Source organism: Martes martes, assembly GCF_963455335.1.
Source record: "Martes martes genome assembly, chromosome: 9".
NCBI classification, from domain to species: Eukaryota; Metazoa; Chordata; class Mammalia; order Carnivora; family Mustelidae; genus Martes; species Martes martes.
In genome coordinates, this window is record NC_137896.1 from 85,069,190 (window position 1) to 85,177,421 (window position 108,232).

Consider the following 108,232-nt stretch of genomic DNA (forward strand, 5'->3'; position numbering starts at 1 on the left):
GAGAAAATTGAAGCAAAGCGATATTAAGTGACTTGCCTAAGGTCATACAGTTGTTATGTGGATGAGCCAGGATTTGATTTGAGGCATCTAGGCTGCAGAATCTGAACTCTCAAACAGAGTCATGATGCTACATTTCTGAAGACAATGGGTTATCTATATATAGATCAGGGTAATGATTGTGTATAACATTTTTTATTTGATGTCCACAAAAACTACTGTGGTCCAGCATAGGATTATAGCCTTATACTGTAGGGATGTTCCTATCTATTATACTTTTTGATGTACTTTACCGGCTTTTTTTCTTTGTCCTCTCTCTGTGAAAAAAAAATTGTCGTGTAACTACTCCTACCAATTGCCCTCTTTCCTCCAATTATTCTGCTTCTGATATCTGAAAAGTCAGAAACCAGATCACCCTGTATGTTAGAACTGTCTCTGAAGTAGGAGTCATGAGGTCTTGAGAGAAGACCCAAGCCTTTGGTGAATGGACTTTGTGACATCTGTGACAGGGATCTTAATTTTTTGGCATGTTTTCTGTTCTCCACTGTGATCCAGACAGTCTGGATGGCTGGGTAAGTGACCTCCTGACAAGTGAGGTGTCACAAAATATAAATTCAAGGCATTTCTACTCTTCCACCTGTTCAAAAGTGTTTTTAGTCATCATCACAATTAGAAGGATGGCCTAGTTCCTCAAGCTTCTGGGTAGCCATCTGATGCTTCGAAGTAGAGAGACATGGCTACAACTTGTATAAAAATAGCCCTTCCAGATGGCTGAGGGGCAAAGTTACAACTCAGCAGCTTGATATAGCTGAGCACTCACATTTTGGAGTAGGAGGAGAGCTATGTGAGAAGTAGCCAGAGACACTGGGCTGGAGTCCAGTCATAAGTAGAACAGCGTATGCCAGAGAGATCACCTAACGTGGCCGCTTAGCTGTTAAGGTTTCCTGTTTACTTCAGCTCCATCTCCTCCCCATCTCCCTTGACTCAACCTTACCGCTCAGTCCAACGAAAATACACCTTTTTTTCCTTTTTAAAAGTAGCGTAGAGTAGAGGTATAAATTTTACATCTTAAAGGGCTTTAGAGTTCTATTAGCCTAACTCCTTGTTTTAAACTCAAGCAAACCAAGACGTACAAAGGCGGTGACCACTTAGGCTCGACCAGCATGTTTATGGGACTCAGATGTTCCAGCTTCTCGACCGCGGCTCATCTGTCCACGATTCCGGCGTGGAAGGCGTGTGCAGCTACACCACGCCACGTTTCCCCAGCTCTGCTCTGAGTCAGTCCAAACACAAAAATTAAAGTCTCTAGCTCAAAAACAAAAACAAAACTGCAGAAGCCGAGAAATTGCTTCCATCCCTCCAAATACGAAAGCTCCGACAGACGAGTCACTAGCTGGAGACGTCGTTTCACAAATGAAAATATTTACTAACCAGAAAATATTTACGAATCGGATGCTTCTAGAGATTAAAACATAGAGCTTCCCTATTTTCCAACCATCTACTAAGCCTGCCTCTCTGTTGGATATTCCGGAAGAAAACTTCAGCCTCTGTCTGTTGTAAATCTATTGCTTCTGTCAATGTCTGTTGCAATAATTGAACGTTGGTTTTTAAAATACAGTCGTTAGGAATAGATTCGTGCTTATATTTAGCAGCAGTTGTAATAGACACTATTTTTGACAAACAAAGGAATTGAGAAAGGTACTGTTCTCTTTCAACATTGCTTACGATGAGCCCAAATCCAAGGCATTGCTGTGCCCTGCTGGTAATATGGCCTCATTACAGGTAAGCGACTCAGAGGGACGGAGGGTTTGCCGCCCTCCTTGAGAATGCAGTTCCTCCGTAAACTCTCTCCCGCACTCCCCCTATCCTAGCATATGCTTACATGAAGTCTTTGCAGGAAGCAGAAAAGCAAATCCACAGCTAACTTCTCCTGACGCAATAGATCTGTGCTTCCCAAACAAACACGACAACACTGTTGCAGGGTAGGATGCTACTTTTCCAGAGGAAATGTCTTTCCCTCTTAGGGAGTGGAGTGCATGGAGTGAGGGATTTGCGCCATGGAACTTGCAGGACCCTGGGAGCAGGCAAGATCTCCATCCCGGTGCCCATTCACTATGACAATAGCATGTCCTCAAGCTCCTCGATGATGGGCATGGTCGTCATAGGAGGAGGCGTGGAGAGAAGTAGGGACAAGCGGTCTTTGACTGTCCACCAAGGGCCTGAGTCTCTGCTAGCCTTGTTAGAGCTGGCTTGAGGGCTCCTGCTAAATTGTCCAAGCTGATCTATGATGAAGGGTGCTGATTCTCCTCCAGGTGTATCCTCCGTGCCCTGCAATGGAACTGGAGATCTGAATGGGGCTGGCCTGGAGACAAAGGTCACCGGCTAGACAGATATTGCCCATATGAAGAAGAAAAGTCAGGGCATGATTTTCAATACCTTTATTAAGAAATATCAAAAGTTCATTACAGTTCCATACACAGTTTTACAAAGTTCAAGGGAAGGGGAATGGAAGGATGCCATCATATGCATGTTTGAACGCTATGGCAGCTTGCCAAAAAGGTAACCCTACAACTTCTGTCACCTTGTTTAACAGTGGACCCCAGCCAGGCCTTTTCCCATTTCTACTAGGCCACAACATAATACCTTACGCTACTTGAGTTTTAAGGTGTTATAAATACTTCTTAAATATTTGCCCTTTTATTGTCATGATTGTTCCCTGAAGAAGCTGAGCCGTTTATACGAGCACAACACCTGAGTCCCACTTACCGCTGTGTGTCTTATATTAACACCAAGCCTGCCTTGGGGGCTGGACAACACCGCAAGTTACATGTTACCATATCACACTTGGGAGAGAACCCACACATGTTGTTACATTTTTTATTTAGCACTTAACGGAAAAAAAGGGGGGAGGGGAATCACTCAATGTGGAAACAAAACACCACAGTCATTCAGTGGAATTGTGAGGAATGGGATACGTCTGCCAATTCCACTGAGCTCCTCTCAAGCGGTCGACGGCATGACCAGGAACAACTGAATGCAGGAACACCAACACAGAACACGGCAAGGGATCTTCTCGGGGATGGTACACCACAATCTCTTATGTCAGGGACATGGCATCAGAAGGGAATTACACTTTCAAGGTAATCGGGGCCAGTAGGTCATCAGCACCCGATGGGAAACAGCAATGGTGTCGTGTGCCTTGGCGAAGGCTTGTGCTGGGTTATCTGAAAGTAGATTGGTGAAGAGATTGTCCAGCAACATCAGAAAGAGCCATCCTCAGAGGAAGGACTCCTTGTTCACCCACATGAGGCTGCGTGTCTCATTGGGCTTGCATTCATACTCAATGACAGAGAAGGGGCTTCCCCATTGGCAGTGATCTCGCTTGTGGTAATTGTAGAACTTGACTTGCCACACCGTCTCGAAGGTCCCAATGTCCGTGAACTGAGGGAAGAGAAACACACGCTATAAAAACCTTGTTCTGCCATGAACAATAGCTAAGAACTCATGTTAGGGAAGGAGATCTTGCATAGTCAAGGGTCCACAGTCGAGGCTCTTTCGGTCTGCAAAGTTTAGGCCTTTAACTTTAATGAACTATTTTCCTTTATTATGTGAACTATTTTCCTGTAAGCCATTTTTTTTCTCTATGAAAATCTTATTCCCATTGTATAAGTGGCATTTGCTGTCATACTGTCTTTAATAAACATAACTCCCCAAATTTATCTGTTTTCCAGATTTAATCATTGGAAATCACTCTTTGAATCTCAGACTTTCAAAGCTTGCCACGGAGGGGGGTTAGGAAGAGAAGAGAGGGAATAGTGTTTGAGGAGGATCTTTTGGTGTCTATTTCAAAGGACCGTTATACAAAATAACATAGGCACATTATCACTGAACACAAGACACAACTGCCCTTCCATCATTAATTTCACTTCCAGGGAAAAATATTTTCTTAGAAGCATTTGATTGTTAAAGACACTACTTTAACTTTTAAAAATACTGTTGAGCGTCTATAAGTCAGGACCCCATGTCCACGTCTAAGGCTTAGGTTGTACACGGTCCAGAGCCATATTTGAGTACCTACTATGTGCTTTGCATGCATAAAACTTCATATGAGGTATGATTCTTGCCCTCAAGAAGTTTGCATTCTACTGCCAGAAGGTAGGCCCTGCAGATCACTGCACGGAATTCTCCTGAGCCCTAAGCATGCAACTCCCATGTAGCTGAGAAGAGGACACAGAATACCCTAGGGGCCACTTGGGCGGGTGTTCAAGTGGCCTGACCCTGCTACTGCCTCCTGGAGCTATTTAGGGGATCTGGCATTAAACATCATGATGCCTGTCGTTATTTTCTCCTCTGACCCTCTCCTGTCATGGGAGGGGACAGGGACTGACTTGGCAGCGTTCTTAGACTCGCCAGGAGCCAGAAGACGTGGAGGGAGGCAGGGCAGTGAGCAACAGGAGCCTTACGCTTGAGGCCTCTGCAGGAGGACGGTGATCAGGTGCTTCCCAGATGGCTTTCCAAGACGCTCTCAAAATTATAACCTGCACCATTGCCTCATCCTGCTAATTTGGTCCCCAAACAGAGTTTGGCTTTCCTTTGGGATATGTGCCTGACTCCACACAGTGGGTGACATACCTTGAGTCCCCAACTCTTTCCCCAGGTAGGAAAAGAAAGTATGTTTTTCTAGAGAATCATGGCTTAACAGTCTAGAGACCTTGAGTGGCTTTATTCACTATAGCTTCTGGCTGGAATTAACTCAGTGTTTCATCACTCACTTGGTGATAGACAAGTGTTAGTGTGCCTGTTGTTATGGCGTTTTCCTCAGTAAAAAGAAACATGCTGATTCAGGCAGCAACGAGGACGGATCTCGAAGATTTGCTGAGCAAAACAATCCAGACCCTAAAGGATACATATACTGTATGATTCCATTTATAATATTCACATATCCATCTATCTATCTATCTATCCATCTATCTATGCTGACAGGAAGCAGGAAGCCTCCGTGGTTACTTACAGCCTGGGGTGGAGGAAGGGATTAATGGTTGATGAAAATGAGCAACCCATTTGGGGGGAAATGTTTTACATTTTGACTGGGATGGTGATTACATGAAAAAGAAAAAAAAAAGGCTAACATTTGAAAAAAATCTTCTAATGTAATATTAGTAGTAGTTACAGAAATGCAAACTTTGAGGTATTATTTACCTATTAACTTGGCGAACATGTCTAAATACCAGAAGCAATCATTCACCTTCGGGGTAACATAATGAAAATGGTGGCGTATCCATATGATGGATTTATGTAGCTATTACACAGGAATTTAGGGTTCTTCATGTTGACAGAAAATGCTTAGAACAATGTCAACAAGAAAAAGATGGATTAGGACAGTTTATATACAGGGTGAGCTCAAGTATATAAAATAAGACAGATAGAAAAAAGAAAATGAAAAAATATTGTCAATAAAGCTTTTAAGTAAAGGAATGGAGTGTTTTTCTATCTTTTCTACTTGGATTTTCTGCAATAAATATGTAACTTTTATAAAGAACGTTTTAAATGGTGAAATGGATTTATCATCCCTAAAACATTAACACACATACCCCTCTAACCCTAGGGATTTTATAAATTCTATCAAGGATACACATATGCTAATCAAAACTTTACAACTTTGTTGACAGTAGGGTAGTGGTAGAAAGAATAAATTGAAATTCGTTTTATAAATCACCAAAATTTTTAAAGAGGGATGATGATGGTGCTGAGTACCATTATCATGATTTGACCAGCACAGAGCACTGCTCATTTTAAGTGCAATTGAATTACATCGACTCCTAAAAATATTTTACAAACACCAGTTAATTTTTGAGGAAAGCAGCTTGAGACTATGCTAGGGAAGTGGGAGAAACAAGGCCTTTCTTGACATAGATACAAATAAAAGTTGGTTGTAAAAGCAAAATAAAGATTAAGACTATAGGCAAGAAAAACCCAAAGACACGACCCTGTCGGAATAACCTTAAAATTAAGAAAGTCTCAATGTCACAGTGATGTGGGAAACAAAGGCAGAAGAAAAATTATTAAATTTCCTACTTACTTACAGCCTACTGACAAGTCCATGAAACAGGCAGAATGACATTCCTCTAGGAAGTCAGTAGCCTCGATGTTAATACTTTGCTAAGGGCAAAAGGCAATCTTAAGCTGGACCCCCAGGATCCTATAAGTCTGCTTTAACATATAAAAATTCCTTAGGAAACTTCCTTCATCTCTACTCCCCAAATACATGTTGGTGGTTATCTTCCAAGCCACCCAGAGATAGACATCTTAAGAGTCTTGTGACTGACTTTTTACTCCACAGTTATAAGTGACCTTTCCCTAACAATAGCCAGCCCCCTAGGATCCTGTTTTGTTTCCAAAACACCTGGGAGGCTTCCCCTATCCCTCACCTCCTCCCAACTTGAAAGTATATAACGGGTCACTCCTCAGGACCACAGTGCAGCTCTTTCTGCTTACAGGTCCTGTTCCTGTGCTTTAATAAAAAACCACCTTTTTTGCATCAAAGATATCTCAAAAATCCTTTCTTGGCTGTCAGCTTGGAACCCTAATGTCTTTCCTACATCGACAGTTCTCAGTGACACAGGAGACCAGCGTAGAAATCTGCTGACAGCAACAGTCAGAGCTAAAGATATGGAAAGTTCCGGTGCTTCTATTTTGTTTTTGTTTTTTTCTCTTTTACTAGTGTTGGGCCCAAGGTCATTTTGTAGTTAACTACTGCTAAATATGCATCTATTTCCCCATGCTTTAGTTGTCCTAACCTCCCATTAGTTTTCTTCCTGTTCTGTCTTCTGGAATTCTATTTCCAGGATGCCTCACCACCTAGCTCAGACTTTCTTCTCCTCTGATGTAGGAGCAGATGGGATCTTGAAAGCTGACATTCTTCTTAAAGAACAGAAGCAACTACACAGGGTTCTCCACTCTCTCCCAACCCATCTGTGCCTTCCAAGGAAAACTTACACAGGCAGTCTCCTTGAGTGATGCAATTCACACACAGGTAGGATTCTGTGCATTTGCATAGCATTCTTTATTTTATACAATACCTTACATATGCCATTCTACTTTGGTCTTTTGACTAGTTTTAGCTTTTCCATTTCATAGAGAAAAGAACTAAGATTCAGAGAGATTAACTGACTGCCCTAGGTCTAGAGTATGGAGCCATGACAGGAGAAGGTCAAGGACTTAGGTTTCCTAATTCCTATCTAGAAACTATTATCATTATACTGAACTACTTCTAGAAGCAAATAAGAGTTAATGAACAGCTTTTCTTTACTCTCTGAATGAGAACATATATGGATTGCCATGTATAGAATGCGTTAGGGCACTACTATGCACTGAATGTGTGCATCTCCCCAAATTCACATGTTGAAGCCTACATCTCCAATGTGATGGTATTTGGGGGTGGGGCCTTTCAGAAGAAATTAGGCCACAAGGGTGGAGCCCTCATGAATGGGATTAATGCCCTTGGATGATAGGAGAGGGATAGGAGAGGGATAATCTCTATGCTTTTTCATGTGAGGATACAGTCAAGAAAGCAGCTGTTTGAACCTGCACAAGGGCGCTCATCAGACACAAAATCTGCTAGTACCTTGGTCTTGGACTTCCAGCCTTCAGCACTGTGAAGAACTAACGTTTATTGTTTAAGCCATCCAGTCTATGGTATTCTAAAAGTGACACTCCACTATAGACCTGGGCGTATTATTTGCCGTAGTGTCTGTACGAGTTGCAAACTTTGGGATGTTTTTATTTTACAACTGATATGGAAGAGAATCCTCAGATTTCAAGGAGAGGAGATTCATCTGTCATCTTTGGTAACAAGAAATCTGAGAAGTTTATTTTAAATAAATCCTATGGTTGGGGTACCTCGTGGCTCAGTCGGTTAAGCATCTGCCTTCAGCTCAGGTCATGATCTCAGAGTCCTGGGATGGAGCCCTGCATCAGGCTCCCTGCTCAGTGGGGAGTCTGCCTCTCCCTCTACCCTGCTCATGCTCTCTCTCTGGCTCAAATAAATAAATAAAATCTTAAAAAAATAATAACTTCTATGGTCTTACAACCAGTTGGCTTAAAATCACTAGAATAGGGGCGCCTGGGTGGCTCAGTGGGTTAAAGCTGCTGCCTTCGGCTCAGGTCATGATCCCAGGGTCCTGGGATTGAGCCCTGCATCAGGCTCTCTGTTCAGCAGGGAGCCTGCTTCCTCCCTTCTCTCTGCCTGCCTCTCTGCCTACTTGTGATCTGTCTGTCAAATAAATAAATAAAATCTTAAAAAAAAAATCACTAGAACACCTCTCACCACTCACCATGCCACTAGAGACATAGGAAATTCACAAGAATAAGGTCACTCAGGAATCCATTGACTTGAAAGCTCAGAACAACCTTATTATATCGATAGAAACACAATGTTACTTCACTGGTAAACACATTCATTATAATAAACATTTGTGACTTTTTTTGTGTGGCATGACCTATGAATTCCTACAGGATTCCAAGCCTCCCGTACTCCTGTACTGCTTGATGTTTTATCAGTAAATACATGTTTTCCATTTCTCTTAGGACTAGATCGATAGAATAGATAGGACTAAAAGTTCTGAGAGTTATAAAGTATGTTTAACTTTGTAAGAAACTGTCCAACTTCTCCTAAGTGATTGCATCATTTTACATCCCTCCCAGCAACAGGAGTTTTAGCCGCTCTCCATCCTCCCTGACAGCTGGCATTGCCAGCCCATTAGTCAGTCTGGTGTAAAGAAGAAGAAAGATATTAAAGAGTAGAAATAAATGAAATAGAAAAGAAAAACACAATAAAGAAAAAACTATAAGGGAAGACTCTAGAAAAGAAATAATGTAAAGAAAAAGAAAAAGCAATGAAACCAAAATCTGCCTTTTTGAAAAGGTCTGAAATATTGATAAACACCAGGGGCACCTGTTTGGTTCAGTCAGTAGAGCATGCATCTCTTAATGTCAGGGTCATGAGTTTAAGCCCCACACTTGGTGTGGAGCCTACTTAAAAAAAATGAAAAAAATTGATAAAACCCTAGAAAAACTGAGCCAGAAAAACAAGACAAATTACTAATGTCAGGAATGAGAGAGATGCTACAGCTATAGATCCCAAAGACCTTAAATTGGAACTTTATACCCATACAGTTAATGAAATAGACAAATTCCTTAAAACACACAAACTGTCAGTAGCCCTCTATCTACTAAGGAAATTATATCTGTGGTTAAAAATCCTTCCAGAAAGAAAATTACAGCCCCAAATGGCTTCACTGATAAATTCAGACATTTAAGGGAAAAATACCAATTCTACATAAATTCTTTCACACAATGGAGGAAGGAAAACTTCTCAATTTATTTTATGAAGCCAATGTTAACATCATAACTTGGCAAAGATATTACAAATAAATGAAAATCGCAGACAAAAATTCCTCATGGGCTTATGCATACAATTTGCTTTTAATTTTTATTTGTTTGAATTAGTAAATGAAATCCAGCAAGAGGCTTTTACAACAGTACCAAGAGAGTTTTATCCTTGGAAGTCAAGGATGGTTCAATATTTAAAAATCCTTTTAATTCACCATATTAACAAAAATAAAGGAGAAAAGCTATTATCATCATACCCATGGCTGCAGAAAAAGCACTTGGTAATCCAACATCCATTCATGATAAAAACTCTCAGAAAACTAGGAATTGAAAGTCCCTTAATCTGATTAAGGGGCATCAATTTAAAAACCTATAGTTAACATCACCCTTAATAGTAAGACTGAGTTCTTTCCCTATAAGATGGGAAGTAAGACAGGAACATCAGCTCTTACTATTCCTGTTCAGCATTGTGTTGAAAATCCTAACCAGTACTTTAAGGCCAGAGGGGGGAAAAAGGGAAAGTAAAACTGTTTCTATTTACAGATGAACAACTGTTTGCAGAAAATACTAAGCAATATAATAAAAAGCTACTAAAATAAGCGAATTTAGCAAGTTTGTAAGATACATTATCAATTTATAAAAATTGCTGTATTTCATAAAGAAATACACTAGCACTGAACAACTGGTATTTTTTTTTCCTACAGAAATGGATTTCTTTTTTTTTTAATTAACATATGATGTATTATTTGTTTCAGGATTATTTTTAAGTATTTTACCAATTTTGTAGGTGAAAATTGGCATTGCACTATTTGTATTTTTTTTAACCAATAGTGAATTTAAGCCATTTAAAAATACAGTTATTGGTTATTTGTATTTCTTCTGTGAATTGCCTATTTATACATTTTTGCTTATTTTCCCATTTCCCACATCCTACTGTTTTTTTTTTTTTCTCACTAGCTTCTAAGAATTCTTTGTATATTAAGTTATAGATCTTGACAAATGACTCCACAGAGCTGACACAACGGAACAACTTTTCTATTTGGCAGGACATGCACCAGCCCACCTACCTCTGCACACAGAGCCTCCTAACAAGCTCACATAGCTCATTACCTTATTCCTCCGAACTGCCACCAGTCTCCCACCGAAGAGGGCCAACAAAAGGGGAAGAATGAGATGATGTGTGCAGGCAGAATCTCCACCTGAACTCTCCCCTTGGAGGGACTGAATGGGGGATCAGTCATATTAAGGTACAAGTCAACACTGCTGTTTGAAATGGGGATTGAGAGCTTTAAGAGCTAAATAATTGACTCCTGCTACCAGGGCCTCAGGAAATATCTGAATAAAGAGATCACTGCCATCAACCTCAGTCAGATATCAATGGATACTTCCTGACTTCAGCTTCGGTGGGCAGTAAAGGGCTGTGGAAATTCACTGCAGGCCACAAGCCAAGTCCACATGGGCAGTGGCTGAAAATCAAGGCAATGTAGCCTAGGAGACTGTGCATATTACACATAAGGTTTTCACCAATTGTTACTTGCCTTTTAATTTAAATTCTCTTAATGGGAATTTAACTTAATGATGTCTGACAGAAATTTTGCAATGCATGTAATCAAAGCTTTCAATTTTTAGCTTTGAAGATCTATTTCTTTTAGGTTTAAATTAATTCTTTTCTTATCAATTTTTTTAAAAAGTTGAATTTTGAGTTAACCCCTTGATCCATCTGAAATATATTTTAGAGTATCATATCAGGAAAGAAAAACAGTGATGTTTCCCCCAAATAGCCAATAATTCCAGTACTATTTATCCAAATATTTAAAAACAAAAAAATACTTTTAAGTAATTTTACACTGCTAAGAAGTTGCTCTTGTATATCCTTAATTCAGTGTCCCTTACTGGATTCCCCTACCTGATAAGTTGGATTATTTGGACATTTCAAGACTTCCTTATTGTCCCTGGAAGTGTGGTTGTGTCTGTAATTTACAAAACTTAAGCTTGAAACATGGATGACAAAAGTCATAAAAATAGGTTCAAGGCTATGTGAGCCTTTTGATACTAGAATGAAATTTGAATTTAACATTAGACCTGTTGACTTAATCAGGAAACCTTCTCTAACTTCTATTGTTTTCCTTAGAATCAGTCTATTACAGATAAGATACAAATACATGGCCAATGCTCATGCCAAAAGCCACGTGATCATTGTTGGAAAAATCCACTGTCCATCACTTACTTCTTCTAGATGTGCACATTCTATCTAAGAAACCAGGCTTTCCTACTAGAACTCATAAAATACTAATACCATCTTAAATCCTTTGTAAGATGATGTACAGTATAAGCATAAATCAAGTTTCAATGAAAGTTAAGTAAAATCTAAAATTATGAAAAAATCAAAACAGACTGTCAACTCTGGAAAAATAATGCTCTCAAATTTAAATATAAAAAATCATAAAGGAAAACGAGAAATTTAAATGGATTACATTTCTAAACAATGGAAAATATAAGCAAAGCAATTCTGAGAGAAATAGGATGGATAGGACAGATTTTAAAAAAATCTTTACTAGGACTCTGATTTTTTAAGATTTTATTTATTTGAGAGAGATAGAGGGGAAAAGAGTGCATTGGTGTGTTCACACAAGTAGGGGGAGAGGTCATGGGAGAGGGGGAGAGAGAATCTCAAGCATGCTTGGATGCTGAGTACAGAGTCAGATTTAGGGCTCAATCCCATGACCCACAGATCATGACCTGAGCCAAAATCAAGAGTTGGAGGCTTAACCAACTGAGCCACTTAGGCGCTCCCAGAACTCTGATTTTTAAACAATAATCTCAAAAGAAATACTAACAAAACACGAAAGAACCAATTTACACACACAAAAGTAAAATTAAATGTTGAGATGTTCATTCTTGTAAGTGAGAGTAAAAAGTAAACTAGGAAATTTTTTAAAATAATTCCCAGTGATGTCATAATTATAGCAAACCCACTAGACTTCTATATTGTTGGTAACGTTGTAAAATGGTACACACAACATTTAAAAAAAATACCTGAAATGGCCATATGTGGGAACAGCCATAAAATTCATTTCTTTTGGGGACACCTGGGAGGCTCAGTCAGTTAAGTGTCTGTCTTCGGCTCAGGTCATGATCCCAGGTCCTGGGATAGAGCCCTGCATGGGGCTCCAGGCTCAGCCCAGAGTCTGCTGCTGCTTCTCCCTCTGCCTCTGCCCTCCCCCCATGCTCTCACTCTCTCTCTCTCTCTCCCAAATAAATAAATAAATAAATGCAATCTTTAAAAAAAAAAATTTTGTTCTTCTTGACCAAATAATTTTACTCCTATTGAAGTAGTGGCACAGAATAATTCATTATAACACTTCTTATGATGAGAACAGTAGACATATCTAATATCTGAGGAGCAGTCTAATCATTACAGTACAGCATGACAGAGTCTTACAGTGCCAATGAAACTGTAACAATGAACGTGCAGAATGTTGGACAATTACATAATAAAATGGTTGCAACTATAAAATGTATATATGTGGAATGGAATCTGAAAATGAACAGTACGGATTACTGTTGCTTTAAAACTTGTTCAAATTCCTGGGGGCGCCTGGGTGGCTCAGTAGGTTAAGTGTCTGCCTTCCGCTCAGGTCATGATCCCAGGGTGCTGGGATCAAGGCCCACATCAGGCTCCCTGCTCGGCGGGAAGCCTGCTTCTCCCTCTCCCAGTCTCCCTACTTGTGTTCCCTCTCTCGCTGTGTTTTTGTCAAATAAATAAAATCTAAAAAAAAAAATAAAAATAAAAAATTTTCAAATTTCTGAAATTTGTATTATTTAACATTTTTTTTTAATCATGCAAATCCCTTGAGATGCCAGGATATATTCCCAGCCCTCTTCTCTGTATCTTTGCCCAATCAAAAAGAATCCTACAGGGACTTGCTGGCCTTCAGTCCAATTGGTGTGTTCCTAAATGACAGTATTTCAGAATCTGACTTTCTTCATCACATAACTAGTATCATCCCCTTAAAGGTAGATCCGTAGTCCTTACACCCCCTTAGAGCTGAAAGGGGCCTCAGAGATCAGGGAGTGGATCCACATACACTGCTCTGGGTTTATCTTGAGCCAGTCTCTGCCTCACTCTCTGCTCCACCCACGCTGGGCTTCTCTCCATTACAACACATTATGCTCTCCCTCAGCTCGTGATCTCTGTAAGTCCTCTTTCCTCAAGTGTTCCCTCTTCCATCAGTGCTCATTTGCTTATTTCTTTCTCAAGAAAATCATCCTCAAAATCTTGAATTAGAATAAGACCGGTGATATATGCTCCAAGGGCACCGCTATTTTTTTTAGTCCACTTTGTATAATAATAACTATTTACTTTATTATTGGATAATCACATAGTCTGTTTTTCTGCTCTGGATTAGAAGCCCCATAAAGCCAGGAATATCTATTTTGTTCGTGAATCCTCTTTCCGTGCCTGATCGGTAAGAAATGCCCATGTATTTGTTGTTGAATTGAGCAAATAAAAAAATTAATAGAAGAGAAATCTAAAAATACTAAATAAAATATTAGCATATCGAATTTAGTGATATATTTTTTAAAATGCAAAACATTTAAGTAGGGTTTATTTTAGGAAATAAAGGGTAGTGTATTATAGAATTATTACATTAGTCTCTCAAAATAGATCAATTATCTCCATAGATCGGAAGAGAAATTAGATAAAACTCAGCACATCTTCCAATTAAAAAAATGTCTCAGGGTGCCTGGGTGACTCAGTTAAGCGCCTGCCTTTGGCTCAGGTCAGGATCTCAGGGTCCTGGGATTAGGCCCTGCATTGAGCTCCTGGTTCAGCAGGGAGTCTGCTTCTCCCTCTCCCTCTGCCCCTCCCCACCATTAGTGCTCACGTGCTCGCTCTCTCACAAATAAATAAACAAATAAAATCTTTTTTAAAAAATTCTCCTAGTGAGCTAGAAAAAGTATGCTTTAAATGATAAATATTTAAAACTAACATTGTATCTAACAGTGAAACCCTTTAGGGTAAAGACCAGAATACACCTTACCACCATTAGTGAGCAACATTATTCTAGAAACATTAGCCAATGCAGTAAGGCTGGAAAGAAGATTCAGAAAATGATAGTTGTATGTAGATTATGACTGCCAACCTGAAAAACTTAAGATTAAATGGAAAATTTTAGTAAGCAAGTTCAGTAAGGTGGCCAGTTACAAAATACATGAACACATTATAAAAGCAATACATTTAAAACAATTCAGTATTAGCATAAGAATAGACAGATGATGGAATAGATTAGAAAGCACAGAAAGATTTAATTTTTTTGCTATACAAGAAATTACTATGAAACTGACCATTGAAGCATGGATTTAATTAATTGTATTGGAATATTATGGACAAATAGATTCTACTATGAAACTATGAATTAAAATTTCATAATTTTATAATAGTTCCTATCATTTCTTAAGGGGACATACTGATTGTTTTCTTTTCTGTGGTTTCCATTTGCCCTAACACCCCCATGCAGACCTTACCGGCATTGTGATCTGGATGGGTTGTCGTTCTCCACTCTTGGTTGGGGCCACACCTTCTGTGTCATATGTGCCCGTATAAACAATTCTGTCCCCATCAGGCTCTTTAGACTTCAGCTCCAGTGGGACAACCACACCACCAATGGAAATGTTCCTGCAATGGACTGGAGTTCACTATATATGGTAGGAATTAACTTAGGCACCCTGTCCTGGTTTGGACCATAACCCCAGGCAGAAATCCTACAGAGTTTGGCTCAAGGAGACATCTGGTGGGGTACAAAGTTCTGAAAGATCAGGAGGCTTGAGTTTGCCAACTTACCAGTCAGGTGACCCTAGACCAACTACTTAATCTCTCTGGTCTGTCCTTAGTATTTCATCCAGAATATTTGTACAAGACTGAGTTGGACTCTATTTGGTCCGCCTCTATAGTTTCTTATCTGTGGGATTATGAAAAACTTACCTATACTCAACCTCATCCCAAACTCCAGAATTTAGAATTCACTGTGGTCAGGTATAGTTCGGGCACTGGTAAATTTATTTTAAGTTTCTCTAGGTGATTCTAATGTGTAGGTAGGGTTGAGAACCACTGAATTAGTTCTCTAATGATTTTCTTCCTGTTCCAATAATCAGAGATCCCATGATTTGGGGCACACAGCCAGCCACACAATCAGAAATTCTCAGTAGCATCATTCCTTTGTGCTAAGGTAGTGATTCTCAAGGGATAGCCCCTGGACCAGTCCTGTCAGTATCACCAGCTCATGTATTTGAAAACAATGTTTAAGCCCAACTCCAGACATAGTAAACTGGAAACTCAAGAGTGGGGCTCAGTCATCTGTGTTTTAACAAGCATTTTAGGGGATTCTGATACTCAAGTTTAGGAACTACTAGGTTAGGGCAATGAAAACCCTTGATAAAAAAGTGTAAATAGAAGAGTAGTTCTGTCATGAACACAGATTCATTTTAGATTAGTTAAAAAAAAAACAAAAACAAAAAAAAACAAAACAGAGAACCACCTTGAAGAAAATGGAATAGAGAACAGATAACTTGGGGGAAGAGGTTGCCAGGAAAGAAGGGAAAGGAAAAGTCTGGATCAAATGGGGCTGCACAGAACGGTGGGAAATGTGAAGGCTACGGGGGCATGGAGTTTGGTGGTGGGGGGGGGGGTGTCGGTGACAAGCAGGTGGACCAGGAGCACCAGAAAAAACCCAGTGTGGTTCTAACACCTAGACGGCCAACACGAGTTTATTGAATTAATGCCCACGGATGGAGACTGCAGCTATAAAAGGTATCTGGTGCACTCAAAGCCCCTCCACGGCCAGCTTCCTCATTAGACTTCACACCATGTTTAGGTGGAAGCTGAGAGGTAAAGGCCCCCATCCCTAGATACTTCTCTATAAGCTACGGCACCCTTCCATACTGACTTTCTAGCCAGAAATCTTTATGGGTGCACCAAACTGTGGTAGCAGGGAAGAGGTAGTCCCTGCCACGAATAAACCAAGAAACATCCTTTTGTTGCAAGGATGGGGAGAATCCCAGGCACCATCACCAGGATGAACAAACAACTCAGGAGAAAAGGAAAAACACCTGGCAAGGAAAACGGTGAAACCAGGCCTAAGCAGAGGCGGCTGTGCTCTAACTTGTGGCTGCTCCTCCAGCCCCAGGGTCTCCAGCCACTTAAGGGTGGACGGATGGTGGAATAGGGAGCATCCCTCAGGGAGCCCCAATAACTACCCCACCCCCGCCTTTCATTCCTCAGCCCTTCTCCCTCCTTCAGCCTCGCGGTTGGCAGAAACGCCAGGGCAGGAGAGAGGAGGGCTGGGATTGCGGCAGGTGAACCACCCGGGTGGCCTGGGGGTGCGCCGAGGGCTGAGCAGAAGGGATGAAAAATTTACAAGAAAACAACCCTCCCCGCGCCCCCCACCTCACCCCGCCCCAACCCTGGCTTGCTGGCGCTGTTTTAAACATCCCTCCCCGAGATGGGTGGAAGGAAGCGTGAATAGGGAAAGACAAGCGTAAAACAGAGGAGGGGACCAAAAGGAACAGGGAACTGACCTCTTCCCCCCAACCCCTGGGCCGCAGGACACGACGCGAGGCCAGAGGGCCCGGGGAGAGGCTCAGGGTGTCGCGGGGGCCTCGGTCCTCCACGCGGACCCCAAGGTGGGACCGGGCGGCCCCGGCGCGCGCTTACTCACTCGACTTGCAGCGTGGTGGGCTTGATCTTCACCTCCACCTTGTAGGAGGAGCCGGTGAGCAGCTTGATGGTGCGGTTCTGGCCGAAGCGCTGCCCGTCCACCTTGAAGAAGACCGGGCCGTCGTTGGGCTGGATGCGCAGCGAGATGGAGAGGCGCACGAGACCCGGCAGGTCCCCCATGGCTGGGCGTGGAGCGAGCACGGCGGCCCCGCGGGGCGGAGGACTGCGCGGGCTGCGACCGAGCGGCTGGAGCGCGATGGGCGGAGAGGAAGCGCGGGGCGGGAGAGGGACGTGGCGGAGGGGAGGCTGCGGCTAGGATCCCGCGCCGTCGCGGCCGTCCGCCCCGGCTTTTGAGGACCAGCTCCCGAGGCCGTGGCCTTCCGCCCCACTCCGCAAGGGAACGCGCCCGGGAGACAGCTCCGAGGCCCCGAGCTTCCCCATCCCCCGCCCCCGTGCTGCGCCCTCCGAGTCCTGCTGGGTTCGCTCCGGCCCGCAGGCCCCAGGCAGATCCGCGCAGCTGGGGGCGAGAGAGTTAATCCTGCTTACGCACCACAATCCCCTCCAGCTGGAGAAGAGGACATTCAGGCTCCTCCTAGAGCCGCGCGGGGCGGGCGGAGGAGAGGGTTGGGAGGGAGGAGATACTGGGGTACTGAGGTTAAGCGGCACTACACCAAGGACCGAGACCTCGGAATCTGGGTACAACTTTGATCGACTAAGGGATGTGGACACCATTGCTCGAGAATCGGGCCCCAACCAGGCAAGAGGAGGCTCAGAGGCGAAAGGGAGATGGGAAACGGGGCAGGAAACCGCTAGCCAGTGATTTAAATTTCAGGAAATATGAGTCTTTCCAAAGCTTAAGGGAAATGGCCGAGGGAAGGCGCAATTCCGTCTAACGTGACCTGAAAGCTGCCCTGGTTTAGAAATGTGTGCAAGAAAAAGAAAAAAAATAAATAACCAATATATATATTCAAGGAACTGCACCTTCTCATAGGTGTGTATTTCTATTATGCATCGGTGTAATGAGTCACATATATTTGCACAGATCTCAAAAGGTGAGCCGTTAACCCTGTAAAAGGTAACTGGCTTGTGTCCAAGTCGTAGCTGGTGACAACGGCCAAGAGGAGGGACTGGTCACAAGATTATTGGCAGGGCACCCCTTGCGACACGCAGAATTTGGATTTGCATAATAGCGTGATTAGAGCGTGTCGTTGGGAGAAGTCGGTTGACAGGTCGAGATTTTGGAAGCAAGAGGAGACCAAGGCTATCAGGGCTCTACTGGGAATGGTTTCACAAAGCAGAGAGTAAACACCTGCTTCAGCACCAGATAGGTGGATAGTACCAGAGCCTGTGAGCACACCTGGGGAATGGAGAAGCTGGTTAGTGAGGACAGAGAGGCAGGGAGGGGTCTGTATGGCAGTTTTAATTCAGTTAGGTTAATAATGTTGCTTTTCTTTAGAAATATGATCATTTCGAAAGTGGTTTATTTCCCACCTTATTCTACAAAAATACATCACATTTCTCTCATTTCTGAATTGTTTGCAATATTTCCTACACTACTCTTCGAATAGTATTAAATTCTGTAGGCTGCAGTTTTGTGTAATTGTTTGTCTGCATTGACAAATTTGCTCACCACACCATAGTCGTTAACATTAAATAAAATCCCTTTTAAAAACCTGATACAGGGACACCTGGGTGGCTCAGTGGGTTAAGCCTCTGCCTTTGGCTCCAGTCGTGATCTCAGGGTCCTGGGATTGAGCCCCATGTCAGGCTCTCTGCTCAGCAGGGAGCCTGCTCCCCGCCCCCCGCCTGCTGCTCTGCCTGCTTGTGATCTCTCTCTCTCTCTCTCTCTCTGTCAGGTAAATAAATAAAATCTTTTTTTAAAAAACCCTGATACATATATTCCTTACATAAAACGTATTTTGGCTCCAGAATAAAATTTGAGGGCAGGAGCTCTTTCTCAGATCACCCAGTAATGTCTACCATAGTGTCTTCTGCAAAGGGACCCATCAAATATTTGTGTTTATCCAAGTTGTTCAGACTTCACTAGAAGAGAGGGAATAAGACGGGAGGGAATGACTTGAAAATGTTCCTTGGCAGCAGAGGCAGTTTTTGTAGTAGGTAAAGCCCAGAAGCCTTACCGTCAGACTTGTTAAAATCCTCACCCTATCACCTTGCCAGTTGTGTGACCTTGGGCAAATTTCATAACCTCTTCGAAATGGTTTTCTCATCTGTAAAAGGGGTGGAGGAAAGCAGATGCTATCCCTCTGGTAAGGTTGTTGTGATAGTCAAATGAGATGAAGCACATTCTAGAGCCTGAATCTAATATTAGCTATTATTGTTAAGTGGGGGGGGGGGGACAAACGGTCAATAAACATATATCAGGATGCTCAACCATCGCCAGTAGAAAAGCCAAAGGAATGTAGATAGTAGTATCAAAATTTTTTGTCTATCAGCTTGGCAGAATTTTCAAAGTCTTAAAATTCAGTATTGGTAAAGATGTAGAGAAATCAGCACTGTCGTGAGCTGGTGGAATAATATAATTGCTACAACCTTTTATTAGAAGTAATTTAATAAATTAATAAATTAGTAAAAGTTAAGCCATAAATGGGGCACCTGGCTGGCTCAGGTAGAGCATGCAACTCTTGATCTCAGGGTTGTGAGTTTGAGCCTCAAGTTGGGTGTAGAGATTACTTTAAAAAATATAAAAATCTTCTAAATTAAAAAAAATTAAACCATATATGTATGTATGTGTGTGTGAATGTACGTATACACATATATATATACATATATATGTGTGTGTATATATGTATATGTACATACACAATGCTGAGACAACAATCCTACTTTTGAAATCAATCCTTTAGGGTGCCTGGGTGGCTCAGTCATTAAGCGTCTGCCTTCAGCTCAGGTCATGATCCCAGGGTCCTGGGATCGAGCCCCACATCAGGCTCCCTGTTAGGCAGGAAGCCTGCTTCTCCTTCTCCCACTACCCCTGCTCGTGTTCCTGCTCTCGCTGTCTCTGTCAAATAAGTAAAATCTTAGAAAAAAAAAATAAAACCAATCCTTCAGAAAAAATGAAGAGATTATTACATTGGATATATGTAATTTGGGTGTTAATTGCAGCACTGATTGTAAAAATCAAAACAAAGCATAAATTGAAAGTCAACCAATAAATACATGGCTGAGTAAATTCTTATATACCCATGCTATAGAATTTATGCCACTGTTAATATAATAAATTATATGTTGTATTGGCAAACACATATGCTGAAACTGTTAATGGTAAGAGCAGGGGTGGCTACAGAGTGGCAAACTGCGGCAGCCTGAGGACAAGCACTTTGTTTTATTCATTGCTGTATCCCAGCCAGCACAGAAGAGAGCTTGGCACATAGTAGGTGCTCCATAAATATTTATTGAATTGAATTTCTGTACTTGTTTTAAACATGTTCATATGTAAATTCTCCCATATCTTGAAAAATAATAAGATCCATCTAATTTATCTGGAGTAATGTAAACTGAAAACAAATCTAATTGTAAATAATATCTATAGTGTGATGGTATTTCAAAACACTGAAATTTTAAAACCATATAAATGTGTATATGTTTTTACCAGCTCTCTTTAAAAAAAGTGGAAGGTAAACAGCAAATGTAGTTTTGGTTACTTGGGTGAATTGGGACTAGAAAGAGAGTGATGCTCTTGAAAGTACTTTAAAGTCTTTTGGGAAATTTTACTTTTTTCCTCCAGTTTTTGTTCAGCAATCCCAGTCTCAAGTCAGCCTCCATCTGTGTTTTAAAAAGAGTGTTGGATGTGAAGTAAGATGACTTCAGTTTGAGTGCTGGCTCAGCCACTAATTGGTTTCTTTATGCAAAGCACTTAAAATCTTTGCATTTCAATTTTCATTATGTGTAAAATGGGAATTAAAATATATCCTTCCTAACACTATGAGAATTAAATGAGAAGATGGAAAGCATTTGAAAAATAAATTACTTTTCAAATATGAGGCGTTATGGATGCTGGGCAACATGCATTAGGGATAATAATTTGAGAATGATAAAATGCAACTTCCTTAAACAGAATTAATAAATATAAAAGTAACTGGAAATTTTCCTATACTGATACAAATGTGCAAAGAATATGGGTATGCAGTATAATGGATCTGTATTTGTATCCCAGTTCAGTTGATTATGCGCTGGTGACCTTGAACAAGCCAAGATACTTAACTTCTGAGAACCCTAGGTTTTTCATTTGTTCAAAGATAATGGTAACATATATGATGCTCATAGAACCCAGTGAGATGATATAAAACACACAAGAGTATCAGTAACATATAGATTCTTAATATATATTAGATATTTTTGTTTATTTGAAAATATATTACTTTATTTTTAAGGTCGCTAGTGTTATGACTTCAAAGTGATGTCCTAAAATATCGTCTACCAACAGGGCAACTGTTATTACTATTCTTATGAAAATTGATAAATTTAGCCCAAGTGATTGATGCACGTGGTTGAGGAATCAAGCCAACAACTTGTCCATTCTCTGGGCTGAATTCAAAAACCCATCAATGTTATGATACAAGACATAACTGTGTGTGTGTGTGTATAAACATGTACGTACATATAAAATCCAATTCCAGTACTCTTAGCTACTTTCTTTTTCACTTAAGCCATATTGAGGTACAGTTAAATATCTGCAGGAGCTCTTTCTTTCTTTTTTTTTTAAAAGTCAGTGTCAGTAATTAATGATGTACCAGATTCCTCATCTGCCTCAGATAGACTTCCCATCAGAGATGTCAACTCATTTACTGTCCATTTTATTAGGATTTCCTCTCCTGGTTTCATTTGCTAGACTTGAAGGCAAATCTATTCTCCTAGACCAATTCTGAAGAACCCCGGTCCTGCCTTAGGCCCAGAGGATTTTTTTGCCATGGCAACAAGCAACGGCATACCATTTGTCTGCTAGACTCTTGGAGGAATCCAGTTACCTTCTTACACAGTTGCTCAGCGATGAGCATCAGCGATGGTCGTCCTCACATCAGTTCTTGCTTGCATTTGTTCCAGACCAATTTAGCATAAGAATTTACGTCCAAATAAAACTTGTGTTGATTTCTGCCATGGATGTTATCTGTGAACAACCAGGACAACATTACTTTTTCTTCACAAATGTAAATAAATATTCAATTAAATCTAGATTTCATAGAGATGGCTTTCTATTTTTTCTATACAGGCTTTTAAAAAAATGATTGTGGTTAAAATATGCATAATATAAAATTGACCATTTTAACCAGTTTTAATAGTGTACAGTTCTGTGGCATAAGTACATTCATTATTGTGCCACCATCACTAACATCCATCTCCAGGATGTTTTTATCTTCCCCAATTCAAATGCTGCACTGGTGAAACTCTAAATTCTTATTCTCCCCCAAACCCCTGGAATGTTATATTTCTTTGCGTCTCTGCATGCCTTGTTCTTTATCTCCATTCAGGCCCCTAATCAATTGTTAGCTCATTAGAGAGTCCTAAATTTAGCCCCCATTCTGTCCCCCTGCTTTATTATTTTTTTCAGAACATTTGTCAGCATCTGGAATGATAAAATATACATTTACTTGTCTACTTGTACATTGCTTCCTCCACCAACATATAGGTACCTTTAGGGCAGGGATTCTATCCTATTTACAACCTTCTTCCCAATACCTAGAACTGAGCCCAGCAAACAATAGGTGCTTAATATTTGTTGAGTGAATCAGTGAATGAATTAATTTTTCAGAATTATTAGTAATTAACCCACCCAGCAAGGCTCAAGTCAAGTCTTCCTTCTCCTTAAAGCTGTTACTGACTAGCCCAGCCAGCCCTCACCAATACTCACTTCCTTTGAAGTCTTACAGCAATCATAATACAGTCAACTGACAACTAATTGGAAAACTGGGGGCAATGGCAGACTGCAAGAGGAGAAATTGGACATAATGAAATTGGACATAATTGAAATTGGACATAATTCATAATGAAAATGGAATCAGTCCAAATCTAATACAAAATGAATATGATATTTAGAGTCCTTCTAATATTTTATTAATTTTTTTCCTATTTTTTATTGTGTTATGTTAGTCACCATAGAGTACATCATTAGTTTTTGATGTAGTGTCCAGTGATTCATTGTTTGCGTATAACACCCAGTGTTCCAAGCAATCCGTGCCCTCCTTAATACCTATCACCAGGCTCACCCATCCCCCCATCCCCCTCCCTTCTAAAACCTTCAGTTTGTTTCCCAGAGTCCATAGTCGCTCATGTTCATCTCCCACTCTGATTTCTCCCCCTTCATTTTTCCCTTCTCTTAAAGTCCTCCATGCTATTCCTTATGTTCCACAAATAAGTGAAGCCATATGATAATTGGCTTTCTCTGTTTGATTTATTTCACTTAGCATAATCTCCTCTGGTCCCATCTGTGCTGATGCAAAAGTTGGGTATTCATCCTTTCTTATGGCTGAGTAATATTCCATTGTGTATATGGACCACATCTTCTTTATCCGTTTGTCTGTTGAAGGGCATCTTGGCTCTTTCCACATTTTGGCTATTGTGGACATTACTGCTATGAACATTGGGGTGCTTATGGCCCTTCTTTTCACTACATCTGTATCTTTGGGGTAAATACCCAGTAGTGCAATTGCTGGGTCATACGGTAGCTCATCTTTAATTTTTTGAGGAACTTCCACACTACTTATTTTTTAAGTAGAATCCATGCCCAGCACAGAGCCCAGTGCAGGACTTGAACTCACGACACTGAGATCAAGGCCTGACTGAGGATCAGGAGTTAGACATCTAACTGACTGAGCCGCTCAGGCACCCCAAGAATACATCTAATATTTTAGAGCAATATTTTTTGTTTTATAGATTCCTTCCAAAAGGTGAAAGTTATACAACTACTTTTAGGTTCACAGAATGTTATATACATTGTTTGACCAAGAAATGGCCCAACATTCTTCTTTGTTCTCAAATAGTACAATGAAGCCCATGAAATACAAGTTCATCATTGAGCAAACGCTCTTTTTAGAGATATGCACTTTCTACCCGAAGTCTGAAGTATTGGTCACAATTTTATTTTTGCTCTCTACTTCCCTCTCCCACCACTCTTCATCCTCACACTGAACAACCTCATACAGCCGTCATTTCTGTGTTCACAAACAAGGTCTCCATGTACTATATTCAAGCCATTGTTCATTTCCATTTTCTTCAATATGTTCTTTGAAAAGCTTATGGCATGGTATCAATACAATACCCAACAAAAAGATAGTGAAGTTATCTTCACAAAAATTTTTAGTTCAGTGCAGAACAAACCAGAGCAGGGCATTCACTGAGTCTCTCTCTTGTGATGGGCTCAAACTACCACCATATTTTCCCTTCCAATAGGAGCACTTCTAAAAAATGGCCCCTCCCTTGGTTCACTCTGTTTAATGCAAGTGACAAGGATAGAGACTGCTTAATCTTTTCCCCTCTTCCCATTTTTCCACTTGTTCAAATATTTTGAAATTTTCTTCAGTGTTAGGATGCTGACCTTTTTTTCCCTAAGGTTATTTGAATAATACTTAAACTTTTAAATGCTCAGCAAGAGAGTATAGCTCAGATTTTCATAGAACAATGGCAGAATGTCTGGCTATGGCACAATATGATGGATTATATCTGATTGGAGAGGGGTTTAATGCATAGCATATGATAATAACTAATAAATATCTTTTAACATGCAAGTATTATGGTAATTATTTTTTAAATTTTTTAATTTCTAAAGATTTTATTTACTTATTTGACAGACAGAGATCACAAGTAGGCAGAGAGGCAGGCAGAGAGAGAGAGAGAGAGAGAGAGGAGGAAGCAGGCTCCCCGCTAAGCAGAGAGCCCAATGTGGGGCTCGATCCCAGGACCCTGGGATCATGACCTGAGCCCAAGGCAGAGGCTTTAACTCACTGAGCCAGCCAGGTGCCCCATATTATGGTAATTTTAATATTTTTTTCATGAATGGAAGATTGCCGTATATTTTCTTATTTATTTATTTTTAATTTATTATTATTATTTTTAAGTAGGCTCCATGCCCAGTGTGGAACCCTATATGAGGCTTGAACTCAAAACCATAAGATCAAGATCTGAGCAGAGATCGAGAGTCAGATGCTTAATGGACTGAGCCAGCCAGCCCAGGTGCCCCAGAATATTGCTTTTTAAATGCTCTTTAGCTAAAGTCCACTTAATACACCACCGATAACTGATTACTGTAATAATTACACTTTTGTGCTCTCTTACTTAATCCTTTTTTTTTTTTTTTTACATTTCTTGTGTTTCAGTCAGACCATAATTTCCTATTCTTTTATTTACACTATGACATGTAGCACCATTGAATTAGTCAGGATTAATCTGCGAGTGATCACAAGTGTGAACTCAATTCTAACCAGCCTAGGCAAAGACCAAATGGGTATTTTATGAAATAAAAGGAAGAGGCTAAGGAGCAGCACATAGATGAGGGGACGTATCAGCTGGACCTCAGGAATACTAGAAATAGAACCTTTAGAACCAAATAGTTGGAGAGAGAGAGAGAGAGAATCATTATCCAAAAGAAGGGGTGCTGTTTCCTAAAGAAGGACCAGTGGAGGTACTGGTCAGGCAAAACAAATAAAAATGGAAATAAATGATGGAGGAGGAACCTGAGCTGAGATGGTCCAAGTTGGGTGCCTGAGCTCTAGGACAGTGCCTCGCAAGCCCATCACCACTGATAACCCTCATCAGCCCTTGTCACTAGATCCTGTCTAATTTTGTAGAAGACATAGCTGTGGAATTCAAAAACCAGATGGGAATTTTTAATGGTCTCTTGAAGTTTATTCTACATTTAGAGTTTTCTGATTAATTAAGAAACAACTTGAATAAGGGAAGTTAGAACAACTCGGAATGACTCACTTCCTGAACCCCACCTCTCTTCTCCTTATGTGCTCACATGACCACATGCTCAGGTGCCTGAAACCCCCTCACACCGAAACAGAAGGTAGAGAAGGGATTTGTGGATATTAAGAAGTTCCCATGCCCTGAAATCACAAAATACAATGAGATGATTTCTTGCTAATGATGACTGGCCTGGCTCCAAGCTTCTGTGAGGCTCACGTGATTGGCTTGGCAGAGGGAACATTATTATTTTTTTTGCTTTTCCTGCCTTATGTTTCACAAAATGTCATCTCGAATAATCACAGGACCTTTAACACCGAGGAGTGAGAGTGAGATAGACTGTGCATGATACGGAAAATCAGGTGACTGAAAAACAGCACAGTTCTCAAAGACAGAACTGTCACTGAAAGTGCGACACACTGACTGAAAAGAAACTGGAATGTGTGAAAAGGAGAGATGAGGAGTCATATAAGCAGGTTAGGAAGCAGCAAATTAACTTTTATTTATTTTTTTTTCTTGAGAGGGAAAAATGCTATTAAACTACTCAATTCAGAAAATCCAACCAGTATTTTATGGAAAAGAATGCGAAGGAAACTATTCCTCTATCCTTTTACTAGTTCCATATGTGACACACAGACATTCCAAAGGCTAGAGTTCAGTCTCAATTTCAGGGAGTGTCTAAATGCAGCAGGGTTCATGGACTAGGCACCCAGACAAAGAGTTGGGATTTGAATCAGAGCAGAAGGGGCTTGAGGGCAGCATTAATGGGAGGGGTTAGTGCCAGGAAACCAACAGATCTTGGTCACATGTAGGCACCACTTTACTTATCTGTGAACGCATAAAAAATGACCCCAAGTGATGCCTGGGTGCCTCAGTCAGTTGAGCGTCTGCCTTTGGCTCAGGGGTCCTAGGATTAGGCCCTACATCAGGCTCCTTGCTCAGTGGGGATCCTGCTTCTCCCTCTGCCTGCTCCTCCCCCTGCTTGTGTTCTTTCTCTCTCTCTCTCTCTCTCTCTCTCTCCGACAAATAAATAAATAAAATCTTAAAAAAAAAAAGACCTCAAAACACAGCAGCTGAAAACAATGCACATTTGTTATCTTACAGTCTCTGGGGGGTCAGGAGTTCAGAAGGGTTTCACTGAGTGATTTTGGTACAGAGTCTCTCATGAGGTTCCATTCAAACCGTTAGCCAAGGTTGCAGGGTGTGCTTCTAAATTCACTCCCTTGGCTGTGATCAGGAGGCCACAGTTCCTCTCTGACTGTTGGCTGGAGGCTTCAATTCCTTGCCATGTGGTCCTCACCACACAACATGGCAGATTTCAAGAGAGAGAGTGAGAGAGAAAGCATCTAAGACAGAAATCACAGTCTTTATAACGTCACCTTGGACGTGACATACCATCACTTATACTGTAAGCTATTGTCACATGGGAGGGGGAAACACAAGGGGTGACTACCGGGAGGTGAGTATCACTGGGGGCCAACTTGGAGCTGTGTCCCACAGACACAAAAGCGTTCACTAAGACTGGTCTCCCTAGGAAATGTCAGGTTGAATCTGAAATCTTCCTAATAAGGAAGCCCCAAAACATACACATGTTTTCATTTGAGCAAATAGCACTTTTGGGGGGGGGTGGTCACTGTGCTACAAATATTTAAAACATGGGTCAGCAAACAATAGCCCTTAGGCCAAATTTGACTCTGCCTATTTGTGTATGGTCTGTGAACTAAGAATGGCTTTACATTTTTAAGTGGGTGGGAAAAAAAGAAAAAGAATAACTGTATTTAATGATGTGAAAATTACATGATTCAAATTTCAGTGTCCTGAATTAAAGTTCTATTAGAAGACAGCTCTACTGGAATGCATATGTGTGTGTGTGTGTGTGTGTGTGTGTGTGTGTGTGTGTGTGTAATGGGGCGGGAGGCAACTTCCTAGAATTTAGTTTGATATAGTGCACTTTGCCTATCCAAAAATGTAATATAGTAAGCGGTGTTTCCCAAATATATTTTGACTGCCACAACCCTTTCCTCAAAACTAATATTAATATCATGGAGTACTCTAGTGTTGCATAAATGGGTGTTCCCATAAGTATTGAGAAATACTACATTGGATACACATTTGAGGGTAATGCATTTTAGGTCTCATGTGTTGAGAGCACAGAACAGATTCACACCATTTACCATTAATTTTTAAAATAAACAGAAACAGCCTTTGTTTTGCTCTAATTGTGTGTAATGTACTTAGAGAGATTATGGCCTCCTGCCCAATGTGGACTCCTTCTCTCTCCTCCAGTTGGCTCAGCCATCTTTGGTGGGGCAAGGGGCAGGAGGCAGCAGACAGCCACATTCCTTAACAGCTGATGCCTGCTCAGGAAATCCGCTAGGAGAAGGAGAATCAGTCCATGGTTTCTTTCTCACAGCAGTGGTGTTAGGTGTGGAGGCAACCTAAATTCATTAACACTTGGCTGTGACTACACAGGAGAGAGAGAGAGAGAAAAAAAAACCACAAAACAACAACGATGTGGTGCAGCGGTTTGAAATGCTTCCTTCTATTCACCCTGATTTCATGTTAACAGAACTACCCCATACCCATTTGTACCGGCTGTCTGGCTCTGCCCCAGTCCATGCAATCTTAGTGGGATTGCTGAATACAGGGCTTCGTGCTGGCCAACACCCAGGACAAAAAGTAGTTTGGAGATGAGTCAGCCAAGGGCCAAGTCCTGAGGAGACTGTCCATGATTCCTGTTGCTGGAGGCTGAGAGCCACCAAGGTTACTGTCGTTCTGAGGCCTGGGTTTTCTACTTGAATGATGGGAACTCTCCAGTATCCTTCTAACAAATAGTTTTTACTGCTTAAGTAAACAAATGGTACTGGAATTTGCCACTCCAAAATATGACACACTATTTTGGCATAATTAATTTGAGCCAAAGGTAACTGAGAAGAGGGGATACAAGGAAAGCTCTCTGCCCTCTCCCCATTTGCCTAAAAAAGCAGGACATACATTTGTAAAGATGTAACCCCTTCCTCTCTCTACCATGTAGGTCAGGAGTTAAATACTGAGACTACTCTAGAAACTTATCAACCAAGAGAGGCATCCGAGGAATCTACACAGCAAACTTCACTGAAAATTGTTCTTCTTTCCTAAGGTACTATAATAAACCCAACCTCTAACCTCATCTTTGAGTTTCTCACCACTTGGTACTCCATGGGTTAAGTGTGGTGCCTATGTTAATAAACCTCTCTTTTCCTCTTGTTAATGTGTCTTTTGTCAGATTATTTTGCAGGGCCCCGGCCAATGAACATAGGATGAATAAGAGAAAAAGAAAAATTTCCTCCCTCACATAAGTCAGAGTCGGTTTTCCTGTCTGGCAAGGAAATAACAATAGAGTTGGGGTGGGAGTGTGGACAGTACAGTCAGAGGATATACACTAAGGTTTTAATAGTAATAGGGTTTAAAAAAAATTTTCTTGCCTTTATTTCCTACAATGAATAATGAATATGTATTACTTTCATGATAGGAGTGAAAGAGGAATCAAGTTATTGTTCCGAACAGGATCAGAGACAGAAATGGGATCTAGGATGTACTGGTTACCACAACTGAACCCTTAGTGTAGATCTAATTTTTCTGGAAGTTAAGAGGAAAAGTTGAGACAGGAAACATATGGGTTATTTAGTCTGATAAAAAGAAGCAAACATATTTTTCTAAAGAGAAATGTTTTTCCCGGCACTGAATATAAGGAGAAATTTTTTAAATGTGTGGGTTCTTGTTTAAGGTACACTGAGTAATTTAGTAGGTATCTTCAAGTGTGGCTTTGCAAAAGACAGAATATTCTTCTAGTCCATTTTTTAATATTACTATGCTCTATAAACTAAGAGGCTAACATAAAAATTTTTTAAGTATTACTTATTTATTTGACAGAGAGATAGCAAGAGAAGGAATACAAGCAGAAGGAGTGGGAGAGGGAGAAGCAGGCTCACCACTGAGCAGGGGGCCTGATGCAGGGCTTGATCCCAGGAGCCTGGGATCATGACCTGAGCAGAAGGCAGATGCTTAATGACTGAGCCACTCAGGCTCACCTGCTAACATCAAATCTCAATACAGTAAAGACATTTCTGCAACAGGCCAAAATAATAAGATCAAGGTAACTTTAATTGTTCAGATACTACTTGATGTAAGTAATTGACCCTAGCTCTCACTCTCATCTACCTCAGAGTCAAATTTAGAATTTCATTACCTCATCCATAGTAGATCCAAATCACATTCTTCTTCTTCTTCTTTTTTTTTTTTAAGATTTTATTTATTTATTTGACAGACAGAGATCACAAGTAGGCAGAGAGGCAGGCAGCAGGTGTGGGGGTGTGGGGGAGAGGGAAAGCAGGCTCCCTGCTGAGCAGAGAGCCTGATGTGGGGCTCCATCCCAGGACCCTGAGATCATGACCTGAGTCAAAGGCAGAGGCTTAACCCACTGAGCCACCCAGTTGCCCCCAAATCACATTATTCTTAACAATGGATATATTTCTGGTCAGTTTATGATTCACATTTCTCACCAAACAGTGGAAACTTAATAAAACTCATTTAGTAGAGTTTGTTTCTCTTCCCCAGTTACAAGGGTAACTTCTCTTCTCCAAATCACTGCAATTCCTATGAGGTCCAGACAGCTTTTGTCCTCAGCTGAGGACAATCTAGCTCCTGTCTATCTTATTTGATAAAGCAAAAGCCTGGTTTGGTTCATAGAATAACTGCTACTTATTATTCTCAAACAAGACCCTTAATGCCTTACCAACCTATCAAAAAATAACATTTGAAAGAATTCTGCTTTTGGTATGAATTTGGACCAGAGAGTTTTGAGAGTCCTCCTCTTACAAAATAACTTATACTCGAATCAAACACAACTTTTATTACATTGCTTTTCATCACAGCAAATAGGGAATTTTTTGAAGGACAGAAACCAATGAAAACCCAATGAATCTCAATGGCTCTAAGAAGGTAGAGTTTAACAGGAACACATGAAATTGCATTACCAGCCCTGCAATCCAGAAACTAAGTTCCTAAGCCCATGGCAAGATGGAGGGGAGAGGACAGAGGAATGCGTCTGGGGCTCTTCGTGCTCCAAATACGGGTTGAAAGTAGTTGTGGACTTGTAGCAGTCCCCGGTTTCTTGAAGAAGTGTATAAAAATCATATCTAGAGGAAGCATGCTCAACTTAGACCACACATGTTTCAACAGATGAATATCAGCTAACTACCAACTCATAATCAAAGATCTACAAAACCATATAGATTAAAGAATGAGATTCCACACAAACAATAAACAGCCAACTTAGACCATGAAGAACTTCAAATATTAGAATATCAGATAGGAAATACAAAATGGCTGTGGATGAAACGCTTAAAAACTCAAAAGATGAAATCGCAAAGATGATCTAGGTTAAAATAGACTGTAAAAAATACTCAGGGAGCTATGAAAAAGAATTTCAAACTCGATGAGACTGGGTATCAGCAATCTATTTCCAAAAAATTCCATAGATTTTCAAAATAATTAAATATCTATCAGCAATAGAATGGATAAATTTTGGACAAGAGAATGCCATACTTCAGTGAAAAATGAACAAACAGAGCTATGTGCAATAATAGAAATGCATCTCTCAATGCTAAACCAAAAAAAAAAAAACAACCCCAAAAAACAAAACAAAAAAACCCCAACAAGATCCTCAAGAGTACAAATAGAATTCTACATAGTTCCAAAATAGTTTGGTGTTGGCATAAAGGCAGATATGTAAACCATGGCATAGAATAGAGACCCCAGAAAAAAACTCTTGCATAGATGGTCAAATGGTTTTCAACAGGGTGCCAAGACCTTTCAGTAGGGGAAAGAACAGTTCTTTTCAACAAATGATGCTGAGAAAAACTGACTAGCCATATGGAAAAGAATGAAACTGAAAATGGATCAGAGACCTAAATGTAAGACCTATAACTGTAACACTCTTAGAAGAAAACATAGGGGAAAAACTCAATTATATTGGATTTGTCAATGATTTTTGGTTATGATGTCAAAAGTACAGGAAACAAAAGTAAAAATAAGTAAATTGGACTACCTCAAAATTAAAAACTTCTCTGCATGAAAGGACACATCAACAGAGTGACAAGGCAACCTATGAAAAGGGAGAAAATGAGAATCATGTTTCTGATAAGGGGTTAATATTCAGAATATATAAAGAACTTCTACAACTCAGTAACAAAAAGCCCCAGATAACTTCATTTAAAAAACAGGCAAAGAATTTGGATAGACATTTCTCCAAAGAAGATACGCAAATGGCCAACAAGCATATGAAAAGATGCTGAACATCACTAATCATTAGGGAAATGTACATTCAAACCACAAAACCGTATCACCTCACCTCCCTTAGGATCACTGTTACCAAAAAAAACCCCCTAAAACCAAAAAAACAAACAGAAAATAGCAAGCGTTGAAAAGGATTGGAAACAAGATGGAATTGGGAGGGAGACAAACCATAGGAGACTCTTAATCTCAGGAAACAAACTGAGGGTTGCTGGGCGATGGGGAAGGGGAGGGATAGGGTGGTTGGGTTATGGACATTGGGGAGGGATGTGCTATGGTGAGTGCTGTGAAATGTGTAAGCCTGACGATTCACAAGCCTGTACCCCTGGGGCAAATAATACATTATATGTTAATAAAAATCATTTTTTAAGAAAGAAAACAATTGGAGAAATGAGAACTTTTGTGCACTGTTTGTGGGAAGGTACAATGGGGCAGCTGCTGTGGAAAACAGTATGGTGTTTCCACAAAAAATTAAAAATAGAATTACCATATGATTCAGCAACACCACTTCTGGATATATACCCAAAAGAACCAAAAGAAGGGTCTTGAAGGAATGATTGTCCAGTCATGTTCATAGCAGCAATATCCACAATAGCCCAAAGGTGGAAGCAAGCCAAATGTCCACAACAGGTGAATAGACACATGAAATGTACTATATACACACAATGGAATATTACTCAGACTTAAAAAGGAAGGAAATTCAGACACATGCTACAACATAGATGAAACTTGAAGACATGCTATGTGAGATAAGCTAGTCCCAAAAGGACAAAATATTGCATGATTTCACTTATATGAAGTATCTAAAGTCAGTCAAACTCATAGAAACAGAAAGTATGGTGATTGCCCAGGACTTTGGGGGAGGGGGAAATGGGAGTTATTTAATGAGTATGAAGTTTCAGGTTTGCAAGATGAAAAGTTCTGGAGATCTGTTGCATAACAATGTGAATGCACTTAACATTACAGAGTGGTACATTTAAAAATGATTATGGTGGGAAAATTTGTGTTATGCAAATTTTAGCACATTTAAAAAGAGGCAAAATTGGTATACTGTTTAGAAATGCACTTCTCTATGTGCATTTATGGTGCACATAAATTGTAAAGGACACCCAGAAAATGATTACCATGCGGTCTAGTAGTTGCGATCTCAGTGGGGAGGGAGAAATAGATGAAGGGGAAGGGTATATGGGGTGTGTAGGCCAGGTTGTTGGGATTGTTCTATTTCTTGACGTGGGTGATGGTCACACATATATTTACTTCATCATTTTTCTTTAAAACTGCTTATGTGGGGTGAGCCTGGGTGGCTCAGTTATTAAGCGTGTCCCTTCTGCTAGGACCCTGATTGGGATGGAGTCCACATCAGGCTCCCTGCCGAGCGGGAAGCCTGTTTCTCCCTCTCCCACTCCCCCTGCTTGTGTTTTCTCTCACTGTGTCTCTCTCTGACAAATAAATAAATAAACTGCTTATATATTTTATGTATACATGTGTAACTTCTCATCTTTTTAAGAAGTGTTTTCTTTAAACTGTATATATGTATGTGTGTGTGTATGGATATATACGTATTAGGATTTCGTTGAGGCTGTGACAAATTACAACAAAGTTAGGAGCCTAAAACAACATAAATTAATTATCATACAGTTTGGAGGTCAAGAATCCTAAAATAATGTGTTGGCAAGGCTGCAGTTTTTTCTGATAGCTCCAGGGGAAAATCTTTCCTTGCCTTTTTTAGCTTCTAGAGATGACTTGCATTCTTGGGTCATGGCTTCAACTTCTGTCTTCAAAGCCAGCAACATGACATCTTCTGATCTCTCCCTGCTTCTGTCATCACATTGTCTCTGACCCCTCATGTCTTCCTTTTATAAGAAAACTTGTAATTACATGGGGCCCAATTGGACAGTCCCCGATAATCTCCCCATCACAAGATCCTGAACTTAATCATATTTAAAGCCTCTTTTTCTGTGTAAGATAACATATGCACAAATCCCAAGGGTTAGGATGTGGGCATCTTTGGGGGGCCATTGTTGAGCCTACCACAAAATGTTTATTGTTTTGGTTTGTCTTTTTGTTTTCTTCATGGTATCTTTTAAGGAGAAAAGTTGGTTAATTTTAAAGAATTCCAATCCATCAATTTGTTTTTCTTATGGATCATGAATTTGCTGTTTTATCTAAGAAATCTTTGTCCAACTTAAGCCCACAACATGTTTTGCCTCTTTTTCTTCTACAAATTTTCTAGTTTTACATTTTGCATTTTGCATTTAGAGATATTACATATCATACAAGGTATGATGCAGATATCACACCTCATATAAGGTGTGAGGCATGTGTCTTTTTTAGGACTTTAAATTTTAAAAAAATTAACATATAATGTATCATTGGTTTCAGGGTTACAGGTCGGTGAGTCATCAGTCTTACATCAGCACTCACCATAGCACATACCCTCCCCAATGTCCATCAACCAGCCACCCTACCCTATCCCTCTCACCCTCCTCCACTCCAGCAACCCTCAGTTTGTTTCTTGAGATTTAGAGTCTCTTATGGTTTATCTCTCACTCTGGTTTCATCCCATTTTGTTTTTTCCTTTCTTCCCACATGATCCTCTGCCTTGTTCCTCGAATTCCACATATCAGTGAGATCATATGATAATTGCTTTTCTCTGATTGACTTATTTTGCTTGGCATGATACCCTCTAGCTCTATCCATGTTGTCGCAAATGGCAAGATTTCATTTTTGATGGCTGCATAATATTCCATTGTGTGATATCTATCTATCTATCATCTATCTATCAATCTCAGGTATATAGACCATATCTTCTTTATCCATTCATCTTTTGATGGACATCTAGGTTCTTTCCATAGTTTGGCTATTGTGGACATTGCTGCTATAAACACTAGAGTGCAGGTGCCCTTTTGAGTCACTACATTTATATCTTTGGGACAAATACCCAGTAGTGCAATTGCTGGGTCATAGGGTAGCTTTATTTTCAACTTTTTGAGGAATCTCCACACTATTTTCCAGAGTAGCTGCACCAGGTTGCATTCCTACCAACAGTGTAGGAGGGTTCCCCTTTATCCACATTCTTGCCAACAACTGTCGTTTCCTGACTTGTTAATTTTAGTCATTCTGACTGGTGTGAGGTGGTATCTCACTGTGGTTTTGATTTGTATTTCCCTGATGCCGAGTGTTGTGGAGCACTTTTTCATGTGCCTACTGGCCATTTGGATGTCTTCTTTGCAGAAATGTCTGTTCATGTCTTCTGCTCATTTCTTGATTGGATTATTTGTTCTTTGGATGTTGAGTTTGTTCTTTATAGATCTTTATAGTTCTTTATAGCTCTTTATCTGATTAAGATTGGCAAATATATTCTCCCATTCTGTTGCTTGTCTTATGGTTTTGTTGACTGTTTCCTTTACTGTGCAAAAGCTTTTGATCTTGATGAAGTCCCAATAGTTCATTTTTGTCTTGCTTCCCTTGCCTTTGGCGATGTATCTAAGAAGAAGTTGCTGTGGCTGAGGTCAGAGAGGTTGCTGCCTATATTCTTCTCAAGGATTTTGATAGATCCCTGTCTCACATTCAGGTCTTTCATCCATTTTGAGTCTATTTTTGTATGTGATGTAAGGAAATGGCCCAGTTTCATTCTTCTGCATGTGGCTGTCCAATTTTCCCAACACCATTTGTTGAAGAGACTGTCCTTTTTCCATTGGACATTCTTTCTTGCTTTGTCGAAGATTAGTTGACCATAGAGTTGAGGGTCCATTTCTGGGCTCTCTCTTCTCCTCCATTGATTTATGTGTCTGTTTTTGGGGCAGTACCATACTGTCTTGATGATGACAGCTTTGTAATAGAACTTGAAGTCTGGAATTGTGATGCTGCCAACTTTGGTTTTCTATGTCAACATTCCTCTGGCTATTCAGAATCTTTTCTAGCTCCATATAAATTTTAGGATTATTTGCCCTATTTCTTTGAAAAAAAAAATGATGGTATTTTGATAGGGATTGCATTAAATGTGTAGATCATTCTAGGTAGCATAGACATTTTCACAATATTTGTTCTTCCAATCTATGAGCATGGAATGTTTTTCCATTTCTTTGTGTCTTCCTCAATTTCTTTCATGAGTATGCTATAGTTTTCTGAGTAAAGATTCTTTGTCTCTTTGGTTAGATTTATTTTAGGTATCTTATGGTTTTGGGTGCAATTGTAAATGGGATCAACTCCTTAATTTCTCTTTCTTCTGTCTTGTTGTTGATATATAGAAATGCAGCTGATTTCTGTACATTGATTTTATATCCTGCCACTTTGTTGAATTCCTGTATGAGTTCTAGCAGTTTTGGAGAGGAGTCTCTGGGTTTTCCACATAGAGTATCATATCATCTGCAAAGAGTGAGAGTTTGACTTCTTCTTTGCTGATTCAGATGCCTTTTATTTCTTTTTGTGTCCGATTGCAGAGTTAGGACTTCCAGTCTATGTTGAATAGCAGTGGTGATAGTGGACATCCCTGCCATGTTCCTGACCTTAGGGGAAAAATCTCTCAGTTTTTCCCCATTGAGAATAATATTTGTTGTGGGTTTTTCACAGATGGCTTTGATGATATTGAGGTATATACCCTTATCCCTACACTTGAAGAATTTTAATCAAGAAAAGATGCCATACTTTGTCAAATGCTTTTTCTGCATCTATTGAGAGTATTGTATGGTTCTTGTCTTTTCTTTGATTAATGTAGTATATGACATTGATTGATTTGCAGATGTTGAATCAACCTTGTAGCCCAGGAATAAATCCCACTTGGTTGTGGTGAATAATCCTTTTCATGTACTGTTAAATCCTATTGGTTAGTATTTTGGTGAGAATTTTTGCATTTCTGGTCATCAGGGATATTGTTCTGTAATTCTCCCTTTTGATGGGGTCTTTGGTTTTGGGATCAAAGTAATGCTGGCCTAATAAAATGAGTTTGGAAGTTTTTCTTCTATTTCTATTTTTTGGAAAAGTTTCAGGAGAATAGACATTAATTCTTCTTTAAATGTTTGGTAGAATTCCTGTGGGAAGCCATCTGGCCTTGGACTCCTGTTTTTTGGGAGATTTTTGATTACTGCTTCAATGTCCTTGCTGGTTATGGGTCTTTCTATTTCTTGCTCATTCATTTTGGTAGTTTATACGTTTCTAGGAATGCATCCATTTCTTCCAGGTTGTCTAATTTTGTTGACATATAATTGCTCATAATATGTCCTTATAATTGTTTGTATTTCTTTGGTATTGGTTGTGATCTCTCTCATTCATGACTTTATTAATTTGGGTCCTTTCTCTTTTCTTTTTGATAAGTCTGGCCAGGGGTTCATCAATCTTATTAATTCTTTCAAAGAACCAGTTCCTAGTTTCATTGATTTGTTCTACTGTTCTTTTGGTTTCTATTTCATTGATTTCTGCTCTGATCTTCATGATTTCCTTTCTCCTGCTGGGTTTAGGCTTTCTTTGCTGTTCTTTCTCCAGCTCCTTTAGGTGTACAGTTAGGTTGTGTACTTGAGACCTTTCTTGTTTCTTGAGAAAGGCTTGTATTGCTATATACTTTTCTTTCAGGACCACCTTTGCTGTGTCCCAAATATTTTGAACAGTTGTGTTTTCATTTTCATTTGTTTCCATGAATTTTTTAACTTTTCTTTAGTTTCCTGGTTGACCCATTCATTCTTTAGTAGGATGCTCTTTAGCCTCCATATATTTGAGTTTGTTCCAACTTTCCTCTTGTGGTTGAGTTCTAGTTTCAAAGCATTGTGGTCTGAAAATATGCAGGGAATGATGCCAATCTTTTGGTACTGGTTGAGAACTGATTTGTGACTCAGGATGTGATCTATTCTGGAGAATGTTCCATGTGCACTAGAGAAGAATGTGTACCTGTTGCCTTGGGATGAAATGTTCTGAATATATCTGTGATGTCCATCTGGTCCAGTGTGTCATTTAAAGCTTTTATTTCCTTTTTGATCTTTTGCTTAGACGATCTCTCCATTTCAGTGAGGGAGATATTATAGTTCCCTACTAGTATTGTATTATTGTTGATGTGTTTCTTTGATTTTGTTATTAATCAGTTTATATAATTAGTTGCTCCCATGTTAGGGGCATAGATATTTAAAATTGTTAGATCTTCTTGTTGGAGAGAACCTTTAAGTACTATATAGTGTCCTTCCTCATCTCTTATTAGAGTCTTTGGTTTAAAATCTAATTTGCCTGATAAAAGGATTGCCATCCCAACTTTCTTTTGATGTCCATTAGCATATTAAATGGTTTTCTACTCCATCACTTTAAATTCGGAGGTGTCTTTGGGTCTAAAATGAGTCTCTTTTAGACAGCATATCGATGGGTCTTGTTTTTTTTATCCAGTCTGATTCCCTGTGTCTTTTGATTGAGATGTTTAGCCCTTTTACATTCAGGGTAACTATTGAAAGATGTGAATTTAGTGTCATTGTATGGCCTTTAAAGTGACTGTTACTGTATATTGTCTCTGTTTCTTCCTGGTCTATGTTGCTTTTAGGCTCTCTCTTTGCTTAGAGGACCCTTTTCAATATTTCTTGTAGGGCTGGTTTGGTGATTGTGAATTCTTTTAGTTTGTTTGTCCTGGAAGCTTTTTATCTGTCCTTCTATTTTCAATGACAGCCTAGCTCAATATAGTATTCTCGGCTGCATATTTTCTCAGTTAGAACCCTGAATATATCATGCCAGTCCCTTCTGGCCTGCTAGGTCTCTGTGGACAGGTCTGTTGCCAATCTAATGTTTCTGTCATTGTAGGTTACAGACCACTTGTCCTGAGGTGCTTTCAGGATATTCTGTTTGTATCTGAGATTTATAAGTTTTACTATTAGATGTTGGGGTGCTGACCTATTTTTATTGAGTTTGAAGGGATTCTCTGTGCCTCCTGGATATTGATACCTGTTTCCTTTCCCATATTAGGGAAGTTCTCCGCTATAATTTGCTCTAATACACCTTCTGCCCCCCCCCCTTTCTTCTTCTTCTGGGATGCCAATTATTCTAATATTGTTCACTTTATGGTACCACTTATCTCTCAAATTCTCCCGTCGTGATCCAATAACTGTTTATCTCTCTTTTTCTCAACTTCTTTATTCTCCATCATTTGGCATTCTATATCACTAATTCTCTCTTCTTCTTCTTTTTAAAGATTTTATTTATGTTTGACAGAGAGAGACACAGCGAGAAAGGGAACACAAGCAGGGGGAATGGGAGAGGGAGAAGCAGGCTTCCCACTGAGCAGGGAGCCTGACACAGGGCTTGATCCCAGGGCCATGGATCATGACCTGAGCCAAAGGCAGACACTTAACAACTGAGCCACCCAGGTGCCCCAGTAATTCTCTCTTCTGCCTCATTCATCCTAGCAATTAGAGCCTCCATTTTTTATTGCACCTCATTGATAGCCTTTTTATTTTGGCTTGATTAGATTTTATTTCTCCAAAAAAGGATTCTCTATAATCTTCTATGCTTTTTTCAAGCCAAGCTAGTATCTTTATAATCATTATTCTGAATTCTAGTTTTGACATCTTACTAATGTCCATGTTGATTAGCTCCCTGGCAGTCAGTATTGCCTCTTGTTCTTTTTTTTTTTTTTTTTGAGGTGTTTTCCCGTTTTGTCATTTTGTCCAGAGAAGAATAGATGAACAAGAGAATAAAATGCTAAAAGGGTAACAATGGCCCCAGAAAAATACACGCTAAACAAATCAAAAGAGACCCAAGGGGTGCCTGAGTGGCTCAGTGGGTTAAAGCCTCTGCTTCCGGCTCAGGTCATGATCTCCGGGTCCTGGGATTGAGCCCTGCGTCGGGCTCTCTGCTCAGCAAGGGAGCCTGCTTTCCTTCCTCTCTCTCTGCCTACCTCTCTGCCTGCTTGTGATCTCTGTCTGTCAAATGAATAAATAAAATCTTAAAAAAAAAAAAAAAGAGAGAGAGAGACCCAAAACCGGTGTATGTGTCAGGGGGGAGGGGAGAAGAAGAAAATGATCAGGCTTGTGGATAGAATAGAATAGAGACACACACTAGATTTTGGGTGTATTTGGTCTGTTAGAAGAAACTGCCTCCCAAAATTTTAAAGAAAGAAAGAAAAAAAAATATATATATATATGGGTAAATACAATGAAGGGATGGAATATGACTATAAAAATCAAAAAAGATTTTTAAAAAGGAATTGAAAAGATAAGAATTGAAAAGATAAGAAGTTGGTTGAAAAAAGAAAGAAGAAAAATTTTTAAAAAGAGGAGAGAATATGATCAGGTGGGTGAATAGAACAAAGGCATACACTAGATTTAGGGCATATTTTGCTCTGTTAGAAAAATCTAAGATTTTAACAAAGGAATTGGTAAGAAGTTGAAAAACAAAAGAAGAAAAATTAAAAGAATAAATAGAAAAAGAAAGAAATAAAGAAAATTTTAAAAATTAACTTTGAAAGACTAAAGAATCATGGGGGGAAAAGCCATGAATTCTATGGGTTATATTTCCCTGGCACTGGAGCTTTGCAGTTCTCATTGATCAGTAAACTTCGTCTTGGCTGGATGTTCTGGCTGATCTTCTGGGGAGGGGCCTGTTGCTGTGATTCTCAAATGTCTTTGCCTGAGGAGGAATTGCACCACCCTTGCCAGGGGCCAGGCTAAACAATCTGCTGGGGTTCGCTCTCAGAAGCTTTTGTTCCTGAAAGATTTCTGTACTGCTTTGGAAGGTGAGAATGATAATGGAAGCCTCCTAATCTCTGGCCTGGAGGAGCTGAGAGCTTGGGGCCCCACTACTCAGTGCACCCTCAGAGAAAAGCAGCCAATCCCTCCCGTCTCATTGGTCTCCAGTCACATTCCATGCTGACCCGGCCTGTGACCGAGTGTTTCTATCTCTGGTGCATGGCCCCATTTGGAGTTTCCAAACCCAGCAGATTCCTGCGGCGTGCTCCTGTGCAGCTCCTTCTCGGGGAGGAAGGGGAGTCTCCCCAGATCTGCCACTTATGGGGTCCCACTCAAAGGGCAGTGGCCCAACTGTGCTGCAGATCATTGTTTATGACAACCCCAAGCTGAGAGCTGACCCCTCAGCTCTGTCTTTGCAGCAGGCTTCCCTCCTTTGATACCTGGGAGCTCTGTCACATTTGGGCTCCCTTGTCTTTCTGTGACCCTAAGAGTCCTGAGACCACACAGTCCCAGCGAGGGCTCCCCCCATCCCCCGACTTAGCCACTGTAGTGGTATCCCTCAGTGGAGTAGACTTACAAAATTTCCAATTTTGAGCTCTGCCACTCTATCACTTGTTGGGAGCCAGCCCCTCCCGCTGTGGTCTATCTTCCTATATATGTCTCCATATGTCCTACCTCCCAGAAAGTGGTTACTTTTCCATTCATATAGTTGCTGCTACTCTTTTCTTCAATCTCCTGTTGAGTTCGTAGGTGTTCAGAATGGTTTGACAACTATTTAGCTGAATTCCTAAGACCAGAAGAAATTTACATCTCTTACTCCTCTGCCATCTTGGAGCCCACCTAAACAGGATGTTAAATCTTGAATGAATAATGCAAAGACTAAAATATAGTTAGAATTCACTGGTGGAAGTGGTGGCTCATGGGGTATGTTCTGTAGCAACAGCAGCCTCTTGGCTGTGTTCCTGCCAGAGTACCCTTGATTTCTCTCCTGAAGTATGACAAGGTAAGCATGCTGTAGATAAAAGTTGTATTTGTGTTCAACAAAACACAAACAATATCCCCAAATAACATCAACACTAAACAAAAACACCTTCCTTAAAAACCAGTTTGAATTAATAAATACCCTTTTATCTACCACATTGAAAAATGTTCCAATAGAGGATTTATTGTAAGGACTGAACAAGAATAAGACTGATTTACACTGCACTGTTTAAGAAGTTATGTGAGGAAACCTGAACAGAACAGTATAATTTTTATTTATCCCAATGATATTAGATTGGCATACAGATTGATGTCCTAGAATATTGCTTGTTAGGCCCATCTCTGAAAGCGGATCTATAATTACACATTTCTTCTGAGGTTTCCATAAGGGAAAGAGATTTCCCCTTTATTAGTATAGTCTAATATTATGTTTCTATTTGGTTGAAATTTGGGAGAAGACGGGGAGGGCATATGAGTCTTTAAAACACTCTGGACCTTTAAATGCTTCATCATGATTTCTATGTTTGCCTTTATGCTGTTGTTTATTCTGTTTATTTTATAATGGACATATAGGTTAACATGGATACTTTCTGAATGAGCACTCACAAATGCTCAATGCTCCTGGGTCAGAGATGGGAGAATGTGGGCTTTGGCACTAGGTAGATCTGGGTTTTGATCCAAGCTTTGGCATTGACTAGACTTTAGAGAGTTTCCTAGTCTCTCTGAGCCTGTTTTCCCTTCTGCAAAATGGACATGATGATACCTTCCTTGGATGCACAGAGTCTGTGCTTTATAAACACAGCTCTATAGAGGAGGCCACTGAGGTTCGAGAGGAGGCAGAATTTACATTCTCCAGAGCATTGACTAAAGAGGGCTTCGGGCTGGGTCCTGAGAGATGAATAGACTGCTTTCTCTGACTTTTGCTTTTCACCTACTTTTTTTTATCCCTGTGACAAAGCGTGCACCCCCCCTCACTGCCTGTCTTTGCTGTTACCATAGCAGCAATAGAACCCAGGTTCTATTTAGTCACAGTTTGTGGCAGGACAGATTGGTTTTGTGATTTGTGAAATCTCACTCTCCAAAATAGGGACCAAGCAGTCGCAGAAGCAGTAACTACGTGGTGTGGGACAGAGCTTCTGGCCCCTCTCACAGTAGGGAGAGAGAGCCTGTTGCTAGCCTGGTCCTTGGGGTTATCAGGGAGGGCCGGTACCTGAACTGATTAAGATACGGTGTTTGAGAACTGTCCTTCACTCTTCAGTTTCTCTTCCCTGCAGTTTCTTTTTTTATACTGCCAGCTTTCATATTCGGCCACCAAACCTCTGCTCTCAGATCATTCATTATGATGAACTTGACACAGAAGTGATATAGTCGGCATTAAAAAGAGTTTCTTATCATTGATTTCAGAAAACATTTGTTATGGGAAATTTCAAACATAAAAAAGTAGGTAGGAATCCTCACCCAATTTCAATAATTATCAATTCATGACCAGTGTCTATTCTCATGGAATTTCACCCTCATCCATACTTCCGAAACAAATTTCAGAAATTATATCACTTAGTCTATGAATATTTTAATAGAATTTCTAAAAGACAAGGATTATTGTTGTTGCTGGTGTGTGTGTGTGTGTGTGTGTGTGTGTGTGTGTGTCTTTAACATGACCACAACATCATTTAAATTGACCTTGGAGATAGTTTTTATCATTCTTGGGGAACTATGAAGGATAAAATTATTGACTTATACCTCTTCTCATGAAGATTTAACTGCAACAAGAATTTCCCCCTTGTAATAAGAGCTAGAAATTCAAACAGCAGGAACAACTATTTTCAGACAGTGGACAGCAGGTAGCATAGACTGTGAACATGAGAGAAGAGAAATAATTAAGAGGAGCCCTCTGATTTTCTCCACTGTCTGAAGCCATTTCCAGGCCATGGAGCAGGAAGGAGGACTGAAACAGAGCCCAGCAGCCCCACTGAACTGAGGAGCAGAGGTGAGAAGGAAGGGAGACTGGCTAGAATTTGTAGGGCAGATTGTGAGTGGGGAGATGTGGAACGGAGAGATTGAGAATGCTCTAGGTATCTGCAGAGCAGTCCACTTGGATCTTTGGCTAACTACTGATCTGTGCAGGTATGGAGCAAAATTTTACAAGGCCAGGAAAGAAAGCAGTGGGTTGAATCATTCCCTGCAGCAGGGCTGGGAATAGTTTACATTGCTACCAGCCAGAGTGGAAAGATTTACAGTATTTACAGCCTGTTTGTTGGACTTTAATGGGCTAAAATATATAGAAGACATATGTAGATAAATATTGTCTAGATAAATATGCCTGATACAGAACCCATGCATAAAAACCAGTTAGCAGGAATAGGAAACTATTAAATCATATGATAATTCTGAGTGGTATAAAGATAAGCAGCACTATCCACCTTTATTTCTTAATAATTTTTTTAAAATTTATTTATTTGACAGGCAGAGATCACAAGTAGGCAGAGAGGCTGAGAGAGAGAGAGGAGGAAGCAGGCTCCCTGCTGAGCAGAGAGCCCGAATCGGGGCTCGATCCCAGGACCCTGGGATCATGACCTGAGCCGAAGGCAGAGGCTTTAACCCACTGAGCCACCCAGGCGCCCCCTTAATAATTTTTAACAGTTCTTGGATTCTCTGTAAGCTTCTCCTATTTATTCCATTTGTTACGTAAGGAATGGAAAATGTATTTTTCTTTATTCTTATGTATATGCTTACTTCAGTTGTTATGAAATAGGAATGTTTACAGATATTTAACTGTGATCAGAAAGCTTAATATAAACTCCTTATAATGCAAGCTGTTATTTTTTTAGCAGCCCTTACCTCAAAACCTATTGATTGATTTTCAGCAACTTCATAGGGAAGATGAATATGATCAATATCTTTAGGCTCTATTATTTTCCAACCTCTCTTTCCTGATGGGATGAGTAGGGTTCCATGCGCTACATCTGCCAATCTACTGCATACCACTTCCAGCTCTTCCATAATGTCTGCTTGATGATATTCCAGTTCAAAATCATTATTGCCTATGAAATACAATCTCAATTAATCATTTATACATTTACATATATGATAAAGCAGACCAACAACTGTTTTCCAATAAAAACCTTTCTTTTTTAAAATTTTTAAAAAAATTTTCTGATTTATTAATTTTCTGCTTATTGAAGGAGAGTGAGAGCAATCACAGAGGGAGAGGGAGAAGCAGACTCGCAGCTGAGCAGGGAGCCCGACACAGGGCTCGATCCCAGGACCCTGAGATCATGACTTAAGACAAAGGCAGATGCTGAAATGACTGAGCCACCCAGGTGCCCCCCAATAAAAACCTTTATAGAAATCCTGTAACCACCAAATATAGAAGTGCATTCATTTATGGAGGTGCGAATTACTTGCTCCCTTGACCAGACTTAGCCTGTGCCAATGGAAGCAATGTTACCTTTTTACACAAATGGTAACATGCAGTATTACTGTTGTGTCCCTTGATCTTTTTCACTTAACAATATTCATCCATCCATTCATTTATCATTTGACTCTTGCCTACAGAGTTGCTCCTCTGTACCAGGTCCTGTCCCAGTGCTGGGGATGCAGCCTGCCTTCTGGTGCACTGCCCTGCCACCAGGAGTAATTCCAGGTTCAGACTAGCAAGGCAGCTAGAAGGACTCAGTTGAACCAAATCTAGCATGAAGTTTATGCCATAGACGGAAGCAGGTCAGGGAAAACAGCATGCGAAGCCTATTTGGTGTTCGCAGTGGTCCAGTAGCTGCAAGCCGGGAGTACAAACATAGTTTCTGTGAACGAGGTCAAAGTACGTGTGATTCATCCTGAAAGAGAGAATGTACCGCCCCAGTTCCCCACCTGCCTATATAATTCCACTTATATAGGCTCAAAGCTTGAGTACCAGTTTGCCACTCTCCCAGTAAACAGGACGGATAACCAACTCATGGTATCCGGCATTTACACAAGGGAGTGGTGCTGTGAGAAGGCAAACTGGGATCACCTCCCCAAGCAGGCCTGCTGCTCATCCTTTATGCACATGCACACTCTTGTGGGGGAGATGGCCAAGACCAATAAGCGGGTCCTAAGGACAGTTGGCGTTATCGTGACCAAGAAAGGAGAAAGACACAGAGGTACTATGTACCTTAGTGAGGGGAATCCTTGTATCTTGTTATTTGCAAGCAGGTAAATATATCCAAGGATTTTTGCTCAGAAGCAGATTTTCTGGGTCAAAGATATGTGTTTTCTCTGTAATTTTGATAACCATTGCCAAATTTTCTTCTGTCGCGTTTGTTCTACTTAATACCCCCACCAGCCATATGTCTATTTCCCTGCACCTTCGTCAACAGAGTGTGATCAGAGTTTTGAATCTGAGCCATCTGATATGTAAGGAATATCATCTCCTTCTTTTGTGCATTCCTTATTATTATGAATGGGTTCACACATTTTTCATAAGCTTAGGAATCATTTGGCCTTCCTTTTCTATGAGTGTTGGTTCGTATTTTTTATACATTTTCTGTCTTTATCTTATTTTTTGTGTGTGTATTTTGTGTGTGTGTGTGTGTGTGATTATATCATCATTTATTTTCAATTTGACATTTATCTTTTTGATTTGTTTGTGATGTTTTTCTCATATGTAATTTTTAACTTCTATGTAATTTAATCTATCGATCTCTTATGGCATTCCCATTCTGGGATTATAAAAATAATTTTATTTTCTGTTTTCTGATAGAGCTTTCCCAATATTTTTAATATTTACATTTTTGGTCCATCTGAAATTTATTTTGATATAAAGTGTGAGATGTAGAATCCAAATTTATCTGTTTTCTTTCTCATAGGCTATCCATTATACCACGATTTATTGAATAACAACATGATAATATTTCAGAGTCTATATCTGCTAATAATTAACCACTTAGATGGGGCGCCTGGGTGGCTCAGTTGGTTAAGCAACTGCCTTTGTCTCAGGTCATGATCCTGGAGTCCTGGGATCGAGTCCCACATTGGGCTCCCTGCTCAGTGGGGAGACTGCTTTTCCCTCTGACCTCTCCCCTCTTATGCTCTCTCTCTCTCTTTCAAATAAATAAGTAAAATCTTGAAAAAAAAATAGCCACCCAGAATATACACACTTCAGGCCTTTGCCAAAGACCATAACCTTGAACTTTTTGCTGCTGAACTTTTATCTTGAGCACTGTGATGAGAAATGATCTATAGGGAGGACTGTTCAAAGGATATTCATCTGAGGGACGCCTGGGTGGCTCAGTTGGGTAAGCGTCTGCCTTCTGCTCAGGTCATGATCTCAGGGTGCTGGGATCGAGTCCCTCGTTGGGCTCCCCACTCAGCGGGAAGCCTGCTTCTCCTGCTCCTTCTGACCCTCCCCTTGTTCATGCTTTCACTCTTGCTCGTGTGGGCTCTCTCAAATGAATAAAAAATCTTAAAAAAAAAAAAAAGAATATTCATCTAAGATTTTATGTGTGTGTATGTATGTGTACATGCTTATGTTTATTTGTCTATTTATTTATTTATCCCAGGTTTTATTTCTGGATTAAGAGAGATGATTAGAAAGTTTTACATATGACTCCTATTGTTTTACACTCCCTTCAGAAGAGACAACTTTTTCAAACTATTTATTTCCTTACCTCAGATTTGTCAAGAGATTTTTAAGAAATTGCTTCTTTCTTGCTGTTTATTTCCTTACCTCAGATTTGTCAAGAGATTTTAAGAAATTGCATTTACTGCAGGGATATTGGATATTGGGTATTTATTGGTGCCTATATAAAAATACAGAGTGAGAGGGGCACCTAGATGGCTCAGTGGGTTAAGCCTCTGCCTTTGGCTCAAGTCATGATCTCAGGGTCCTGAGATCGAGCCCCACATTGGGCTCTTTGCTCAGCAGGGAGCCTGCATTCCCCTCTCTCTCTGCCTGCTGCTCTGCTGCTCTGCCTACTTGTGATTTCTCTCTCTGTCAAATAAATAAATAAAATCTTAAAAAAAATACACAGTGAGTTTTTTGTTTTTATTTTTTTTAGAATGAAAAATCAAGGAAGCTTTGTTTCATTGTGGAAATGGTGGCTCCCTTAGGGGTTGATGTGAGTTTAATTGATTTATCTTGGCTGCCAGGCACCCCAGACTAGAGATGACCATATTACAGTATTGTATGGAGCTTGCAGGTTCTGGAATGAGACAGACCCCGACAAATCCCAGCCCATTGTCCTTATGAACTCAGCTGATGTGGGGAAGTCATTCAATGTCTCCTTGCTTGCTGCCTCATCTTGAAGACAGGGGTAATAATAATATAATAATACCTGGCTGGGTAAAGTGGAAGGATTAAATGAGTTCAAAATGAAGGATTTAGCACAGTGCCAAGACATGGTAAACATTCCGTAAATGTAAGCTCTTATTACTGTGGATTCACACTGATTGAAGTGTTATGTTAAAAAGAATGCCATTTTTAAAACAATCCACAGCATTTGGAAAATTTACACAAGCCTTAGATGCACGGACATTTGTCCTCTCATTGTCACCTCATAAAGAGGCGAAACACATATATTTGTTATCGTTCTTAATATCCTAGAAACCACATTCTAGAAACTCTGAACTTGAAAAAAGATCAAACTACCCAAAACCAACCAACTAAATATGGGCGAATCTTACTTATTTCATAGAATTATAGAATCTAGGTGTTGGAAAAGAACTTAGGTGTTGTCTAATCGGGCTTCTCTTCCTGGGGTTACTTGGTAAATATTTAAGTAAACCCAGATTTTACTTTTTCTTCCCTATAAGTGAGACTAAGTTCTCTTTTAAGGAAATGGGAAGTCTGTTTGAATCAGGATGAAATATATACCTATTATTTCTAGAACTTTAAGTGTCAAAATATTTTCAGAACCAAATCATGATCAGATGTCATTTGGTTTAAATTCCGCTGGGAAAAGAGTTTCCCCCACCTTTTACGGGACGTTGGCTGCTAGAGGGTGCGTGGTGTCACCTGGCTGCTGGTGCTTCACCCGCCTCAGTCCCCCGCTGTGTCCCTCGCAATCAGGCGGTCATCAGCCATGAGTGTCGCTGCTGCAGGCAAGACGTTGTGCTGACCTAGAAATAACAGCTCAGAGCCGATGATGTCAGTAACTTTTAAAATAGCTTATTTAAACATCTCTCCAGTGACCTCAGCTACACTTAATGCCACTTAGCTCATCTGAACATGGGCAGGAAATGTTAGAAGGAGGGGTGACAACTGGAACTCCAAGCAGCAGCTGTATCTTCAGAAGCCTGTTTTAGGAAAGAACTTGTTGGAACAAGCTGAAGTTTGAAGATACCCTTGGTGTCAATGACCGGGATGCAGATATAGAAACTGTGTGTCCCCAGCCCCGCAAGTCTGGGGGAAAGTCTGGTTCACAGCCCCAGTTGCACTTGGTACTTTTCAGCTATGCACAGACCTTCCAGGATGGGAGCTCTGGTCCTCTTCTCTGGGCCCCTGTGTACTTTGAAGATGCTGCGGGAGATGACTCACGTGGACTCATGGAAAGGGCCTGTCAGTTACTGTGGGCTTCCCCTGTTGGTCTTCTTAGAGTCTCTCCTGCAACCCCTGAGGCCACCGCAGCGGGCGATGCCTGGTATGTCTGCTGCATCAAGGCTGGGGATGCCTGACATCAAGGACGCTGCCATCTGCTCTGTGAGCATGTCGCCCGTGGCAGAGCCCAGCTGAGAGTGGTGCTGTCGCCCGAACTCCTGAAAAGTTGTGCTCGGTCTTCTGGAACCTTCTGTGTGCTAAAGCTACACCAAAGCAGTGGGTATTCTGGCATTTGTTCATGCCATTCCTCTGTTATTTGGACACCAAAGCTATACCATAAAATCTCCAACATGCTCTCCCTATAACTACTGAGATATTTACGGCCGTTATTAGACATGCCCTTGTTAACCGTTTGACAGTATATTCCTCAGCACCTAGATCATCACAGGACTTCACCCCTTTTCAGCCTAATAAAAGTTCCATGTTTGCTATATAAAAATTAGCACATAAAATCTCCAACTGGTTTGTGTCCTGCTTTTTCCACTTATTCCTATTGAATCCCATTCATTTAATTCTACATATGCTTCGTAAATCAGTTAACCAAGCTTTTATTCTTGCATATTTAGATACCCCCAACTTCTCATTATTAAAAACCATAATGCAAAGAATTATACACTGCATTAAAATCTTAAATTTAACCAAGGCACACTCTTTAAAAAGAGGTCTTCTCTACCTCCATAATCCTCAGAGGGGGAGGAAGAACTGGCAAAACAGTACACCTGCAGTAGTAACCACCAAAGTGGTTACAAAATAACCACTCAGTGGCTTAACAAAATAAAACTTTTAAAAAAACTCCAAAACCAGTTCCCACCACAAAAACAGTTCTTACTGATTTAAAGCCTTCCCTTTTTTATATAGAGGTATTATTGACATATAACATTATATTAGTTTCAGGTGTACAACATGATTCAATATTTGTACATTTTGAGAAATGATCACCACAATAAGTCTAGTAACATCCATTACCATATATAGTTACAAAACTTTTTTTTCCTCATCATGAGAACTTGGAACATTTATTCTCTTAACAACTTTCAACTACGCAATACAGTAGTATATAGTCTCCATGCTGTGTATTAGATCCCCAGGACTTATTATTATTATTTTTTAATAACTGGAATTTTGTGTCTTTTGATTTCTTTCTCCCATTTCACACCACCCAGCACTCACACCTCTGGCAACCATCAGTCTGTTTTCTGTATCTATGAGCTTGGTTTTTGTTTTGTCTTCTTAGATTCCGTATGTAAGTGAGATCATATGGCACTTGTCTTTCTCTGATTTATTTCACTTAGCATAATACCCTCAAAGTCTATTCATGTAGCCACAAATAGCAAGTTTTCATTCTTTTTTATGGCTGAGTAGTTTTTCACTGTATATGTATATGCACACCATACCTTCTTTATCTGTTCATCTGTTGACAGACACTTAGGTTGTTTCCATATTTTAGCTATTGTAAACAATTCTGGAGTGAACACAGGATGCAAATACCTTTTCAAGTTAGTGAGTTGTCCTGAACAAATGGAATGTGGACATAACTATACGGAAATTGTTGCATTGGAATCTCCATCTGCACATTATGGAAATGAAGAAGATGGAAAGGAATGAACCAATACCTGTACATTATTATCAACTAAAGTTCATACTTCTTAAGATTTACTCAGGCTTTTCATAATGTGCTTTCTCTGTTCTGGGATCCCAGCCAGCAGCTCACATTACATTTAGTTGTCATGTCTCCTTAGACTCCTCTTAGCCATGATCGTTGCTCAGACTTTCCTTGTTTTTGATGACCTTGACAGTTTAAAAGAGTTCTGGCCAAGTATTTAGTAGAATGTCCCACGACTGAGGTTTGTCTAATGTTTTTCCCAAGATTAGGGATCACGGGTACATGGAACATGACTTATCACTGTTGATTTTGACTTTGATCATCTCTCCACCATAAAATTACTCTTTTCCCCTCTTGAAAGGAAGTCACTGTAAGCGGCTCACAATTAAGGAGTAGAGAAATATGCTCCATCTCTTTGAGGGGATAGTATTTACATAAATAATTTGGAATTCTTGGAATAGATTCATCTATTCTCCCTCATTTATTTATTTATTCATTTACTAATCTATTTTATACCTTGAGAGATAGATAGATATCTCTCTCTCTCTCTATATATATATATATAGATAGATATATAGATATATCTATATATATATAGATAGATATATCTATATATCTATCTATATATATATATATAGAGAGAGAGAGATATCTATCTATCTATCTCTCAAGGTATAAAATAAGTAAGTTTTGAGATATATATATATATATATCTCCAAATACTACTTTACTTATTTTGTTGCTCAAATTGTTCCAGCTTTGGCCATTGGAATCTCTTTCCATTGGCTCCTGTGTCTCTTTGACATAACCCATCATTGTGGTTTTACTTTTTGTTCTTTAATTAAAAAAATTTTTTTTCAGCACTTCCTTACTTTCTGGCACCACAAGATGCTCCAGGCTCATCTTGTGTATTTCCTTCTCCAGTTCTAGAATCATCTATTTCTCCAAGGAGCCCAGTTCATTTTATGGGAGAATAGTATATCAAAATCTGGACGCTGTATGTCTCAGTCAGTTTAGGAAGCTATAACAAACAACCACAGACTGGGCGGCTTATAAACAACAGAAATTTCTCACAGCTCTGGGGCCAAATGTCTAAGATCGGCATGCCAGCACAGTTGGGTTCCTGTGAGAGCCTTCTCTGGGTTGCAGATGACCGTCTTCTCATTTTATCCTCACACGGCTGGAGAGAGAGAAAGCAAGCTCTTTTTGGTCTTTATAAGCACAGTAATCCCCTTCATAGGGGCACCACCCTCATGACCTTTTAAAGGCCCCACTTCCTAATACGGTCACATTGGAGACTAGGATTTCAACATATGAATTTTGGGGAACACAAACATTTGGTCCATGCCATTATGCCCATTGCTACTGGGGTGTTCCTGCTTCTAGGCCTTCTTAGCTGACAATGCAAGGAAATGTCCGTGTGGAAATACTTTTTTTTGAAGCAAATGGATATAGGTATGTTCACACTTTCATATTTCTTTTATCATTTCCACGTAAATTTTGTGTATGTGAGTCTGTTGGGAGAGAGTTGCTCAATATGTGGTCTTGATTTCCCATCTTGAACTGAAGGCCCATTGGGCACCAAATAGATATTTTCTAGTGGGTTTCAATGAGTTAACAACTTAAGACTTTCCTTTTGTTGGGAGATAATTCCCTATGGATCTCTTATGTTTCTCTACAACTTGCAACAAGAGGCACTATCTTTTCATGGAAGTTTGTAGAGTGAACCCTAGCCTTGAAAGATAGAGAGTATATTCCTCCAGAGCCAAGGGCAGATTTGCTCAGTATAACTGAGATAACTTGGCAACCTACTAAATGCATATCATATACCTCAGAAGGGATTAATCTCCAAAATATGTAAGTAGCTTACACAATTCAATAGCAAAAGAATAAACAATTCGATTAAAAATGGGCAGAAGATATGAATAGACATTTTTCCAAAGCAAACACACAGATGACCAGCAAATACCTGAATAGACGTCCACTGTCACTAACCATCAGGGAAATGCAAATCAGAATCACAATGAGATATAACTTCACACCTGTTAAAATGGCTATTATCAAAAAGACGAGAAATAACAAGTGTTGGCAAGGATGTAGAGAAAATGGGATGTGCACTGTCGGTGGGAATGTAAATTGGTGCGGCCACTGTGGAAAACAGTATGGTGTTTCCTCAAAAAATTAAAAATGGAACTACCATATGATCCAGCAATTTCACTTCTGGGTATTTATCCAAAGAAAATGAAACTACCAATTTGAAAGGGCATCTGCATCCTCATGTTCATTGTAGCATTATTTATAATAACCTAAACATAGGAACAACCTAAATGCTCACTGATGGATGAAAGAATAAAGAAAATGTAATATACAGGTACAGTGGAATATTATTCGGTCATAAAAAATAAAATTCTTGCCATTTGCCACAACAGTATGCTAAGTGAAGTAAATCAGGCAGAAAATGATAAATGCCAATCTAAAAAAAAAAAAAATCTAAATACCAACCTAAAAAAAATCCCCCACAAGACGAAACAAAGAGGCCGAGCTCATGGATATAGAGAACAAATTGGTGGTTGCCTGGAGCAGGGTTAGGGGTAGGTGAAATGGGTGAAAGGCTCAAAAGTTATGAATTTCTCTTTATAAAATGAGTAAGTCATGCAAATGTAGCACACAGCATGGTGATTATAGTTGATAATACTGTACTGCATATTTGAAAGTAGTTGGGAGAGTGGATCTTGAAAATTTTTGTCAAAAGGAAAAAGTTTGTTACTATGTAAGGTGACAAATACTAACTGAATTTATCATAGTGATCATTTTATATGGAGTAAAGAAATGTTAAAATCGATTTACAAGGGAACCTGGGTGGCTCAGTGGGTTGAAGCCTCTGTTTTCGGCTCAGGTCATGATCCTAGGGTCCTGGGATCGAGTCCTGCATCGGGCTCTCTGCTTGGTGGGGAGCCTGCTTCCTCCTCTCTCTCTGCCTGCCTCTCTGCCTACTTGTGATCTCTGTCTGTCAAATACATAAATAAAACCTTTAAAAAAATCGATTTACAAATGGGCGAAAACCTGGCTTGTTTTGGTGGGGGTAGGATGGGGTGGTGGAGTGGGATAGAGTCTATTGAAGAAGAAAATAGAATATATATATACATATATATATATGTATATATATACACACATATATATATAGTAGAATGCATTTGTATATTTATGGACAAGAGTTATTTGTACTGCTATCAATTTATAGAGATGTAAAATAATTCAAATACAAGGAAAAGCACAAATTCCGTAGAATCAGATAACCTGGAATGGTGTGCTGTAAATGATGCATAGTTTTCCACTGGAGACATGCAGTATACTTTTTTCGCTTATTCCAAAGACTTAAATTTTCCTTACACAGATACAATGTCCTCTAAGTGTGTTTCCAAGGTACTAGTCACGTGTGAGAATTAAAAGGAGGACAGAAAGTGATTTTTAAAAGTTAGCTTAGACACACATACATGTAAAAGATATTGGAAGAGGTTGTAATTATTTGATCTGGGAATGAAATCTGACAACTGAAGAGCATTTGCTCAAACTGGTAGGCGAAGGAAGTCCTAAATAAAATGTCATTGATTCCGACAGTTCCTCTACTGACCACTAGGTGTTGCTAACCAGGCATGATGACCTGCGGCAGGAGGAGGAGAAGCAGGAGAGGGAGCCTCCAACCCATCCAAGGTACATTCAACTGATCAACAAAATTTGGGGTGCTCTTGGTGGCAAGACATTTTTACCTAGTCCAGCACTTGGCACATGGTAACCATTAAACACATATTTCTTGAAATGAATTGTTCAGGATGCAGAGGTGATTTTACATTGTGGGCATCTGAATGATAGGACATTTCCTATGTAAGGGTTCTTCAAGGCCTCTCACCATACTAGGCAAATGGAGTGGTGACAGGTGGAATGAAGAAAGGGAGCTAGTAAAAGAATTTAGTCTGGTGATTACTTCTGTAACTTCTGCTGAACTTACTGAAAAAGACCAGCCCTAAGGTAACGAATACTCCCCGAAATGCGGAATATGACATTTATGAACACTTTTTTTTTTTCTGGACACGTTTAAAAACACTTACAGGTATTATCTTGTTTAATTTTCAAAATGACTCAGTTGAATAGATGTTACTATGCCCATTTTGTAAATGAGAAAACTGAGGTATAGAGTGATTAAATAACCTGCCCATTTTCACATGGCCAAATTAACATTCTCAAAGTTTCTTCTATAGAATACCAGTTTTTGAAAATTGTATTATTTCCTGGGGCTGCTCTCACAAAGTACAGCAAACGGCACTTAAAACAGCAGAAATGTATTATCTCACAGTTCTGAAGACCAGAAGTCTGAAATCAAGGTGTCGGATGTCAGTTGGACCAGCTGTCTGTGACTACTCTACGGGAGAATCCATGCTTGCTTCTTCTAGCTTCTGGTGTTTGACATATTTGCCAGCAACCGCTGGCATTCCCTGGCTTACAGACCTGTCACTCCGATCTCTGCCTCTGTTGTCACGTGGCTGTCTTCACTCTTCTTATAAGAACACTAGTCATACTGGATCAAGGATCCATCTACTCCAGGATTACTTCATCTTAACTAATTACATTCATTTACAGATTAGGGTCACATTCTAAGATACTGGGGGTTAGGACTTCTCTTGGGAGAACACAATTTAACGCATAACATGAATGGTAATAAACATGATTCAGAAAGGAATTCTGTAGCCAAGTAAGTTCGGGAAACACAGGATTGAACACCGTTTCAGTAGGATTCTTTGCTGTAGTATTTTGGGAGGGTCTTTAATTTGTTCATCTGAAGGGGAGTCACAAAGCTGGGACTATTATGGACTATTTCTCAAACATGTTTGCTTGTGGACTTCCTTTAATCAGTCTACTGTGGGCTACCATTCTGTGTGATGCCCAGTTCTCAGGCCAGATGTGAGGTAGCAGACCTGGTGAGGTCCCTCCCTGCTCTCCTGGATCCACCTCTTAACCTGCTGTGTGACCTTGAGTCAGCTGCTTTCTTCTCTGAGCCTGAGTTTCCCTATAACTAAGAAAAAGACAGTAATATCATTTCCCCCATGGGTTTCTTCTAAGAACTAAACAAAATGAGGTTTTCTTGCTCATTTTCCGCTTCCTTTCACCGTTCTGTTTCCCCCCCCCCCACCTCTTTAGGAGAATGTTTTTGTATATGATAATAAAATCTACATGGGGTAAATATTTAACCCATCTGCCTTCTTAGTAAGCCTCCCATCTTAATAAAGAATGGGGTTTTTTTTCTGTCTGCAGTTCCTCATTCTATCTTCCACCCAGTGAGGGGAAGAGGATGTGATCATGCGATTGCCAGCAGATGGGAAATTGTGAAAGGGACCTCACTCTAGAAAAGCAGCCCACAACTGCCTCAGCTCTCAGAGGAGGCTGGGCTTCTAACAGGACTTGTCTGACGGTGGACTTGGCTGTCTGATTGTCCAACCGACATGGAGCCAAAACGGATCAGGGAGGGCTACCTTGTGAAGAGGGTAAGCAGAAGTACCACCTACAAGGGTATCACTGAAGATAGGGTTGGGGAGGATTGGTGCCCAGCTTTGGACTCTCTACCCACTCACTTTAAGAATGTTTTATGCTGAACCTGCTGGGGTGACCCAGGAGAGCACGACAGCCTGTAGAGTGTTGGGAGGGAAGCCAGCACACATTCCACTGCGTTCTGTTTCTTAAAGGTGAACTAATTCAGCTCAGACATCAACACAGCTTGATCTTCTGGGACTGATTTGGAAGGTGGGGACCTCAACAAAATCTAAATCATGATTTAGAGCGTTTTTGTCAATAGCCATGTGTGTTTATTATGCTAGAAGACTCACACTCTTCTGCTGTAGAGGTTACTCAATGAGATTATTCTTTTGTTACATAAATTCCCCTCCTCCTCTTATTATTTATTTATTGATTTATGGAGGAGAGGAAAAAGAAAAGGATTAAATGGAAGCTGATATGACACAGTAACTGTATCTTATTTCTTGGGTCATCTTCTAATGCATAAAAAACACCTTATCTTTTTCTTAATTTGGGCTCAAATCTCTTCATTCACCATTCTGAGTAAATCTGTATAATGTACTGCTAAGGTAGTAGGAAGTAATTTTAAAGATTAGGGAATGGGGATGCATGCTTACTCAAAAATGCTTAGTCTCGTTGGTATGGCATCAAAAAATTGAATTTTCTTAGCACCACTTGTTTTTCCCCTAATGCTGGGTGTATGTCATATCATCGTGTGAATTCACACACAGGGCTTGTTGGCATCCTGTGGGCAACACCTCTGTGAACAGATATTCTCACAATGAGCCATCTGAGCTCAGCTTGTCAGAAGTGAACTGAATTCAGGACATTCGTTCAGATGCCCAGCTTTTCAACTGAATGAGCATCTAATGTAACTGTTTTAGGTCATCTGTTGGTTTAACATTTTGGCCTAAAATGTTCTACTTATGAGGGGGTTAAGCAGCACACATTGTTGCCTGATTCTGTTTTGATTTAAAGCTGGAAGGGAAGTGCACCCGGGTGGCTCAGTTGGTTGGGTGTCTGCCTTTGGCTCCGGTCGTGATCTCGGGGTCCTAGGATCAAGTCCTGAGTCAGGGTCACTGCTCAGCGTGCAGCCTGCTTCTCCCTCTCCCTCTGCCTCTCCTCCAGCTTGTGCTTTCTCCGTCTCTCTCAGATAAACAATAAACCTTAAAAATAAATTAAAGCTAGAGGGGACTTTAGACCACCTGGCCTCATCCCCCCATTTCCAGGAGATGAAGCTGAGACCAGGAAGCTGGGTGACTGCCAAGGTCACATGGCTGTGACAGTTGACACCAGAAACCCACTCGCTGGCTTTGGTATCTGACTCATGGTGCTGAACTCTGTCCAATACACCAAGATTTTCTTAGAGTCAGTGTAATGTGGGTTAGGGTTTGTAATGTATTTGTGGCAGTGAGAGTTATAAGTGGGTGCTGGAGAATAAAGGAGCCCACAGCTCATTTGCTCTTTAGCTAGCAGAGCATCGTTAGCTATTTTGAAACATGCTTTGAAAAAGACACACATATACACACACACAGGTGTATGCGGATTCTTTGCAATAGATACCAACATTCTCTTTAAATGCTGAGTAATAATTAATGTTGGCATTTCTTTCCTGATTGCTTGCTTGGGCTAGTATCTGGAGAAGAGCAAGTGAATGGAAACATTTTGCTGTGAAAATTGCTGTTGTTAAGTTTGTATGTTCACATTTTAAACTCCATAAATGATAAAAACTATAGAAGACTAAGTTTCTGATAAGTGAGGCTGCCCCACTAGAAAATGGGGATGAACGAGTTAGGTTTGTCAAGCTTACAGATTTATATTAATAGTTTTTAATCAGTGTGAGTAATTCTCTCAGATTATGGCTTATAAAAGCCAATTTAGAAAATGTACCTAGAAAAAAAGCACAGTGAAATTTCATATTGATATTTCCACAATTTCCATCTTCCTAATTCTCATGTCTATAATTTATAATGAAATGTAATGTAACATAATGTAATTTTTACATTTTTCTCTGGAAACTTTTGAACAGTCTTTGTTGTAATATGTTAAGACTCTCTAATTTATCATTTTGAAGAAATGTCTGATTCAGAAATATTCCCTTCGTTGGGAACTACCCCTGAAGCAGAATTTCCCAGTAATGTTTTTAGACACTAAGTTTCTTCCAGTTACATCATATATATGGATTAAAAACTATATATGTCAGGAACCTAGCACACAGTAGGTGCTATATATGTGGCAATGATTATTTACATCAGTATTGACATATACTTCAGTAGAGAAGGGTCCTTTTCTAGATGCTAACAAGGATATATGTACTGATGCCTGGGTTGTTTGTCAACTTAATAGTGAAGAAAGGACCATGGAAATCTTTCTGTGGCAAGGCTGTTAGATGCTTTGACTATAGTTGTTGATGTTAGAGCATGACAAGCAATGAATCTCCCTTCATTTACTTTTTTCTCTTACGCAGTTTAAGATACTTGGGTAGTGATAAAGAGTATCTTTTTCCCTGTCTTGCTTCGTGAAATAACTTTATTGGAGGTAAGATGTTTTGGGTGGCAAAATACAATATTAGAAATGCTGGTGGAAGGATTTTGTCAAGCCAGAAGTCTTGGGGTCAACAGTCAATGGCATCTACTATGAAATGTTCCTGCTTTTCTTCAGTGCAAGATAACTATACACAGTCTACAATTCCGGTTTCCTGCTTTGCCTCCTGCCTATGGTCTTTAAATAGAACTGATGGCTAGAGAAGGAGGGAAAACACATGATTCTGTCACTTTGCAATTTTTCATTCTCAATAAGACCTAGATTTCCTTGCCCCAGGGTCTTGTCACTTTTGACTTTAAGGGAAACAAAAGAACCCTTTGAGCTGACCATATAGCAGTTAACGACTGTATGACCATGATCTCATTCAATCCTAATCATCCTCTGTGATAAATCCTTATCCCCATCTTATAGATGAGAAAACTGAGGCTTGGAGAGACTGTGTGACTTGCCCACAGTTAAACCGCTGGTAAGAGGATGACCTGAGATTCAAATCCAGGCTTCCTAACAGCAAACCCCACCATCTCATTGATCCACGTAGCATTCTTAAAGGCAGGCTTACCCAAGCCAGCAAAAGGGAGGTTAGACAAATTTACCAGAGCTAGAGTGGGGCCTGGACATATTGCACTGGGGGCAAGAGTGGGGTTAGTAACCCCAACCTCCCTTTTTCTCTGATGAGGGTTTGATTCCAGCCAATAAACCTAGACATCTTTTGAATGTCCTTGAAACCATACTAATAATCCGGGTATGTTTATAATCAATCATAACTTTAAAAAGAGAGAGAGAGAGAGAGAGAGGGAGGGAGAGAGAGAGAGGAGCAGTTTCCATGCAATGAGTAAGCTAGACTCCACTAAGTCATGTTCCAAACCAACCTCATTCCTGGTGGTTTCTGGAGCAAACTGCTGTTGACAGATGGACAAACAACCAGCAGGCACTTTGCACAGCAGGGTAGATCCCAAGAGTGGCTTCAGGCTTGGGGTGGTCTGTGAGGCTGGGCGAAAGCTCAGGAGTTGGGGTGGTGGGAAAGAGAAGGATGGGGGTGCTTGGGCAGGAGAGAGAAGGACTGCAGAAAGCTGAGGTGGAAGGAAGAAAACTTAGGGTGCGAGAGAACAGGAGAGTCAGGAGTGCCAGCCCAGGAATTCTTTTGCACAGCGACCTTGTTTGTCTTCTGGACACGCTACCACGAAATAAATCCCAGCAATTTGCATTTGTTGATTCGTCACCATCGTAACAGCTAACCCAGGTGGTCCTTATCCTGCCGCAAAGACAGATGGAAGCACTGAATGTGTTAAGACATTTGATATTTATAACAACGCCACAAAACGGGTGCAACTATTACCCTTACTTTTCAGAAGAGGAAACTGAGGTACAAGAGAGGCAAAGAGCCTTGCCCAAGGTCACACAGCTATTAAGTAGCAGAGCTGTTCTGCAACTCAGCAGTGCGGCCTCAAGGTCATGAGCCATGCCCGTGTTACTTGTGGCCCTCACGGGCTCATTTTGCAGTGATTTTCTTCTCCGGAGCTCTGTTGCTGTGAGGACGGGTGGTGCCCAGGACAACCTTCACACTATTGCCTATAAACTGAAATCTTACCTGTCTACGTGGTTACCATTTTTTGAGTACCTCCTCTAAGCTAGCCTCTGTGCTAAGCCCTTTAGCTTAAATATGTATCTCCCTGAAATATAGTATCGCATTTAATCTTTGCAACAATGGGAAGTAGGTGTTTAATTACTTTCATTTTACAGGTGAGGAGACAAAAGCGTTTGGAAAAATTAAGTAACTTGGCTAAGGCCACACAGCCTGGAAGAAGCAAAGTTGAGATTTTGAATGTGAAGCCCTGAGACTCCAGAAATCGTTCTGTCGAGCACTTGGTGCCATTCTTCTATTGCTCAACTCATGTTTTTATTGAGAAATTGTCCAATTTAGGAGGGTTTACTTACATAAAAAAATATTCTCCTAAACAGATTAGTTTCCTTGCCTTGGAAGAATTTAAATAGGTACAAACGGACCATTTACAAAATCAACATGTTATACAAGTGATTTCACAGATCAGACTGGAAAACTAGATGATACAATTGATGAGGTAGCAGAAACCAGGGCTTTAATACAACTTAAAATGACACGTCCCATGCGTCTGGAAGGATAGATGATACTTACTCACAGTTCTGTTTTAGTTGGACACATAGTTTGGCTCATAATAGGATTACCTTTGAATTCCAGCACTGTGGCAACATATGAAAAGAGAAGTCTGAGGGGAAGAGGAAGGAAGTTAAAGGAGGTGTCTGCACTCTGTGGGAGGTGTCTGGGAGGGGTTCGCAACACCAAATTCAAATTGCCCCAACCCGCAGCAGCAGAGAGTGGTGGCTTCTTTCCGCGAAGCTATACAAAGCATGCTTCACTTTGTGTGTTGGTCAAGGTCCTCCCCCCCCACCCCCCTCTTAGGGTGGGGACAGACTGCCTCTTTGTCAAATTTATACCCCAAACCCCAGGCCAGGGTCTGAAGCACAGGAGCTGTTTTATCATCATGTGTTGAATGAATGTGTCTAGAAGAAAGAAATTTGCCAGAAATAGACCCAAGAAATCAGGGCCCCATATTATAGTAACTTTTAAAGTATTAGAAAACATTTTCAATGGAGGATTCAGTTTTAGATGATCGTGTTAAATGTTTTTAACATGTGTTTGTTTTTGGCTTGTAGGTGACACCCAAGGTTTGGCAGGGCATTGTAAATAGAAGACTCAAGGACAGAAGAGACAATAGGTTTTTTTGGAATAGTGTGTAGAACCCGAGGGTTGAAAGGCATATTGAATATTTAAATAAGTATTTCATTGACCTTTCCCATCTGTGGCTTATATTTCTTTTACCAATTCACTAACAAGCATGCTGGAATACCTCTTGTGATGGGGCACTCACTAATTTAAATTTCTCCCTTAAGTTATACAGCAGACCATTCTTTTTTTTTTCCTTCCCCTGAAACCTCCACCTGTTAGGCCTCCAAACCGTCTATGATAATGTTTCACACCTTTGAAGACAGTCCTCATCTGCTCTGCCAGTCCCCTTTTGGGCCCAAACCTAGCTGCTTTCCCCAATAATTCTCCAAGAGAGAGATGCCAGCTTGTCACCCTCTTTTGAACAGGCCCCGGTTAGCTGCACCTTTGAGATTTCCTGAACTCAAGGTCATTCTCCAGGTACACTTATGAGCACAGAATAACAGGGAATAAGGAGTATTTATTGGGTGCTTACTATGTTCTAGATATTCCCCTAAGCAATTTACATGGACTATTTTGTTTAATCTCCCAATAACATTAAGAAATAGATAGTAGCATTATTCCCGTTAGCCAGATGTAGAAACTGAAGTTTAAAAACTTGCTCAAGATCACATTACTAGAATGTAGCGGAGCTGGGATTTGAGCCTGGGCTATTCAGCTCCAGATCCAGTCACCTACTGGTTATACTCCATTTAAACTTAGAATATTACTTTCATCACTTTAGATCCTACGCTTCTATTTACAGAGCCTAAAATGACTTGGATTTTTTTGACAGCCCACATCAAACTGCTGACTCACAGAGCTCCTTTTTTTTTTTTTTTACATGCCCCTTCCCCCACATCTCCACCAATACATTTTATAACTCTTTTGAAAATTTTTATCTATTTGACAGACGGATCACAAGTAGGCAGAAAGGCAGGCAGAGAGAGAGCAGGGGGAAGCAGGTTCCCTGCTGAGCAGAGAGCCTGACGCAGGGCTCGATCCCAGCACCCTGGGATCATGACCCGAGCTGAAGGCAGAGACTTAACCCACTGAGCTACCCAGGCACCCCTTTTTTTAAAGTATAAAAGTATAATTTTTATATGGCCAAATATCTTGTCCTTTAAGATTTCTTCCTTTGGTGTCATGTATTGTCAGACTCTTGTGCACAAAACTATACCAGTCCCAGGATGATGAATAGTTGTTTGCCCAGAAATTTTAAATCTGACTCAGCATCTAAAACCTGCCCATTGTGACAAGAAATTGTTTGGGTTTTGGCCTATAATGGGAAAAAAACAGACATATGCTTTACATATGTATGAAATCATAAAACACATCTATTATATATCTATAAAATCATGATATAATATGATTTGGGTATATTTTATGATTATTTATGTGATTATTTTTACTTGATTATTTATAAACAAGTCCCTGTGTTTATGATTATATAACATACATTATAAATTACAAATTTATGATATATATTCATATATGTGTGTATGTGTGTGTGTATATACACATATATGTATATATTTGAGCTTACATATAGGGCTAAGTAGCCTAAAATTTTTCATTTAGATTCCGGAATTGCTCACAGTTACGTAAGAACAGTAATGAAGATGGCATCTGAGGGAAAATGGAAAGAGCATAAAATTGAGAATCAGACCTGGATTCAGATCACAGTCCACATGGACTGGGCAGGTGAACTAGGCCCAGTCATTTAACTGGGCCTCCATGTTCTTACCTGTATGATGAGTGTTGGTAGATGATCCTAAATGCCTTTCTGACATGGGTGCTCCATGATCACACTCCCAGGTGTGCTACTGAATGGGCACCAAGAAGCTTGGGGACAGAAGGGGTAAATATGGGGGTGGCCAGGGAGAAGGGTTGTCAGGTTACTCCAGCAAGCAGCTGCAGAAATAGCTGAGAGGAGAGAGGGCCCACACAGTTTCACCACCCTAAACTAATTCACCACTACCAAGCCTGGAAGAAAAGTTTCAACTTTATAAATGGTCAGATTTCTTTTGTTTTGCGGAATTTCAGCCTCCTCACTGTGCAGGAGCCTGAATCCCAGAGGACACAATCTCCTCTGAGGGACCTGCCTGACCCAGTCCCTAAGGCTACGCTTGAATTAGGAAAACCCAATGGCTCTGGAGTAGCTTTGTTTTAATTGTCACAGAAGGAATGCTGTGCAGGCTGACCTCTCCCAGTTTCTCTCAGTTCCAAGGTCAAAAGCTCTGAGTGACTATGGCCATTATAAGTCTTTGTTAGGCCTGAGGTAGGATATAAAATTCTGGACTTGAAAGTCACTTTTGCAGTCATCTAGCCCAACTTCTTACTCCTACCTCTGTGAATATGTCTTTGATTATTTTTAGTTATCTTGTTTTTTTATTAAATAGACGTATCATATTTTTCTAAAATTACATCCCAAATTTTAATATATAGTAGTGTCCCGGGTTGTTCATTTATTTATGAATTTTGCCCAATTACTTCAAAAAATTCCAAACCCACAGAGAAATAGGAAAAATAGCACATTGCCTAGATTTATCAACTGTTAACACAGGGGCGCATTTGCTTTCTCTCTCTTTACCTCTATATCTCTATAAATAGACGCAACACACACACACACACACACACACACGCTCATATTTTTATGCTGAGGTCTTTGAGAATAAGTTGCAGACATCATGCTACCTCACACCTAAGTATTTCAACATATATCTTCTAAGAATTAGGACATTCTACACAGTTTCCAAACTGGATGGACCATTTTGCACTCCTGCCAGCCCTGTATGGGAGTTCCAGTTACCATCCTTGCCAAATCTTGCTTTTCTTAATCTTTTTAATTTTAGATACTTTCGTGGGTGTGTAGAGGTATCTCATTTGGTTTTAATCTGCATTTCCCTGGGGAAAAATGATTTTGGATACCTTTTCAGAGGCTTTTTGGATATCCTCTTTAATAAGAAGTCTCTTTCAGGTTTTTGCCCATTTAAAATAGATTGTGTTTTCCTTACTGATTTGCAGGAGCTCTTTATATTCTGAATAGGAGTTTCTCTCAGATAGATGTAGAACAGAGAAGTATTATGATTTCATGTGTTGGCATGGGGTCTGACATTGCCTACTTTTTACAAAAATTTTTTTTTAATTTATTCCTTTGAGAGAGATTCAGACAGAGCAAACACAAGCAGTGGGGAGAAGCAGAGGCAGAGGGAGAAGCTGACTCCTCGCTGAGCTGGGAGCCCAACATGGAGATTGATCCCAGGACCTAGAGATCATGACCTGGCTGACCCACCCAGGCTGCCCCACCCCGCCACCGACATTGCCTATTTTTCAAACAGGGAAATAATCCAGTGGTAATATGAATAGTTCTTCTGCCTGTGCAGAAAAGAGATAGTGTGTTCTAATTTAAAATTATTTTTTCAGTAACTCAAACAAAGGAAACACTTGGACAAGCAAAACGATTAGTCCCACAAGTATTTATCTTCATTGCATAAATAGTCTTCCTTTTGGGCAACTGGACCTTTATATAGAAGCTCTTTGTATTTTAAGATAAGCAGCAGGATCTGCTGGGAACTGGATGATAATCCTGTTTTGTGGTAGTCATGACAAGGTGACACCGTGGGTTCAAAGATGAGAAGCAAAGAACCTCTTCCTTCTCCAAAGTCCTCCCAAAATATAGAGAAGAAAGAGATGTTCTTGATGTAGTCAGAACGGTTAATTTATTGCTATAAGTGTGGTTGGCATTAATCCCAACTGAAAACATTCTAAGTAAGGATTTTCCTCATTCACTCTGTCTTTATAGGGCACTTTGCAAGTGATTTTCATACAACTTAATCATGCTCATACACAAGGCTGATCTCTGAGTTTCTTCTTGATGTTCATATTCAGATAAAATCTGATTAGGCCAGGGTACCTGGGTGGCTCAGTGGGTTAAAGCCTCTGCCTTCGGCTCAGGTCATGATCCCAGGGTCCTGGGATCGAGCCCCACATCGGGCTCTCTGCTCAGCAGGGAGCCTGCTTCCCCCCTCCCTCTCTCTCTGCCTGCCTCTCTGCCTACTTGTGATCTCTGTCTGTCAAATAAGTAAATAAAATCTTTAAAAAAAAAATCTGATTAGGCCAAAGGACGGGAATAACTGCAGCTACCATGCCACCACTTACAGCTTCCACACCCTTGGTCGAAACAGCTATTCGACTGTGACATTTTCCAGTGAGTCTGGCCTCAGACATCGGCTACTATTCAGTCTGAATTGGCACTTGAGATCTATTTGCAATCCTTAAGTGGAATGAACACAGTGGGCGGAGTTGGAGCAGAAAAGAAGCTGCAGAAAGCCAGCCTGAACTGTCCAAGAAAGAGAAGAAGAGAGAGCCATACCATACTCCCTTGGGAATGGCCCACGGGAAGCTCAAGACCTGCTTATAGCTGTGTATACATTTTATCTTAAAAATTTTTTTCTTTTTAAATTTCCATCTGAATGGCAGTCCCCTTCTCTCCTGAGGGCTGCTTTCCTACCAGCTTGGTCACACCAATGTGCATCACCTGCATCCACACTGGCGAAAGCTAGGCTGTTTATCAAGTTATACACCATCTATAGAATAGTTTTAGAAGGGGCGCCTCGGTGGCTCAGTGGGTTAAAGCCGCTGCCTTCGGCTCAGGTCATGAACCCAGGGTCCTGGGATCGAGCCCTGCATTGGGCTCTCTGCTCAGCTCCCCTCTCACTCTGCCTGCCTCTCTGCCTACTTGTGATCTCTCTTTGTCAAATAAATAAATAAGATCTTTAAAAAAAAAAAAAAAAAGAACAGTTTTAGAAGACATTGTTGCACAGCTCCTTTTGTTGTCATTACAGGGAAGTGTGTTCAACACCTGGAAACCTATGTGGGTTGTACTGTTAGAAGATGGAATTGAATTCTATAAGAAGAAAAGTGACAACAGCCCCAAAGGAATGATTCCCCTGAAAGGAAGCACACTGACTAGCCCTTGTCAAGACTTTGGCAAAAGGATGGTGAGTCAACATCATTAGCCATGGTAGACACCCTGTCACGCACTGACCTTTAAGCCTATGCACAGCCTACCATGTGAATGGTGCTCCCTGGGTCTGTCCCTCTCACCACCACCCACACTCCAACCCGGGCATTTGGGTTTCCATTGGCCAAGCACTTCCAGAATGGGGTTGGCTCAACTGCTCTGCTTCATAAGGGACTCAGCCCTTTGAAAGGAATCATTCCTAATGCGGAGTGTTTTGATTTTTAGTTTGTGTTTAAGATCACTACGACCAAACAGCAGGACCACTTCTTCCAGGCAGCCTTCCTGGAGGAGAGAGATGCCTGGGTTCGGGACATCAAGAAAGCCATTAAATGCATTGAAGGAGGTCAAAAGTTTGCAAGGAAATCCACCAGGAGGTCCATTCGATTGCCAGAAACTGTTGACTTAGGGTAATTTTCTGTGTTTGCTTCCCTCCACCCCTTCCTCAACACGCCCATGCCCCCACCTCCCCATCATGGAAATCTCACAACAGATCCTATTTCATGGCTTGCTTCGGTCATCTCTGAAGGCTGTAACCACTATTCCAAGTTGATACAGTCTGAAGCAGTGATCATAACCTCTCCAAGGCCTAGCAGCTGAGGAGAGGAGGCTAATGGAGTATGAACTCCCTCATTTTGGGTAACCTTGGCAGAGGGGGAGAGAGAGAGAGAGAGAATGCATAATTGTATTTATGAAGTGGCCATAATAGCTTAGTCTTGAAAGTAAAGTTCAGGATTTCTAGATAGGTAGGAAAAGGCAGGGGCTATGTGTCGAAGCAGGTAAGGTTTCAAGTTCAAGTTCATGCACTTACATAGCCAACAAGAGCCAGTCAAGGCGAACACCCATTCTGGGCAGAAGCCCGTGATTTCCTGACTTGGTTTAATGGTCTTATATGTTGGCTGATTTGGAATTGCAAGTGGTAGTTGCAATTTAGGTAGTGTAGCCTAAAGGTTTTCAGAGACTCACAGGTAAATTCAGCGCCTGCCAGGGGTTAGGAAGAGGGTTTCTTCCTTCCTGCATGTTTTACGTCTCCTACCACATGAGCCTGTTTCCCCAGAGTCTCTTCACTCCTTGCTAGTTTTGTTTTTATGTTGAACATATCCTGAAACAGGAGCCCTGCCTGGAGGAATTCCATGTTAACATGTCCAACAAGGACTCTGTTTACAAAATGGGGAGGGGTTCTGGGATGGGAGTGAAGAAACCCCTTCTGCAAGTCCAACACAGGTCTTAATCATAAGACATATCATAGGGATTTAAACATATAAAACATATCATAGGGATTTAATAAAGTTTGCGCTTTGAGCTAGGGGACAATAAGCACTTCCCCTCATCAAGAAAGCTTTTTGGTAAAGACCCAAGAGGCAGTGCCCCATCCAGCTGTAGCTGCTGGGAGGGGTTGTCAGGTGACCATGTTTCTGGCTACGGCTGTCAGTGCTAAGTGGGAATGATGCCTGTGCTCCTTGGACCTACAGGATCCATGAAAGTGGCCTTCTATTTTGTGGTCTGCAATTTCTCTGATAAGGCCATGTTTAATTTATTACTTCAAGTACAAAAATGAAAACTTGCCATATCCCATAATTTTTAGAATAAGAAAAAAGCTTAGTGAAAACATTCACTTTCTTGGAGACAATTATCAACAACAGATGGTCTCTTGAAAGAACTGAGACATGAGGACTGAGGGCAACTAGAATGTGTATGGACAATTGGCCCTGAGAACCTCTCATCTTGGCAACTAACTGGGATAATTCTCTACCTCGGGCACTAGGAATTAAATCACCAAAGAGCTTAATGAATGTAAGAGACTTAAAGTATCTTCCTGTGTATTTTGCTCAATGTTGTAAGTCATGGAGTCACCCAAATATGAACCCAACCCCTTACTTATGATCCCCCATTGGAGAGACTAGGCTCAGGAACCACCTGAGGATGGGGGAAGCCTGTGGTCATGGCCAGCCTCTCCAAGATGGCGACCCCCAGAGAGGACTTGCCACTCTGAAAGGCTCCTCACTCACCTGTCTGTTTTTTATCTCTGCACAGTGCCTTGTACCTGTCCATGAAAGATACAGAGAAAGGAATAAAAGAACTGAATCTAGAGAAGGACAAGAAGATTTTTAATCACTGCTTCACAGGTAAAAGGCCTTGCAAGTCTGAAAGGGGGTACCCGGGGAAGGCAATATGAAGTTCTCACTCAGCCTTGTGTGTGGGAGTGGGTGTAAAGCCTGGTGGGTGAGTGGGATCATAGAACACAGATAGATGAACATGAGATTTGAACTTCCTCAGGGTGGAAACCAAAAGAGAGTTGGAAAAGAACTCTGTTGTTCAAACTAAAGTTTTTGAGTTCAAGCTAACTCTGTCTCGCCCCCACACCCCAAATAATTGACATTATATTGAAATAGACACTGAATTGAACAAGATAATAAACAGAAATCAAGGCACACAATGTAATATTTAAGTGACAATACTAGAGATGCCTGAGGCTACGCAGGGTCAGGTACTAAGTGGCAAGAGTTTAGGTAGATGGCATAGACATTAAAACATGCTCTTTAGAGCCAGACTGCCTTAGTTCAAATCCTGGCTCAGCCACTCACTTGCTGTAAAACCTTAGACCAATAACTTAGCCTCCCTGGGCTTCACTTCCCTTGTCTATAAAATGGGGGTAATCATAGTGCATCTACTTTATAGGTCTGCTAAACAAATAATGTGTTTAGGACAGTGCCTGGTCACACTAAATACTATATGGTGTTAAGAGGTCACATGTCTGCACAAATAATTCTGAGTTCAGAAAAGAAAAAGAACTCAGGGGTTTGTTGGGATGAACAGAAATATGAGCCCAAATTTTATACAAAGAGATGGTCGCATTTCATATGGTGAGGACAAAGTTATGGGGCAGAGATATCCAGAATATGCATCCAGAAGAAGAAAATGACCAGGTTGGTAGAGCTCATGGTTCGCTAGGGGGCTAAATGGGACCTGCAGTTTGGGACCAGGTTGTTAGAAGCTGGGCATGCCTTACTTATGACAGAAGAGATCAAGAGAGGAAAACTCTGAGAAGATAGAATAGACGTAGAATCTGAGGGAATGTGCAATCAACAGATAATTAATGAAAATGGTTCAGGTCCAAGTCAGGAAGGTGGAGGTGTGATCTGCAGTAGGAGGGTAGTGTATCCCATGGAAATCAGTCTCAGAGAGTTAAGGTTACCCTCTAAGAGCACCAGAAAAGTCAGGGCTGAAATTTGGGATCAAGATACAAAGTGTGGACAGTGGTAAGGGAAACTGACGAGAGCAAGGCAGGGCCCTAACTGGAGCAGGAGTGATGTCACTAAGACAGACCCTCTAGCAAAGGAAGGGAATAAGGAAGAGGTTCTGAAATAGAGGTTCTGGGCACAAGGTCCAGGCCATACTTATTCCCTGTGTAATGTGTTACTGAGTCCCAGAGTATAGGACTAGAACTTCTAAAGTCCTGTCCACCAAAGGTCAGGGTAGGTTCTAGAAATTTCCGTGGGGTCTTTTCATGTGGGAGTCTGGTGGTTTCAGTGGAGAAACAAGACTATGGAAGAGACTGGGACTCAGGCACTGCTGACAAATAAGGAAGACCTTGAATGTTGGGTGACAGGGAGATGGAAATTTTCTTTCCAAGTTTCAGCATGCCTGACTGAGCAAATATGAACTCTAGGGTTAGAACACTTGAGTAAAGGGCCATTACTGGTATAACTCAGGCCTAAGGTCATTTAAACTCTCTAGGCCTTAATTTCCTCATTCTTAAGTGGGGTCTATAACTACTGCCTTAACTCTTTCATTGGGTCACTATGAGGATTAAGAGCAGAAAGGCAGTATTTATTAGTTTATCCTTCAACAAAAGAAAAGTGGGTAAAAAACCTTTCATATATGAAATTCATGGAAGGCTCACTAACCAACTCCTGTTTCAAAGATAGAATATCCTATTACTCTTGTTTTGATGACCCAGAACTTTGTTGCCAGTTACCTTGACTCCCTGGTTGGTTACATTTATACAGAATACACCATTTTTATTTTTATTTTTTTTAAAGATTTTATCTACTCATTTGACAGAGAGATCACAAGTAGGCAGGGAGGCAGGCAGAGAGGGGGGAAGCAGGCCTCCTGCCGAGCAGAGAGCCCAACTCGGGGCTTGATCCCAGGACCCTGAGATCATGACCCGAGCCGGAGGCAGAGGCCCAACCCACTGAGCCACCCAGGCACCCCCAGAATATGCCATTTTTAATATAAAGCTTCACTGTAGCCTGCTAATAATCCAATTGCTGGGTCAATTTCCTTGTATTCCTTTTATGCTTTGCAGTCCTCGCTTGAGGCAGAAGTTTGGTGAGATGCCTTTTCAAGGTCACTACTAGACCCTGCAAGTGACGTGATCAAATTTTAACTTAGGACCATGCGTGTCTGATCATGTTCTCTTCTGCTAAAAACTTGTCAATGGATCTTCATCGCCGAATTTCTTAATATTCCATCAAAGCGCTCCCACTCACATCGTGCCTTCCTCTCTCTTGTTTTGCCTTCATTTCACCAGCCCTTCCCTCTGCCCCCCAAAAGGGGCTGCTTCATGCCTGTGTGGCTCTGTTCCCACGCTGCTGCTCCCTCAGCCTGTGCTGGTTCCCTGTTTCACGTGCTTGGCAAACATTTGCTCATATTTTAAGCCTGAGCCCTGTGCTACTTCCTCTATGAATCTTTTCCCAGCTGCACACACCAGCCCCCCTACCCTACCACTCCTTTCCACACCTTGCAGATTTGACCCTGTAGCTCCATGGCATTGCACTGCCCCATGGCAGATGGCTTGTTACAATCCTTAAGTATATCCCATCTCCTCCTTTCAGATTATCTGAGGGAGCATCCCCAGTATCCATCACTGCGCTTTGCACCTAGTAGATGCTCAATAACTCTCTGTTCATTAATGGAGTAAACGAGGGAATTAGTCAGACCTATTTCTTTGATGGATGCATTGCTCCTGAAGGAGTATGTCGATGCTTTTAAAAACCTTCTACGAGGTGCCTTTTGTTTCCAAATATTTACCCTACTGATCTCATTTTTCCTTCTTGGAATAACAGGGAACACGGGACAAGTCAGACCCGGGGGTCCTCTGGAACTTTTCAGGGGTGACTGTCAGTGGCTTGTTCTTTGGTACTATGGTAAGGAGCACTGACCTCCTTCTGATGATCCCATCCAGGGAACTGTGTCATCGACTGGCTGGTGTCCAATAACTCTGTTCGGAATCGCCAGGAAGGCCTCATGATTGCCTCCTCGCTGCTGGGCGAAGGGTACCTGCAGCCCGCGGGAGAGCTGTCCAAGAACGCAGCAGACGGCATTGCTGAAAACCCTTTCCTGGACAATGCCGATGCCTTCTACTACTTTGTAAGTGAGAAATGCTACCCACTCACTCTTCCTGTAGTGGGGGGTGCCCTGAGTAGATTCTATGTTTATTTTAATTTATATCTGAATGGGCTAAGCACAGGACCCAGCCTTACAAAGAGTAGTGAGGTGTCTCTGACTTGTCTTCCTCCGCAGTGCCTGCTATATCCAGTGAATCAGGTTAGAGAAAAATGTTGTTTACTTGAACAGTTTTTTTTTAAATTTTTTAAAAAGATTTTATTTATCTATTTGACAGACAGAGATCACAAGTAGACAGAGAGGCAGGCAGAGAGAGGGAGAAGCAGGCTCCCTGCTAAGCTGAGAGCTCGATGTGGGGCTCCATTCCAGGACCCCAAGGTTATGACCTAAGCTAAAGGCAGAGGCTTAACCCACTGAGCCACCCAGGTGCCCCTACTTGAATAGTTTTTTTTTTTTAATTGACTTTTAAAACTATATTCTTATTCTAAGCAGTAATTCATTTATAAAGACTTATTGGGCCCTAGTATAGTCCAGGCCCTCTCCTGGACAAAGGAGATGCAACATTGAAAAAAAAAAAAAAAAGGCTAAAATTGTGGCCCTCAGGGAGGTTCCTTTCTAGAGGGAGCTCTATAAAATCACAATGTACTAGTTGTATTTTCCCGAATGTGTATTATAATACACTACTAACACAGAATGTGTTCATCCACGTACTCTCCCCGAGTCATCTTGTTTATCTCTCATGTATGCTTACCCCAGATTGGGAAACACTACATTGCACAAAGGACCTAATCTTGCACCATATGAGAAAGCCAAGAACCGTGGGTTTCTAGGGGGATTTTGGCAGTTTTGTTCCAATTTGGGGTCTGAGTGCAAAAGTTAGGAAGCTACTTAAGAGAACCACCTTCTTACAAAAATGAAGTGAATATCCCCGAGAAAGTTTCATTTCACTTTGGGGGAAGTTCCACTGTCAGTTTCTGTTTTTTTTTTTTTTTTTCCAGACCTTCAATCTGGTTTTTATAGCCATTTAAATGTGGGATTCTAAAAATACCTCCCAGAGTGGGCTCTTCTTCCTCTGTATGATTCATGACCTACGTATAGTTGAGTGAGTCCCAGTTCCCTCTTGACCTTAGAACATGAGGCTGAATGGACCCATCATGCTCTTGGCCTTCTCAAAGTAGAAGGTGCTAAGTAGTAAAGCTCCTTATGGAAATTGTGTCATGCAGTGTCTTATAAATGAGCCAACTCTGCTTTCAAGGACATGGCCTTGAGGGACCAAGAGAAAGAAGGCTTTGAGCAAGCAAGAAATGTGCTGAGCGAGACTTAGAGTATGGCTTGGGGAACCCAAGGAAATGAAAGGATATTGGCAAGGTGACACTTGAGTGGAGTTGAGGGAGAACATCTAGCAACAGGAAACAAGCAGCTAGAGACAAGAAATGAGGAGGGAGATGTGCTCACCAAGGAAGACCTTTAAAGTTTAGGTTGGGGTATGAACCACAGTAGGAAGGAGAAAAAGAGCCTACTCCGGGGGCTGGAGGGGAGAGAGAGAAAGGAAAAGGTACAAGTAGCCCATCTGCCTTAGACCAGTAAACAGACTTGCTGTCTGGTTTCCCAACAGCCAGACAGTGGGTTCTTCTGTGAAGAGAATTCCAGTGATGATGACGTGATTCTGAAAGAAGAATTCAGAGGGGTCATTATCAAGCAGGGATGTTTACTGAAGCAGGTGAGTGGCTCCCACTATCTCCTTCTTGTCTTTTTCCCCTTACCAGGTCCTTTTAACTTCTGTGTTACCAAATGGTATCTGTTCTGTTTGTCCAATACTCAATGAGAGAATGAACCCCGCAGAGGGAAAGACAAAAAAAGCCAAGGAGATGATCGAAGTGGCATTAGGACAGGAGGACTGGGGCAGGTAGAGTACAAGATACACCTTGAAATCTGGAAGTTCTTCTTTTATCAATACCGTGGGGGAAAAGAGATGTTTCAAGAAAAATACTGACCTTTTCATGAGCTGGAAGAAATCCATTGGCGAAAAGGAGCCATCCAGAGGAAAAGTACTTCCCCTGTAGGGGACAGGAACATCCTCTCCCTCTTTTTTGCAAAGTGACCTGGGAACAGGAGTAAGCCACACTCAGGAAAGGATCATGTACGACTGAAAGTCATATTCCAGACTGTGGGAAGGACATGGGGTTAGAGGACAGGTCTCCACAGGCACAGGCCACTGTCAGTCTGGGAGGCAGTGGCCAGGGTGGACTCAAGAGTTCTAGCTGTTTACCAGAGGCTAAGGCACAGGATGTCAAGAGGTAAGAGAATGCAAGGGCTGGGGCTAGGTGGGGAAGCCAGGGCTGGCACCCGGTAGAGGAGAAAGCAGCAGGAAGACGTGGGAATATTCAGGGTAAGAAAACTGATAGTAGCATATGGTATCACAGAAACCAAAGCTGCGTTCTAAAGCCAGGGTTTTACCTTCCCGGCTGTGTGGTGAGCTGTCTTCAAGGCACTGCTTCGTATATAAAGGATGCGACTGAGATTTAGCTTACCTCATAAAAGGGCTCCAACTTGCAGGGTGAAGAGGAAAGAACCAAAGCTGAGCCTATAGTCGTATTTAAAAAGAACTTTGGACTAGCTGAGATGAGGTGTACATACAGATTTTGAGTTTCACTGGGAAAAATGGGGCATTCATGTGAAAAACTGACCTTAACATCAAGTTTGGAGAAAACAGGCTCCTAAGAGATACTACAGCAAAGATGTAGAAAGAATTAATTCACAGATGATTCTAACAACTTTTATGACAGAGCGATCACTGACCAGATTAAAGCCAAGTATAGGAGCGGGGCTAGTCTTTGATAGGGAAGGTTCTGGCAGTTGTCTGTTTTGCCCATTGCTGGCTTGCTCTGGTTCTGCCAAATGTTCCCGTGTTCCTGGCTCTTTGATTATAGGGGCTGGAAGGTGGATGTTCAGACAAGAGGAACTTGGGAAGGAAATTCATTATTTCTTTATGTTGTTGATTCTGTCTAATTCTATCTTGTTATCAGTTGTGACTTTTCTTGACTTAGTTGATCGGACAAGTGTTAGTTTAGAGTGGAGCCCTGAAAAAACTGAACATGAAGGTTGAAAAGGGGAGACAAAGTCTGGGCTGGACTGAAGTCATGTCTGGGCAGAGCATTCCCAGTGGGTGTCCTGGTTATCATTATTAGGTTATGAGGTCATCAACATTAGCTAAGGCAAATAAGTGGTTCTCTGATCTAACAGATCCTCTAAGGAGCTGTTAAAATTGCACCCCATGCCAATTAAATCAGTCTCTGAATTTTACAGCTCTGCAAGTGATTCTGATATGTGGCCAAGGCTGAGAAAAACAGAGCTGTCCTTTTTCTTTTCTTTCTTTCTTTTTTTTTTCCCCCAAGATTTTGTTTATTTATTTGACAGAGAGAGAGAGAGAAATCACAAGTAGGCAGAGAGGCAGGCAGAGAGAGAGAGGGGAAAGCAGACTCCCTCGCCAGCAGAGAACCCAATATGGGGCTCGATCCCAGGACCCTGAGATCATGACCGGAGCTGAAGGCAGAGGCTTAACCGACGGAGCCACCCGGGCGCCCCTGGCCGCCTTCTTAAAAGCGAATTTCTCCTGTTATCAAAATATCACTATTTAAATAGTCATCCCTCTTAGCCTCCTTTTAACATAAAGAAAACAGAAATCCATGTGTACTCAGGAACGTTGTTCATTTACAATATTCTTTTCTCTAAATTTTGGGGGAGGGAGAGGGAAGAGAAACTTCTCCTATTTTGATTGATGGCCTCCGTTTAAAGATTTTTTTTTTTAAATTTATTTATTTGACAGACAGATCACAAGTAGGCAGAGAGGCAGGCAGAGAGAGAAGGGAGGAAGCAGGCTCCCCGTTGAGCAGAGAGCCCGATGTGAGGCTCGATCCCAGGACACTAGGATCATGACCTGAGCCGAAGGCAGCGGCTTTAACCCACTGAGCCACCCAGGTGCCCCTGATGGCCTCCCTTTAATGTTTCCAACCTCTTAACTTAGTTGTTTATAACCTGGTTCATATCAGAATCACCCGAGGGAATTAGCAAAAATTTCTTCAAGTGTCACAAAGCTAAACCACTCTATGTCAGCTGCTGGGGGTTAGCCAGGGTTAATGTGAGTAGAAGGCTTATCATGAAAAAGGATACCTGTGTCCCACACCTCACAAGCAGGAAGTAGAAGTGTCCAACTTGAGATCTGTCCTCCCCCATTCTTCCCACTTCTCCCTTCCCAGAGAAATAATTCTACTTGGGGGATGCAGCAATTTTGAGGATGAATGATTGTGAATTATATTCAAGATAATCCCTTTAATATAATTCATTCTCTTGTGACAATATCTAATTTCTCAACCATGTTTAAGTTTTTTGATGAGAAGGGACAATGTATTATATGTGTTTTTCTCATATCTGTTGCACAGTTCAGCATCCTTGGTTTACAATAGATAATAAAACTTTGTAGATCAAATGAAATTGAATATAAGTAACTGGCAGATCAGCAACAATTCTTAGAAACTCCAGGCATGCACACATTCCTTAAAATCCCCCAGGGAATACTCATTAAAGGAAGGATGGCCAGCCACCCACTTAAGAACACTAAACTTCTCAATGCATCACATTCTAATGTCAGTGAGGGCTTAAAGGCAATAGTTAGCTAGCTAGGGTTGGCTGATTTCACATCCTCCTCTTACCTTCCTCTTCCACAATTCATAAGAACTTGTTATTCACCCAGTGGTTGCATGAGAGGTCCTGCGATGTGTGTCCCCAGGTCCGGAGGAAATGGCGTAGGGCAGGAACCTACGTATTCTCAACTAGTGGGCAACATTAGCTAAGGCAAAGAGCAAGAATTCATAAAAAGAATTTAGAAATTGCTGCTTTGCAAAAGCTATTTTAGATATGGTATCCAGATAGAAATATTCTCTGTTCTCCCTTATGACTCTATAGGGTTCCTGGCTTTCATCCTTCAGGCAAGTAAAAGCCTCTTTGGAGATGAGCTCCTTGACCAAATGCTTGGCCAAATAACTTAGACCCATTCTTGAAAGCTCTCTTTAAACTCCTTTAACTTGACATTATGAAGAAGGCACTGTTTGCTAAAACCATAAATGTTTCACTGTTTTCTACATGAGCACAATGAAAAATATTGGAAAATTTATATATGTGCCTATCAATATTTGGTGCTTTAGAATTAACAAATACAATGATTTGTATTGGCAAAATGGAACTATATATCTTCTAATATAATATATATATCTATTTTTGTTACTGGAGATATTTTAGTGATTTGAACTTTCCATGGGAAATGTCATTTACCATGACATTTTTAAAAATTCTTACAAGCTAACTGAAGAAACTGGGTAATTCAAGGCAATCACAAACAGATATAAAGCAGTTTCTGGGGTGAGATTCTCTATACCAGGCACAGGGTCGGGGGATTGGAGGAACAAAGATAAACAAGGCACAAATCCTGCCTTCCAACCTCACAGTCTGAATGACATCATTCTGTTGCGAAAGCCCAGGTCCTGTTCTCTTTCATGGTGTCTGACATAGTGCCGATTCCTTCCCATTTCCATTGCTGCTACCTGATATTAGTTCCTAGTAATTCTATGTGTGGATTGTTGAAATCATGCCCTAATGACCCCCTTTTTACCTTGTTTTCTTTCCCCTGGCTCATCAGTCCATCCTATATATGGTCACCACATTAATCTTCCTAAAACATGATGGTGATCTTTTCCCCTCTGACTCAGAAGCTACCAGCAATGACCCTCATCTTGTATTTTAAGTATCTTTCCACTTTCCCAAATTTTCCTCTGCTGTTGCTCATGAATGCTGTGTTCTAGCCACACTGGCCTTAGTCATCAATGTCTGCATACACCTGATATGCTCCCACTGCTCTTTTGTGTTGTCAAGTCTTCCTATCCACCTATTTCTCACCCATCTGACTCCTGTGTATCCTCTGTGGGTAAGTCCAGATCTTTATGAGGCTCTCTTCGACATCCCAAACCCACAATTGCATATCCCATCTATAATTCCCTTGAAATCCATTATCCATAATAATTACTTGATTTGGACATTTACTATTTTATATTTCCACGTAGGTTATAAACTCTTTGAAGACTAGGGCTATTAGTCTTCTCTTTGAAGACTAGGGTGTTAATCTCTTTATATCCCCATGTTACTCAATAACATACAATGTATGTGCCTTGTATATAATACCATCTTGCATAATAATAGAGCTGGAAGACAATCTTGGAAATAAGTAATCAATGGGGCACCTGGGTGGTTTAGTCGGTTAAGCACCTGACTCTTGGTTTCCGCTCAAGTCATGATCTTTGGGTCCTGGGATTCAGCCGCACGTTGAGCCCCAAATCGGGCTCTGTGCTCAGCGTGGAGTCTGCTTGTCCCTCTCCTTCTGCTCCTCCTCCTGCCTGTGCTCTCTCTCTCTCTCTCATGAAGAAATAAAATCTTTAAAAACAGAAAGAAATAATTAATCCATAATATCATAACATCCAAATTGTTCACTGGCCCTAGTGCTGTCTCCCTGACAAAGACCTGGGTTGGGTCCTGGTTCTCCTCGAGATAATAGTTTATCTTCTTCCTCTTTTTTTCAATTCAACAAAGACTCATTAGGTAGATGCTGTGTGTACAGAGTGATGACAAGAACTCACCATTCCTCTTCTTATGTTGATCCTGGATACAGGGGCACAGGAGGAAAAACTGGAAAGTGAGGAAGTTCGTTCTGAGAGAAGACCCCGCCTACCTGCACTACTACGACCCCGCTGGGGTGAGAGCCTGGGGCCCCCAAAGCCATCGCGCTCAGAGCCTCCGCTGTATCTGCTCTCTGGGCCTCCTGTTCTCCTTTCCGCCTGGTTGCTCTCCCCGTTTTCTCGTCACCCTCCCACTCCTTTTCCTCCTGCCCCCCTGTGCCTCTTCCTCTCTCCTCTCACTGTGAAGATGTGAAGTCTTAGGCCTTGAGACCAGCATAAGCTCAGGGATGAAAGAAAATATCACTCTATTGTCATGTACTTGGTCAACTCAACATAGTTTTGTTTGTTTGTTTGTCCCGCTCTGATAGTTTCAGAGCAATTCAACCAGTCCGATTCATTGTTCTTGGCTTAATATCTTAAAATCACACAAAAAAGTGACAATCCCTCCTCTGGGCCAATTCAGATGAGAGCATCGGGGAAGTCCAGCCATGTGGGCTGTGGCTATTCAGAAGGGGCTTTTCCTAATAAAAAGAGCCAACCCTGCAGTGTGCAGATAGCTCTGTCCCGGCTGGGTGCTTAGCCTCCGCGTGCAGCGCTGGGCTCTTCGATTCCGTCCTGCGAGGGTCAGGGTTCTGTGTCAGTAGCAGGGGGGCCAAAGAGCTCCGGAAACATGCAGCGGTTCTCTCATGGGGTGTGGTGAGGCAGTGTGTCCCCCTGCCCTGGCACTCTGCTCCAGAACGGGAGCCCAGATTGACGCGTGCCTCCTTGTCCAGCCTCCCGGAGTAAAGTGAGGGGTGGACGCTCTGGAAGGGATTTTCTTCCGTCTCCTTCCGCTCTTACCCATTCAGGTGCTCTACTCCATAGCAGAGAGAGTTCGTGGGGCTTTTGCGCCAACGGGATAAGGTATATTCATCTATTGGGAACATCATGAAGGACTCCTCTCTTCTCCAGGGGGAAGATCCTCTGGGAGCAATTCACTTGAGAGGCTGTGTGGTGACTTCCGTGGAGAGCAGCTCAGATGGTAAGAAGGAATTTTTGTTCGAGAGAGGTGTGTCTGCTCAGGCTTCCTTCCCACACCTGGGCGTCCGGAGCCAACAGCTATCGGTCACTTAATCAATCAGCCTAAGCACGAATGAATTTCGGCCTCAACATCTGGGAGATGCCAAGAGTTATTTTGTCCCAGATGCTGCCCTGGCTCTTTGGGCTTTGGAGAGGAGGAATGGCTTTCTAGATGCCTCGAGTAAATCCTGGAGCAATGCTGAGGAAAAAACCTTCCCCTCAGAACTGGCTTAGATGGAGAGACTTGTTAGCTCCTGAGGCCTGTCATTGAGCCATGACTTTCCTTAAAGGGGACCTTTGTTGTACCCAGACCAGGAAATCTCCCACAGCCAATGGAACATTTGTGCAGTGAGTGGAAAGTGCACCTGGCTGACAGTTACGTCTGTGCTAGTCAGTTGTGGCATGGTGTTGGGTGAATCACCTAATGAATTTGGGCCTTAGCTCCTCGTTTGGAATGAGGGGTCACACCAGTGACCTCTGCATTCCAGGTCACAAGTCGATGATGTGGTGCATGGAATGACCATACAGGTGTATGCCAACTTCACAGGTGCAGGAATGAGGGCTCCTAGGGGAGAGATGGTTTAGACAGCCCAGCCCCAGTTTTGCCATGTTATTTTGGGTTTATGGATTATAGAGGCTGATGGGAAAAAACTACAGCTGCAAAAACTAGGTTTTTACTACTCTTTGATCTGCTCACCCTCCTCTCCTCATAGAATGATGATTTTTTTATTTGATGTCAATGTTTTAAGTCTCACTATTGGCCAGTTTACAATTTTTTGCTCTTTCGGCAGAGACTGTAACTTAGCCTGTGACAAAAACAAGTCCAGGCTATACTGGTGGTAATGGAAGTAGGTCTGGGTTTTTGGTTTTGTTTTTCATTTTAATATATTAGAGCCAGCTCTTGGTTCATATTATGAGCAGAGGAAAAGTACTCAGTAGGCACTATTAGAGGTACTCATTAGACACAATTGGTGTGCAAAAGTGAGAAATCTAGTTTGCTTGTAAACTATAAAAGAAAACGTTTGTGCCTGAGTATTTTGCTTATTTCTTTTTTTAAATTTTTTTAAAGATTTTATTTTATTTATTTGACAGACAGAGATCACAAGTAGGCAGAGAAGCAGGCAGAGAGAGGAGGAAACAGGCTCCCCGCTGAGCAGAGAGCCCGATGTGGGACTCGATCCCAGGACCCTGGGATCATGACCTGAGCTGAAGGCAGAGGCTTTAACCCACTGAGCCACCCAGGCGCCCCTATTTTGCTTATTTCTTAAGCATACACAATCAAACACATGCACAGAATCATATATGTACCTATCGATATAAATACTGTATATATAATTAGACAATAAAAATATATGATCATACAATGATGGTAAGTTTGAAAACCACATATTCCATTTTCTTAGAACACTAAAAAACTTAAAATTACACTCCTTGCAAAAGGAGGGTGAATCAGGGCAGCCTTTCCGGAGCACATGCGCTGTCATTCACTTTCTTTTTCAGCAGTCAGGAAGAGTGAAGAAGAGAACCTCTTTGAGATTATCACCGCTGACGAAGTTCACTATTTCTTGCAAGCGGCCACCCCCAAGGAGCGCACTGAGTGGATCAAAGCCATCCAGGTGGCCTCCCGGACTGGGAAGTAAAAACATTTGTGCCGCTTGTCATCACTCTCTGAAGGGAACCCCACGGAGAAGCTCGATCCAGGACCTGTCCACTTCTGGTGACACGTCAATGAGAAAGGGCCCAGGGTTGGGAAGTTTTCGTCTGCAGAGGTTCTGAATGTAACTAACCACACACTGCGTCCTGTTCACCTGCACCGACCACACTGTTCACTGAAGCCTCTCTGTTTCCCCCCAAGACGATTTAACGAGCTGTGTGGCCTGGCTTCTCTGCTTAATCTCTCCAGGCCTGAGCTTCAGAACCCAAAGCCCTGTGATTCTAATAGCCGTGGAAGTGAAAATGTCTCTGGTCGCCCAGTAAGTAGTAGGTGTCACTGCTGGGCTCCGTCTTGGCCTTCGGAGCCTGACACATTCTTCCCTTTAAATCTGTTCCCAGTCTGTGCTAAGGCTAGGTGTAAACCTCTTGTTCTCGTTTGCCACCTTCTCTTGCTCTTGGCCATGAGATCATGTATCATGAAGGAGAGCTTTCTTCTTCCCTCCTCACTCTGACCAGAAACTTCCTGAAAGCGCGTGCCCCAGTGGCAGCTTTTGGATTGAAGCCTTCCATCACTTACTACAGCCTGGAAAGTTCTATCTTCTGGGAAAATGACCCAAGGAAGCCAGGTGTAGCTGAGGGTCTTCTCCGTGCCCTGAAGCCACCCATAGCAGGCATTTTTCACTCCCCTTTGGGGCTGATCTGAGATGCGTGTATCTTTGCCCCTTTCCGGAGCATTTCTCTACCGTTGATTATCTCCAAATCTTTGAGTTTCTGTTTCGATTGAATGTTTGCAGGAAAAAGTGGTCAGACGGGTTCCCTCCATGGGTGAAGGGCCCAGGGGGCTGGCGGGCTGATGTATAGCCCCCAGTTCTAGAGGCTGCAGGGGCTGAGCTGAAGGCTGGCAGACTGGTTGACGGGCTTAGACAAAGCACTGAGATGTCTTAGGTCTAGATGGAACTCACAGAGGTGGCCGTCCACAATGCAGTGCCTTCAGTTCCCCAGTCAACGATACTCTGGTTGTCCTTGAGCTCTAGGCACAAGCTGTAGCTAGCTGTTCCTGCTTGGCCTCTGCAGGGCCCTGTGAACCCATTACCAATCAGAGTGATCTGAGCTAGATTCAAATTGGGAGCCTGTTTTCAACTTTTGAACCTGTCCACCAACTAGTGATTCTAACCCCAAATTGAGAAAAACCTCAGGTATGCCTGTCAAGGTACATTTTCCAATTTCAGATTTCTGACTTTCAGGCTCTAGTGAGTAAAGGAGAGCAGAAAATTCTTCCTGATTTTGTCACCTTCTCTCTTTCCCTCCCCCAATTGCACATAATACCCTTGAAGCTATTCCTACTCCCAGATTGTTTTCTCAATGGCCTAGGGGCAAAATATTACCTTTCCTCTAATTCTTTTGTAAGCTGTCTTCTTAGAGCATGCGCATTAGTTTTTCTACATTCAGTGTTACAAGTATTTATTAATATGGAGTCAACTTTATGTTTTGAAATAAATATGGCCATGTTTAGCATTTCTTTGGTGTGATGGTTCTGATGTTTTGCTTCCCATTGATGACTCTTTTTCTACAAACCACTTTCATTTCCTGAGGATAATACCACCTCTCATCTCTCAAGTCATCTCAATGACTTTAGAACATTTTTTTAAAAGCAAAATCAGGGAATCTATTCCAGGGAATAATACAAATATGGGGACAATAAAAAATAAGTATCACTAATTTTTAGTTCACAAGACCTTGATTATAATTTTCAGGCAAGCAAAAGTGTCTATAAACCAAAAGTGTCTATAACTATTAAGGATACTGAAAACTACTCACATTAGGGGAAAATAAGTTTCCTACTGAAGGGCTGCTATGTATGGTTGAGTGGAATGTGCACTGTTCAACTCCAGAAGGCACTATTCACACTGCAGTTTAGGTGACTGTCACTCCTTGGATTTGCTTTATACCATTCGCAAATGTGTACCCAGTGGTATGTAGAGAATTCTAAGTGTTATTATGGCTTCCTAACATGGGTAATTGATTGTTCCTGGTGAAATCGAAGTGTCACTTGGCAAAGTGGATATTTAGAATTTAGGCATAGATGCTATGTCTGAACCTATTTGGTTAAGAAATCATGCTCAGGTCCTTTCAAGCATAGTAGTAGGAAAATCCTCATGAGACCAAGCCCCAGACTGATGGATGTTTCCCTCAGTGATGTGGATGAAGGAACGCACAAACTGTCAATTCCATTTGAAGAATATTTAAAGCTGGAAAGAAAGGCTGCTCAGCATTTACCCAGGATTCCAATTTAGAGTGGGAGAAAAATAAATTGTAACATAATCAATTGTAGAAGAGTTAAGAAAGTATATATGGAGGGAAGGAAATGTCTCTTTGCAAGTCAGAAAAATAAAGCATTCGATCTGAAAAATCCAACACCCATTTGGGAAAAAAAATAGAAATTTGCATTGTAAGGTGAGAATCTTACATGCAGGAGGAGAATACAGTACTGATTTAAGATGTGAAGTGTCTCTTGTAGACACACACAAACACATACACACACACAGTGGCTAAAGTTCTGCCAGCAGAAGCTTGCTTTCAAAATGAGGAACTTGCTTAGATTAAAATAATGAACAGTTTCCCAGGGCTCTAATGTCTAATAGTAGAAATTAGAAAAAACTAAGGGATGCCTGGATGGCTTAGTTGGTTAAGTGTCCAACTCCTGATTTCAGCTCAGGTCATGATCTCAGAGTCATGAAATTGAGCCTTGCATCAGGCTCTGGGCTCAGTGCAGTCTGTTTGGGATTTTCTCTCTTCCTCTCCCTCTGCCCCTCCCCCCTTTAAATAAATAAATAAAATCTTAAAAACAAAACAAAACAAAAACCAGGAAAAGAAAAGGCTAAAGAGAGCATCAACATCCTTTCCTTTCGATTTTGTGTGAAATCTATCGTGGACAACCCCCCCCACTTCTTTGTCACCTGACATCAGCTTTAAGGTAAAAGAAAATCACAAATGGAATTATTTAAGATTTCACGTTCCACTTTATGTTTTACTCTGAAAATGAAAAATATCAAAACTCCATAGGGTGAATGAGGGGACATCGGAGAGAAAAGAGTGGGAGAAGGAGAAAGGTAGGAGAAGCCTGCTTTAAAACACAAACTCAGTTTCAGGACACAGGGAAAGTAAAATTTAGACACCACTGGAGGAGAGAAATGAGGATGGGAGGACTGTTTATGAGCTGCGGTAAGTGTCCAGGGCAAAATGCACCTGGGTGTTTACTGGGAGGTTTGTGTGATACGGTGGGAAAGGCAGTGGAGCCTGGGACCCGGGTTTGCATGTCCAGTCTGTGACATTCTGCATTTGCAACATGTCTGAGTTATCGGCTTTTTTAGGCCTACAGTAAGAATAATGATGTCCGGGACGCCTGGGTGGCTCAGTTGGTTAAGCGGCTGCCTTCGGCTCAGGTCATGATCCCAGCATCCTGGGATCAAGTCCCACATTGGGCTCCTTGCTCTGCGGGGAGCCTGCTTCTCCCTCTGCCTCTGCCTACCACTCTGTCTGCCTGTGCTTGCTCTCTCTCTCTCTCTAACAAATACAAAATTAAAAAAAAAAAAAAAAGAATAATGATGTCCCTCTCACAGGGTTGTTGCTGGGACTAACTGAAATCACAGCTGTGAGTCCCCTGGCATGTGTGGGCACTCACCAAATCCTCATTTCCTCTGAAGCCTCTGCCATGGGAGCTGTTTGTGGTCATCCAGGTTTGGAGGGCTTTGCTGCAGAGGGTTTCAGCCTTTAGTCAATGTCACGGTGGGCGGTGGCTTCTTCCACTGCACACGTGCCTGAGCCTCAGCTTCAGGGCTTCTGACTTCATGTGTGTGCAGATGGGGCTCAATGTTTGCGCTTCGACTTTTTTTCTAAGTAGATGTGTAATTTTTGTCAACATTGAGGTTTAAAGCTACCAGAAAGTTATTTGAATCCCTGCTGCCTTCAGTTTAGACATTGAAGCTACGAGCCCAGGGTGAAGGCCCTTCACAAACCAGCCCCCACCTATCCCTTACCAGATTTTCCCTTTGCCTTCCTTTCCAGACACACGGTCCCATCCCTGGTCCTTGGGATGGCCATCACACCGCAGTAACCGCCTCTTGTTTGCACCCGTCCAAGGCTTAGGGCATTCTGTTCGATGTCTTACTCTTCCAGCAAGCTCCAACTTAATGTTTTCGCTATTGCCTCTCTTTGAACTTCCCTCCACTACCAGGAAGCCCCTGGGTCTCGGATTTTCTCGCCCATCTTTTCGTACCATCTAGTCACATACCATGTTCGCTGATATTATTAGCCATTCTTCCTGTTTTAGGGTTTGTGGTCTTTGAGGGTAGAAAAGTGTTGTTTTTTCAGTGCCTCCTTAACACCTCATTCAGTGCTCGTGCTGACAGGTGCTCTATAAATAGCTGGTTCGTAGATGAAGTTATGGCTAGTCACAGTCAGAAGCCTCCTGTATGCTGACTCGAGCCGTCACTGCAGCTGTGACAGCAAACTCTTCCCACCTGTCTGCTATCACCCACCATTCTAAGTACTTCACAGATAGGAACTGAGCTAACGCAGCCCTAGGAGATTTATGCCATATTATTCCCATTTAATGGAAGAAGAAATCGTGGCGCAGAGAGGTGAAGTGACTTGTCCCAGGTCGCACAGCTAGGAATTGTCAGAGTGGGGGTTCTGGCCCGGTTTGGCCGGCCCCAGAGTTCAAGCTCGTAATCCCCATTTTAAACTTCCCCTTTGCTTAATTAGTTTAATTTTAATTAATTAGTGCTGACTCTGAGTGCCAGGAACTCCGCTACATACACACAATTTTTCCCCCTTAATTTGTACAACGATATTGTACTTAATTGTACAATGATGCAAGGCAGCTTCACCCCCATTTTGCATAGGAAGAAAACAAGTTTGATCAAATTGCCCAAAACCCTGGGGCCAGGAACAGAATAAGATTCAAGTCCAGGTCTGAATGGCTTCCGAATCCCTGTGCTAAAGCGCTCTGCTCTGTTACCGAGAATATATTTGGTTCTTGCCCCCGTTTGGCTCCCTGTGTGATCGAGACAGGAACAGCCCGCTGACTGCACCTACCACTCCTGCTCCGTCAGCCGCACACACATTTCCTGTCAGGCCAGGCCACAGCCACAGCCACAGCACTGGGCTCTAGGCTTTTCTTTGTTTAAAGGAAAACCTCCATGGTCAGATACAGTGATAGAAATATCTCTGCCCTGCTGACATTGGTTTCAAGGTTTCTGAGGATTTTATGCTCTGACACATATGTATGTATATATGTATGTGTGTATATATGAACACGTATATACACTTGTGCACTTACAACTTTCAAAACCTTGGGGTGCCTGGGAGGCAAAGTTGGTTAAGTGTCTGACTCTTGGCTTTGGCTGGGGTTGTGAGATTGAGCACTGTATCGGGCTCCAAACTCAGTGCGGAATCTGCTTAAATTTCTCCCTCTCCCTCTGACCCTTCTCTCTGCACATCTGTCTCTCTCTTAAATAAATAAATAAATAAATCTTTTTAAAAAAGCGGGGCGCCTGGGTGGCTCAGTGGGTTAATGCCTCTGCCTTCGGCTCGAGTCATGATCCCAGGGTTCTGGGATCAAACCCTGCATCAGGCTCTTTGCTAGGCGGGGAACCTGCTTCCTCCACTCTCTCTCTGCCTGCCTCTCTGCCTACTTGTGATCTCTGTCTGTCAAATAAAATGAATAAAATCTTAAAAAAAAGAAAGAAAGAAAGAAAGAAAACCTAACTTTACAGATAGCTCTGGATGCAGGCACAGGAAAAAATACTTGCAAAGGGGTGGCCAAAAGCCAGTTCTGCAGCCCTTCACTCTTCTGTCATCTGGAAGGTCTAAGAGTTGAAAAGATCTGTTGGAAATTAGGGAGATTGTTTCTTTGGGGAAAGCAGTTGCCGTGCAGTGGAATTTCCCTTTCCACTCCATGGGGGTGGTGTGGGTACTTCCCTTCATCCGAAACTTCAAAGAAGGTTTTGACCTTGACCTGTACCTAATGGAATCTGTGTAACCCAGAGGCTGGTGGTAGATCATGGCTGGAAAAAAGCCTAAAACCCAGAGGCTGTGTTTCGTGGGTGCCATTGTGGCAGAGGCAAGGAGAGGGGGCTACACCGGAAATGGCCTGTGCTCCTAGATTGCCAGGACAAAGGATGCCTGAGTATTTCCCAGTAGGGCCCCAAGAGGAGAGGGCCAAGTAGGCTTTAAGAAATCCTGCTGTAAGGATTGCCTGAACAGGGAGTATATGAGCTTGACAAACATGGACCATCAGATTCTTAGAGGCTAAAGGGGAACTTGTAGGCAGCAGCACCATGGGAAGGGCGTCCTGATGTTGTTGGGGGGAGAGTGTCTCTGAAAACCCACCAGAACCTCCCTGAAGAGGCAGCTTTGAACTTGGGCAAGGTGAGAGGAGACCAACCAGGTACCAGTGAAGTGAAAACTTTCTTGTCCCTTGCCTCCCCACTCCTCACTCAACTTCTGGAATAGCTGAAGGAAGCGGAGCCAGAGGCACAGGGCCAGGAAATGGAGAGGTTCTTACCGTGTGGGCGCCCTTTCCCTCTACAGATGTCTCCAGCCTCGCAGGCCTGATCTGTGGGAAATAGACTCCCTAACTCTAAATGTGGTCAGAGTATTGCATGGAATGCTACATTTTAATTAGTCAGTTGAGATAGTTTTGTGATTTGAAATGACTGAGGACTTTTTTTTTTTTTTTTTACCTCAGAGAGACTGGAAAGTATGATGGGACCTGCCTGAGGGTCCGTCCCAGGGTGGGAAAGATCTAGCTCCTCAGAACAGATTCGAATGGATTGAGGCTTATTCTGATTGCCTTCTAGAAGGCTGGCTTTTCAGCATAATGGTTACAGTAGCTATGGTTACAACAGAGATATTATTCATGGAGGCTTATGTGACAGTCCTGGGGGCTGCTCACGGCACAGTCCCAGCTCGCTCCCAGGAACATGGCTGGATTGCACTTCCCAGTCCGTGGGGTTGGGTGTCGCCCTGTGACCAGTTCCACGCTGAGCATCTCACTATAGCTTTACAACCCTCCTGAGCTCTCTTTTCTCTGTCAATGTCCACATCCTCTCGGCAGCCACTATGTGGCCCCTGAGCGCTTAAAAATGGTTAGTCCAAACTGAGATTTGCCTTTAGTCGAGAAGACATACCGGATTTCAAAGGCTTCATACCAAAAAAAAAAAAAAAAGCTTGTAAGTACTTAATATAATTAAGATAATGATGTTAAGATAAAATATTAATATATTTTTTAATTTATTGCTTGCTGAAAAGATATTATTTTTTAAAAAGCGGGTAGAACAAAAGATATTATTTAAAGTAATTTCATTATTTCCTTTCTACTGTTTAAAATATGGCTCCTAGAAAGTTTAAAATCGTACATGTGGCTCACATTTGTGGCTTACATTATATTTTTATTGGGTAATGTTGTTCCAGAGAGTAGTTCTTCTATCAGTCTGGATTGTTCCTAAAGTGAAGACGTCAAAAACATGGAGCAGATCCTACAGTCAATTCATGATGGATGTACAATGGGAGCAAGAAATACACGTTTGCAGTTTAAGGCAGTGGGGTCTGGGGTTTTTTACTGTTGCAGTATTAATGCCCTCACGATCCTGACTGTGTCAGTGTGGAAAAAGAAAGGCAGCTGAAGAGAACCTCCTGAATATTCTATCCTCTGGAATCTCCATGAATGTCTATTTTGCCCCTTTAGACTCCTCATCTCTGTGACCAATAACCAGGAATATTGGAATCTTTTAGGATTTTCCTTATCCTTTTAAATGGACTCGGGTCTAGTAGTAATTCGGAAGAAGAAAGACAAATCTGATATCACTGTGGATTTTTCTTTTTTTGTCCTTGTCTTGACACCCAAGGAAGATAACTTTCTGGTTGTCTTGTCTCTGCAAATGAGGCTCACATACGGCCAGAAGACTCATGCCCCAGTTTGGTCATTTGCTTCCTGTCACAGTGACCCTTGAATAAACAGCCCACTCAGGTAAGCCTCCCTTCCTGTTTCTCTTGCTCCCTGGGCCTCTCTACAAAGTGCTCATGTTAGGGTTTTACAAGCACATTCTGGTGACGGTGTTGAAGGGTATACGGAGCTAGATATCTGTGGGAGAACAACGGCAGCCAAGCCTGTCGTCGTAATCCAGGGAAGACATGACAGAGCCACACCAGTGAGGATGACGCTGATAAGAGTCCATTTCAATCACCAGTCGAACAAATATTTACAGAAGGTACATCCTATGTCAGAAACTATGCCAGAATAAGAAGTGGCTAAGCCTTCCTCTCTGCCCTCAAAGAACTCTTAGGGTGATGTCTTCAACATTCTGTGACTGCTGAGTGCTGCAATGCACAAAGAAGGGGAAATGGCCTGTGCAGCGAAGCCTTCCTAGAAATGCTGACAACTGAGGAAAGGTTCGTTTTTTTTGTTTGTTTTGTTTTGTTTTGAGTGAAATATTGAAGGACAAATAGGATTTACCAGGCAAAGAGGGTAGGAGAAAGATTTGAAAGATACTTAAGGGGAAGAGTCAACAAGAAGAAGGAATCTCAGATGATTCCGAGTTTATGACTTAGCACCTGGAAGATGGTCACTTCATTGACATGTGTAAGGAATAAAAGAACAGCCTAGTTAGTGGGAAAAAAGGATGCACTTAGATAAAAAACAAACAAAACCAAAGTTCTAGTTAGGAATCTGGGAGCAACTGCTGACTGGTTCTTAGGGACCTACAGGACTGGAGCAAAGAAGAAAGGTCAAAGCTTTTAGATTTCAGAGTCAAGAGCTTGTCTGGGGGTATTTGAAACAGTAATAATAGATGAGAATGCGCAAGGAGAGAAAGAGTCCATCCAGTCATTCACTCACACATTCAGTATCTACTGAGAGCCCCACAATGTGGTAAATGAAGAAATGTGAGATCAATCTGGGTAGATGTATACTTTTGGAAAGAGCAGGAGTGTACTTGTCTTTCAAGAAACTTGATTGTTCAGGGGAAGTGATCGATAGCTGATAATTAGACAGAATAGAAAACCAAGAGAACATTTTAAGGATGAGACTTCCTAGAGTGGAAAATTTAGTTGAATCTTACCTATGTTTGAAAAAAAAGCTTTTCATCAATGAGAGAACTGTAACAAAAATTTCAGTTGATTGTACACATAGCTGTTAATATTAATAAAATTTGCAGAAATTTCAATCATATTTATTAATGTAACCTTTCACTTCTCCCACCTGTTATCTGATTCCTCTGCCCTGCAACAATGAATCTTCAAAAGAAGTTGATTGGACAAACTTTAATTGACCATTTCCTCGGGGGTTATGCAGGCACAGAAAAGTCAAGACTTGATCATGACCCTGGGTCTTAGCATCTGTTTATAAAGATTAATGCCCATGAACCACATAGATGATCACTGTGATGAGATTATACTTCCCTTTGTAGAAAATCTCTTAAAAAGTGAGAAAGTGGAAACGTTGAGGAAAGTCTAGAAAACTGACTTGAGGCACTATTTGTGCCAAATGAAAAGCTCAAGAATTTAAGCTTTCTCTTTTTCCTTGTAGGCAATGGGAGGCATTTATTAAAGGGGGCCAGGACAGAGGGAGCTTACAGGACAGTGACTCAAGGGACAGGGTAATCAGTTGGGGACTATTGTAGTTTATCCGTATGGGAGGTAATACTGTGTAGGTAGTAGAGATAAGGTAAGCACAGTTATTTCAAAGGAAGAATCCACATATTGTACCCACCAAATAAGACGGTGAGCATTACGTGTACTCAGGGAGGACTGTACAGTCTTGATCCTCTGAGGACAGGAGTTCCTTAACAGAAAAAGGAAAGTCATAGAGTGAGGGCAGGTTTGGGACATGAGTTTGAAGATAAAGCAGTGAGGGGGAGCTGCAGGAATCTGCTTAGACTCCTGAGCAAAGAAGTAAGAGCTGAGGTCTAAGGAGATGCGTTCACCAAAGGCAAATATGTAGAATCAAGACAATACAGCCTTATCTCAAACCACTGGGAAGAACCATGGTGGAGATTGGGAGCAATCTTTCTAGACGACGACTGTCAGAAGCCGAGGGAGAAGGGTGATTCTACAAGAAAAAGGAAGTGGTCAAAAGTGTCAAATGTGTAGAGCTTAAGGAGGCTGAGGCCTCAAAAAGGCAGTTGGGTTTGGTGATTAAAGCACCATGGTGACCTTCAAGGGAACAGTTTCAGAAGGAGGTCAAGGGGAAAAGTCACAGCACAGAGACAGTGGGGAGGGAGGGTGTGAAAGGGGGAAGAAGTGGTTGCAGACTGTTCATTCTAGAAGTTTATTACAGTGAATTATAGAGTAGAGAACCAGTTTGTAGCTTCCAGGAATAATAGGTAACTCATTCATTTATTTGTTCAATAGGACCATATTCACTACAGCCCACTACCTGCTTGTTCACTGCTAAGTGAATAAGGCGGGCATGATCCCTGGTATTCTGGAGCTTGCTTTCTAGTGTGGAGGGACAGTCTGTAAGCAATGAAGACAACTTCAGATTTTCAAAGTGCTATTAATGAAAATAAAACAAGGCATGAAATAAACACATTCCCATCTATGGAAAGAAAACGTTCATAGACCCTGAAGCAAGATTGAGTGCATATTCAAGGAACAAAAAAGACAACGTGTCTGGTGCTTGATGAATTACAGGGAAAGTGATAGGAGACATCCAAGAGATACAAGGAAGGACTTTGGATTTTATTCTACATGCAAGAAGACAGACACCATTGTGGATTTTATACAAGGAAGTGACACGATCAGATTTAAACTTTCAAATTCTCTTTGGCTGCTTCGTGAAGAATGGACTGCAGAAGAAAGCGAGAGTTCAAGCATGGACACAGGATAAGAAGCTGAATAAGTTAGGGAAGGAGTAAGCGTGGCTTAGACTGGACTGGTAACCCTGAAAATGGAGAGAAGGGTCAGATTTGGGGAATGTGTTGGTGGTAGAATCACAACAGAATGTCTCCTAGGTATTTGGCCTGAGTGACTGCATAACCAGTAAAACCACTTGCTGATATGGGAGGAGGTGCAGATGTGGGGTGTGGTACGGGGTGGGAGTCAGGGGTTTCGTTGTGCTCATATGTGATGAGTTTAGAGCCATCCAGGTGGAGGTGGGGTTCAGAGGAGTGGTTAGAACCAAGGGCAAGATTTTTCTCCTATTGAAGGACTACATGTTTGTAAGTCATAAATTGAGGGCAGGAATATGCTAGAGAGAAGAGAGAAGGAAAATGAGGAAGGAGGGTTTTAGAGAGGGTGGGGATGGATTAGATCATGGGGCCAGACAGAGGTTTGCCATGGAGGGCAGGAGGGACACCACTGAGGCAGAAAAGGACATACAGGCACATGTAGCTACAGAGTTCTTTAGAGGTTGATGGGAGAGAGAAGACAGCTTAGGTTGCATGCCTTCTGACATCTCTCTCTCAAGTGAGTGATGAGGTCGCTCAGGGGGATTTGAGTGAGAGGAACAGTTGGAGCCTGAGGACAGAGGAGGTTTGGAGTAGAAATTTTGGAGACTCAGTTGAGAGTAGAGAACATCAGTCTTAATGTAGTGCAAGCTGTAAGAAAAGCCCTTGACATCTGTCAGAGTCCTTAGGGACCGTAAGGTGAGGACAAGGGACCTGAAGGGAATAAGTCAGGCTGGGGTGGTGGCTCCAGCAGTAGGAACAGGGCACATGTAGGATACAGAAGGACACCAGTGTCCTGAGTGGGGCTAAGAGGTTAGGTTCCTGGTGTGGGTGGAAGGCTGGGTGTGTTTGTAGCAGCATAGAAGAATGAAGTGCAACTAAAAGTGGATCCCCAGACCACAGTGTCAGCATCCCCTGGGAGTCTCTTCCAGAAAGCCAGGGTTCCAACCCTGATTTCCAAGTCAGATGGTGACATTTAACTAGATCACTGGGTGATGTCCTATGTGTGTTAAAATTTGTAACGAGCTGTTCTAAAGAATGAGGCTTTCAAAGGTTATATACTTTAAAAAATAAGAATGGTGCATTTCTGCCAGAGATCCGAGGATCTTTCTTACAGATAAATTTAATACATTTTACCTTTTTAAAAAAGATTTTTATTTATTTATTTATTTATTTGACAGAGATCACAAGTAGGCAGAAAGACAGGGAGAGACAAAGGGGGAAGCAGGCTCCTGCAGAGAAGACAGCCCAATGCGGGGCTCAATCCCAGGACCCTGGGATCATGACCCGAGCCGAAGGCAGAGGCTTTAACCCACTGAGCCACCCAGGTGCCCCTACATTTTACTTTTTATATATTTTTATGTTTTCCTGATTTTAAAAAAGCATATACATTTGTTTCAGAAATGACAATATAGGCATGTTCGAAGAGGCTAAGGTGCAGCCAGATTCTCAGGGTCTGTTTCAATAACAGAAGGAACTGAGCAGACTCCTGAATGAGTATAATAAGGAAGGTCCGGGAGGCTCTCCTGGAGTTCAGTCTCCTCCAGGGAATTATCTAGCAGCAGTGCATTTTACTTCCTGGTTAGATGCCCTTCAGCCAGTTACTTAACTTAGCCTTTGTTTCTTTATCAGCAAAATAGGTGTGAAAATACTACTAGGTAGGGTTAACATGAAGATTACATTCAAAATCATGTAAATACCTGAGGACAGTTCCTGGCACATAATAAAAGCTTAAAAGATTATTATTATATATTAAGATTGTACTAGGGTGAGAAATCACGAAGCAAAACAACTTTCAATGCATATAATATAAAAGTTCTCCTGCTTGGCGGTCTTCAGGTAGACATTGCAGTTTTGAGGATCCTTACCAGCGTGACTGTTCAGGAGAAGAACCCTGGAGGACTGAGTAGATGAGATACACTCCCAGTCTGAGGCGAATGGTCAGGGAATGGAAACCCAGGTCTGTGCAAAGGGGGACAAGATGTGAAGGTTTTGATGTAGGGAATTAGAAACATCAGAGCAGAAATCCTGGCCCTGGGATGGAATACAAGTTTCTCTTGGGGCTCCTTCCGCTTTCTCATTGTGGTTTGTCCTCATAATTAAATAGGCTCTGATGAGACGCTATAATACATGTTCAGCATAATGATGGGGGAGGTATGTGGGATGTATAATTTGCCATGTGGCACGTACAGGGTTGAAGGAGTACATACTTTCTAATGTCTTGGGTATGTCCCTCTTTCCGAAAGTTCCTCTAACTACAAGTTCTGCTTGAGTATCTATGTGTGAGGGAATCATGAAGAACTGTGGTCTTGCTTCTTTAACATCTTTTGTCTTTCCTGGGGGATGAGTGGGAGACTCAAGTTATTTTATGAATAGTAGATTTGTTTGCAAGGGCAAAGATGGTACAATTTGGATGGCACAGTTTTGGCCATATGTTTGCAATTCTTCTGGGGAAAAATGCATACTATCATTTATTCCTTGAGGGGTGACACGTGTGATATTGGTGCTTCCTTGGATTTAATCAAAGAATAATCATTTACAGAATTGGTAGCCTGGGCCAGGTGGTGTGCTAAGGACTGAGCAAACATTGCTTTCTTTCAACCTCACCTTAACCCTCTGCTGTAGTTCCTTTCATTATCCCCATTTTTTAGATGAGGACATTGAGGCTCAGAAAGGTGAAATAAATTAGCCAAGCTTACACCACTAGAACACCGGAGATGGGATTCAAACCCCGATTTTGTAATTTTAATCAATGTTATATTTTCTCTTCTATTCCTCACGCTCTTCCTCTTGGGTATCATTTGAATCCATTGCTACATTTAGCATCTACTGTAGCAGGAATTCTCCAGCCTTCTGTGGTTATCTTTTCTTTTAGCATCCAAACAAGATGACTCCATTCCTGTCTACCTGTACACCTGGGAAATCTGACAACCTCACCAATTTTTCCAAAACTTCTGAAGGGTGAGGAGAAGACTTACATTCTTTCCCCCTTTCTCATTCTAAATTCTTCCTCCTATCTTAGTTGTCATTGCCCATCCCTGACATGAAGCAGTTTCTGTTCACTCTTTTATATATATAAAATTATATATATATATATATATGAGACACATGCATACAGTTCTTCCTCCTCTGTTCCCCTGAAAACCACTCCTCTGAAGGGAGAACATGTCAGCTGGGTTCTCTGGAAAACAGACACTGAGACAGCATTAAGAGTGAAAGAGGCTTATTGAGAAGAGGGGCGGGGGGCATTAATCCCACGCAAGATAAAAGAAAAAGGAAGTGGAGTTCGGTAGAGAAAGCCTTTTAGACTGTGATGTTGATCTGACAGGGGTGGCCTTGGAAGTCAGTGACAAAGGATAATATCCCAGTGGACAGAGGTTTGAGCTTTGTGTGGAAGAAGAGATGGCCCAGGATGATAATACAGATAGACTCCTGAAGTGGCAAATGGGGTATAAAGAAAAAGATCATAGCCAAGAAGTTCTGGGGTAGTGGTATATGGACATAAAGAAAGTGGGCCTCAAGTATGAAGGTGTTTGTATCATTTGTTAATACCCCACAAAAAGCATTCACTCTAAAAGTTGGTCAGTTGATGTGAGCGAGTCCTTGGTCTACTACAGAATGGGCACAAGAGACACATGAATAGAGTGGTCACAGTGGCAGAGATGGAGGCTATGCCTAGTCCCAATGAAATAGACCTCCACTCTCTAAGTCTCTTCTAGTTACTGCCACCTCAGAATGCCCAACCTGTCAGCAACAGAGATGAATGCTGAGCTCCCTGTATGGCATTTTTCTTCAAGGAGACCAACTGGCCACTTGGCAAGTTGACTACATTGAACACCTTCCATCCTGGAAGGGCCAGTGATAGGAACAGATGTCAATTTGGGGTGTGAATTTTCCTTTCCTGTCCGTAGAGTCCTCAGGCAGCATCACTATCCAAGGGTTTATAGAGTGCCTGATCTAAGGCATGGGACCTATACAACATAACATTCAAACAGCCAACCCACTTCACAATGAGGGAGGTGAGGAAATAAGCCTACTACCATGGGATCCATTAGTCACATGACATACTGTATCATCCTGAAACTTCTGGAGTGGTAGAATGTTCTGGAATGGCCTACTGGAAGCACAGCTTGAAGTGACAGTTTGGAGCAGCACTCTGTAGAGATCAAGGGTGCAGTGTGTCAACTGAATCAGAGACCTCTATGTGGCACTGTGTCTGAGAACCAATGGGTGGAAGCAGGAGTAGCCTCACTTACCATCATGCCCAACAACGCACCAGGTGATTTTGGGCTACTGGTCCTTGCAACTCTGGATGCTGCAAGTTAGAGGTCCTCATCCCCAGGAAGCATACTCTCTCGAGAGGACCCAGCAAAGTTGCTAGTAAACTACAAGTTATTGCTGCCACCGGGGCTATTCGAATTGCGTGTGTCATGGGATCAGCAGGCGAGAAGTGGAATCACTAACCTCAAACAGAATTGGTATGTATTTTTGGGAAGAAGCCTTTCTTGTATTTCAGAAAGTGTCCTTACATATCTTATTTTAATATTTCCTTAGTGTCTAGTTAACTTTTAAATGAACTCTATCTGATCCTATAGCTTTGGCTCAACTGAACATAAAATTCCTTTCTTCTCCCAATAAAACTTAGCACTTGCTAATGAAAACATTGGTTTTCATAACTATTTATCTCTAAAATGGTATCAATGCCTAGTTTGGATCTAAAAGTCAAACAATGTTTCCTTTTTTGGTAGCTGGGTTCTGCTCACCCCTCCGAAGAGACTAAGGGAGCAATACAAATTGCCAAGAATAAAAAGCGTTTCTGATAATATTTCAAATTGTTACCCTACATAGATTCCTCTCATGGATATCACATGAAAGAAACCAGCCCCCAAAGAATACATACTGCATGATTCCATTTATGTGGCTTTTAAGATCCAGCAAAATTAGTAGTTTTGAAAGTCAGAATATTGATTATTTTGGGGGGGGGGCATGGGATATAATCTGGGAAATTGCAGCAGGGAATCTTGTAGGATGCTGGAATGTTCTATAACTTGATCTAGGAGCTGTGGATTAATATGTAGAATGCTAACTTATTACCTATAAGTTTTACACACCTTTGTGTGGCTATCATTATGCATTCGTGTATCGGTACTAAATGTTCTCTCTCTCCCTGTGGATGCTTCTTCAGGGCTCAAGTTCTTATCACGAATTGGAAAAATATCTTTCCAGTTGATTCCCTCCCACATTCTCTATCTCCTCACTCTTCATTTGCATTTGCCTTTGGGGGCTGGTTGCTTGTTTATGTCAAGTGAGTCAGCAAAGATGCAAATATCCCCTTACTTGATTTGTTTCATGTGTTTCAGCATCATTAGGAAGCAAAGGTGCCAGGGATGCTGCCCCAAAGTCCACAGTGTTTGTGTATGTGGTGCACACAAGTGAAGGCGTCCACTTAGTTTTCTACTCCATCCGGGCACCTGGATGTCAGCTACAAATACTAATTGGTAGAATGCGTTGTACACTTTCTCTTACTAAGCCTGAAGTTTTTTTTTTTTAACTGAAATTTCTAAAATCAGTAAAAGGGCTAGTTAAAAACTGAAGCCTCAAAATAAAATGTGGCAATTATAGTTTGTTAAAGAATTAACTTAGGCAAATTATCATTTAAAACATTATGGATGTATTGCTATAAACTAAATATGGCCCAATTCCTTAATACCCAGACAGTTCTATGCTCTGCTTAGTAAACTGCTACACAATGTGGTAGCAGTAATTGAAGGACTTAGTTCTGCAAAATGTTGAAGAGATTGCTTAAAATGTGAAAACAAAACAAAGCAACCAGTTTGTTTTATGCCATGAAAAAAAAAATCCCTACCTTAGTTAGATACCTGACAAGATCAGGTCAAAGACTTGGTCATTTGCCTAACATTTCAATTCATCATAGTGAATATTACCTTGCATGGGCATTCATATGTGGTGACATAAACATATCACATGTAATCTACTCATTCTTAGTGAAATTGTGTCGAGGAAATTCAACTGGTGGAAAATAATCTGACCCACTTTGCTACACTGAAGTCAGTTTCCAAAAATAGAAATCATGGTATGAAGTATAATTGTGAAGCTAAGAACTAAATTTCAAAAAGTTCTCTGACTTCAAATTTATGAAAACGAGCTAGGATGATTCTTTTTTATCATCTGAGTACTGATACTGTAGAAAATTGCTACAAAGGAAAGTTACCAAATGCAGTTAAGCAAGAGCAAAAAAAAAAAAAAAAATCAAGTGATTTCAGAAGAGCAGGATTTTACAAATATCCTAAGAATGGCTATTCTAGGTATGAAAACCATGGCGCAAATATCATACCCATATTTCAAAGTACTTACATTTGTGATCAGCTGATTTCATTATGAATAAAAATAATTATCTCTCTCACCTAAATGATTCAAGACCAAATTCTGCATTGCAAACTATAACAAAAAATACAAGCCTGGCAGTGACAGCTTAGTGAAGAAGAAAATGCATGATATTTTAGTTCCAAATCAAAGAAGCAACCAATTAAAAAAGGAAAATGTAACAGTGATGATATTTAGAGAAAAGTATAATTGTGCCTTTCCAAGTATGTGACCATTTTCCTGCTTAGCTTTGGAGGAGATTTGGATTTGTTACAGAAGTGATGTGAGAGCAAGAATAAGGTAATACTCCTTTTTTGACATTCTTTGAGATTTACAGTGAGATGATATGCTTGAAATCCAGTTAACGGGGAGAGAGAAAGGGCTTTCATTTTTCTAAGTCTTGCAAACTGAGATCATAGAGTTAGTGTAGAGAAGAGACTCCCGCTGGGATGGCCAGGTGGGGAGGCTAGAGCACAAAAAGGGGTGGTGGTGGTCGGCACCTGCACGTTCTATTTCTGGGGTTGTGGGAAAGGGCAGAAAGAAAGAATCAGAAGGAATAGAAGTGTGTTGTGATTGTCCATCTTTGGGCTTTGGTGTAGAGAATGGGCAGAGTCAGATAAATCGAAGGGAGAGTGGCTTTCCCTGCTCACAGTTGGAGATTCTGGAAGGGACTCCTGGGTAGAAGCTCTGGGCCAGTATAGGTGAACCAGCATAGCCAAGAGAGCTGTTGCACATGGTCATGAAGAGAGCAGCTCTCAGTTAGACACAAAGCCTATCTTGGCTCCAGGCTGAGAGCCAGGGGGCTTGTCATCATGACTGCCATTGGTAGGAGCAGTCATTCACAGCAGAACAGAAGGGAGAGCTACTGACTCTGAGACCAGTGGAGGACCTGGAGGAGAGTCATGTCTATAGCCAACCAATCACTAAAGGCAGGCCTGGTTAGCATGTGACAGTGGAGAAAAGCCCATGTAAATCAGCAGCAGAGGCTAGAAGCAGCCCAGGACAGTACCAGCCAACTATGCTTCAGCAGCCATAAGCCCACATGATGGTAGAAGAATACTGTCATATGATCTCTTCTGGTGCCAAATCCCATGTATCCCTCTGCCCCCAGCGCTCTTCACCGTTTTGAATGAGAACAGGATAGAAAGCAGGAAATACAAGATGTGAGCATTTCTTTCAAAAGTTTGATATTTAATAATACTTTGTGTCACTGGATTGGTCTAAGGTTTGAAATGGATTGAAGAGTAAACCTTTTTTCCTCTGCTGAAACTCAGAGGCTGGAGGCTTCCAGCGAACACCTCATCAGTCATGTCAGCTAAATAAAGGAAAAACACTTTTCTATGTGTATATGTTGTGTAAGAAAACCTATGAAAGTATTCAGGAAAATTCAATATTCATATTTTTTTATTTGTATTCCATTTCATCTTCAAAATAAAACTTCTAATATTATATAAATGTGTATGAGATTATGTGCTTAAGCCACAATTATGTAAAAATAAGGCAAATTTGATTCTCTTTCCCCAGCTGACTTTCTTATCTTCTTCTTCTTTTTTTTTTTTTTTTTTTAAGGATTTTATTTTTTGAGAGAGAGAGCACACAAGCAGGCAGAGGGAGAGGGCAAAAGTAGGCTCTGCACTGAGCAGGGAGATTGGATACAGGGCTGGATCTCAGGACCCCAGGATCCCAACCTGAGCTGAAGGTAGACACTTAACCGACTGAGCCACCTAGGCGCCCCTCCTTAGGTGACTTTTTCTTATATTCAGCTTGCTTCATTCCTGTTTATTGCCAGCTTGGCCCTGAAGGCATTTGAGGTTTAGGTATTGCTGTATTTAAAGAAATCAAATGACTCTTTAGGAAATTCCTGACTCTGAAAGGAACACAAGGGGAGGAGAGAAAAGAAAATTCACCTACTAAACCCACAGAATATAAGAATGAAAGGATCTTTTAGTAATTTCATGAAAAATGAACACAAATCCAATTAAAAATACATAGAAGTCGGCTTGTGAAGAATGAATTTGCCTTATTCCATAGAGATTTAGGGGAGGGTTAAACATTATATGGTTCCTTACAAAAGTAAGCCCCCCCCCCGCTCTTTTTTAAACCAGGACTGAGCCAAGAATAACTCAGAAAAGTAAAGTAATAGATTTGGTTAAGCAAATAAAAAGGAGGGGTGCCTGGGTGGCTCACTCAGTTAAGTGTCCAACTCTAGATTTCAGCTGAGGTCATGAACTCAGGGTCATGAGATTGAGCCCTGTGTTGGGCTCTGTGCTGGGCATGTAGCCTGCTTAGGATTCTCTCTTTCGCTCTCCCTCTGCCCCTCCCTACCATTAAAAAATAAAATAAAATAAAAAGGAAACAGTAAAAGGGGTATAACTAAAAAATTAAAGAAACAAGGATTAAGGATAAATATTTGAGCTAAATAAACAGGATATAAAAAAGGGTAAAATATACACTGTAAAGTCAAGAATAGATAGGGTGAAAAGTAAAAACAAAGTCAAACTAAGCTAAAGGGTAAATACAGAGAATAAAAATAGAGAGGTGACAAAAGACTAGAGCGGGAAGTGCATAAAATCAAAATGTTAAACCTTACTAAATTTAACTCCAAATCCTCAAGTATTTGTGGAATGAAGGTCAGGAAAAATAAGCTCCCATTACTTAAAAAGAAACAAGGCTGACAGTGACATGAGTTACTCAGCATGACCTCTCAGAGTGACCTCTGGGCTTAAGTAACTCCTAGGAGTTGGGGTCCCCGGAAGAGTTTTCTGAGAGCAGAGATTGCCCAAACTGCCAGGGCCTGTGTTCTCTCAAGTGCCTCTTTAATGCCAACAGCAGGCCTGTTTGTCAACAGAAGGATTCAGTCTGGAGCATCACTGCTAACCAGTGTTAATAATTCTATTGCTTTGGAGCGCCTCTGTGGCTCAGTGGGCGGGGTGTCTGCCTTTGGCTCCGATCAGGATCCCAGGGCCCTGGAATGGGGCCCCTTGTCGGGCACTCTGCTTCGTGGAGACCCTGCTTCTCCCTCTGCCTGCAGCTCTCCCTGTCTGTGCTCATACTTGCTCTTTCTCTCTCTCTGTGTCAAATAAATAAAATCTTTAAAAAAAAAAATTCTATTGCTTTATCTTTGTTCGTATTTGCTACTGCACAAAAGTATGTAATATGGAAGATACCAGAGGGATAATATGTCTTGAATATTAATGTGTTACTAAATGCCTTCTGCCACTTTAGCTACAAGAGATATACTCCATGCTGAGATTGTGAGAAAAGACAGTCCAATCACTCAGAAGTCTCTGCCACCCCCACACCCCACCCAGGACAGTTTTCTCTCTCTTCCTTTTGGAAAACTCCCCCAGCTAGAGTGAGGTTAAAAAACTATCCTCCTGAGACTCAGAATCGCCAAAACAATCTTAAAAAACAACAAAGTTAGAGGACTTACACTTCCTGAGAGCACGTAATGCAAAGCTGCAGGAATCAAGACAAAGGGGCACCGGAGTAAGAATAGATAGTTCAGTGGAATAGAATTGAGATTCCAGAATGAACCCAAGTAGCTATGGTCAAGTGATTTTCAACAAGGGTCCCAAAATCATTCAATGAGGAAGGAACAGTTTTTTTCAACAAATAGTGCTGGGACAAGTAGAGAGCTTAATGCAAAAGTATGAAGCCTTACCTCACACCATTTATAAAAATTGACTCAAATGAAAAGAATAGGCAAATCTATGGGGACAGAAAGGAGATAAGCAGTAACTGAGGCAGGGAAAGGGGAAATGGGGAGATGGGACATGACTGCTGATTTTCATGACAGGTTCATGAGATGAATCTTTTTGTAATCATATTACAGATGAAAATCTAAGGCATAGATAACTTGCACACACAGCAAGGGGAAGATGTAGGAACGAACTATGTCCAATGGTTGTTGGAAAGGTATCTTGTACATAGGGAACACTCACCTTAGGGTAGCAGTTATTATCTATAGGCATTAATCTTGAGTGGTGACTTTTATATCAGAAACATACTGTCCTTTAGGCAGGGTCAGTAAAATAGAATAAAAAAACTAAGTGATATGAGATATAGTTATACAACATACTTTTTGCTTTCCATTTTGAGATAAGGATATTTATATACATAATAAAATGTGTAATCCAAGAGGTGGACAAGTGACAGATTTATTTGTAAATGAAATGGAATCTTGCACATGAATTTTGATAACCTTACTCAACTACTTAGGGCCCCTGGCTCACTCTTTCTGCCCAAATGAGTTTCAAAGGGAAACTAAAAACGTATTTCTAGAGGAGTCTTCACTGCTGGATGAATTCCTTTTATAGTCTCTTCATATAAGAGAATAGAATTTATTGACAATGTTGGTAAAAGGGTAAGAAACTTCTTGACACCTAAAGATGGTTAAACCATAAATGTCTAATTCTAAGTCTTGGATGCGACCACCTCAGAGGTCACATCTGTCACTTCAGTAGAATATACTCACACTAACAGCCTAACCTCATGGAACTATAGTATCCATGGGCACAGGGCTGAAAATCTGGAGAACAAACCTATTAAAAAAAAAAATGAAGTAATATCCCTATGTAAAAACATCTGCACAGAATAATGACATGGACATACTTCTTTGGGGAAAAAACTGCAAAACTGAATTCATATGTTCTTTATTGTGCTTGTGGAAATCAAGATAGAAATCTATGGAGAGGTCAGGATAGGAGCGAAGGGCAGAATGGAATGAGAATTCTTTTTGTTGGCACGTTCTATTCCCTGACATCTTAACTCTCTAGCTAGAAAAACTGCTTGTCATTTTTTAGTTATCTCCAGTGTTCTCTTCTGGGAAATGCCCAGAAGATGGGCAGGACTGGTTTAAGTTCTGTCATTTACAACAAAAAGGTTTGTATAAGTTCTGACTTCTGAGATTTTCCAATCAGCTAACATGGCTGAAATGAGGAACTCTGTCCTCTTATTCCTAAGCTCCTTGTCAGAGTTTCAACAGAGGCATTGCTCCCCCTGCTGGCGGCCAGGTAGCATCTACCAGGTCTCCAGGATGGTGTAGCAGAGACGGTTTCTGGGCCAGTCCTGGGGTCCAAGTTCCTTCCTCCAGGTACAAGCTCCTTGACCTTACTCAAGTTACTTTGCCTCCATGAATCTCAATTTTTGCATCTTTAAAATATTAATGTTAACACACTAGCTTTCAAGTCTATTTGATGAGTAAATGGCTATGTAAAAGTAAATCAACGGAAGATATTATTATTATGAGACAATTTGGGGGAAGAAAGCTAGGCTGCTCATCCAGTTTCTCAAGGTTGTAAAACATGATTTTCAATACTGTTGATTTTCTGGATATGAGAAAACATGCATGAGTTATAGCAACCTAAGAAGCTATTGTTATAGCATGTAGAATAGTAACATAATACTTGTAAAGTTCTTAAAAATTCTCAGGTGAGAAATGTCTAACTTAAATCATAAATGTCAAATAGTCCTTTTATAAAATTCAATATCCATTGCTAGTAAAAGTATTAGATAAAATAGAAATTAATGGATGTTCCTGTTTAAAAATATTTTATTTATTTATTTGTCTGGGAGAGAGAGAGAACTAGCACGGGAAAAGGTAGGCAGAGTGAGAACCAGGTTCCCCACTGGGGAGGGAGCCGGAGGTGGGACTCGAGCCCAGTACCCTGGGGTCATGATCTGAGCTGAAGGCAGACGCTTAACTGACTGAGCCACCCAGGCATCCCTGGATGTCCCTTTAATGTGATTAATATAATATATATTATAAATTATATAATTATCATATATTGTCCTTTAACGTTTTATATATATATATATATATATATATATATATATATATATATATATGGGAGAGAGACAGAGAGATTGTTGAAAGAAACACTGAAAGCATCCCCATGAAGGTAAGGAACAAGGCAAAAATGTCCACAATCTCCATTACTATCTCACATCATACTGGATACATAAATCAGTGTACTCATTCAAGGGAAAAACAATAGAGACGTAAGATTGAAAGAGAAGTAAAATTCCACTTGCAGGTGATATGATAATATATCTGGGAAACTCAATAGACTCAATGATAACACTAATATGAACAAAAGAATGCAGTGGTTAGCAGGCTACAAAATCAAGCTACAAAAATCAATAGCAGCGTGTGTGTAATGATAATCAATTAGAAGATAAAGGAAGAGAAAATTCCATTTATAATAGCAACATAAAAGATAAAGATACTTGAAAATAAGCTTAAAAGGGAATGTGCAAAACTCAAATGAGGAAAAATTTTAAACACTCCTGAAAGACAAATGGAAATATTCCGTGGTCTTGGATCACTCGACATCATTGAGATGTAAATCATCCCTAGTTTAACACTAATCCAGTAAAATTTCGACAAGTACTTTTCCTGAAATCAATTTTCCGGAAAATTGATTCTAAAGTTCACATGGCAACCCCCCTCCCCAGGTATACATGCATATATAGGAAAATCTGGGGGGAGGGAAAAGGATTAATGAGGAGAGATAACTCTAATAATTACTAATACACTATAAATTCTCTATAATTAAAGCAGCATGGCATGAATAAATGGACAGATCGGGAGCATAACTGATTCAGAAGTAGAACCAAGTCAAAGAAAAAATTATGATATGAATAAAATGGTAACTCAAATCACTGGAGAAAAGACAGACTTGCTTATAAACAGTGTTAGGACAACTACATGCCATTTGAAAAAAATAATTTTGGATCCATAACACACATTCTGCTTCAGGAGTATTTTTTCCAAATGGAAAAAACAAGCCATACAAGTACTAGAAGAAAACCTAAGTGAATTTATTTATAATTTTGCTGTCAGAAAAGCTTTTAAAATATGTTCATCATCCAGAAACAATAGCAGAGAAGATCAACAAATTTGGCTACAATGATAAGAAGGTTTATGAAAAAACTCTACAAGCAAAATCAAAAGATAAGTGACAAACTGGGAAAAATAAAATTGTGACATATATCATAGATGAAGCATTCAAAAATTGAGAAGGGCAAAAATTCATACACATAAAAAACACAAGCGCCTTTAAACCTACGAACTTCAGGGGTGCCTGGGTGGTTCAGCGGGTTAAAGCCTCTGCCTTCGGCTCAGGTCATGATCCCAGAGTCCTGGGATCGAGCCCCACATCGGGCTCTCTGCTCAGCAGGGAGCCTGCTTCCTCCTCTCTCTCTGCCTGCCTCTCTGCCTACTTGTGATTTCTGTCTGTCAAATAAATAAAAAGAAAATAAGAAAATCTTTAAAAAAAAAAAACCTATGAACTTCATTTATGACAAGAGAAATGCAAATTAAATCTGCAGGGAAAAAGTTTTTCCAGCTTTACTGTATGTTTGAAAAAGTTCATAATAAATGATGGAAAAACTACATTGAGATATAATTTCTAACTCTCAGACTGGCATTCACAAGCTTGAAAGCACACTTTTCTGCGATCAGTTGAGTGAAGTTTGGGCCTGAGCTGGGTATTAGAGGATATCATTATTCTATGAAGGTTATAGTTCCTGGGTGTGATTATTGTGTTGTGGTTATGTAGGAGTGTGTGCATGTCCTTGGGGAATATATGCTACAGTACTTATGAATAAAATACCATGAGACCTCAGAATCTACTTTCAAGTACAGTTCAAACAAAAGTGTTTTTACTGTTGACCAGTGGTTCTTAATCAGGGACATTTGGCAATGTTTAGAGAGAATTTTGGTTGTCACAACTTGGGAAGGAGGCTACTGGCACATCTAATGAGTGGAGGCCAGAGATTCTGTGAAATATCCAGCAAGGTACAAGAAAGCCCCTTAAACTACTCCAAATATCAATAGCGCCAAGGTTTAGAAACCTCATATAGATAGAAAGAAGGCAAACGTGGCTACAGTTGGGTAATCTAGGTGATTATATGATTATACTCTTCTTTCAACTTTCCTGTATATTTGACAATTTCAAGATTAAATATTTATTTTTTTAAAGATTTTATGTGTTTATTTGACAGACAGAGATCACAAGTAGGCAGAGACACAGGCAGAGAGAGAGAGAGAGGAGGAAGCAGACTCCCTGCCGAGCATAGAGCCCAATGCGGACCTCGATCCCAGGACCCCGAGATCATGACCTGAGCCGAAGGCAGAGGCTTAACCCACTGAGCCACCCAGGCGCCCCAAGATTAAATATTTAGAGGAAAAAGAAAATTTAAAAAATATATCATCAGAGGTGCCTGGGTGACTAGTTAAGTGCTTTTGGCTCAGATCATGATCCCAGGGTCCTAGGATCAATCAAGCCCTGTTTCCCAACTCCCTGCTCAGCGGGGAGCCTCCTTCTCTCTCTCCTGCTTCCCCTGTTTATGCTCTCTCTCTGTCAAAGAGATTAAAAATTTAAAAAATCTTTAAAAAAATAAAAAAATACATACAATCAAAGGAGTCTAGGAGAGAAAAAGGAAGCTGCATTGATAAAACAATAAGCCACACATAGGAAAACAATGGTAAAAGCCTTTTTAAAAAAAATTAACCTGAGAATAAAGAAACGACAGACAATTCTGCCTAGTCTACTCATTGGCCATAAAACCACAGTCACCACATTAAGTTGAGAGATTTTCAAATGTAGTTTTTATGAAGCTTCTTTCATGTTTATATATATTCTTAAAAAATACATTTTTTAATATTTTATTTTTAACTTTTTTTAAGTAGCCTCCACACCGAACATGGGGCTCAAACTCATGACCCCAAGATCAAGAGTCGCATGCTCTATGGACTGAGCCAGCCAGGTGTCCTTGTATTTTCTTTTCTTTTTTTTTTTTTTTAATTAGGCTCTCACTGTGTGATGATCAGATACATAACTTTGTCATATTAAAACTAAATCAAAATTAGCAAACTGGGAAACTAGCAGCCAGTTTCTTCCCTACATGGCTCCAAAGACACCCAGCTGAAAAATGAGTCTCAGAAAATAGTTACAAAAAAAAAAAAAAAATGTTTCCCTGACAACTTAATAGTTATGGTAACATAGTGTCATTGGAGTGGTTTGCAAGACTCCTGTTTTTATCTGATTTTATCACCCATTCTGCCCTGATTG

The 108,232-nt window shown here is 41.1% G+C and overlaps 2 protein-coding genes across 3 annotated transcripts; one reads left to right on the forward strand and one right to left on the reverse strand.

The window, feature by feature from the left end:
- Nucleotides 1-2,427: 2,427 nt before the first annotated feature.
- Nucleotides 2,428-17,720, reverse strand: CNRIP1 (cannabinoid receptor interacting protein 1). Its single transcript, XM_080813994.1, has 3 exons — nt 17,106-17,720; nt 14,917-15,067; nt 2,428-3,438 (listed from the first exon to the last, which is right to left on the reverse strand). Exons 1-3 carry the CDS (start codon nt 17,282-17,284, stop codon nt 3,274-3,276), a joined length of 495 nt encoding a protein of 164 aa, XP_080670120.1. The 5' UTR covers nt 17,285-17,720; the 3' UTR covers nt 2,428-3,273.
- A 38,869-nt stretch (nt 17,721-56,589) lies between these two features.
- On the forward strand, nt 56,590-83,333 carry PLEK (pleckstrin). Of its 2 annotated transcripts, none has more exons than XM_080814228.1 (9): nt 56,590-56,698; nt 66,858-67,013; nt 67,262-67,443; nt 69,068-69,159; nt 72,225-72,409; nt 74,001-74,105; nt 79,101-79,184; nt 80,059-80,128; nt 81,667-83,333. In XM_080814228.1, exons 1-9 carry the CDS (start codon nt 56,657-56,659, stop codon nt 81,804-81,806), a joined length of 1,056 nt encoding a protein of 351 aa, XP_080670354.1. In that variant the 5' UTR covers nt 56,590-56,656; the 3' UTR covers nt 81,807-83,333. The 2 variants fall into 2 exon arrangements, with proteins under 2 accessions (XP_080670354.1, XP_080670355.1); XM_080814229.1 differs by having other exon boundaries at nt 81,670-83,333.
- The last annotated feature ends 24,899 nt before the right edge of the window (nt 83,334-108,232 follow it).

Bases quoted from the DNA above. Each gene is read 5' to 3' on its own strand.
- CNRIP1 (XM_080813994.1), bottom strand. From the start codon at position 17,284: ATGGGGGACCTGCCGGGTCTCGTGCGCCTCTCCATCTCGCTGCGCATC. The intron at 15,068-17,105 runs GTGAGTAAGCGC...AGTCCATTGCAG, and splicing joins CCCACCACGCTGCAAGTCGA to GAACATTTCCATTGGTGGTG. The intron at 3,439-14,916 runs GTAAGGTCTGCA...CTCTTCCCTCAG, and splicing joins CCATCCAGATCACAATGCCG to TTCACGGACATTGGGACCTT.
- PLEK (XM_080814228.1), top strand. From the start codon at position 56,657: ATGGAGCCAAAACGGATCAGGGAGGGCTACCTTGTGAAGAGG. The intron at 67,444-69,067 runs GTAATTTTCTGT...ATCTCTGCACAG, and splicing joins CCAGAAACTGTTGACTTAGG to TGCCTTGTACCTGTCCATGA. The intron at 79,185-80,058 runs GTGAGAGCCTGG...TCTCTTCTCCAG, and splicing joins ACTACTACGACCCCGCTGGG to GGGGAAGATCCTCTGGGAGC.